General features: G+C 41.2%; 1 protein-coding gene across 5 annotated transcripts; it reads left to right on the top strand.

Moving 5' to 3' along the window:
- The first annotated feature begins 74,536 nt into the window (after positions 1 to 74,536).
- Positions 74,537 to 140,901, top strand: TRMT9B (tRNA methyltransferase 9B (putative)). 5 transcript variants are annotated; one of them, XM_027077288.2, is made up of 5 exons: positions 74,537 to 75,206; positions 115,167 to 115,335; positions 127,147 to 127,355; positions 133,152 to 133,325; positions 139,631 to 140,901. In XM_027077288.2, the coding sequence occupies exons 3-5, from the start codon at positions 127,202 to 127,204 to the stop codon at positions 140,659 to 140,661; spliced, it is 1,359 nt and encodes a 452-aa protein (XP_026933089.1). In that variant the 5' UTR covers positions 74,537 to 75,206; positions 115,167 to 115,335; positions 127,147 to 127,201; the 3' UTR covers positions 140,662 to 140,901. The 5 variants fall into 5 exon arrangements, with proteins under 5 accessions (XP_026933089.1, XP_026933090.1, XP_014938365.1 ...); XM_027077289.2 differs by having other exon boundaries at positions 115,167 to 115,366; positions 127,201 to 127,355; XM_015082879.3 differs by having other exon boundaries at positions 74,538 to 75,206; positions 115,167 to 115,366.
- Positions 140,902 to 144,179: the final 3,278 nt, after the last annotated feature.

Raw genomic sequence — 144,179 nt, 5'->3', positions numbered from 1 at the left:
CAGAAAATTTTCTTTCCTGATGAAGACAAGTGACTTGTGAGTAGTTTTTCCCTCGCCTTGTGGATATTGGGATATTGACCACGGAAGGACCTGGAGAAGGTTAGGAATATGAGGATGTGATAACGACAAACCTTATAAGGAGGTAGAGGACATGGTCCTTTACCACTAATTATAAATCCACCTGAAATTTGCTATCGATATGCTCTCAGGATTGTTAATATCTAAACATGTCTGAGGATACAAGAACCAACGCTTAAAATGGATGAAATCCAACCGAACTAATAATCTAATGAAAATGCTAGACAGAAAATGTTCTGTATTGAACTTTTTTCAGTGACCTGAATTCAATCAGACAAAATTCTCTTTGAGCATTATTCTATCAAAGCTTTGGCTTGAAAGACTTATCTTTTAATTTGAAGTTTGTACATCATTTTTATGATGGAACACAGTGTCCTCAGCTTCATTGTCATAGGCCTTGTAGGTACGACATTTTCAATACAAGTTAAAAAACATGATAAAAATTCATTTTGGAGGGAAATACTGGAAATAAAAACCACAGTAATTCAGATTAATGGGGAGCAGTCAACTGAATTAGCAAAACCAGAGATACCTTGTTTTAATTTTACCATAGTCAGTTACAGAAACTATTTAGAAATCATTATCCACCTTTACACCATTCCCATTCAGACAATTTTTTGTGCGCCTTTTTGCTTTGCAGACTTTCATTTCTTTACCATCAGCTTCATCAGAGCCCCCGTGACTAGAGTATAGCACTCCTTCTCCAAGATCTTAAGCCAGATGAGTTGACCATGCTTCATGAACCTCTGTGGTCTACATCCTAGCCTCTCAGCAGCTCTTGAATGTAAGGCTCGTGTGATTAAGATCAGGCTTGGGACTCCAGCTAGAGATCTGGAGACACCAGAAGCAAAGGAAGCTAGAGAAATGGGTGAACTTTTTCCAGAGAAAACATCAAAAGAAGAAAAGAATCTTTGGACATAAGCCTAGAAAATGTCAGAGTTTAAGGGGGAAAAATATAGGAGTCTGTCAGGGAGATTAAGAAAGAGTAGTCAGAAGGGTAGGAAAAAGTGAGGATCTCAGAAGTCAAGGTAAGAGGACACTTTTAAAAAAAAAATTAGAACGTAATGTGTATTTCTGCCCACATGGAGGTCACAGCGTTTCTGGATGAATGCATTGTGAAGAGCGGTTAACTTTTAAAGTTTTTATTTAGGATCCAGGAATATTGGTTGATGTTTGCAAGATATCTGAAGCTTATTTATTTCGGGATACAATCTATGTTATCCAGAATAAAAATAGCAATGGGAGTTCTCATATTTCTTCCAGGTATCTTCTTTGAAAAGATGTGAAGGCTTTCTCAGAAGTTTGGCGGCTTATTAGCCTCACAGTCAACAAAATAGTCTGCGCGTATTAATACACTTTTGTTTCCTTCCAGTACTTCGACAAAATCAGAAATAAGATATTCCCCCATAAAAGTGCTATCTACCACCTCTCATTCTGCCCATTAAGAACCACAGTCATGTATGTTGAGGGAGCTCAGCTGCCATGAATAGAATCCTGTTTGCATTCGCCAGGGTTCTAAAGTAAGCACAAAGGCAGTTATGTGGTCCTCCTACTGACAGGAGAAGGAAAACACCAATGAGTTTCTTCACCTTTCTCCCTGCCCCGCTTTCTGTTGGTAACTCCACAAATATTTATATATGTCCCTTGGTGACAATCACTGAGCTAGAAATTGGGCAACGTAAAAGGACAGCGTGAGACATGACTTTCAAAAAGCAGAGGCAGATGCATGGGGAACCTCTCCGTTTAATGAGGACCCCATATTTGCCGGGCACTTCGCCAAGCCCTTTACATACCACGGCACCAGGCCGATCCAGGATTTTGCAGGTCTAAAATATATAATGTGAAGGCCTTCTTTGACCAAAAGAACACAAATTCAGAAAAAGAAAATTAGATGCAAGTCCTTAAAGAGGCCTGAAGCAGATCATACCACTTTCTTACCTACAGACACATATAAAAAAAGTCCCTTTCATACTTGGAATAAAATCCAATATGTTTTTTTTTTTTTTTTACTTTAGCCTTGAAGGTTCTGTATCATTTGGCCCCTTGTAGAAGTCCCTTTTGAAACTCTACATTAAATAAAAATGTGTACTTCCCTCTTTGTTTTTTTTTTAAGGTTTACTTTATTTATTTAAAAAAGTTTTTTTTACATTTATTCATTTTTGATAGAGACAGAGCACAAGTGGGGGAGGGGCAGAGAGAGAGGGAGACACAGAATCCAAAGGAGGCTCCAGGCTCTGAGCTGTCAGCACAGAGCCCGATGCGGGGCTCGAACTCACCGTGAGATCATGACCTGAGCAGAAGTCAGACGCTTAATAGACTGAGCCACCCAGGCGCCCCTCCCTCTTTGAAGTGTCAACTGACATGTGACAACAGAGACAGGGAAGAAATCCCTAGATCCATAGTTTCCCAACTTCAATTTTCAAAAGACCGTTTGGAGTATTCTTCTGCCAAAGGAGATGTAACTAACCTGGGTGGCCTTTGGATGCTAGGTGTCCCAGATGACATACTAGATATTTCAAAAAGATATTGTAATAAATAGGCCTAACATAAAACAAGGGTCTTCAGTATTACCTTGAGCATCATACCGCAACATCCCATTTCCTTATACAAAATGGCAATTTGAACCAGCGATGGCATTTGTTTTATAGCTATTCTTCTAGGATTTTTTCATAATGAGGCTTGTAAATTTTTCCAAGAGAACGCATAGTGCGTTAGGCAGGGAAACTCCTTGCTAGAAAGAAATAGTGAAAGAGAGGTTGATAGTATTTTTGTTTAAAAGAGGAGTCCTGCTCTGTGCCATCAATTAGGTTTCATTCACTTATTCTCTCTTTGTCACATTCACTCAAACTCGTATCATCGAAGCCAGCTTCATCTGCAAGTGAAACATTTTCTTCTTATTGAGAATGACAAGTTCCACACACTGTGAGACAGACGTCAAACTGGTCATAAAGAACAATGGACCTACTGGAACACGTCCTGGCAAATCTTAAAAGCAGAGCGTGTGATGAATCCCTCATGGACAGGTCAGGACCAACAACCATTCACCCAGGGACAAGTCTTTTGCTTCCATGTGCTCCTACCCCCTTCACCTTAAAACAGATATAAATAAGGAAAAACAATGAAAAACCAGCTGACGTTTCTGAAAACTCAGTACCACGAAAGAACAGCACCACACCCAGAAGAGCTGACGACTGTGGAAACCAATCTGATAGAGGACACGGAACAATGGACCAACTCAAAGGCTGTCGAGAAAACGTTAACCACGAGGCAAAAACATCAGCTCTGGCAAAGTAAAAACTCAAATCAATGCAAAATATTTTCAAAAGAAGGGAACATTCTGAACTTTGAATTGAATAGATGGCTTTTGCCTTTACGTACGTACAGGTAAAGATGCCTTTCCTCGTGAGTTCTGTAATATCCTTAGAGACCTTGTGAACTAGAGCCAATGTCAGAGGTTGTATACCACAATGAGAATTAGGCCAGGTAAGGGTGGGGCTTACCTTTCTACTCACAGTGGGTACATGGATCTTGATTATAATTTTATGTTGATACATCAAGGTATCTTCTGGTAACAATAACAGTATTGGGATTTTAATTGGAGGTGCTTAAGAGATAAAGCCAAAAGCTGGGACAGTAAAAATAGAGTTGGTAAAGACACATTTGGACCAAGTAATTGTAACAAGGCTATAAAGCTTCCACATTAGTCTACATGCCTTCCCACAGGGAAGTGATCAGAGACCTTAAGTATCACTTTCTAATAGTGTACTACCCCAGATCTAGGCAATACTATACCTACTCAATGGGGAAAAGCCTATCATAACTGTCATTTTCTTGAAAATACCTCTTTTTCCCCTGTATTTGATCCCTGCATCTGTCAAGATAAGACACATACTTTCTCTTCCTCTTTCACTCCCTACCTCCTTTCTTTCCACTGACTGAGAGACTCAGACTTTAAAAAACCCTAAATTCATTCCCACTTAATAAAAATATCTTCCAAATTTAAACTACTGAGAAATCATCCTGAAGTAGGAAATGTGGCTGATACAATGTGAAAAAAAAAAAGCATAAACCTGTGGGAAAGAATTAAAAATAAAAATAACTTGGCAGGATTAATGAGTCTAGCACGTTTTGCTAGAAATAATAAAGAAAATTTGTTGTTGCTGGATGAATAATACAAAGTTTCTTCAGCTCAGATTTCTCTCTCCATATTTCTTCATTTTTCTTTTGTAAATAGACATAAATCAGTTATAAGAATCATTCTGTTGTGTATGTTAAAAATTAGTTGTGGGGCACCTGGGTGGCTCAGTTGGTTGAGCTTCTGACTTTGGCTCGGGTCATGATCTCGCAGTTTGTGAGTTCGAGTCCCGCGTTGGGCTCTGTGCTGACAGCTCAGAGCCTGGAGCCTGCTTCGGATTCTGTGTCTCCCTCTCTCTCTACCTCTCCCCCACTCATTCTCTGTCTCTGTGTCAAAAATACATAAACATTAAAAAAAAAAATTAACCTGGACTCCATTTGATGCCCATCCTAATTATTGAGCAAAAACTTCTGAGGATATCTGATTGTTCAAAAACGGCATTGGGGCACCCGGGTGGCTCAGTTGGTTAAGTGTCTGACTCGTGATTTTGGTTCAGGTCGTGATCTCACGATCGGTCTTGAGATGGAGCCCCACGTGGGGCTCTGTGCTGAGTGTGGGGCCTGCTTAGGATTCTCTCTCGGCCCTCCCCTGCTCCCTCACTCGCTCACTCACACACACACACACACACACACGCACACTCCTCTCTCTCTCCCTCTCTCTCTCTCCCTCTCTCTCTCTCTCTCTCAAAATAAAATAAACATTTTTTTTTAAATGGCATTATTAGGCTCCTTGCTATTTGGACTACAGGCTTGCTCCACAAAGAACAGAATGAGATGTACTCAAGAACATGAAGAAACAGTCAGCTCAGAATGAATGAATTACTACAAACCCAACCTCATTTAGGATTTCAAAGCTAACTGCAAAGATGTCATCTTTGCAAAGTTTGCAAACTGCAAAGTCATCAAAGATGACTGCATTCTCTGTATCTTTGCCACCCAAGTGCGGCTTCCAGAGCTTTCCTACAAATACAAGGTATCTCTCTGATCTGAAATCTTGCGAGCATCTATCCAGAGCTGTCTCTTAAGTACTTTGCTATCTGTATGTGGTCTGTTGACAATCAGTTCAGGAGCAGACAGGAATTCCATAGGACTGAGACCTAAGGAATCTTCCAGATATTGTCTTCCACCTCCACTGGATACATGGGTGACAAGATATCCACAAAAACATTTTTGGAAAACAGATCAACTATGAAGAATACCATTGGGAAAAAAATAGAGTAAGAGCAGACACGGAGGAGAAGAGAAAATCCTATTCCTCTTTCATGTTATTTTATGTCTTTATAAAGACTTCCTAGAGCCCTTCCCACCCCAGGTGGAACTGGTTGTCTTCATATGAGGCTCACCATACCCCCTTCTACCAAAGCCATGTGACCTTTTGTTGTATTCATTGGTCATGCATGAACAAAAATTTTCATAAATGAGGAATTAAAACTCAAATGAACAAAGAAAAAGAGGTATTCATTTTCAGTCTTAATATTCTTGCACAGAGGTCCCCCCCCCCAAAATAATCATGACAAATTGGAAAAAGATCAAACTCAAGAAAACAGAGTCTTAGTGCTATGAATTGTCTTAGTGTGGACATTGAGGGAAGACCTTTCTGCCAAATTTTAAAACAGTTTCAAATATTTGAGTGATGTGCTCTGACTTTAGTAAGGCATATAAACTTAGTATGTTTCTTTTTTTTTTTTTTAATTTCGAGTTGGAACATTGCTGGAGAGAGAAATTTGGGCATATTGCTTAATGAAGCCATGCTACTCCTCAAGACCCTGATGTTTATAAGCTTTTCACAGCCTTGAAAATTAGAAAATGTGTGTTTAATATGGCAAATGGTAATTGTGTTTTAATACATCTAATTATTTGAAATCTGTTTGTCTATGAAATTGTACGATAATATGACTCACTAAATATGAAAATACAACTATATTCCTTTGGTGAGAATAATGACTCTCCATGCAATTTATATTTTAAGAAATGAGTGTGTAATTAGCCATTGTAGATAAATCCGACAATAGTTCCACCATTATAAACCATCTGCTATGTTTGTGAACTGTCAACTTCTCCAAGTTTCAGAAGCCATAAATAGCTCTGTCATGTTCTTCCCTTGGGACGAGGATCTTCTGTGTGTGTGTGTGTGTGTGTGTGTGTGTGTGTGTGTGTGTGTGTGTTGAAGTGGTGATAAAAAGTAGGCCAATGGGAGAGACTGGTATTCCAAACTGGACATAGAGGGGAAGGAAGGACTGGGATTTTGCTGCAATGTTTTCAAGTGAATTGATTTTCTTATCTCACGCTCTTTTTCTCCTCCCCAAACTTCTTCATATTATTGAAACACAGTGAAGCAAAAGTATTTGTTTATGTAACTTATGTATTATATGTTATATTTATTTAAAATGTAATATTTCTTCCCAACATTCCCCAAAATTTCTCTAGTAACTGCTCCTCTAAAGTTAGGACTCCTTACCCGTGTTGGTATTTTCGTGTTGATTTGGGGGGCTCTATCTGTCTACAAGATGTTCTATAACAATGTCTTGAGTATGGCTCTCAATGTGGGAATCTATATTGGTATTCATGGAGGTTTGAGGATTCTCTGAGAAAGGTGAAACATTTTTTTTCCCCATTCATTATAATGTTTCCCTTGAGGAGGCAAATATTTCTTTAAAAGGACATGGAATGCACTAACCACAAAAGAGAAAATTGATCAGTCTGAAATTCATTAAAGTGAAGAACTTCTTTACAACAAAAACAAGACACCATTAAAGAGTGAAAAGGATGGGGCGCCTGGGTGGCTCAGTCGGTTAAGTGTCCGACTTCAGCTCAGGTCACGATCTCATGGTCCATGAGTTCGAGCCCCGCGTGGGGCTCTGTGCTGACAGCTCAGAGCCTGGAGCCTGCTTCGGATTCTGTGTCTCCCTCTCTCTCTCTCTGCTCCTCCCCCGTTCATGCTCTGTCTCTCTCTGTCTCAAAAATAAATAAACGTTAAAAGACATAAAAAAATAAAAATAAATAAAGAGTGAAAAGGCATGCTGAAGACCAGGAGAAGATATTCTCAACACGTTGATCTGTCAGAGGACCTATGTTTAGAATAGGGTTCCTACAGTTCGACAGGAGAAGGGTAATCCAACTTCAAAAAAAAAAAACCCAGCAAAGTATTGAAATAGACATTTCACAAAAGGATGTCCAAATGGCTAATAAGCGTATGAAAGGTTTTCAACATAATTAGTCATCAGAGAAATGAAAATTAAAAGCACAGTGAGATACATTGTGATGCACTCTCCAGAATGGCTAAAATTAAAAAGGCTGAGAATACCAAGTCTCTTATATTCTATTGCTCTGACTTTCAGTTGTCTGGCTTTGAAAATTAATTTAGTGGCATATACTAATGTTGAGCTAAAGCAGCCAGACCCAAAAGGGTGTGTTCTGGATGATTCCACTTAAATCAAACAGGCAAAACTAATCTACAGGGATAGAATCAGATCAGTGGTTACCTCTGCAGGGGTGGGTATTAATTAGGAGAAGAAATGAAGGTGTCTTCAAAGATTCTAGAAGTATTTTATACTTTAATTAGAATGGTAGTTACACAAACATATGCATATGTAAAAATTAATTAACCCACATACTTAAGATTTATGCAGGTATGTATAAACACAATAAAAATATCTTTTTTGGATGACAGAAAGTAGAATCCACCACATTTGAGAAACTGTGCTATAGCATATATACTATATTTATGCCCAAGAAAAACATTAATATTGAGGAGAAAATTATTTTTAAAAAGAACGAGAAATGTATGATGTTATATATTATCTTACAGAGAAAATGAGTTGGCATTATAAATATTCACTGTTAGAATATATATAACATATTTAAATAACATTCCCAATTCTCTTACAATTATGAAGGCAGTTCGTTTATTTGCATAACCTGACTTTCGCCAGAAGCTCGATTTCCATCCAAAATAAATCTGGATCTGTTCCCTGCATCATTTTCACTTCATTAATTAACATCTAATTTATAGGCATCTCAGCAGTTGAAGCATTTTTGCAAATAGGACAAACCAAAATAAGTACGGACGTTTTTAAACATCTTGGCAATAGAAATGGCCCTTTCCCATCCCTATTTCATAATCTCAAAATCCTTCCCCTGCGAAGTTTTCCTGACCTGCGTAATCACAAATAATCACCCCATTCTTCATGTTCCTGTAACAGTTTGTTCTAACCTCCATCATAGCACCTGTCTTTTTATAAATAATATTTGCTAAACTGAGTTCTTTGAGGACAGAGAACGAGCCTTATGCATCGTGCCTTGTACTCTCTGGGCATTCAATAAATGTCTGCTGAATGACTGAACGCATTAATAGACAATTCTCTCTAGAAATCCGGCTGAGAGTCTTGAGATGCATTTACCAACTTGGAAAATAAAGACTGAGAAACGCTGTCAGGGGTACCCAGAACTCCCCACTCTTGCTCGCACTGTTCTTTCAGCCTGGGATGCTCTTCCCCTGCACCTCCGCCCTCACCTCCACCCCGACTTCTCTTCGCTCCCCACAATTCAGCGCAGTTGACAGCCTTGGATTGGTCACCTCAGCCTGGGTCAGGTGTCACAGGTATGCGCCTCCACGAAAGCAGGTGTGGGTCTGTAAACCCAGCTTTGGGCAGACTGAAACGTTTTCTGTTTTATACATCTGTTTCCCCCACGTGCTCGGCCAGAATGCAAAACTGTGGCTGAGGGTCGAGCGCCAGCAAAAGTGCAAAAGAGATTCAGAGTAAAGGTACAATTGAGTAGTGATGCCGCTCCCTGGTGCCTGACTCATTGACGGCAAAGGGCATCTTAAGCAGCAGAGACGATGGTCCCCCTGGGGTAAGAAAGCCTGTGGGTTGGGGAGCTCAGAGCCCCGGGCTCAGTCTCTCCTCTCTCACGGGGGAAGAGCTATGCCAGCGCTCAATGGGCTGCCCTGTAGCAGACAAGACACACACGGCCACTGCCTCCTCCATCTGGGGGCTTTTGTGGGCACCCGAGGGTTGAGGCACTCAGGTCACACTGTCACCGGCCACTCACTTCCAGGGGGACAATTGCAGGCCCTGAGCTCCTTAGCTCGGGCTCATTTACACAAAGGGCTTCCCATCCACGCTCCCAGGAGGGAGGGGCATACTCTCCTTAACCTTGAACCTCTTCAGTTCTTTAATTTTTTTTAAGGCTATTTATTTTGAGAGAGAGACAGAGAGACAGAGAGAGAGAGAGAGAGAGACAGAGAGAGAGAGAGAGAGAGAGAGAGAGAGAGCGAGCGCATGCGCGCGGGTGTGAGTGGGGGAGGGGCAGAGAGCGAGGGAAAGAGAGAGAATCACAAGCAGGCTCTGCAACATCAGGGCAGAGCCTGAGGCCAGGCTCGATGTCTCGAATCCTCGTGACCTGAACTGAAATCCAGAGTCAGACACTTAACCTACTGGACCACTGAGCCACCCAGCACCACCCCCTTCAGTTCTTTAGTTTGAATGCAGCTTAGAAGACATTGTTATGATCACCCCTCGCTCCTGTCGCACTAGCACAGGGTGCAGGGCTCCGCGGGGGGCCGGCCAGCTCCACAAGTTGACCGCGACAGCACCCCGGCTGTAGCAGAGGTTCTCCTAAGCCTACTAGCTCGTCCCAGGTTACGGTGCCAGGGAACAGTTCTGCACTAGTCGCCTGCTACAAGTCTAGATGGGGTGCTAGTCCTCGGAGGGGAACAGCCACCACTGCTGCAACTCCTCGCCCAGGGGATGGGTAGAAAGGGACCCTTGGGGCTTCAGAGAGCGGCTGTGACAGCACAGCAGCTGGGATGGTGCTCAGGAAGGAGCTAGAGTCACTGTCACCGCGAGCACGTAAGTATAGGCCTCTCCCCCCAACCTGACAAACCGAATCAAGTTCTCCTGCACCGAAACCTTGTCCAAACTCCTCTGTATTTTGCTTCTGTTTGGTGCTGGCCACAAGGGGGCTTGGTTGTAGCAACAGGTCTCCTCCCCAAATGCCAGTAGCTCTGGGCTAAAGCAGGCTGGGCTAGCTGACCTTTACACCTTTCTTTTCATTCTTGCTAAAGTGCACATATTCTTGCCAACTCTACTGAGTGCAAATGAACTGCACCCAGGCAATAAAAGAGCTGGTCCCAGATCAAAGATGGGAAAGAATGGCAATTAGGATTTCAGTTGCTTTTACTTTTGTTTTCCTGCAAATAAGTAAGAGGCTGTGTAACAGAGAGAGGTATAGACAACGAGGTGAGTGGCCTCACCTCCCTACAGTCACATTCAATCTTCACAGAGGTTCCCCAATAGGAGTCTTGGGTGGGAAAAGGAAATCACCAGTCATGAGCTTGGCGGGAAGTTCATGAACTTTCCTTTTAAATAGTAGCCTGGAACTCCAGGCTTTACCTACTACAGATAAGGCAATTCTGTGTTCTGATCAATGGCCTACAGAAGGTTTGGCCCAGCACAGCATGCACATCCCTCTACCCTTTGAGCTTCTTGAAGGAAAGAGAGCCATGTCTTGTATCTCTGTATTTCCAGCATAATACCATAGCAAGCCCACAGGAGGGACCTGAAAATGTTCATCAAATAAGCTGACTCTTCTGCTTTGAGTTTCACACCCCAGAGCGTATAAATAGCTCCTAGAGGAGGTGAACAAAACCCCGAAAGGTTGGTCACCTGGTCTTGGGGGTTTCTCCTTTGCTCTAATGTCTCTAGTTCTCAATTATGTAGGAGTAGGAGTCTGAGCTTTCCCACAGCTCCAGCTGGCCTCAGAGACGTGAGGAAGGAGGTTTGTGTCCTGAGCTAGAGTTACTCCCAGGGCGTGACGAGCTTTGCAGCAGAGCGAAATGGCAGGGGAAGGATGAGGACGGAGAGACGTGGGGAAGGGAGCTGCAGAAACTCCATGTAGGTCACATGAAGGACTCAGTGACTACATCACCTGTCATCTTTCTCTTCTCATGAAGCCAAAGTACCCCAAGTCCTATACCCCACTGCTTGTCAAACATTCATCCAGAGTATTGGTGGGAGATGAAGTTTTCACAAATTTGCAGAAAAATAATAAAAATAAGCTTTTCCAAAAGCTAAATTTATTCCTTTTTAAGAGAATTACCTAGTCTAGGGATATATATTTCCTAGGTTTTTTTGAGTGGGAGGAGAATGGGAACTATTCCTTCTTTGATGTTATGATGACAGTGGGTATCATTTTAAAAAAATGTCTTCAGTTGGCAAAAGTTGGCAAGCTTATACCAATTTCCCAATTGTTTGTTCATCCATCTTAGTTATACTGGTCTGTGATATCTAAAAGTTTGGGAACCACTGATATGACCTTTCCTATAGATTTTATTTTTAACCTCTCACTTGAATTTGAAGACCTTCTATAAACTTTCTATATATGTTTCATCATTGGCTTCAACTGCAGAGCAGCATACAAAACTTGGGGTCTAGCAAGGGCTCCCGTCCATACTTCACCTCTTAGGCCCATACCTGTATATCCAGCTATCTTCTTAACACATTTATGGGCACTTCAATAGTAACATGTCCCAAACTGAACTCATGATCCCCAACACCCCAGGCCTTTTTCCCCTGGCCTCCATGTATCTATAATGATGGTGTTATCCATCTAGTTGCATAAGCCAAGGGAGACCTTGGAGTCTCCCTTATCCTGCACATCAAGTCCATTACCAAAATATATCTTGAATCTGATTTGTCCACTGAAGCCAGATAACCTTTTAAAATGTAAATCAGATCATGTCCCTTATCCTTACTCTTTAAATAAAGTATATAAATGATCTACTCTGAGTATCCATTTTTCTTCTCTGTAATAGTTCTCTAGAGAAACAGAATAGGAATATACATATACATATTATATATTATATATACATATACACATTATATATTATATAATTATATTATATACATTACATATAATATATATATTATATATATGCATATATTATATATTAATATATTCTGTTTCTCTAGAAAGAATATATATATATGTGTGTATGTATGTGTGTGTATATATATATATATATATATATATATATATAATATATATATAAAGGAGTTGGCTCATTATGGAAACTGGCAAGTCCAAAACTTTCAGCATAGAGGCTGAAGATCCAGGAAAGAGTCAATGTTACAGTCAATTCTGAAGGCCATCCACTGCAGAATTCCCTCTTACTCAAGTGAGATCAGTCTTTTTGTTCTATGCAAGCCTTAAACTGATTGAAGGAAAATCTACTTTACTCAAAGACTACCTATTTAAATGTTGGTCTCATTCCAAAACACTCTCAGAGAAACACCCAGAATGTTGGACCACATCTCTGGGTACCATGTCCTGGCTAGATTGACACATAAAGTTAACCATCTCACCCCATCCACCATGCTGTAGCCATGCTGACTTTCTTGCAGTTTCCTAAAAATAACACTGCCCTCAGATTCTTCGTAAATGCTATTTCTTCTACCTAAAATGTCTCCCTCTATTCTTCACCTGGTTAACACTTATTTATCTTTCATTCATCTGCTTATTCATTCCATTTATATGGCAAAGAGAAATCAGAAGACTCCACTTTGTATGCCCAACCTCACAGAAGAGATTACATCAGCAGTAATATGTAGGGGGAGAAAGCATCAACTAGGACACCTAAGACTTTATCCACGCCTGGGGAGACACTTATAAAGCCTGCCTTGCCTATTGTGCAAACCAAGGAAAATTGTCTTCTACATATCAAAAAAGGTCAAGAAATTCAGCTAGAAACAGTACAGGTGGGATCAGATTGTGTTGGAAGACTGGAGACAGCCTGAAACTCCCTTGTAGAGAAAAGCAACATGCCTAGGAATTAAATTGAGAGATCCTAGTAGAATCCGCTTATACTCTGTAACTCAGAGGGTGAGAATAAGAGGCAAGGGCATGCCTAGGGGGATGTTGGGAGATAAACTACTGGGAGGTACTCTTTGTTCTATGAGTCAATGCAATTGATCAGTGGGGCTGCCAGGTAAACAGTAGAGATGACCCAAACGCAGACTAAAACTGGCATGGAAGGGGCTCATAGACCAGCCAGGCAGAAAGGGAGGAACTACAGAAATCCAGGTAAGACTAACTTGAACTTAATATTGACATTAGCAGTCACATAAAATATATGTAAGAAATGGTACAGGATGTATGTTCACTGCTGAGATTGCTCACAGCACTTCCCACTATCTCTCTCCAAGATGGTGGATCTCCAAATTTGAAATGTCTGTTGTTAGCAAATCAAAATTTTTATTTGTCCTTTCAGCTAGACCAGGAGAATTGGAACAGATTGGAGAGATGGAAAATGATACATTAGATTCAAGGGATATAATGTATAGTAAATCCAAACAGATAACAGAAGGTCAGAGTAGAAACAATCATTAAAAGGAATAACTTTTGGGGCACCTGAGTGGCTCAGTTGGTTGAGTGTCTGACTTTGGCTCAGGTCATGATCTCATAGTTCTTGAAATCGAGCCCCACATCGGGCTTACTGCTGTCAGTGTGGAGCCTACTTTGGATCCTCTGTCTCCCTCTCTCTCTCTGCCCTTCCCCCGCTTGTGCTCTCTATCTCAAAAATAAACAAAACATTTTTAAAAAGGAATAATTTTCCTAAGCTAAAACAAACGAACAAAAAGCCTAAGTTAACATATTTAAAGGATACTAAATACTGATTACTGGGTCAAATTCATGAAGACAGGGCCACACCTACAAATGACATGGGAGTTTTAGGCTCTGGAATAAAATTTAAAGTACTACAAATGTCCAGGAAGAAAAAACAAGATAAGAAATAAAGTGAAAAGTCAGATTAGCCTCACACGTCTTCTGTACAGTATTAAATACAACAAAGCAATAGAGTTTTGAGGGGAAAACCGTAACCCAAAAATGATAAATCAACTTCATAAGGAAAGGCAATGTAAGACACAGAATCAGGACTAGGATAAGGCATATTTTGTATCCTGGGCACGTCACTCTTAATGGAATGCTCACTTTTAAGGGCCTGCAAGTGTAGCATCGGCATCCAAGAGGGAGCTCTCCTTAAATTTTGTGTCCTGGGTGCCTGGACACAAGAACATTTGCTGTCCACATGCATTTCTTAAAAAAAGTATTTAGAGATACACCTGAACAGACTGAGAGAAAAATCAGAAGAAAAAACTAAAGAATGGGGGAATTGTAGTACATATTCTGGCATTAAACATTGAAGCCAGTTAAACATGGAAGTTAGTCTAATGAGAATATGATAAACAGTTCTTATAAAAGACATGATGTTGAAAAGAAAATACAGGGAGGTTAATAGCTATCAACATCCCTTAAATTCCTTAATTAGATCTCTATTAAACAATCTAAAGATGAATAGTTGTGGTGAATACATTTTAAGGCAGACTAGCAATTTGGTGTCTCTATTGACCTAACCGTAGTCCTTAGATCATCTCTTCTATGTGATCCCTTTGCATGGAGGTGAAATATGTTGCTGAGAGTTGAAATAATAAATTCCTTGGTTTTTATCAACAGTTGAAGAGGCTGCCAGATGTAGAGCTCCCATCCTTTTGTTTCTATCATAATAAGTGAAGATAAACAATTCAATCTACTTCTGTTTTTGTCATTCTGCCCATCTCTGCCTTTTGAGTGTTTAATCCCTTTATATTTAATGTAATTAATGGTAAGGTAAGATTTACATCTGCATTTTGATAATTTTTTATGTATGTCTTAGGTCTTTCTGTTTCTCTATTCCTCCATAAATGCCTTTTGCAATAAATAGATATTTTCCAAGGTACCATTTTAATTCCTTTGTAATTTCTTTTACTATATTTTTATGTATTTTCTTAGTGGTTGGTCTGGAAATCACAATTAACATCATAGTTTATCACAGTCTAGTTTGGATTAGTGTCAACTTTCAATAGTATACAAAAACTTCATCCTTACATAGTTCCATTGCTTCTTCCTTTTGTGCTATTCTGGTAATACAAATTACATCGTTGTGTACTGTGTGCCCATCAACACGAATTTATAATTACTACTTTGTGCAGTTGAATTTTAAGTCAGATAGGAGAAAAGAAGGTTTTCAAACAAAAATATATACTGTTTTTATATTTACCTATTTAGTTAATTTTACTAATATCCTCTCTTTTTTTTTAATGTGGATTCAAGTTACTGTCAAGTGACCTTTAATTCTTGCCTAAAAGAATTATTTTAATATTTCTTGTAGGTATGTTTGTTAGCAACAATTTTCTCAGTTTTTGTTTATCTGGGAATGCCTTAATTTCTCCTTCGTTTCTGAAAAACTAGTTTTGCTGGATATAGAATATTTGGTTGACGGTATTTCCTTTTAGCACTTTAAATAGGTCATCACACTGCCTTCTGGCCTTCATGGTTTCTGATGAGAAATCAAAATTAATCTCATTAAGGATCACTTATCCATGATAGGTTACTTTTATTGTGCTGCTTTCAAGATTCTCTCTTTGTCTTTGCTGTTCAAGAGTTTGATTACGGTGTATTTTGGTGTGGATCGCTTTATCTTACATCTTAACACAGTTAAGTGGCTACACAATTGACAAATCTGCTTTAATCTTTGCTTCCCATTTGTGTGGAGCTTCACGGTCAGCCATAGGTGAGAGCTCAGGTCTTTCTTGAGCATGTGCACAGCCCTAAAACATGTACATGGCATTCTAAATTCCCAGGATTTGTTGAAGCTTTTCAAAGGCCCTCTGGACATCTCAGTCTCCAGCTTTTCCTTTTAAACTTTTTGGTTAGCCTGTTATTTGTCCCAACTATTATATACCATTTCAGGGAGCCATGAAGTTAAACAATCACCTCTGAGTGTTTTCAACAAAAACCCCTAGAAAAAAAGGCTTCCAGAGCTATGAGATAGATGAGTTCTGAGTCAGGTCAAATAAAAAAGCCTTATAAGTGGAGACTTCCAGGGCCAGATTGATCAAATAGTGGCAATTGTCTGGGAATGAGGCTTTGAGGCAAGCACAACCCTGTTCTTTCCTCTCTCATAACCACTAGATAGCTGGTTTTCATTGTGGTTGAAGACTGCTGGTTCTCAAGGCTGTTGCAAAGCTGAGAAAGAGGAGATGGAAATAGGGTATGTTGAGATGCTACAAAGCTCACTGTTTTTTTTTACCAAGATTCTGATATTTTTCTTGAATAAAAGTTACTCAGATTTCTGAAAGCTTTTGTCTAATTTCCAAAGTGTGAAAAAGTTGATTCTGACCACTGTTATCAGTTCTCTCACTGCTTTTATGGAGTAAAGGATTTTCAGATGTTCTTTCTTTGTCATTTTCACTGATATTACCCCATCCTTGGTTTTCACTTCTTCTATCTTTATAATTTTAAAATCAGATACTTAGTTCTTAGAAGAACACAACAGTAATGGCCACAAACCAGGAAAAAAATGGGACTTAAACTTTAAAAATCTTGATTTTTTTTTGTTTAAATTTTTTTTAATGTTTATTTTTGAGGGAGAGAGAGAGAGAGAGAGAGAGAGACAGTGTGTGAGGGGGGGAGGGGCAGAGAGAAAGGGAGACACAGAATGTGAAGCAGGCTGTGAGCTGTCAGCACAGAGCCCCATGCAGGGCTCACACTCACAGACTGCGAGATCATGACCTGAGCCAAAGTCAGGTGCTTAACTGACTAAGCCACCCAGGTGCCCTTAAAAATCTTGATTTTTGAGGGGTGTTTAGGTGGCTCAGTCAGTTAAGCATCCAACTCTTGCTTTTGGCTCAGGACATGATCTCATGGTTTGTGAGTTCAAGACCCACATCTGGTTCCATGCTGACAGCATGGAGCCTGCCTGGAATCCTCTTTCTCTCCCTCTCTCTTTGCCCCTCCCCTGGCTCACTCTCCATTTCTCTGTCTATTTCTGTCTGTCAAAAATAAATAAACCCCCCAAAATTTTTTTCAAACCTTAATTCTTGGTAAAATTGATAAGTGTATGTGCTCTTGGTGTAGAAGACCCCGCAGTGTGCAAGCAGAAAGGCAGAAAACACTTGTCTAAACTTCACTTCATTTCCTAGGTCAGGAGAGAGTCTGTGCTTCTCCCAAGGTCACATAGCAGGTTAGTGATGGTCAATGTCAGAAGCCGGGTCTCTGAGTCTCAGTCATACCTCTTTTTCAAACTCCACATCACATTTCAATTTACTATTTATGCAAGATAATTTAAAGTGGGATGAATGTCAGAAGAGATTGTAGATCCCCCTTTGCAAAAAATATTTGTTCTCCTGGGGCACCTGAGTGGCTCAGCCAGTTAAGCATCAGACTTCAGCTCAGGTCATGATCTCATGGTTCATGAGTTCGAGCCCCATGTTGGGCTCTGTGCTGATAGCTCAGAGCCTGGAACTTGCTTCAGATTCTGTGTCTCCTTCTCTCTTTCTGCCCCTCTCCCACTTGCTCTCTATCTCTCCCTCTCTCCAAAATAAATAAAAACATATAAAAAATATTTGCTTCCTTTAAATAATATACTTTCCAAAAGTCTTCAACTGACCCACTTGATATTCCCTACTCATTCAAATATTCTAAGGTTGGAATATGGTTTTGCTATGTTATAACACTTTTGGATTAGTAATGTAGTACCATCTACCCTTATTCCATTGAGCTGGATGAAAACTAATCCTGGTTTCTATTGGAAAACTATAAACAATGCCTATAATTGAGATATTGACGTTCTACCCTTCCCTATAAAAAAATACTTTTTGAAGTTTACAACTTAAAAATTTCTAGGACATTCCCAGGCAAAACATTTCAGAACATTTTCTTGCTGTTATGCAGAAGCCTGTTGCAAATAACTAACACAAAGAGGAGTAAGATATTTATGCACACTCTCATGACCAAGTCAACTGATATGATGATTAACTTAACTGCATCACATTAAACCAGCAGCAATTATTAAGCAACTAGTAGGGATTAGAAACTGTGGAGGAAAAGAAAGGAGAGGTGCAGAGGAAGAAAGAGAAATAAATGCAAATCCTGCCATTAGCTGGTTAGAGATCTTGGGAAAGTCCTTCGCTTCTTCATAATCTTCTGGTTTGATTTAAAACCCCAATCCCTACCCTAAACGATTAACAGGAACTGGCACACAAACTTGCTTTTTTATCTGAAATGATCATCAGAGAGACCCTGCAGATTCCCTGAGCTCAGAGAAGCCCCTCCTATCTGCAGAATGAATGAAGCCAGGCCTTACATGATGGCTGGCCCAGGACTTTGGCTCCTGAGCATCTGTAGCCCTCTGCGCCGCATCACAAAATCTTCTTTGAACAGTGAGTAAGCTAGGAAGTCAAAGGGGCTTAGGGAACAGCTCAGTTCGCAGGTGTGCATTAGGCTCTGGAAATAGAAGAAACAAGGAGGCTACCTGTTCCTGACCAATAGGCAAGAAAAAGTTGTTTTCTACCTTTCTTCCCTTCTAGCTAGCCTGACAGTGGGATCCCTCTGTGACCTGTGAGTCAGAGAATCAGGCTCATCATATCTGCTCTATAAAAAGTCTTTTGAATCTTGGGTATTTTAGTCATCCTTTTGGACATTTGAACATAAAATGCCTAAAGGGAACTAAACCCATGCGAATTCTAAATGCTAAGTGGATGTGCTTGATGTACAAAAAGAAGCATATTTCTGGGCTCTGGAATATAATGAGAAGTCCAACATCAAGGTGGACAATCAATGATTAAAGAAAGAGAAAAACTAAATGTGTAACTTTGATTAGCATCATTAGCAAACTTGCCCTAATCAAGGCAGCACTGATATTAGGCCACAAACAAAAATAGATAAATCACAGCCTGACACCAACCAACCAAACAACCAAACAAAAACACAAGAAAGGATCAAGACATACTTCTAATTGATTTTTTAGAGCTAATGCATGGCAGCTTACAAAAGGAAGCTATTTAAAAAATAAGATGTCCACCTATAGAAGCATATTTCTGATACTATGGTTAGGGATGTAATGGCTATAAATGCAACTAATTCTAGAGAAGGTAAAGTCAGGGTTGCTAAAGGCAAGTCAATAGACTTTTCTTACTCTCCTTAAAATTACTATCTGCAGCTTCTTAGTGTTGTGAATGCTGAGCTCTTGCTTCAGCTGATGATGTTCTGGACAGGCCTTATACCACTTGACATACAGATCTGATTCCTGTACAGTTCACTCACTTGTTCCTTACATTCAAGGAAGGTCCGCTATACAGGAGGCATGTGGGGACCAGAATCCAATGCCTGTATTCCGGATTTAGTTCTTCCACTGAATTGTGATTCTGAACTAGTTAACGTCACCTTTCTGAGCTCAAATTCTCTCATTTGTAATATGCTCTGTCAAATTACAGAATGATATCAGAGCATCGCTAAGTAACTTTTACACTCTAAAATTACATAATTCCATCTCAAATGGAGACAATGCCAAAATTCCCTATAATAAGTTAGACACTAGGGAGATTTCATTAATTCTCTCTGGCCACAAGGTAACTACTGTATACAGTTAGTTGTGCCCATGAGACTCTAATACCAATACTCAGTCAATGATACAAATTATTTTCAGATGCAGAAACACGACGTAATTAGGTACAAAAAGTGATAATAACAACCCTGGCTATAAAGCACGTGTTATCTTTCATTAACAACTAGAATACGGTTGTTGTGTAGGTAAAACCCAAACTCTCCCTTCTGTGTGTTTCTCCTTTATTCTCACTGCTACCTCACTTCTGACATCAAATGGGTTTCCGTTTCCCTCCACCAAAGACCATCGGCAAACTCTCGCTGAGTATTCTACAGCTTAATTCCAATTTGCCACTGTCTACCCGGAGATAGCTTCAGAGCCCACAGGTTGAGGGCTCTGGCCTGCAACACTGTCCCCACCCATTCAGACACCAATAGCAGGTTCAGGTGTCACCTGTGTTTCTGGCCACTAGGCTATAAATTATAAGTTCCCATGACACTCTCCTCGGGCTCAATGAATTTGCCACCATGAGTCACCAAACTCAGGACAATTATTTACTTGTCGTTTACCAGCTTCTTATAAAGGATAGGATAAGGAATACAGATAATCATCCAGATGGAAGAGATGTGTAGAGCAGATATGGGGTAAGTGGAGATTCCGTGCCCTCTCCAGGTGGACCACTCTCCCAGCACCCCATATGTTCACCACCCTGGCTGCTTTCCGAATGCCACACTGCAGGAGTTTTTATGAAGGGCTTCATGAGGTAGGTGTGATCCATCAATAGCTCCATTTCCAGCCCCTCTCCCCTTGCTGGAGATTTGGAGTGGGGCTGAAAATGTCAAGTTTCTAATCGCAGTTTGGTCTTTCTGGTGACCACCCCCCATTCCGAAGTCCACCAAGAGTCACATCATTAGAACAAAAGACATCGCCATTACCCAGGAAATTCCAAGGGATTTAGGAACTCGGTGTCAGGATCCAGCGTCAAAGACCAAATATTAGAACAAATGATGTTCTTGGTGCTCTTATCACTTAAGAAACTAGAAGGGTTTTAGGAGCTCTGTGCCAAGAACTGGGAGCATATATATGTTCTATTATCTCAGGGTAGCATGACAGAAATATCAGCAAGTTTGTCTCTAATGAAGAAATAATGGCCCACATGATAACTGTCAACTCATTCCAAATTAATTTTTCATGACCCCTCGGGTAATGATTAATTTAACCGCTCATGAAATGCACAATATTCTGCTCATTATAAAGTAAAAATCTATGAAGTTGATTTAAGATATTATAAAAATAAGCTAATTTCTGTGAGCTGCTTCCTCACTGATGAATATCAGTGTTCATCAATAGCCTGGGTATGAGAAATTACAGTATGCAAGTAATTCTCCTTTAGGTGAATCTCCTTTAGGTAATAACAAATGTTACTTTAATAAGTAATATAGTAAAGTGACATTTTGCCTTGCAGTAGCTAATTTCTTATTCAGAGAAATTTAGCAAAGCGCTGACAATACTCTAGCTAGGGATAATCCCTGGGGCAATCTGCCTATTGACAGGTTCGTGTTCCTTCCAGGAATGACAGGCACTTCAGCAAGTGGATGTCATTTCAGCCTCCAGATAGAAATCTCAACTTGTTTTGTTTTTTTAAAGGATGCTATCTGAGGTTTACACATCCTGGACATAAACTTCTTTATTTTCACATACATGATAAGGTGTGCTGGAGGGTTACACAGGGTACCACAGAATCCATTTGTGACTGTGACTTGTAACTCTTCTTGTCATTAATCTCATCCTTCCACTTATTTGTCTAGGAGCAAAGGACAAATCTATATCACTGGTGGTGGGCCCATGTTTATAATGAATAAGAAAAAATATTTATCTGATGCTTGTTTTATACCAGATATCTCCTAATTCCTTGCTAATTGAACTTTTGCTATCTGAATATTTTTTGTAGTGTCATGCAAAAAACGTCTACCAAATCGAAACAGAAATTCTGCTACAACAAATTCAAGGGTGCATGTAAGTGAAAACACTGAAATTATGTGCAAGATACATATATGCATGCACATGTACACATGCACGCACACACGTGTATCTGTTTGAATGTGTATACATACATCTGTGTCTTAGCTCTGTCTTCTGAGAAAGCCTGGAATGAATGATGCCACAGTTGGAAGAACTACATCTAGTGCTCAGATCAGTGGTTTTTCTTTTTTTTAATTTTTTTTAATGTTTATTTATTTTTTGAGAAAGAGAGAGACAGAGCATGAGCAGGGGAGGGGCAGAGAGAGAGGGAGACACAGAATCCGAAGCAGGTTCTAGGCTCTGGGCTGTCAGCACAGACCCTGATGTGGGGCTCAAACCCACAAACCACGAGAACATGACCTGAGCCGAAGTCAGATGCTTAACCAACTGAGCTACCCAGGCGCCCCAGATCAGTGGTTTCTTAAGACCACTGTCTTATCCTTCTTTCCTTAAATACCAGAGTAAGGTCCTAAAATTTATGATCCTCCCTGCTCTGCTCTGCAGAGGCTGATATATTAAAAGCTAGAGGCTAAAAAAATGCAACTAAGACACAGAGCTGGTAAATAACTGAGCTGAAATTTTAGAGAGGCTCTAACTCCAGCAGCCAGGCTCCTAACCACTAAGCCTTGATAACCTTTGACAAATGCAGTCTCTGTCTTGCTTCCAATCAGCATGGATGAGTTCATGTTGCTAAGGCTGTGTTTGCTATTCACTTCACAATCAGTGATTTCTCCTAATATCTGTGAACAGCCCCATCCTAACGCTCTAAAAGAATGGGAGGGAGCTGGTATAGCAAAAACGTATTTAGAAGTTGTTTTTGAGATCTGGCATTTTATTCAACTTCTGAGGCTTTGGGATAAAGTATGAATCACAAGAAAGAAATCATGCACTTTAGGTAAAAGTAGGCTCTTTTCAGAAATTCAACAAAGTAAGATTCAAAATCTCCCTCACCTCCTTTTGAAGGAAACCCTAATTCTCGCCTAAATCTGAACTGTAATTCCCCTCTTAAATCCCCACGTGGATTTCACGCGAGCAAGAAATAGGTTTCTCTTACGCGATCAAGTTTGGGGGGATTTACGTGTTGTAGTGATTATCCTTCCGTGGTTAATACAGAAAACGGTACGTTTAAGTGGAGCACCGCTTTAACCAAAACCTAAAGTCTGACTTAGCATTCAGTCAGCGGGAGGGGAAGACGCTGAGAACAGAGGCCGGCAACCTAAAGATCCAGGCAGAGCAGGGATGAAACATTTCACCTGCAAGGTAGTCTACTCGTTACCAACTGCAGCAAAGAGACTGGGAAACACTGTTCACAGCGAGTGTTGGCTGTTGACCGGCTGAGATCGCTTACTGTGGAAGAGAGGAGCCAAAGCACGATTGGCCACGTTGCAAGCAGAAAATGACAGGGGATCCTCTAGAAACTTAAGGCCTTGCAGGGTTAACAAAGCTGACTGCTTCTCAACCTCAAACGGTAAAACCTGAAACTGACAAAAGATGTCGAGTGACAAAGTCTGAGTAATGCCCAAGCCCAAACGGACTTTCTATTAGTAAAAATAAGTCTTCTGTTAGACTGCTGAGATTCACGGCTTTTTCTTCTTTTATATTTTTTTATTTAAAAAAATTTTTTTTAACATTTATTTATTTTTGAGACAGAGAGAGACAGAGCATGAACGGGGGGAGGGTCCAGAGAGAGAGGAAGACACAGAATCGGAAGCACGCTCCAGGCTCTGAGCTGTCAACACAGAGCCTGATGCGGGGCTGGAACTCCCGGCCCATGAGACCGTGACCTGAGCCGAAGTCGGACGCTCAACCGACTGAGCCACCCAGGCGCCCCCCTTTTTTTGGGGGGGGGTCTTCTTTTAGAATGTACCTTTACCTGTACGCATTCACCATCATATTTAATCATGGGAACACCCATTCTTCCCAACCAGGGGTTGTGTGTACACGTACACACACACACACACACACACACACACACACACACACACACACACTTAGTAAACAAGTTCTATAAGGACCCTATCTCAGCTGAATAAAATCATTTGAATTTTAATAGCATTATTGGTGCCATGAGCCTTTGTGTTAGGGACATTCAGTATTTAGTACTAAGATTGTTATGGTCCTTGATTTTAATATCCAGTGTCTTCTATTTTCTCTGTTGCTAAACCCACTTGCTTTCTCGACAATGAAGTTAAAACTTCCGCTGTTTGGCAATGTCATTATCGTCTGTTTTTTAGACAGAGAAGAGACATTTAGGTAAGAGAAAAAATAAAACCTACCTGTCGTTGTCTTTTTGATTAAGCCTTTTAAACCAGATCGGGTAGGCTAAAGGCAAATATTTACTATCAAAGGAATGGTAGAAAGTACAGAAATGGCACAATTTTAGTGATCTTCTGGCTCTGGCATTATTGGGGAGTTAGTATTTTAAGGTAAAATATTCCCATCACAGTCGCCTTGCTCTTTAAGTGAATAACAAAACTGGATTTTCCCCCTTGTAACTATTGTGGCTTCTAAATGGTATGAAACGCAGACACAACACATATCTACCGGAAACACACCTATACCACACACACACTCCACACATATACAACTCACATACCACCCACTCACAGCAAATAAACCATACACACATATACACCACAGACACAGCAATCATACCACACACACACCACACATTTAACACACGTATGCCACACAAACACACAACACACATATACCACACCCACTTATGGAAAACACACACACAACACATACACCACACCTACAACATACTTGTATCATGTAAAACACACACACACCACACATATTCCAGACCCACACATTACACATGATTACATCAGGCATATATTTCACACACACGTACACCACACGTAAAATACACACATACCACACATACCTCTCTCATATACCAACACAAATACAACACACATAGACCACAAACAAACCACATAAATACCATGCATGTACACTTAAAAAAAAAGTGTGAAATGAAGGAGTTTGGCAAAGAAATGATTAACGTGATCAATATAAACAGTCAAACTGACAAAAAATAAACTTTGAAGCCTAGATTGTCCCAAATAACTTCTTAGGTAAAGACCCCATCTTTACCCTACTAGCTACATAATAACTAGCTCAGGGGCATGAATACAAAAAGAAAAGAAAAACTTTTCTTTTGAAATGAAAAAAGATGTTTGGTTTATTTGGTGTGGACATATAATTTTATATTCAGAATAGGGTTAAATAAATAACTAGTGATAGAGGCAATGGAAGTTAATCTATCTGCGAAAAAAAAAAGTGGAAGAAATTGTGAATGTTGGTATCCATCGAAGCTCAAAAGCTGGTCTCTCCTCTCTGAACACCCTCTTCTGAGCTGATCCCATCCATTTGAAGACTTACAAACATAAATTTCAAAATCAGCCTCTGCTCTGGACCACTTTTCAGAGTCGCACATTTCACATATCCAGGTTGTAAATGTGTTATTTCTTCTCAAGAGATTGAATAGCAAGCACCTCAAACTTAACACTTTTTTTTAAAGAAAGGTGGGAACTTTAATATTTATTTTTGAGAGAGACAGAGCGTGAGCATGGTGGGGGTGTGCAGAGAGAGAGGGAGACACGGAATCCGAAGCAGGCTCCAGGCTCTTAGCTGTCAGCACAGAGCCTGATGTGGGGCTCGAACTCACAAACTGTGAGATCATGACCTGAGCCAAAGTTGGACGCTCAACCGACTGAGCCACCCAGGCGTCCCTCAGACTCAACACTTCTGAATCCAAACCTTTGATTTCATTTTACTCCCTGATCTTCAATTCAGTCAATGGCATCACAGACTCATGGACTCAACACGGAAATCAGGAAGTCCTTCTGGATTCCTCTCTCATGCTCCCTCTATTTATGCTATCAAGTATTTGGTTCTACCTATGTAACCCTTCTTGAATCTGTTCAAAGCAAAAAAAATATTTTTTTATACATTTTTCTTTTTAAGTAGGCTTCACGTGCAATGCAGAGCCCAACACAGGGCTTGAGCTCACAACCTGAGATCAAGACCTGAGCTGAGATTAAAGAGTCAGATGCTAAACCAACTGAGCCACCCAGGCGCCATGGAAAAAAAAATATTTTTAGTAGTTTCTGAAATGAAACTTCATTAGGAAAGCTACATTAACAGAAGAGTGTACATTTTGTAGAAATTACTTACAGAACAATTGTTTGCAGAAATGTAGAAAGTGTTTGTAGCAAACTTGTGAAATTGTTCCTGCCGTTCTGATATTTATTTTCTAAATAAATAACTGTTCGTGTGATATTGCAAAATGATGCTACAAATCAGGTTTTTGTGGTTGATGCTGTTGCTTTTGTTTTATTCCCCTTTACTTTGCTAGGTTTCCCTCTAGGAACTGGTTCTTAGGAGATTTGATTTTAGGCATAAAGGCCGTAAAACTATGTAATAATACACTAGCATTGGTTTCACGAGACGATTTACTACTTATTTGCATATATTCTCCAGAAGCCAGGTTTTATGTCACATTCATGCATACTTTCATGTAGCTAAGAAATCAAATTACTTAATTTCTTCTGTAAGACATTATTAGGAAATGCAAGGAAGTTGTGTTCGATATGGCATGATGACACGTTTAGCCTTTGAGGACGTCTTTGTGTGTTGCAATCTGTCATAAGAAAGGGCAGATTGGCTGTAGGGGTTTGCTTTTTATTTGAAGTGGTTTTTTTTCTTTTTTCTTTCTTTTTCTTTTCCTTTTTTCTTTTTTTGAGAGAGAGAAAGAGAGCGAGCGAGCGAGCATGCATGCGCACGGTGGGTGGGCAGGGGGCAAAGGGAGAATCTTAAGCAGGCTCCCCACTCAGATGCTGGGGCCCCATCCCAGGACCCTGGGATCATGACCTGAGTGGAAATCAAGAGTCGGTTGCTCAACCACGGAGCCACCCCAGGTACCACAGATTGGCTGTAGTTTTCTTTCTTTCTTTTTTTAAATATTTATTCTTGAGGGGGAGAGAGAGAGATGGGGTATAAGTAGGGAAGGGGCAGAGAGAGAGGGAGACACAGGAATCCAAAGCAGGCTCCAGGCTCTGAGCTGTCAGCACAGAGCCTGATTCAAGGTTTGAACTCAACAACTGCGAGATCATGACCTGAGCCCAAGTCAGATGCTTAACCAACTGAGCCACCCGGGCGCCCCTGTAGTTTTCTAATTACCTGTAAACATTCTTTAGTGCTGGTCACCCTGCAGATAATTAGAAAATATTTATCTTAGGTGTATTTTATCCAATACATTTCCCTTCCTGGTTGCAATTGGCACAGACTCTTTTCCCCCAAAATATACGCTTTTGTGGGAGTTGGGAATGGTTCCAGAACTAGAAAATTTCCATTCCCCTGGGCTCTGAATTTGGGGCGGTGGGTGGGTGTAAGGCGGGAGAGCTCTCCACCAGGGCTGAAAGAAGAAGGCTGTCATAAGGACTGAATGCTTGTGCAGCTTACCAATCAGGTTGCTGAATGCCTGCTGGAGACACCTCCTGCTGTCTTCTTTACTAATCTTTATGTTCTAGGTTTCATTGACCATAGGCTGTCTTTGAGGTTCATTTTAATCTGATATAACTACATAAAATGGCTACATTTTCTATTGTCTCTGAGCATAGAAATGTCCCGGGCGGGAAAAGAACTTTGGATTAACACCCGGATTCTGAGTATTAATAATGGGTTGCCTTGGTCAATACGACCCTTGATGATGAGTGTCTGAATCTTGTTTTAGATGATGTTTCCACTGAGCCACAAAATTTAACACTTATCAATGCTTTCTGTTCACCCTCCAGAACTGGACTAAGCTGGAGACGCTGATTTGGGGTGGACTGTCCCAGCGCTTTCTCCATTACCACCAGCGTCCAGCATCACATCTTTTGCTTACCGCCCAGAAGTCAGACTTAATAACGTCTAGACCCTATGGGAGGAAGCTTTACAAGGATTTCACAATGTGACTAAATGCTCCTCTACAGAATTCTAAATAGGGTATAATGCTGCAAGCTCATTTGAGTTATGATTCCCAGTTCCATTTAAAGTCATTAACTTATTGGCTCAGCATCAACCCAACATTTCGGCTTATCCAATGGTCACTTTAGTGACCAGTGATTAGGAGGATACTGCCTATTATGGACTGACTGTTTGTGCATTCATTTGTTGAAATTCATATGTTGAAATCATTACCCCCAATGTGATGGTTTTTGGAAGTGGAGACTTTGGGTTGTGATTAGGGTTAGACAGGCCCTCACAATGGGATTAATGCTCTTATAAAAAGAATGGGAGACATGAGATCTCTCTCTATGCTTTCTCCATGTAAAGATACAATGATAAGATGGCTGTTGGGATGTCCCACGTTTTTGCTTTGACTTCTGGCGTCCTGTCTTTTTCATGAACTAATTCTTCCTATTTTCTGCTAGTCCTCTCTGATACCAATTGTCCATCTTCTGGTACTTCTATGAGTTTCCTGCTTATCAGATATTGCCCAATCCCCTCACCCACCCTGAGGGTTTCCTTATCTTTGGGTCCCAGCCATAATTGATCTGATCTACATCACTATTAATTAGGTACCAGTTATATGAAATATCTGATAAGTTAAGCTATTGAAATATTTGGCTTTAACCATGCCAAATGGTTATTAGACACATGATCCTCACATTACCCAGAATTGAGATTTTTATCTAAAATACCTGCCTCCCGTAAGTCATGATATAAGATAAATACACTGTGCTTTGCATTTTTGTGTTTTAAGCATTTCATATATTATATGCCATTTTGAAGATTCAAATTTCCAAAGTTAGATGATTTATCATGATTGCTATCATATATCAGTAGACTTTTTTAATTAGATTAATATAATAGCCTTTTTAAGAGTGTAGTCTAGGGGCACCTGGGTGGCTCAGGTCATGATCTCGCTGATCCCAAGTTTGAGCCCCGCGTCGGCCTCTGTGCTGACAGCTCAGAGCCTGGAGCCTGCTTCAGATTCTGTGTCTCCCTCTCTCCTTCTCTCTCTCTCTACCCCTCCCCTGCTTGCACTCTGTCTCTCTCTCAGGAATAAATAAACATTAAAAAAAATAAGAGCGTAGTCTAAGGATGGTTGTTCTCAGTGAGCCATTATAGAAAGTTCTGTGTTATGATTTCTGAAAAAATTAAATTCTACTTCTATAAAACAGCTTTGAGTCAGTTTTTTATTACATTAGCTAAGATCAAGATGATTAGGTTTTTCACACCCACTTAAACTCGTACTCCCCAAATTGTTCAGATACTGGCACACATAGAAAATGATTAAATTACATGGCCTGGTGGAGAAAGTGGACGGGTCTGCTCCCGGCCTGAGATGAATGACCTCAAGGATTCTGGCCACCTAGGTCTCCCCCAGGCGAATGGGGTTGATACTTTTGCACATCGGTGACTGTGCTATGCCCTACCAGGTGAGAAACTCTGCCAGGTACCTAAGATGCAGGGTGAAATTAAAATATTAAGACTACGCAAATGCCCAGGAATAGATATACATAGTCATTAAGAAAATACAAATCAAAACCGCTATAAGGTACCACTTCGCACCCATTAAGATGGCTGGAATACTACAAAAAAAAATTTTTTTTTTAGAGGTAAATGCTGGCAAAGATGTGGAGAATCCGGAACTCTTGTACATGGCTGATGAAAGTGTAAAATGGTGCAGCCATCGTGGGTAACAGTTTGACGAGTCCTCAAAAAGTCAAACACAGAGTTGCCACACGACCCTGCAATTCCACTCCTAGGTTTATTCCCCCAAAGAGCTGAAAACAGGACCTCAAACAAAAACATGTGCTCATGTGTTCATCATAGCGTTATTTAGAACAACCAAAAGGCAGGAGAAACAACCCAAATGTCCATCAACAGATAGAGATAAACTGTGGTACCTACATTAAGTGGGATATTATTTGGCTACTAAGAAGAATGAAATACTGATATATGCTACAATGTGAATGAGCCTCCAAAATTATGTGATGGGAAAGAAGCCAGACACAAAATGTTACATATTGTTTGATTCCGTTTATGAGAAATAATAAATAAATCCATAATAAATAAATCCACAGCCAGAGAACACAGATGAGTGGTGCCAGAGGCTGGATGGAAACATGGCCTAATGGGTAAGGGTTTTACTTTGGGATGATGGCAATGTTTTGGAACTAGAAGGAAAATGGTGCTTGCCCAACACCGTGAATGTACTCAATGTCCATGCATTGTCCAGTTTAAAATGATTAATTTTATGTTATGTGAATTTTACCATGATAAGTTGTTTTTTTTTTAATGACACAAGGGAAGTAGGAGTGGCTGTTTTAAAATTCTCCAATGGGGGCGCCTGGGTGGCTCAGTCGGTTGAGTGTCCGACTTCAGCTCAGGTCACCATCTCACGGTCCGTGAGTTGGAGCCCCACGTCAGGCTCTGGGCTGATGGCTCAGAGCCTGGAGCCTGCTTCCGAAGTCTGTGTCTCCCTCTCTCTCTGCCCCTCCCCTGTTCATGCTCTCTCTCTGTCTCAAAAATAAATAAACTTAAAAAAATAAAATTCTCCAATGTATTTGATCAATATAGATGCCAAGGCCAACAACTTAGGTGTAAATTTTACTTAAAATTTATCCAGGGTTCCAGAATGTCTTCTCCCATTAACTGGCAAAATTGCGCCAAAGAAAAGGTTTATTCCATTTCATTTGAGCACTCTTAATACCAGATATTTTAAAAGGGAAAAGAGGTCAATTTATTGGGGTAAGTGGACAAAAGATGAAAAGAAAGGTTGGAGAGTAGGTAAATCATGCATTCTCTACTTATTTTCCTACCCTTTTCTTAAAGGAGGATATGCTCATGGTCTGCATTTGTTTTTGTTTGTTTTGCTTTTAAAATGTTTATGTATGTATTTTTTATTTGAGAAAGGGGGGGGTGGGTCAGAGAGAGGGAGAGAGAGAATCCCAAACAAGCTCCACGCTGTCAGCAGAGAGCCCAGTGGGACTCAGTCTCATAAACCATGAGATCATGACCTGAGCAGAAATCAAAAGTTGGGTGCTTAACCAAATAAGCCACCCAGGTACCCCTGCATTTGTTTTTTTCATGGAGCTAGATACTGCTGGAAATGAATGGGACATTAGAGATCTCTCTTGGACTATATATGGCTTGATATAGCTACACTCCACTTTCAACTGCTTGCTCCATAGAGAAACAAATAGTGGTTATATCACTTAAACTCATCTGAAGCAAATACAACATACACCACTGTGATGGTTAATTTTGTGTGTCAACTGGGCAAAATATGGTACCCAGCTGTTTGGTCAAGCACTAGTCCAGATGTTATTGTAATGGTATTTTTTTATTATTATTATTATTATTATTATTATTATTATTATTTTTAATGTTTATTTTTATTTTTGAGAGAGACAGAGACAGAATGCGAGTGGGTTAGGGGCAGAGAGAGGGGGAGACACAGAATCCAAAGCAGGCTCCAGGCTCCGAGCTGTCAGCACAGAGCCCAACGCAGGGCTCGAACTCACGAGCTGTGAGATCATGACCTGAGTCGAAGTTGGACACTCAACCGACTGAGCCACCCAGGCGCCCCTGTAATGGTATTTTTAGATATGATTAACATTTACAATCAATGGACTCTAAAAATTACCCTCTGTGATATGGGTGGGCCACATCTAAGCCATTGAAGGCCTTAAGAGCTAAGACTGATGTTTCCTGCAAAAGAAGGAATTCTGCCTCCAGAATGCAACATACAAATTTTGCCCGAGTTTCCAGCCTTCAGATGCAAGACTGAAATGTTATATAAGTTTCTAGCCTGCTGGTCTATTATACAGATGTGAGACTTGTCAGCTCCCCAGTCACAGGAGTTAATTCTGTAAGACTAATATGGGATAGATAGATGGTAGATAGATGGGTCAATTGATCTAATTCTGTGTCTCTGGAAAACTCTAATACAACCACTTCAGTGTCATCTCCTTACACTGATCTGAGGCTCTGCTCCTGGCTCTTAAGCAAAGCCTGTGCCCCCTCACCAATATCCCTCCCTCTGAGGCCATTCTATCAAAAGTAAGGGTTTAGCCCTCATAGGTTTATTTACCTTCGACTCAGAGAAACCAGGGCTTAATTATTATTGTTCTTTAATTCACGCCTTTGAGCAAGACAAGGTTTAACAACACCCAAACCACAGAAGAGTGGTGTCATCAGGTCCCAGTGACAGCATAAAATAACTGCAAACCAAAGGATATTCAATAGCTAAATATATTCAACATAATGTTAATTCCTTAGAGAAAATGAATCACAACATTCAGAAGGAAGTAGCTGACAGCTGTTTTCATTATCCTCCAAGATGAGATAATAACAAACAGAATTTTAACAATATCTTATACATAGCCTGAATCAAATGAATTTGGAAGTGGCTACAGTTCTATTTCATCATGTTCCAGGGAGACAGAAGATGTTTAATGCACAGATGTAAAAAAAGAGCAAGGATCTGCACTTAATGTGTGGTGTGCAAATTCAGCTTCCTCAGGGGGAACAAACCTTCCTAGGAGACCAAGAGAAAACTGTGGTTTTTAGTGTTCTTATATAATTCAACAACTCTTTTGTCTAAGATGCTTAGTGTTGTTGGTAGTCAAAAGAAATATAAACTAGAAAAATAATGAAACCTAAAACCATATGATAATTTCAATAGATGCAGATGAAGCACTTGACAAAGTACAATAGCTATTCATGATAAAAGCCCTCAACAAAGAAGGTTTAGAGGGGACATACCTCAACACAATAAAGGTCACATATGGAAAGACCCACAGTGAGCATCACACTCCTGGTGGGAAAACTGAGGGCTTTTCCCCTAAGACGAGGAACAAGGCAAGGATGTCCACTCTCACCCATTTTATTCAACACAGTACTAGATGCCCTAGCCACAGCAATCGGATAACAACAACAAAAATATAAAAAATAAAAGGCATCCAAATTGGTAAAGAAGAAGTAAAATTTTCACTGTTTGCAGATGACATGCTACTCTATATAGAAAACTCCAAAACCTCACACACACACACACACACAAACCCTACTAAAACTGATAAATGAATTCAGTAAAGCATAAAATACAAAATCAATGCGTAGAAATCTTGTTCATTTCTATACACTAATAATGAAGTAGCAGAAAAAGCAATTGTTAAGAAAATTGTTAAGAAAACAATCCCATTCACAACTGCACCAAAAGGAATAAGATACCTAGGAGCAAACCTAACCAAAGAGGTGAAGGACCTATACTCTGAAAACTATAAAACACTGATGAAAGAAATGAGAGATGACAGAAAGAAATGGAAAGATAGTCCATGCTTATCGATTGGAAGAATAAATATTGTTAAAATGTCTATACTAAGCAAAGCAATCTATAGATTTAATATAATCCCTATCAAAATACCAACAGCATTTTTCACAGAACTAGAAAATCCTAAAATTTATATGAAACCACAAAAGACCCTAAATAGCCAAAGCAATTAAAAACATTTTTTTAAATTTTTTAAAATGTTTTTATTTATTTTTGATACAGAGAAAGACAGAGCATGAGTGGGGGAGGGGCAGAGAGAGAGGGAGACACAGAATCCAAAGCAGGCTCCAGGCTCTGAGCTGTCAGCACAGAGTCTGACGTGGGGCTCGAACTCATGGACCATGAGATCATGATCTGAGCCTAAGTCAGAGGCTTAATTGACTGAGCCACACAGGCGCCCCTAAAATTTTTTTAATGTTTATTTTTCAGAGAGAGAGAGCACGAGCAAGGGAGGGAGAGCAGACACACACACAAACACACACACACACACACACACACACACACACACACACACACAGAATCTGAAACTGGCTCTAGGCTCTGCACTGTCAGCACAGAGCCCGATGTGGGGCTCAAACTCACAGACCATGAGATCATGACCCAAGCCAAAGTTGGACGCTTAAACGACTGAGCCACCCAGATGCCTCAACAATTTTTAAAAAGCAAAGCAAAGCTGGAGACCACAATTCCAGACTTCAAGTTCTATTACAAAGCTGTAGAGATCAAAACAGTATGCTACTGGCACAAAACTAGTCAAATAGATCAATAGAACAGAAATGAAAACCCAGAAATAAATCCACAGTTATATGGTCAATTAATTTTTGACAAATCAGGAAGGACATCCAATGGGAAAAAGATGGTCTCTTCAACAAACAGTGTTGAGAAAACTGATCAGCCTCTTGCAAAAGAGGCTTGGATCTTTTCTCACACCATACATAAAAGTAGACGTAAAATGGATTAAAGACCTAAATGTGAGACCTGAAACCATAAAACTGCACAGGCAGTAATGTCTCTGACATTGATCACAGCAACATTTTTCTAGATATGTCTTGGAGGCAATGGAAACAAAAGCAAAAATAAACTACTGGGACTATATCAAAATAAAAGGCTTCTGCATAGAGAAAGAAACAATTAAAAAAAACTAAAAGGCAATCTACGGATGGGAGAAAATATTTGCAAATGACATATCTGATAAAGAGTATCCAAAATATATAAAGAACTCTAGCTCAACACTAAAAAAACAAATAATCCAATTAAAAATGGGCTGAAGACGTGAACAGACATTTCTCCAAAGAATGGCCAACAGACACATGAAAAGATGCTCAACAGCACTCATCATCAGAGAAATGCAAATCAAAACTACCATGAGATATCACCTCACACCTATCAGAATGGCTAGAATCAAAAACACAAGAAATAAGCATTGGGGAAGATGTGGGGAAGAAGGAACCCTGATGTACTGCTCGTGGGAATGAAAATTGGTGCGTGTACTATGGAAAACAGTATGGAGTTTCCTCAAAAAGAAACAAAAAGAACTACCCTACAATCCAGCAATTGCACTACTGGGTATTTATTCAAAAAGTACAAAAACACTAATTCAAAGTTATACATGCACCCGTGTGTTTATAGCAGCATTATTTACAATAGCCACTTTCTGGAAGCAGCCCAAATGTCCATCGGATGAAGAATGGATAAAGAAGATGTGGTGTATATAAACAATGGAATATTATTGAGTCATAAAAAGAATGAAATCTTGCCATTTGCAATGACATGGATGGAGCTAGAGAGCATAATGTTAAGTGAAATGTCAGTCACAGAAAGACAAATACCATGTGATTTCATTCCTGTGTGGAATTTAAGAAACAAAACAAATGAGTAAAGAGAGACAAACCAAGAAACAGACTTCTAGAGAACAAACTGATGATTACCAGAGGGGAGGAGGGTGGGGGGATGGTTTAAATAGGTGATGGGGGGGGCACCTGGGTGGCTCAGTCGGTTGAGCATCTGACTTCAGCTCAGGTCATGATCTCACCATTCGTGAGTTCAAGCCATTTTTTTTATTAAAAAAATTTTTAAATGTTTATTTACATTTGAGAGAGACAGAGTGCAAGCGGAGGATGGTTAGAGACAGAAGGAGACAGAATCCAAAGTAGGTTCCAGGCTCTAAGCTGTCAGCACAGAGCCTAATGCAGGGCTCGAACTCATGAGCTGTGAGATCATGACCTGAGATTGGACGCTTAAATGACTGAGCCACCCAGGCACCCCTGTTTTTCCACGTTTTTGTGTGTCTTCTTCAATTTCTTTCACAAGCCTTCTATAATTTTCAGTGTATAGATTTTTCACCTCTTTTGTTAGGTTTATTCCAAGGTACTTTATGGTTTTGGGTGCAATTGTAAATGGGATCGATTCCTGCTTCGTTATCGGTGTATAGAAATGCAACCAATTTCTATACGTTGATTTTATAACCTGAAACTTGGCTGAACTCATGGATAAGTTTTAGCAGTTTTTTTGGTGGAGTCTTCTGGGTTTTCCACACAGAGTATCATGTCATCTGCAAAGAGTGAAAGTTTGACTTCCTCCTTACAGATTTGGTTGCTTTTCATTTCTTTGTGTTATCTGATTGCTGAGGTTAGGACTTCCAACACTATGTTGAATAACAGTGGTGAAGGTGGACATCCTTGTCGTGTTCCTGACCCTAGGGAAAAAGCTCTGTTTTTCCCCACTGAGGATGATTTTCACAGTGGGTCTTTTATATATGGCCTTTATGATCTTGAGGTATGATCCTTCTATCCCTACTTTCTTGAGGGTTTTTATCAAGATGCTGTATTTTGTCAAAAGCTTTTTCTGCATGTATTGAGAGGATCACGTGGTTCTTATCCTTTCTTTTACTAATATCATGTATCACGTTGACTTGTGAACCAGCCCTGCGTCCCAAGAATAAATCCCACTTGATCAAGGTAAATAATTATTTTAATGTATTGTTGGATCTGCTTTGCTAGTATCTTGTTGAGAATTTTTACATCCATGTTAATCAGGGAAACTGGTCTGTAGTTCTCCTTTTTAGTGGGGTCTTTGGTTTTGAAATCATGGTAATGCTGGCCTCGTAGAATGAGTTTGGAAGTTTTCCTTCCATTTCCATTTTTTTGGAACAGCTTCAAGAGAATAGGTGTTAACTCTTCTTTAAATGTTTGGTAGAGGGGTGCCTGGGTGGCTCAGTCAGTCAAGCGTCCAACTCTCAGTTTCAGCTCAGGTCATGATCTCATGGTTTTGTGAGTTTGAGCCCCGTGTCGGGCTCTGTACTGACAATGAGGAGCCTGCTTGGGATTCTTTCTCTCTTCCTTTCTCTCACCCCTCCCCCTCTCGCACTGTCTCCATCTCTCAAAATAAATATATAAGCTTAAAAAAATAAATACAAATAAATGTTTGGTAGAATTCCCCTTGAAAGCCATCTGACACTGGATTCTTGTTTGTTGGGAGATTTTTGATTACTGATTCAATTTCTTTACTGGTTATGGGTCTGTTCAAATTATCTGTTTATTCCTGTTTCAGCTTTGGTAGTTTATGTTTCTAGGAATTTGTCCATTTCTTCCAGATTGTGCAATTTGTGGGCATATAATTGCTCATAATATTCTCTGATTGATGTTTGTATTTCTTCAGTGTTGTTTGTGATCTATCTTCTTTCATTCATCATTTTATTTATTTGAGTCCTTTCCTTTTTCTTTTTTGATGACTCTGGCTAGGGGTTTGACAATTGTGTTAATTTTTTCAAAGAACCTGCTCCTGGTGTCATTGATCTGTTCTACTTTTGGGTTTTTTTGTTTTGTTTTGTTTTGTTTTGTTTTTCAGTAGCATTGATTTCTGCTCTAGTCTTTATTGTTTCACTTCTTCTGCTGGTTTTGGGTTTTATTTGCTGTTCTTTTTCTAGCTCTTTTAGGTGTAAAGTTAGGTTGTGTGTTTGAGACCTTTCTTCCTTCTTTAGGAAGGCCTGGATTGCCATATACTTTCCTCTTATGACTGCCTTTGCTGCATCCCAGAGGTTTGGGGCTGCTGTGTTTTCATTTTCATTGGCTCCCGTGTACTTTTTAATTTACTCTTTAATTTCTTGGTTAACCCATTCACTCTTTAGTAGGATGTTCTTTAATCTCCAAGCAGTCATGATCTTTCCAATTTTTTTCTTGTGGTTGATTTCGAGTTTCATAACGTTTTGGTCTGAAAATATGCACGGTATGATCTTGATCTTTTTGTACTTGTGTAGGGCTGATTTGTGACCCAGTATGTGATCTATTCTAGAGAATGTTCCATGTGCACTTGGGAAGAATGTGTATTCTGCCGCTTTAGGATGAAATGTTCTAAGTATATCTGTTAAGTCCATCTGGCCCAGTGTGTCATTCAAAGCCACTGTTTCTTTGCTGATTTTCTGCTTATGTGATCTGTCCATTGCTGTAAATGGTGTGTTGAAAGTCTCCTACTATTACGGATAGGTGGAAATGGCTTCACCCAGCTCCCTAGTCTCCGGCATAGGAACTTCGTGCTCTCACTGACCCTCGATTGAGCACCCTTCCTTTGTCTCAGGCCTCCACCCGCTCCCTGCCTCTACCCTGTCCATGTCCAAGCTGTTCAGATGGGGTTGTGTCTCAAAACCCCACACTTCAGAGAGCCCCACTGGTTGGACCCCCGACTCTCAGGGGGAGGGTCTCAAGGAACAACGGCCAGGCGCCGGCTTGCGCAAGAAAGCATTCGTGTGATCATGATTCAGAGATTATGGCAAATCACAACACACAGCCAGCACCAGGTTTCACCACACTCTGGCGTCTTTCACTCATACCAGCAAACATGGCTATTCTCCAGGGTCTGCTGGGAACTTTGCCTGCGGGGAGGCCTTATGGCCTCTACCAAATGCCTTCCAAGCAGGGGAACTGCTTCTCCCTCTGTGGCACGGGGACTCCTCAGACCCCGCTGCCTGTTCCTGGGGATTTGTCCTGCTTCCTCACCAGAGCACTGCCAGGCCCTGGGCTGATACTTCAAACTCTGTGCTCCACTGTTTAAAGAATCCTGGTGGTATTGAAACCTCTCCTTTCTCCTGTCTTCCCTTCAATGGTTTTGGGGAACAGGTTTCTTGTTCAGTCCTCTGCGAGGGTTTTCATTCTTTTATTCTCGCCAGCTACTTTCGGGGGAGTGCTTTTTTTGCACAATCCCGATACACTGCACTGTCCTCCTTTCTCTTTCTCTGTCCTCTCTCCCCCAAAAAACTCCCTACCCTCTGCAGCTTTTCTCTCTCCACACCAGGAAACTGTTTAATTCTGTGACTCATTCTTATACACTAACAATGAAGCAACAGAAAGACAAATAAAGAAACTGATCCCATTCACAATGGCACCAAGAAACATAAAATACCTAGGAATAAATCTAACCAAAGATGTAAAAGATCTGTATGCTGAAAACTATAGAAAACTTATGAAGGTAATTGAAGAAGATTTAAAGAAATGGAAAGACATTCCCTGCTCATGGATTGGAAGAATAAATATTGTCAAAATGTCAATACTACCCAAAGCTATCTACACATTCGATGCAATCCCAATCAAAATTGCACCAGCATTCTTCTCGAAACTAGAACAAGCAATCCTAAAATTCATATGGAACCACAAAAGGCCCCGAATAGCCAAAGTAATTTTGAAGAAGAAGACCAAAGCAGGAGGCATCACAATCCCAGACTTTAGCCTCTACTACAAAGCTGTCATCATCAAGACAGCATGGTATTGGCACAAAAACAGACACATAGACCAATGGAATAGAATAGAAACCCCAGAACTAGACCCACAAACGTATGGCCAACTCATCTTTGACAAAGCAGGAAAGAACATCCAATGGAAAAAAGACAGTCTCTTTAACCAATGGTGCTGGGAGAACTGGACAGCAACATGCAGAAGAATGAAACTAGACCATTTTCTTGTACCATTCACAAAATAAACTCAAAATGGATAAAGGACCTGAATGTGAGACAGGAAACCATCAAAACCTTAGAGGAGAAAGCAGGAAAAGACCTCTCTGACCTCAGCCGTAGCAATCTCTTACTCGACACATCCCCAAAGGCAAGGGAATTAAAAGCAAAAGTGAATTACTGGGACCTTATGAAGATAAAAAGCTTCTGCACAGCAAAGGAAACAACCAACAAAACTAAAAGGCAACCAACGGAATGGGAAAAGATATTTGCAAATGACATATCGGACAAAGGGCTAGTATCCAAAATCTATAAAGAGCTCACCAAACTCCACACCCGAAAAACAAAGAACCCAGTGAAGAAATGGGCAGAAAACATGAATAGACACTTCTCTAAAGAAGACATCCGGATGGCCAACAAGCACATGAAAAGATGTTCAACGTCGCTCCTTATCAGGGAAATACAAATCAAAACCACACTCAGATATCACCTCACGCCAGTCAGAGTGGCCAAAATGAACAAATCAGGAGACTATAGATGCTGGAGAGGATGTGGAGAAACGGGAACCCTCTTGCACTCTTGGTGGGAATGCAAATTGGTGCAGCTGCTCTGGAAAGCAGTGTGGAGGTTCCTCAGAAAATTAAAAATAGACCTACCCTATGACCCAGCAATAGCACTGCTAGGAATTTACCCAAGGGATACAGGAGTACTGATGCATAGGGGCACTTGTACCCCAATGTTTATAGCAGCACTCTCAACAATAGCCAAATTATGGAAAGAGCCTAAATGTCCATCAACTGATGAATGGATAAAGAAATTGTGGTTTATATACACAATGGAATACTACGCGGCAATGAGAAAAAAATGAAATACGGCCCTTTGTAGCAACGTGGATGGAACTGGAGAGTGTGATGCTAAGTGAAATAAGCCATACAGAGAAAGACAGATACCATATGGTTTCACTCTTATGTGGATCCTGAGAAACTTAACAGAAACCCATGGGGGAGGAGAAGGAAAAAAAAAAAAAAAGAGGTTAGAGTGGGAGAGAGCCAAAGCATAAGAGACTGTTAAAAACTGAGAACTGAGGGTTGATGGGGGGTGGGAGGGAGGGGAGGGTGGGTGATGGGTATTGAGGAGGGCACCTTTTGGGATGAGCACTGGGTGTTGTATGGAAACCAATTTGACAACAAATTTCATATATTAAAAAATAAAATAAAATAAAATAAAATAAAATAAAATAAAATTTCTTAGAAAAAAAAAAGAATTCTGTGACTCAAGTTATGCAGATTGTTGTGCTAATCTTCAGATCAATTTCCTAAGTGTTCAAAATGGTGTGGCGCTGATCTAGCTGCGTTTCAGGGAAGAGACAAGCTCAGGGTCTCCATGCTGCGCCGCCATCTTAATCCCTTCCCTGGACAAGGTTATTTATTAAAACATCTGTGCAGTTATTTTAGAAAAACAACTGAAAATTATCTATAGGCCAGAGGAAAAGAATAGATGAACAAGTTTGAATATCTATCCTATAAAATATTAGGCATCTATTAAAAGTAATGAGTTACATCTGCAAGTATTAATGTGGAATAGAGGGTTAAGTGAGAGCATAAGTGGCAGAGAGAAGTATAGGGTGTGAATCCACGTTTATTAAAAAAAATCCTACATTTGAGTCAACATGTTTGTTTGGATATGCTTGTATAGAGAAAATGTGAAAGGATACACACCCAAGTGCTAACTTTACTTCAGATAAGGTGGGAGCATATCAGGGGTTTGGGGTGGGGATGGGTGAGATTGTTAATGTTTCATTTTTATACTTCTGTATTGTTTGACTTTGTATTGTTTAGATTTTAAAATTTTCTGTGTCTTATGTTTTGATATGTCAAAAACCTTTCTGGTGGGGGAGAGATTGCCCCTCCCTGGGCTAGCCAGTCTCTGAGATAGTAAGAGCCTCAGCAGGAGGTGAGCCTTTGATGTGAAAACTAATCGACCCAGAGCCACACTTCCTGTATCTGGTCCAGGCCATCCAGGAGGCAATATTCCTTTGTCTTAATTACCTCAGGCCAGGCATCTAGGGAGCATCCCTACAGTATTAGAGCCCTCCAAAAGTATTCAAACGAACCAGTCCTAACTTGTTTCCCCTGCCCTGCCTTGCCTTTCCTGAGGAATGCCCAATATAGGCTTTGACTTTGGTTTTCCTTTTGTTCCTGCTTTCTGTCTCCTGCCTCCCAGGAGGCTTCCCCATGTGGCCCTGCTATAGGTGTTGTTCTTCTTCTTTCTAGGACCTGTGAGAATAATAAACTTTGTTTTTATTTGTTTTATCCTGTGGCCCCGCTTTCGACCACACCTGACCGATCATCACACACCAAAAAACACAGAACAGACCTGTCATACAACCATGTAAAATTTCGGTCATTGAAAAATATCCAATAATTAAATAAGATCTAAAGTACAACTCTAATAAATACGTTTCCTATACAAAGAAATAGGAAGGTGCGGATTCAGTTCGCCCCGAAGAATGAATGAATCTTAAAGTCCTGTGTTTTTATGACAAAGGACTAAACAATGGACACCACCAGAGGCCCGACGGGTTCTCATCTATCCATCTCCTCTCCATTCCAGAGATGGGCACAGAGCCATCCTGCTTGTTTCCTAGTCCCTCCCAAATCCCACTAATCTGTGTTCTGCTGGGGATGGTGAAAGCATCAGCTACGGATAACTCTGATGTCTCTAGCACAGTTCACCTCTCTGGGTCTCAATTCCCAACTAAAATGGCAGCTAGATGAGAAGACTTCCGTCTTGGTGCCCTCACTACCTAACTGCGGCCCTTCCATTGACTCCTTAATACAGGACTGTTTCAATAGAAGTATAGCTTCTGGTAGAGATATTTAATTTTAGCCTCTCATTCTTTACTTTCAGTATGATTCAGCCTATTTGTTTCGAGCTTTTTGGCTTCATTTTAGGAAGCAGATGTTTAACCTCCTGTTCCTTGAGCTAGTAATCTCTATAATTAAGAGTTCTGAAAGAATACTGGAAGGGGTACAACCCAGTTCTTGGATAAAATTATATCTGTGCGTGGGAACTGTATTTCCTTCCGATTCCTTTAATTATAATCTGTGCGTCTATAGCATTTGTGTTAACATTTAGATTTTCAACAACAAAGCTTCGCTTGAAAAAAATTCAGAGTTTCTTGAATGACTTCTTCCCAATTCATCTTTTATTTTTCAGTTACATATTTGCAGCCAGTGAATCTGTGTGGATTTTCAAGTTTTAAATGTTTAACAGACTCAGCTAGGTAACGCCTTGGCTGTGTCACGTGAACAATTAAACCCTGAAACTCTAGTGGCTTTAATGGCACTTTCACACAAAGTGAGGTAAATCAGTTGGCTGTCTTCCACTTGGGAATGGTGCCATCTGGTGTACGGGGTGTGCAGGGTCAACGTGGTAGACGAGGAACGCCATGAAAGGGGTCGGGTGGGATCTTTCATGGGCCAGGACGTCAAGTGATTTGCTTCACTTTGCTCCAGGTTCTAATTGGCAAACCCACATCCAACCCAACTGTAAGAGAAGCTGTGCACCTGTAGGAGATTGGTTAATCTAAAAGAAGAAGCAGTGGATGGAGGGCAAAGAGAGGAGGGACACTTGTGAAGCACCATCAGTTTCTACTTTAGTTAGAAGTGTTTAAAATAAGTCCACAAAGTAGAAAAACAGAGCTGGAAGAGGACAGTCTTAACAGTGTGCCTTTTTAGTTTGTTTGACATTGCTTTCACACTGTTTACTGGGGCATCTGGGTGGCACAGTCAGTTAAGCATCTGACTCTTGATCTCAGCTCAGGGCATGATCTTCTGGTGCCTGAGTCGGAGCCCCTCATCAGGCTCTGTGCTGCTGGTGCAGAAAAACTTAAAACAAAATTTAAAACAAACAAAAAAACCCCACTGTCTACTGGACTCCACTGAGGAGATGGGGGTACCGATTCTTAGAATATGTGAAACAATTGTAGTTGGTGGCTACGTGTGGAACAGGCAATGAGGACAGGTTCAGTTTAAAATGAAGTAAAAGTTGGGGCACCTGGGAGGCTCAGTCGGTTGAGGGTCTGACTCTTTGTCTCGGCTCAGGTCACGATCTCACAGTTTCGTTAAGTTCGAGGCCCAGGTCGGGCTCCGCGCTGATAGTGCGGACTGTGCTTGGGATGCTCTTTCTCTCTTTGCTCCTCCCCCACTTGCACTGTCTCTGACTTTTTTGGGATAAATAAACTTTTAAAAATAAATAAATAAAATGAATAAAAGTCACGAGTGGCCCCTGTAAAGAGTGAAACCAAAGGAAAAGAGGCAGCAGTGTTGGTGTATGAAAAAGAGAACACTATTCAAGTAGGAGAGATTTCTGGGAGGAACAAAAGTCGGTAGATTTTCAGTTTTAGAAAATTTGCTTCGCACATGGCCCCTCCCCTCATTTTTATGCTTTATGATTGCCTCAGTACTCCACCTGCCATTTCTCTACTTTCTCTGCTTCTCCTGACTGGTCACAATAAAAAAAATTAAAAAAAAAAATTGAAACTTTAATCCAAGGGGGAAAATGTAGAAGTTTTGAGACAGGCTAATGTTGCCCCAGTTTTTATAAAGAAAACAGTAATACAGCCAGAGAGCTCTGAAAATTAAGCCTGAGGTTCACTTCTGTCATAAAAGATCATGTGATGAATAAATCCCTTTCCTCACGTAGCTCACGATTCCATAGGAGGAGGCGAACAGTGATTATCACATAAAGTGACGTGGGACCTAAGGGCTCTATAAACAAAGTGTAATGAGAGTTTAAAGAGCATAGCAAGCATGTCTGTTTGTAGTACAGGGTCTCGTCACAGAAGAGATATCTGAATGTGTCTCAAAAAATGAGACACAGGCAAAGTCAAAGATGCCTGAACTAATATCACTTGGTCTACAAGAATGAGCCAAGTTGGATGGAGGAAAGTTACAGAGGACAATGTTGGAAATATAGGCTGGGATCACAGGGTGCCAGCTCCCCAAAGTCAAATGAGGATGTCTGAACATTATTAGGGCACCTGGGTAGCTCAGTCAGTTGAGCATCGAGCCCTTGATTTCTGCTCAGGTCATGATCCCAGGGTCGTGGGATCAAGCCCTGCATTGACTTCATATTCTCTCTCTTCCTTTCCCTCGGCCTCTCCCCCACTCATAAAAAAAAAAAAAAGATATTTGAACATTATCTGGTGAATGATAGCAAGCAATCACAGGCTGTAAAGTAAGGAAGTACAAAGATTATACAAGAAACTTCCCAAACTGGTGTTTGTAGAACAGTGTTCCTCGCCAATGTCTCTGGTTTAGGAAATATATCATAAGGCATTTCCTTCTTGGAGATTCACAAGAACTCCAATGAGTGTTATATACACTTGAGAATTCTTGAAATGAAGAAACTTGTTAACTTCGTTGGGTTCAGTATTTCCAAAATATAATTGAGTACGTACATTAGTTTTCTATTGTTGTGTAAAAATGACCACAAGCTCAGCAACTTAAAACAAAACCCATTTACTAGCTCACAGTTCTGCAGATCAGAAGTCTGATATGTAATGATTCCATTCTCTGCTCAGGTTATCACAGGGTTGAAACTGGGGTGTTGCCCAAGATAAATTCTCATCTGGAGACTCAGAGGTAGGGGCAAAATCCACCACCAAGCTCATTGTTGGAAGAATTCAGTTCTTTGCCCTTGAAAAACTGAGGTCTCCATTTCCTTGCTGGTTGTTGAGCGGGACTTGCTTGGAGCTCCTAGAGGTCCCTTTCAGGTCCATCCCACATGGTATTCCTTTCCCCCTCAGACAGTTCACAGAATGGATTCTTGCTTTCTTTTAGCCCAGCCAAAGCACATCTCTCTCTTCTCTTCTCTGACCATGGGTTCATGTGCTTAGGTCAGACCCACCAGGACAATTTGCCTATCTTAAAGTGGGACTTTGATTACATCTGCAAAATCTCTTCACAGCAGTGAGTAGATTGGTATTTGATCAATAACTAGGGGCCAGGAAACTTGAGGATCTGCTTTAGAGTTCTGCCTACTACAACAAGCAACTTTTTCATCAAAAATCTTTTAGGATACTGCAAATTAATGTTCCATGGCCACCGAGTTTGGTAAAAACTGAATTGGTGTTATTGAAAGAACACTCTAGAGATTGGAGACATGAGTGTGTAGAAAAAAACACACTAAACACCACAGGTGTGGACACATGGAAATAGGGTAAGAGGCTATTGTGGTTATCAAAACAAGATAAAACGAGCCTCTAAGCTAGAGATAAAATCAGTATAACTTGATGAACAAATAGGTGAAGTAGGAAATTGGAATCTTTCAGGTTTTCAGCCCCGAATATTAAGGTAAGTGTGCTTACCTCAAATATAGTAGAAGTTCAGAATAAAAAGTGGTTTTCAATATGTTGTTTGAGTTCTGTGGTATATATGGGAAGAAAAGGGTTGAAACTTTGCAGAGATGTAGGCGCTGATGATATCCATTAGGGAGTCATCACAATGGATGAGGGGTCCTAAATTGGGTGAATAGAAGGACCATGGGATAGGACTATGGATGGAACGAACAAACAAGTTAATTAAAGTACAAACAATGCCAAGTTAAACCCATAAAGTCATCTCCTTCTTAGGAGAACGCTATGGTTGAATTTATCTTAATACCAACAAAGTATGTTATAGAATATTCCGTGATATCTTTGCAGATAGATGAAAGTAACGTAAGGGCTCTAAGAGCTGCATGAATACCTGTACTCAAACAGTGATGATTCATGATTCATTGTCAAAAGGACAGTGAAAAAGAGCACTCATCTCAGAGTCAGGGAAGGATCTGGGCTCTTCCAGTAACAGTGAGCTCACATAATAGATTAAACACCAGTCACATACATACACACATACATCTTGAATACATGAAAAACAAATTGTATGTCCTTGAACCCACTTCTCAGGTCTCTGTTTCTCATTAATATGAATGTTGCATTAGGTATTCTGAAAAATCCTTTCATCTCCACAACTGTAAGGATTATAAACTACAGGGGATGAAGGGCCCTCTTGTAAAGCACCACGAAGTTCTTATCTTTGTTCTGCCCTGTTCCACATTTTTCTCTAAGATTTGTATAAGTTCATTTTTAGCAATTATTTCATTGAAACAAATCTGAGACACACACTAAGTAACAGATGGCAAAAATCAATATTAAATTGTTGGCAGGAATCTGGAAACAAAAACACAAATAATTAGCCAATACTCCGACTAAATAAAGATTGTTGTCGGAACCTAGAGTATACTTCTCAATAAATACGATTTCAAAGATTGTGATAGCCCAAAAGTCCTATTTGATCAGTTCCTGGGCCACGGGTTACCCCAGGTCATGTTCTATGGTGCTCCCGTGAGGCTCTGGGTGGGAACACTGCCTCCTGCTTCCCTGAAGGTCAGCCAGCTTCTCTTCCTGCCACCGCTTTCCACCCCATCGTTTCCACGCTCCAAAATCACTTACTCTCTCATTTCTTTACACGGACTGCCCCTCAAGTGAAAATTTTCTTCCAGTCCATCTCAACTAGATGCTCTTCTAAAATACTTTATTATTTTTAGAAGTCTTCAATGACCATTGTTGATATAATGGACCTACACCTTTCTGTTAGCAGTGGGTACTAAAGTTAACATGTAAGGTAACATACCCTGTAGTCAAAATTCCCCCTGAGAATTCTGTAGGAAGATACCACATTGAAGACCAGCCTATGGTTCTTAGGTAAGTCCTGCACAATGATTGCTCCCTCAATGGAACAGATTGTTGTTTCTTAAGTTAAGCATCAGACGAAGTGATTGGCTTACATTCAGCGGCCTTATTAAACCCAAAGACACCCACCCTAAATATTCAACCCACACGAGCACTTCCAGGGGTTCATTCTGGAGGCCATGTGGCTTTCAATTTCTAGCTTACTCTAATTTTTATGCAGATATTCATTGAGGAGAATGTAACTGAAATTATGTAAATCAATATCTATCTTCTATCCATCTCAAATTCACTCCTAATAGGGTTGTACTTTACCAGCAGGTTAGGGTAGGATGGCTGATGGAACAACCTGTCTTTCCACCTCTAAGACCCTAGAGATGCCATTAAGTGTGTATATGTGTGCATGTTTTGTTTTTTTTTTAACAAGTCCATTTGCTCTAAGTGAACAGAAATTTTGAAAAATCCCTAAAAAGAGATGGGATGTGTGAAAGATCACAGCGTGAAATATGGATAAGAGAGCACTGCAGAAGTTGGATTGAAATGCACCTTGAGGTGGTTGATGGGAGAGCTGGAGGTGGCCTTGGTGCAAATGTCAAGGTAATAGTTGGGGAACAGCAGGAAGAGCATCCAGGCTGGTCAGCCACTTCCTGTCTCCCACATGCACCAAGGAATGCACAGTATCATCTGTCCCCATGTCCAGAAGTCCTGCTACAGGCATTCGGAACCCTGCGATACACCCAACCCTCCCTGACAATCCTTGCAGACAGGCTATGAATTTTAAAAAATACAAAACTCACTAACTATGTAAAAAAAAACCACACACACACAATAATCCTCAAACATTTAGGGAAAATTTATATAATATATTCCAAACTGGAAACTCTTTGCCTCCAACTTTGACAAGTTTTAAAAATGGGTAATATCATACATGGCTGAGAATGAGAAGAAATAAATTCTCTCTTCTAGTATTTCTCGTAGTAACATTATTACAGACATTCTTGGGCCATTTAGCAGGGTTTAAAAAATGTTCAAAGACGAATATTCTTTCAACCCAGCAATTCCGCTCCTGGTACGTCTCAAAGAGAAATTCTCACACATGTGCGCAAAGAGAAAGCCTTACACCTGTGCATATAAAACAGTGTACGAGAAATCTCACTGCAGCATTATTTGTAATAGCCAAAAAAAAAAAAAAAAAAAAGGAAAGAAAAAAAAAAAACCTCTTAAATATCCGACAAGGCAGTAGTTAGATAAACGATGGTACTTTGTTAGTTTGTGTAATAGTTTGCTCAGGCTGTGTAAGTACATACCCCTGTGTGCTGCACGGCTTAAACAACAGACATTTTTCTCATAGTTCTGGAGGCAGGAAGTCCAAGATCAAGATGTCAGCTTGGGCAACTTCTCAAGCCTCTTTCCTTGGCCTGCAGATGGGTGTCTCCACCATGTGTCTCTCCCCTGTGTTCTTTTGCCTATAGGCACGCACACCCTAATGACCTCATTTTAATTCAGTTACCTCTTTAAAGGCCCTATCTCCAAATACAGTGATATTCTGAGGCCCCGGAGTTAAGGAATTCCAATTTGGGGGGAGTAGGGGAGAAACTTAAGCTCACAGCACTATTGAATGCTATACAACAGTTAAAAGGCAAAAGACGGGGGCGCCTGGGTGGCTCAGTCAGTTAAGCCTTGGCTCTTGGTTTTGGCTCAGGTCATGATCTCCCAGGTTCACGGGTTCAGGCCCCGCATCAGGCTCTGTGCTGGCAGTGTGGAGCTTGCTTGGGATTCTCTCTCTCTCCCTCTCTTTCTCTCTTCCTCTCCCCACATGTCCTCTCTCTGTCTCTCTCAAAATAAATAAATACACTTAAAAAAGAAAAGTAAAAGAATATGTGTACAGACATAGTTCTTTAAGATGTAAAAGTCAAGCTTCAAAGGCAGATTGATCCCATTTGCTTAAACAGCATCTGCTTATTGAGAGTATCAATTCCACCTCAGGAGCAGAAGCTGGCCTAGGAGAGATGATCGACTTTGTTTTATACGAATTATTTGAATTTTTATGAGGAGGATGCATTTTTGAATTATTTGCAAATCCCACTCTAAAAAAATCCCCAAACCAGGGGTGCCTGGGTGGCTCAGTTAAGCATTTGACTCTTGATTTTGGTTCAGGTCACGATCTCCTGGTTCGTGAGTTCGAGCCCCGCGTTGGGCTCTGTGCTGACGGTGCGAGCCTGCTTAAGATTCTCCCTCCCCTTCATTTCTCTCTCTCAAAAATAAACAAACATAAATAAATAAATAAAGTCCCAAACCAAACCAAGAGAAAACATTGCATTCTCACTGTAAAATTTAACTTGGAAGTGCAGTCAGGAAAGAAGAAATGTTTTCCCCTCTGCTTTCTCCAATGCGCAGCGTGGAGTAGACCCTCACACACGGCTCTCTACGCTTGCACAAACCGACGGGGCAGGTCACCACAGAATTTATTGCCCAAACTGGGACACTTTCGAACGTGGGAGGAGCACAAGTAATAATTACACTTGGAGAAAAGGCAGGCAAAGACCACTGAGAAAGAAGGTTGTCTGTGTATGTATAGGCCTTTTTTTCCCTGGGTAAATAAGATCATATTATCTACATCGTACTGGGACTATTTTTGTCATCAGCCCCACCGCGTGGAATAGTTCCTCATCAGAACAGACAGGTCTTCCTTACCTCACCCTTTCCAATGGCCACATACTATTTCATGGTGCATGTGTCCTGCAATTTATTCAAGCTATTATTCAGAAGCTTCTAAAATGGGAAGTTAGATCGCACCCCCCCACCCCCCCAACCCCCCACCTAGTCCCATTCCCCTGTGGTACCCACCTTTGCCAGCTTCTAATTGACAGTGTTTCTGGGGAGTTAACTTCATAATTTCACATAATTTCATAACTTACTGATTTGCTTCCTAGATGAACAATTTGATATCTCTATGAAAGATGAGAAATATAATGCATTTATCCGACCTGCCACAACCTCTCCCTGCCTCCAGTGCTCCAGTATATTGAGAAATTACAATGAGTAGAGTAAGTCTCACTGATGTGTGATGACTATAGACTCCCACATCTAGTTGCCTCCCTGTACAAAATGATTTCCAAGGGATAGAAATGAAAAAATATTTTAAAAAGTTGTGGACAGGAGGCCATCCAGTGGAGGGAGGCTCCCTTGCCTGAGGCTTTTCCACATTCTTCCCCTGAGGAATCTAGCCCCATCCCTCTCAAACTCACATCATCCGTTCTGTGATGTTCCTTCTTGCTTGGGTGGGCTGGTCATTTGTGTGGGAATTTTTCATGCATCGGCTGGGCCTCTCTTTACCAACGTATATCTGCCTATCCATTTACAAAGAGTATGGGAAAGGGAGGGAAAGTTTCCCCCAAACGTCCTCTGTGATCTCTGCAGTGGTTACTGTACCTGCATACCTGTAGGCAGTGGATCTACTCTCACTGAGTCTATTTCACCGAAGTCAAAGTCTGAAAGCACTAATGATATTTCAGACATGGGTCCCCCCCAGGACACAACTTCCCTATCAGAGAAGGAAGATGAGTCAGACCCCAGGCTTGTCACTGTAATTAGATTTAGAGATGAAGGATTGCATTAAAGGGATTACAAATCTTTTCAATTACCTTGATTTAATCTCTTCTATTAACTTAATAGAAATCTTGGGCAGAGGAATCAACCAGGACTATTATGTCATTTGCTAATGAAAAAAACTGCATCAAAATAATGAGAGATATGACCCAGCTGAATGTATACAGCTCCTGGCACAGCACAGTAATACAGTCTTATTTGTTCCTTTTTACAGATTTAGGAAGGAAGGAAGGAAGGAAGGAAGGAAGGAAGGAAGGAAGGAAGGAAGGAAGGAAGGAAGGGGAGAGGGAAGGAAGAAAGGAAGGAAGGAAGGAGGGAGGGAGGGAGGGAAGGAAGGAAGGAATAATCAATTAATCAATTCCCAAACCAAATCAAGACAAAATATTATATGCTCACTGTAAAATTTAACTTGGAAATATAGTCAGGAAAGAAGAATTTCTCCCCTCTTTTAAGACACTATGCTGAGGGAGGAAATCAAGAAAAAGAAAGAACTCAGATAAGAGGATTTCTTAGCCATCATAACTATTGATTGATGTAGCTAAAATTATGCCTCACGCAATCCAGCCCTTTAGTGAAAGTGGATTGCAGTGTAATGTCCTAGAAGTTTTATGTCCCTTGACTATCCCACGTGTGATTCTATGATCACACACAGATGCATCCTTGTGGGCCTGTCTATACATACAAAGTTTGGTTGATGGCCCAAGGGACACGTTGTCTGGACTACGAGTTTCCTTAGTAAGCAAATGCCAACAGATGATGTCCCTTGATGCAAAATCTGTGGACCCTGGATTCAAGGGAGGAATATGCTAAATTTGAAAAGGCGATGTTTAGGAACTGGGCTATGTAACCCTGCATGTAGGACCATATTTCAATTTATTAAGGCAGTCTCTGAGGATACTCTGTTTCCTGTGAGAAGACAGAAGATCTGGGGGGCGGGGGGTGGTGGTGGAAAGCATGGTTTGAGTATTCCTCCACAAACAGCCTCAGCTTGCTTCCTGAGATATTCAGACCTAAGTGCAAGAATCTTATTTCAAAACAACTTCCGTGGACTCCAAATTTTAAATCTCATAAGTATTTGATTTCTTCTTTATGCTTAAATATTTGCTAAGTTCTTTCTACCAGGTGTAAGGCACTATGCTGTGCATTCCAGAGGCTAGAAAAATGAAAAAAGCAGAGGCCTTCATCTCCAAAGGGAATGTGGGAGAAGAAGATCTGAAATTCAAGGAGGGTAATTTGGGGTCATTGAGGGCGGGCAGAGATATATGCAGCATGGCGGCCGAATACAACTGAGCAAGCCAGAAATTCCATATTGGCACCCTCATAGGTAGGTGCAGCGTGTAAATACTGTCTCAGCATCTCTCTGTTAATGGAGTATTTTCCCAGATCTGGGGGCTGAATACAAGCTTGAGTAGCAAGGTTAATTTAAAAATCCATTTCGGTGTCCGGGTTACATATACTGAGTCCTGCCAAGTACTGTCAATACCTTGAATCAATAGTTACCTCCCATCTCTGTTGGCAAGTAAGTGCTTAATATGTCATAAACAAATAGATGGCTGGTGAGGGCTTAAAAGAAGCATCTGACCCCTCCTGCTGAGTCCCTCCAACAAACTGTTTCTAAGTTCAAGGTCTTCACAGACAGATAAGATATATGCATTTAAATATGTCCTTGCTGGAAATCATCTGACAAAAGCATCTTCGTGAAATTCCTGGAACCAAAAGACGAATAGACTTAAATATTTTACTGCTGTCAGGTTGGAAGACTCTTGGAACATTGAATTTAAGCTAGAACATTAAGTTTAAGCTTTTCAATCTTTTAGCTACTGGGTAGGAACTGAGTGGTAAGGACAGTGAGATGGAAATGAAAATATACCTAAAGAGCCTTTCAGATCTGTACTTTGATCCGTCCCCACGTTCCCTGATGCTTGGCTCCCGAGGCAACCGGTGTAAGTAATCAGAACCCACTTGTGAGTCCTTATCAACCGTGTCAAGAGGGCAAAGGACACCAGGATGAGAAAGACTGCTTATTTGGGAGTGCTACCCAACTGTGAATTAGATATTTGCTAAGACTGTTCTTAAAACATTAAAAAAAGAAAACCATAAATCACAAAAACTGAGATCTGGCTGTAGGGAAGAGCGACAAGTGATTTTTACACTATACGTCAGGCACGAAGCTAGGTGCATGACATTTCCTACCTCATTTACACCTCCAAACACCCACAAAGGTAGATAGGCTTACTTATAGGATGCAAGCCAAATGCGTATGTCCTTTTAAACCCCTCAAGTGTTACTTAGCATAAATTCTGGTCACCTGAGAGTCCAATGTTGGCTCATCTTGTGAGGAGATGGAAATACTATAGTATAAAGTGAAAACGCTAGAACAAAAATGCTCCGCTTAAGAAAAACAGAGATGAGGCTCCTGGGTGGCTCAGTCAGTTAAGCATCTGCCTTTGGCTCAGGTAATGATCTCACGGTTTCTGAGTTCGAGTCCCGCAGTGAGGGAGCCCTGCTTCTCTCTCTCTCTGCCCCTTGCTCACTTGCACCCTCCTCTCTCAGAAACAAACAAACAAAGATGGAAAGGATAAGAAGAGTAGAGGAGAAGGAAAAGAAAAGGCTGCATGGGAGACCATCCAAGGAGGAAGGGGAGGAAACAGAGAGGCTGGCCACTGAGGAGAGATATCAGGATGGAAAGGAAATGTTTATAGGATTTTAAGATGGTAACTTACTTGCTAAATGACTGCATTGTAAATCATTTCCTCCATTTCTACACACTGCCCTTTAAAAAAAAACCTATTTTAATAAAATTGACACTGAATTTGCTTTGTGGACAAATGTTAAATCTTGCCTCAAAGAGGGCATGGAGTGGGAACAGAGGCTGCCAAGGCCAAGGGGTGGGGAGCAGCGACTTTGGAAATTCACAGAGCTGGGGCAATTGAGATTCCAAGAGTTTTAGTGACTTCTTCAAGATATCAGATGTAGGGTGTGGAGCCAGGATTTGATATCACATCTGTATGATCACAGAGTCCTTTTCTCTTTTGTCAATGCCAGTGGCTCACTAGTGGTCCCTGGGCCAGCCCCAGAAGCAGCAGCAGCCTCATGTGGGAACTTGCTAGAAACGCAAACTCTCAGGCCCCACCTCAGACTTATTGAATCACAACTCTGGGGGTGGGCCCCAGCAACCTGTATTTTAACAAGCTCCCCAAGTGATTCCGATTCGTGCCCGGGTTTGAGAACCACTGTTCTACAGTCAAGACTCTATCCTACACTGTCTTCCCCAGGGATTTGGGGACCATCAAGGTCGACCTCTTCATCCTACGAACAGAGAGCTGAGATTCAGAAAAGTGAATTGATTTGTCCAAGGTCAAATGGCTAGTTTAAAAATAACAGCTGAAACTAGGACTCAGATTTTTTTTTTTTTAGGTTTTAATCCAATGAACTTTCCACATTTTTGTCAAAGTCTCCAAAAAACTCAATATTGCCAAGTCCAACAGGAACTTCTCAGTTCCATCTAACCAGAACTCTCGGCAGTGTTTTAAGGAGTTGGTCAGTCCTCCCTTCTTTTTTTTTAAATTTTTTTTTCAACTTTTTATTTATTTATTTTTGGGACAGAGAGAGACAGAGCATGAACGGGGGAGGGGTAGAGAGAGAGGGAGACACAGAATCGGAAACAGGCTCCAGGCTCTGAGCCATCAGCCCAGAGCCCGATGCGGGGCTCGAACTCACGGACCGCGAGATCGTGACCTGGCTGAAGTCGGAGGCTTAACCGACTGCGCCACCCAGGCGCCCCAGTCCTCCCTTCTTGAATCAGCTTGATCTCTTGGCTTTGTTGATACACCGCACTCTCCTGGTTTCCCTCCGAAACCAGGAGCCAGACTGTTGCCGACGATGGTCAGGCATTGGTGCTGTTTAGGAGCTCACCCTGCATTCACAGCTGAGCCTTGGTTCTTCTCTCAAATGTGGACACTTTCACAGAACATCAACCTCATACAAGGCCACTTTGTGATCATTAGGCATAAAACAAACAAACAAACAAAAGCAAACAAAAAACCTCCACAAACAACAAACAAACAACTGCTTCCTGATGCTATCTTAACACAGTCCTACCTGTGAACACTGTCCAAACCTACAGAGTCACAAACATCCCTCTCTCCTGGCTAATTCAAGGGACCGCTGCTTTGGGATCAATTATAGCCTGACCCTGGCTCTAGTCTTCTCTTCTTCTCCATAGACTTGTTCAGAAATCCAATCATAGAATTGTTCTCCCTTCCTGACAGCATCTAGTCTAAACCAAAGAGCCCTGCATCGCTCCCCATAATCACCGGACACAAACCCAGATCTCACAACGGAGTCATTCTGACACTCTTAGACGTGTCAGACGTGTCACTCTGAGACGTCCGTGGTTCCCTAAAGGGTATGTTTCCCTTTGCCGCATCAAGTAACAAACTCGACTTTGCTCAGTTACAGGCGTGTTCCTGGAGAGCACGGACACTGCCTGCCTCACTGCTGTTCTGCTCTCTTTGTTGATCACCTTCCTCTTCCGACTGCCTAGAGCTCAGTTTTGCTGCACACTCCCCTCCCCTCTGCTTTTCTTCTCTTCTCTCCTCTCCACACTTCCTCTATAGGAATCCCATCCACAGTATTTGCATACTGATGACTCCCAAATTTATGTATTCCAGCTTCCCATAAACCTTGGTCTCTTGTGTTCACCTGTCTATACTATATATCCATGTGAATATCTAACAGGCATTTCACACTTGCCCAGAATTAACTCTAGATTTTTTTTCCCCTTCAAATCTGTCCCACCTCCAAGGTTTGCCCTCCTAGAAAATGGTACCACAGTTAATTCAGTTGCCCAGGTCCAGAAGCCTTGTAGTCACCCTTAACAATCCTCAATCTCTCTCACTGAGCATCCGATCCATCAAAATCCTGTGAGCTCCACTTGTAAGATACATTCTGAATTCAAACACCTCTCACCAGCCTCACTTACGACATCCCACCGTCATCTCGCTGGCAAGAACAAGTGGCCTCCTAATTCCCTTTCCAGGCTCTACCTTGGCTCCCTCTACTGGGGTGAGACCGGAATCTGGTTCGTGTAGCAGAAAAGAAACTTACTAGAAGCCACTTTAATGGCAGAATCAGTGGGAAGACCGAAGAAACAAATGCCAGTTTGAGCTCCCAATAAAAACTTTGGTGATCCACTGTAGAACCAGGCCACCAAGGGAGCCGCCGCCACTCCTCCAATCACTCAACAGGCAAGCACACGCATCCCAAACCATGCTGCTTTGCCACAAACAAAAAGCTGCCATGATCAGGAGAAGCCGCTCCTCCCGGCAATGATGCCTGCCAGCAGAAAATAGGAAAACCAAATGACTCAGGGCCTTTACCTGACGAAATCTCATGCAAATGCACCCGATCGGCAGAACGTCTATCACAGGGAATGTGGTTTTTAGCACTCTAGTCTCTGCAGGATGGGAGGGTGGGGTTCTCTAGAAGGAGGCTGGGATAGATATTGAGCACCAGATCCCAGGACCCATTACACTCCCCTACTGCACCACTCAAAAGCCAGAGTAATTTTGTTACACATAAACCTCACCTTGCCACTCCCCTGCTCAATACCCTCACAAATGGTTTGCCATCATGCTTGGATAGGATCCCAAGTCCTTATACGATTCGATCTGGCGGCAGACTCTCCCTCCAAGCTCTTCCTTGCTCTTTCTCCTGCAGCCACTCTGGCCTCACAGTTCCTCAAACACGCTAGAACATGCCTGCTTCTAGACCACCTGCTGTTCACCGTGCCCAGAGAATATCTCTTAGAGACTTCCCTTGCTTATTGCCCTACTTCACACGGATCTCTCGGCCAAAGGCCAAGGCAGCCTCCTCTGAGTACCCTGTTGAACAGCACCGCCCCTCGCCCTCCATCCACACGTCTCCCACCTCACCCTAGACCCTCTGTCACACCCCTGTTGTTTTCTATGTCTGCACTGTGCTTCAGTTTTTCTCCTAGCTCTTGTGCTATTTGGGATTATACTTATCTGTTTAAATCTGCCTCACTTCATTGAAATGTAAGCTTCACAGCTTTGTTTTGTTATCCTTGGGACCAAGAACAACAGTGCCTGGTACGTGGCGGGTGCTCAATATATATTTGTCAAATAAACTGATGGTTCAGTCCATCGAGATAATCCCCGAAACGTGAGCGCTAAGACATGTGGGTATCAGTAATGAAGTACATGCAGTTCAGATCTACAATTCCTTATCTTCGATTCTGAACCCCAAAATGCTCTATTAACTCAAAGATGGATTTTTAAAAAATAACTCGTCTACTTTGTTCATGGAGAACCATTTTTACCTGAAAGAACAAATTACGGAAAATTGTGGTTATTCAGACTTGGGTGTTTGGCAAGCACTTTCTTGGAAATGGAATGAAGATCTAATGCTCCAAACAAAATAACTGACAGTGTTTATTGCTCATGATAAAATTTAAGCTTTTACGTGAAAACTAGAATTTTGGAGAATGTGTATTCACTATAGTGACCTTGTCAGCTCTCCAATACTTGATGGCTTTTCTGATGAAATCAGTGGTGATATTAATGAATGGAATTTTAAGATTTTGCTTAATGGAATGTGTTAATATTTGGAAGGTCACCATAGCTCCATAATACTTGCCAAATGTCCAATACATCAAGTTGCAAAATGTATGGGTAAAAATGTACTAAAAGTCTAAGGCAGATGAATGGATTTTAATGAATTAGACTACAAAATTTTCATTGATAATGTTTCAGATTCCACATTTTCCCTAACCTCATAAAGCTGCTACATATCAAGTTGTAGTGTCGTATCAAAGGAAAAATATCCACACTTATCTGAAAATGTTATTCAACACTTTCCTTTCTCAACTACATATCCATGTAAGGCCAAGTGGTTTTTTCATATACTTCAATCAAAACAGCCTATCGCAACAGATTGGATGCAGAAGCAGATACAGGAATCCAACTCTCTTTTATTAAGCCAGGCAGTAAAGAGCTTTTCAGAAACATAACGTTACATTTTAAAAATGTAAAAGAATGCCACTCTTCTCACTGTTTTTTGTCTTGTTTTGTTTGTTTTGGAAAATACAGTTTTATTTTGTTTTTAAAAATTTTATGTAAGAGGACTTTTTTCACTCTTTTTTAGGCTGGGAATCTGTTGTTGTCTGCCTCAAGCTCCATTTTACTCGCCCAGCAGCACCAACTGGGGGGAGATTAGGCAGTGTGGTAGCACGCCTTCCTTTAGGCTAGTGAGAAAGCACAAGGTTTGCTTCCTGCATTATTTTTATATAATCACAAGTGGATTAAGGAGAATTTTAATTCCTTATTTCAACTGTCATTGCTCAAAACATATACTTATGCATTGTTACAAAAACAAAATTCAGCTGAGTAAATTTGGGGATGTAACTGGCTTTATTAAACAATTTATGAATCAGGCAGCATCCCATCTATCAAGCAGAGGGGAGCCCCCAGGAGTCGTATCAAAAAAATCTAGTTATTTTCACAATAAGCCTGTAATCTATGTTAAAACATAATGTGTCTTATGGTTATTTTTAATGAATTAATGAATATTTCTAATTTTTTTCATTTCTAACACAGTAAATATTGATAGACAAATCCCAGAGGAACAAAAACTCTCTGAAGTCCTTTAATTTTTTTTTTAATTTTTAATGTTTATTTTTGAGAGAGACAGAGACAGAATGTGAGTGGGTTGGGGCAGAGAGGGAGGCACAGAATCTGAAGCAGGCTCCAGGCTCTGAGCTGTCAGCACAGAGCCTGACGTGGGGTTCGAACTCACAAGCCGTGAGATCATGACCTGAGCCGAAGTCGGACGCTCAACCGACTGAGCCACCCTGGCGCCCCATGAAGTCCTTTAATTTTTAAGAGAATAAAAGGACCCCAGAGAACAAAAAGTTTGAAAACCACTGTTTTAAAGCATTTTATCAAGTTAATATATAAATTTAATGGCAATGAAATCACAACACTAATGATTTATTTTATGCAACTCAACCAGTTAATTTTGAAGTTCATTTGGAAAAGAAAAGGTGCATGCACAACCAAGAAACCTTTGAAAAGTATACCAATGAAAAGGGACACCCCAATTTTGTTAAAACCTAATATAACACTATAGCAATTTTAACTGTGTAGTTGGTACAGAGTAGAAAGACGAATGGAACAGAAAAGAAACCTGCAGAAATTGCCCCTATAAATGTAATCATGAAAACTCATTAAGACAGAGACATTTCAAACAAAAGGAGAAAAGTGTGTTCAAATGTCAGGACAGATTTGGGAGAAAAGCAGAAAGTTAGATCTCGCTTTGGTTAAGACTCTGAGTTCTGGGCAATCAAGTTTTCTCAAACTAGCTTACAATGAAAGGAATTTAAACAAGGAGGATGTGGAGTTCACAAAATGCTGCAGCGAATGAGTGAAGAAAAAGATCGCAGGCTGCATCTCCAGGAATGACTACCAAAACCACACCATGGAACTAAATAGCCAAGGAACTGACACATGAACTACAAGAGGAAGCTGCAAAACCAGAAAGTTGTACCATAGCTGTTGCTTCGGAACCACACCCCTTTGCCATCTCGCAAGCTGCCAAAACGGGCATCTGTCTGCCCGATTAGAGGCAGCCACCATAGCTGCTGATTCCAGAAGTCACTGCCTCTGCCATGATTCGAGCCTGCACAAGAACGCCCATGCACTTTTTTTCTCTCTCTCTAAACAACTCAGTTCAAATACAGTTGTAAGTGCCTCCTGTTGGTAGAACCAGACTCACATCCCCAAACCCCAGTTATATGGAAGGCTTGAAGGAGGGTGGGATGGTCATTCAGTGAGGCATTTCACTGTGTCGACCACGATCCTTATCTCACACCGTAACAGCAGCGACAACGGTAACTACAACAAAGGCATTGTAAGAAAACACAGGCAAGCATTTTTATAATCTTGGGAAGGAGAAAGATTTTATAAGCAAAATACAAATCCCAGAAGCTCAGAAGATGGACAGTTTTGACTACCTAAAACTGTAAAGCAGTTGTGTGACAAAAAATACACAAACAAGATTAAAAAGACTTGTAGCTGACTGGGGGAAAATATTTGCAACATTTAGAGCAAACAAAGGATTATCTAGAATGCATAAAAGTCTCTTGCGAATCAATAAGAAAAAAAAAATCCAAGTATGAAATCCGAGAATAGGCAACTCACAAAAGAACTATAGATGGCAAAAGTTGTTCAACCTTCTTACCAATTAGAGAAATGCGAAATAAAGGAACAAGGAGGTATTTTTTTTAATCTACAGAGTTGGCAGAAAAAATTACAAAGATTTTTTTGTTAAAATTGTTTTTAATGTTTATTTTATTTTTGAGAGAGAGAGAGAGACAGAGCACGAGCAGGGGAGGGGCAGAGAGAGAGAGAGAGAGAGAGAGAGGGAGACACAGAACCCGAAGCAGGCTCCAGGCTCCAAGCTGTCAGCACAGAGCTGGATGCGGGGCTCGAACTTGCAAACCGCGAGATCATGACCGGAGCCGAAGTCGGATGCTTAACCAACTGAGCCACCCAGGTGCCCCAACAAAGATTTTCAGTGTCCAGCATTGACAAGGGGGTACCGTCATACACTGTTGGGACAATAAATAGGTGGGATTTTTGTGGAAGGGCCCTGAAGAACATTCATCAAAATTGTAAATGTACTATAAATATCCTTTGATACAGATATTCCACTTCTCACATTTCACCCTGCAGGAAAACTCATACGTGTGCACAGATGGTCAAATGCAATGATTGCCATTATGACTGTGCATAATGATAAATTCAGAAGTCATGTAAATCTCTACCAACAGAGACGTGGTTAAATGAAATGTGGTAAATCTCACAGTGGATGTCACAGCAGCAGTTAAAAACAACAGGTGAAGCTATGCATATGGATTTCAAGGAGGTTTTAGGACACAGTGGGAGAACAAGTAAAGCAAGAGGCAGACTGATCCATCCAGTCGGACATTTAGGGAAGAGCTGCTCCCCATCCCACACACCACATCTGCATAGACGAATGCGTGTTGGTGATGGCACAGAAGCCTAGCGGGATGACCTACACTCTCGCCAAAGGTTACTTCTGGGAAGAAGAGTGTATACGCTGAGAAGGAGGCTGTGGCAAGGGCCTTTCTGTTCCTGTACTTATTATTTGAAGTTTTACCAAAACACACTTGGGTATTAGTTGTGCCATTATAATGTAAAAGCTCAGTTAGCTGCCCCTGTATAATATTTGGCAAGAAATACAGATTTCCACCTTACTTACTCATGAGATACCTATTTCTTGATTTCATAGTTGCAAAATGCTTTATATTTTCTTTTCTGTTTGTAGGAGTCATTCCTGAGCCTTTGGTAATGGAGTCAGCATCGCCTACTACCACCTTCCTAATTTCTCCCCAACAATTACATCTCCATTTTCCACCTCCATACGAGCATGAATCTGTGATCAATCATAGAAACCACACAGGAAAAGGAATATATGATAGAAGACTCTAAAGAAACCCTGTTTTTCCTGAAATCTTGCAGCAGTATTGATTTAGAGCAATTGAATCATTATGATCTCTTCTGTAAATGCATCAATCAGACAGAAGTAGCTTATGAGAAGTGAACTTCTTCCTGCTCAAAAGTGCTGTGAGTGTAGGGTAACCAAGACTCGTGGAAGACTTGAAATTGCAATTGGGGGAATCTGGGTCAAATGTAGTGATAAATTTCCCATCTGTGAAAGTTATTAAATATTTGAAGAACTATAAAACTCTGATGAACGCGTACTCTAAGAAAAAAAAAATGTACCTCTATCATTGTCAAGAGCACTTTAGCTATTCCACAAACTTTTTGAGTGCCTCCCATGTGCCAAGTTCTCTGTCTGTGACTGGGAAGTATAAAGATAAGTGAACCATGATCTACACACAAAGAATTTATCAAACCTGTGGGAGAAATGAAATGCACTCATCTGTCCGTCCATCCATCCATCCATCCATCCATCCATCCATCCATCCATCCATCCATTTGTTGACAAGAATTATTGGGTGATAATAAATGCCAACCATTGGACAAAGCACTGGGGATATAGTGGTGACCAACACTCAGCTAAGAACCTACAGTAAGGCAACGAAGCTGTGTGACAGTTTAGCAAGATTATTCTGCCTCTCATATGAAACAAAACTTCAAACAGGGGATATTGGTGCTGAGTCATATGTAGCATTTTAATAGGTAAAGATGTGGAAGGAGGGAACACCAGGTTGAAGAAAGAGTAGAAGCAAAGGGAAGAGAAATACATTAGTATATACTGGCGTAGTGCATAACAGAAACTCGGGACATGATAACACGATGGGATATTAGATGCTGTAACAAACAACCCCCAGATTTCAAGAGCTCACATCACAGTCCAGTTTAGTATTCACATGGAGATTCATGGACCTACGATTCTAGGAGTTGTTTTCCATATGAATTCTGCATGTGTGTGCACCTGTGAGAGAGGGAGAGAGAGAGAGAGAAAGAGAGAGAGATCATATCTAGAGGAGGACGTAGGGGGTAAGGACTAACACTAGAAAGGCATACATCACTTCTTTCCACATTCTTTTGGCCAGGATTAAGTCACACAGACATCGTCCCACTTAATAGAAAAGGAGGCTGGGCTCTGCAGTTTCCCCATGTGCCAAGGAGGTAAATGGACCTGTCCTGAACAGTTAGCATTATCTCTGCTAGACTCAAGATTATCTATAAAGGCTAATTCATATAAGGGGACTACTGTGTAGCATTTAAATATTTAGTATTTAAGAACCGATACACTGAACAGAATATAATCACGTGTATTGCAAATAAATGTTGAATATTTTGCAAGATAAAGTGTTAGATTCTGAAATGCAAGAAGTGATATAATTTACTGAAGAGGTTGACAACTCAGGCAGAGATCAGCACTTACATATAATAAGAAAAATAACACAGTGTAAGGAATGGTAAGTACCAAAAAACAGAGCAGCACTTTATGAACACTTTAGTTTATAATTCATGTAATATTACTATAAAAAAATTGTATTGTATTCTCTGGGTTTCCATATATAATTTAAGGTAGGCTTATAGTCTTCCCCAAACACAGAGACAAATGTATTGCCCTTTTAAAACTCAGAGCTTTGTGGGCCACCTGGATGACTCAGTGGGCTAAGCATCTGACTCTTTTGGCTCAGGTCATGATCCCAGGGTCATGAGTCGTGGGTTGGAGCCCTGCGTTGGGCTCCACACTCAGCTGGGAGCCTGCTAGGGATATTCGCGCACTCTCTCTCTCTCTCTCTCCCCCTTCTCCCTTCTCTCCCCTCTCCCCTTCTCTCTCTCTCTCTCTCTCTCTCTCTCTCTCTCTCTCTCTCTGTCACACACACACACACACACACACACACACACGCACGCACACACACACACAAACAAAAATAAAACTCAGAGCTTTGAAAAAGCAAATGGAAGATGTTGTCCAGAGAGTAATTATCTGTTCTCCGAGGGAAGATGCGGTTGATGCAGCTGTCACGGTGATTTATTCAGCAAGGCTTCTCTGAAGGATGTTATTTGATTGCTTGACAAGGTTTAAAAAAAGGTTTTGCCAATTTATTTGCATCATTTACATTTCTCACGTAGAGGTGGTGTATCGTAATCACTAAGAGTATTGGCGTTAGAGTTAGAACCAAATCGTTTCAAGGCACAGCCATATCGCTCATTGGCTTTGGGTGAGTCACTCAACCTCCCTTACCTCAGTTTCCTTATTTGTAAACAAACAAAAGAAGGACAGTATCAGTAAGTATAATAATGTTGCCCTGGGCTCTCCTGTGGATTACCTGTGTTAAGGCATCATCGTATTTTGTCTACCAGCTGGCTCATGATACATCTTTTAAAAAGGACCTATGATGATGATGCTAAAATCAGTGTTTCTGGAGATTACTTAACAGCATGGATATGTTGCACAAATATACAATATAAAGCAAAAATAGATATAATATCAACCTAATTTTGATTTTCAAAATATTGGACGGACAGGGACACACAGGAAGGAAATGCCCTAAAACGTTAACAATGATGTCTTTAATTGGTGCAGTTATGGATTTTGTTTTGTTTTTTCATGTAATTCTAAATTATCAGATATTTTTAGAATAAACATTTGTTTCCTTCACACACTCTCTATTGTCTCAAAAATCCCTTACAGTTTTTAAACTTTGTATGCACACATAATTGCTTTATTAACATGATGTGATTCTTTTATGTTATTTTCTCATAAAGACAAGAAGACCTCCCTAAGGAAACTCTTTGCTTTACTCTTGTGTTAGAATAATTGGCCAGCAACATTAAAAATTAATTCACTAAGAAGCAAATAATTTTGTCTTGTTTCGTTTGCTTTTAGATTTTGTTTTCCTCTCTTAGTAATAGCTCAATAGTAAAGAGCTAAAATATCATTTCAAATCCTTGTTGTTTCCCTTCTTTCTCTTACATGCATCGGGGTCCTGGATCAATACATGCTGGAAAAATTCCAAATAATTTTTTTCATGTTTATTTATGAGAGACAGAGAGCGCGCACACGAGGGAGAGGAGCAGAGAGAGAGGAGGACAGAGGATCCAAAGCCGGTTCTGTGCTGACAGCAGACAGCCCGATGCAGGGCTCAAACTCACAAACCATGAGATCATGACCTGGGCCGAAGTCAGGTGCTTACTCACCAACTGAGCCCCCCATGCGCCCCTAAATAATTCTAACATAAAATTTCACTAACAGTTGAACATGGCAATCAGAGATATAGAACTCTAGAACTCCAAGCTATTTCAGATTTTCTTCAAAGCTGGAGCTTTGATATACCAACGTTATACATATAATTTATGAATACAGGTATAAAATGAAATTTTGAAAAAAAAAGTGTATTTTTATTCCACATAAGATGGCTTTCTCTTTTGAATGAACATTTGTTTCTTCAGTCAATTGAACTCTTGTGTAAAGAAAATTCTCTTAACGTGTATTCAGTTTGGATACAGGAAATTGTGTTTGACATTCCTCTTACGTTGTTCTCTTCAGGCTATACTGATTTGATTTCTGATCAGATAAAACTGAGCTCATGAGGAAAGTCTACCTATATTACATTACATTTGTCTATGTGCGGCCAGAATAGTGCAGAAAAGCTTTTGCCCTGGGGATGAAAGAGCCACTGTCCAAAATGATGAATGAGTTTTCTCCTGCAATAATAGAAAATGCATGGGCAGAGGACTTTCACACCTGTCTGCCCCTTGGCAGTGACTTAACCTCTGGTCCACTTCACCTGCAATCTTCCCCTCAGAAAGGCATTTTCGCCTGGTTTCTGATTCTTGTTGGGTGATGGCAATTTATTTTCGCTTTTAGACAAAACAAAACAGAATGAAGCCCCCCCCCCCAACCCAAATATCCTTATTTGGCCTTTTGTGGTTGTTTTAATTGTTCAGTTGGATTTTTTTTTAATGCTTTTAATCACCTTCCTACTGATGATCTTTATTTGCTTATTTTATTTCCTTTCTTCTTTCATGTTAAGTGAGAAAAAGGAAGTACAAATTCCAGATCAGCGGTATGAGCAGTCTTCTGCTTAACCCAGAACGCAGTTTCCCCTGATGACTTGTACACAGGTGCCCCACCGTCTCTAAAGCATACTCCCGCTCTGGTCTCAGCCATGTTCCTAATAATGGGCTGAAACCAATCATTGCAAACCCCTTCCCATGTTATTTTATACCTTGGCTTGACTGCTGTTTCCACACATAACCAGGGTCTTTCCTGTAATAGAGAAGATGAAAGAGAAGGAAAGAGAAAGAAGATTCGCAAAGGCTGTGTTGTAAACACCAGCCTCACTCTTCGTCCGCACACCTGAACAGACTTCGTGTTCTGCCATGTCTCCACACCCTTTGTCAACAGCACATCAAAGAATCTCAGCTCTGGAAAGGACTCTAAGGTATCTTTGAAGCATGGCGTGTTATCTGATGTATGGATTCCCTCTTCAAACATCAGCCATAAGTGGGCTGGCCTCCTTGTCTGCCTGTCCAGTGACAAAGAATTGTACCTTTTGAAGGGTGCCTGCTTTCCGGCAGTTCAGACTTCAGAAATATCTTCCTCTTCTTGAGTCTAAATGTTCTCCCCTATGACTCACTTTGGCTGGCCCCAAGTTTGCCCTCTGGATCCTCTCAGAATACGTCTCTTTCCTCTTTCCTATCGCAAGTCCTTCCTAAATTCTTCACGTAAGTTAAATAGAAGCTATGACCAACTGTTATCTCCCCTTCCAGACCTCTGAAATCCAGCTTGGAAAATAGAAACCTCCTACTCAGCCTTCTCCTACCCAATCTCCTTCCCCATTTTTCCTAGGACTGACTTGATCATAAATGAATAAGATAAAGAAGACACCAAATCCCTTCTTAACTTAAAACTTTCTAGAAACAAACAAAAATGCTTTCTGTTTTAAGAACTGTGTGGGACCCTCAGGGATCTTACAACTGAACTCTCTCACTTTGCAGGTAAGTAATCTAAGACTTAGAGATCTTTATTCAGATCAGGGTCAAAGAACTCTGGTTTTCACTAGGATTGTGGTAGAGTAGTATTGTCTTGTTCTCAGAAGATAGTAATTGTACTTTGACAACTGCAAATGGTTTTCTAACAAAATTTTCTTATTGCATAGTTTTCAGAAACTATTTTACAGCAAGTTAACTTCTGGTGACATATATTCGTACCTAATCTTAAACACTTTTTTTTTTTTTTTTTTTTCAGAAGCTATACCCTCAGGGGCACCTGGGTGGCTCAGTCAGTTGAGCGTCTGACTCTTGGTTTTGGCTCAGGTCACGGTCTCACAGTTTATGGGTTCGAGCTCACATCAAGCTCCCTGCTGACAGTGTGGAGCCTGCTTGGGATTCTCTCTCTCCCCTTTTCTCCCTTTCCCTCTCCTGCTCACTCTCTCTCTCACAATAAATAAACTTAAAAACAAGTTGTACCCCTAAAAGTTCCAAAAATATCATCAAAGAAAAATAAAAATAACCGCATAAAAATTCACCTTTCCTTTTCCCCAGACTATTAAATCTCCAGGAACTGCACACACACACATGCACACACACAAGTGCACACATTTGCACATGTACACACAGATCTACTCCATTTTTCCCAGAACTGACTTTCATATAAACTCAAGATTACCGTTACCAATAGGTAGTTGCAATCAAAACACTTAGCCAGAGAGCTGACATTTCGTTTACCTCACAAACAGGATGGAACACGACAAGTAAGTTAGCTACAATACAATATGGGGCACATATGGCTGTGTCTGTGACGTAGCTGCGAATAGCTTGTTGGTAAGTGAACGCTGTGGTAATTGGGAAATCTATATTTAAAACAACTGGACTTTCTCTCACTACTGCCCTTGAGAATTTAAAATAATATTAAAGAAAAGGAACAGGACAGCTTTCCGCATGTCGATCCTGCTTCTCACACGCTTGATCGGTAATGGCAGGGATGCAGTGACAATAAAATCCATGGGGACTGCAAATAGGCTCCGTCGTGGCTGCAAATAGGAATATGTTTCGCCCCCAAACTACATACAATCCCTTGCTCTTCAAAAAATGTATAGGAGAGTGTAAAAATGAGAGTTTCACCACCCAGAGGAAACCACTATTAACATTTTGGCATTTTCCCCATACAAAGATGTAAATATAATATTTACAAAACAGTGACCAAAATGCCTTTCCACTTAACATTACGTTGAACTTCCAGGTGACAACATTGTCTTCAAAATCATAATTCCATATTTTCCCTGCATGATAGATATTCCTTTTTTTTTTTAACGTAGCACGTTCTTTGTTATTGGAATTTATTTTTTACAGTCTTTCTTTGTCTACCATGACTAATAAGTTCCTCTCTCCCATTCCCTGCCCACTCTAAGCCAAAAACAAACAACACATAGACGCACAAAAAATCATACCTGAGATTCTGTGTCTGAGAGTGCTTCTTGCAAAAGAATTATATAACAGCATGGTGGGGGTGGGGGGTGGGGAGAGAGGTGGGGGGGGATATACCAGGAGACATGTGTCACTCACTGTTCCAGCTAAAAGCTGACTCCAAAAATCACAAGATGACAAATGAAAGCTCAGGAAAGAGCAACAGGGCAGAAGTTAGGAGAAGCAGCACACAGAAGCAACACCCAAATTGCCCCAGAGGTGGAGAGGAAGCAGGAAAATGACACAAATGATAGTGGAGGATGACACTGTTGCCCCTTGGGGCAAAAGACACAGCGTTGCTTTCCATCTTCGGCAAACATTATGAACTGTAAGGAACAATGGGCTTTGTGCTGGTAAGCACAGCATATTACTAGTGAGAAGAAGAACAGCAAAGACTGTTCTTGATAACGCTCTTGCTAGAATAACAAGAATCTACACGTTGTTATGCAGGCAAGGAGAAGGTGCATCTGGAGCTAGATGACCCATGGATTTGTGGTTATGGAAGCGAAAGCAAACAGCTTAAGTGGCCGTGTGCTGAGATCAGCATCTGAGGACATACCTGCTGTGTATTTTATCCAATACTGTGCAATACAGAAAGCGTCACATACTCACACATCAGAAGTGGATGTATCCGTTCCTTCAACAAAAACTTATTAAACACCTCCACAGTCGTGACTCGGGGCCAGACTCTGAGGGCACAGGATGAATGCTACCCCTGTGTTCCCTTTAGGGAAAGGCGGGACGCGTGAGTTTTGATGACATTCTGTAATCTTCCTTCCAGATACACGTTTCAGTTGCGAACGACACATTTTATTTGTACTGTCTGTAATAATTCGATTAACGGCAGAGATCCCACTAGACCACAGGTTCTACAAGGAGAGCTGTTTCATTTTATCCGTTTTGCTCACCAGTGTTTTCCTAGCACACTATCTGGCACGTAATAACGGTTCGGTAAATACATGTTGAATAAAGAAATGAACGAATCGTTTTTGTAAAAGTTAGTGATATGTGTCTCAAATAGGATATAGAGAAAGAAAAATAGGATTTAGATTAAAAAAAAATTCTCAGGACAGAGAGATGAATTCCAGATAAAAGCTAAAAGGTTTGGGGAAAGAGATGGCCTTGGAAGTCAGGAGACCAGATTGAACAATTATTATAATCATCCAGGTGAGAAGTAATGGGACATAAACATGGAGGGTAGAAACAGTAGGCAGGGAGAGGAGTAGATAAGTAAAAGTATTACATAGATACAACGGGCAGCTGGTGGCCGCCGGAGGGATAAGAAGCAAATAGTTTAAGGATGTGCCCGGTGTGCTAGGGATTCATAGAAGAAAGCAGAGAGTAGCTGGGTTAGTTCAACAGGGCATCGGATCTCCGATTCAAATGTACCGAGGTCAGAGAGGGCAAGCAAAATGCTAGCAACGTGGATCCAGAATTTTAGGAGAGGACCAACTCAGAGACACAGATTTTTTTTTTATCCATCTATGCAGAAATTCTGCTTGCAGTTATAAAGTTGGATGAAGGTGTCCAGGGAAAGATTACGGAGAGAGAAAAGCAGAGAACCAAGGACAGGTGCTTGAGAAGCATTGCAATTGTTGGCAGGGCTATTTTTTCTGTAATTCAGGAAGACAGAAAGCCCATAAAACCCTACCAGATAAGAAACCATTGATTCCTTCATGCTGGGAAATTCAGTTTACCCCAAAGAGGCCTTGAAGGCTTCACAGGTCTGGAGAATGCCAGTTCCTTGGAAAAAGGCAGAGCAGTTCTAGCCTCTGTTAGCACCACGGCGGCTGGAGAAGGGTTTAGGACCTAGGTGGATGGCGTCCTGGACCCCAGCCCATGCACGCCCCAGATGCCAAAGACAGCTTTTGGTTAGTGCTTCTCTTCCTAGGATGTGCTGATTTATATTATCAACAGCCGTGAGCTCCTTGATCCCCAGGCCAGTCTGACGGGTTTATTATGGGGAAGGCTTTGAAACCAATGAGGTGACAAAGCTTGAGCCTTTCCTATCCCTGTTGTCAGACTATTTTAGCTCTGGTCTCCTACAGAGATCATTCTGGGAGCACCTATCAATTTCTTCCTATAATCTGTAGGTAACTTCACCTCAGTTTACCATTCCATTTGTTGAGAGGTCCGATTTTCTTATGCACCAAGATGTTGTCTTTCTAAACTAGTTAGGATCGCTCAAAAATACGGAATGACTTTGAAAGGAGGAGAAATGAAGGGAAAAACACAGCAATGTTGTTTTTTTTTTTTAAAGTCTGTCTCTATTGTGGTAATAACAAATAAGCACCCAAGTGGTTAAAGCCAGTACTGACCAGGGGCTTTTTATGTAGTAGACAGCCAAAGGTGATACGAATGAAATAGTTTTCTAAGTATCATACAGCACAATCCGAGGCTTATCGCAATACATGCAAATTAATTAATTCAAATGTATGCACTGAGCTCTAACTAAATGCTAAGAACTATGATAGGCAAGGAGGACAAACTGAATAAATGGTCACAAGCTCTAGGAAAACAGCTTCTATGAATTTCTACATAAGTGCCGTAACTTTAATTAGAGGCCTGGAATTTAGGGCTGTATAAGCTGGAGAAATCTCATGATTTTCCTTGAGCCCAGAAAGGTAGCTTGGGGCCAGGCCGTGAGGGGCACTCTGGCCCATTCTATGGGATGTGTGGTATTTAAAAAGCCAAGGAGAGCTGGTATTGTATCTCAAGCAGAAGGGATGTGAAATAATTTGGTTTTAGTAAATATTGATTTGTATTTTCCCCCATATTTCCACTAAATGAATGGTTAAAAATAACAACTGCTAAATTCTGGATATAATTTTCATGATGGTTCAGAGAAAAGAAATGCTATTTTTTGTGGGAAAAGATTCAGTTCACTAAAAAAATTTGCTGGTAAAAAACGTGATTTGATTTGTAGACAGTTGATTTCGGATAACATCTCTAAGAAGGAATCTTCTGATTGTATCAGGAGGAAAGGAGACACTAAAAAAACGGAGCCACGGACGGGATGGTTATGTCTCTGTTTCCTGCCATGGCGGTGTTACAGACCACCAGTATGCTGTGTTCATTCAGGTTATAAAGAAGAGAAGCCGGTTATCTACGTCGATAAGACTTATCACGAAGCTACATGACAAAGTAAGGAAGCCCAAGGTCCTGGAAGGTTAACAAGGAAACGCAGCTCCAGGTAGGATAGTAGGGTGAGTTCTCAGCCGTCAAGCCACCCATCACTCCTACATTGTGACTTGGCCATGTGTATGTGGCCCAGTTTAACTCGGTCTTTGCCTCTCTCGGGGCAGAGAGCAGACAGGTTAAGACACAGGCTCTAGAGCACTCGCCGCCTGGATTCGAATCCAAGCCTCGCCTTTAAGCCACTTAGGAAAGGATCTCATCAGGTCTCAGCCTCCGTACTGCATATCTCTATCTGGCAGCATGCTTCCAGCCACCGCCTTGTGGGCCACAGGACAAACCAGACAGCTCTGTTAGGTGGACACGAACCCTTTGTTGGGTGAGTCACGTGATGGCAAATATCGTACCTCTGTGTGAGGAACCACCGTCACTGCCTTTCTCTGAAGGCACAGAGCAGATACTCAGAGAAACGTGGCCTCCCATCTGCTCAAGAGGCACGTGCCAGACCCAGAGTTCATGAACTAAGGAACTGAGTTGACTAAGCAACATAACAATAACACAAAGTAACATAACGTGTTACACAATAATATATAATATAGACAATATTATATATAGTTATATATTAGTGTTACATTTTCAATATAACATTTTATATATTTACATGTATTATGTATAAGGTATTCACATATTTATTTTACATACAGTGTATATGATATACAAATATATATAATAATAAAGGAATTTAGTTAACTAAGCAATACAAAATGAAGTGTAAATTTAGAAAGAAACAAGAGAACACTTGTTACATGTTCCACAGTGATCTAACTTCTGTTGAGGCCATCACCAACACTTATTTCATAATTAACTGTAAGAGAAGACCCATTGTTTCTATATAGACTCTACTTTTTTTTTTAATTTTTTTAATGTTTATTTATTTTTGAGACAGAGAAGACAGAGCATGAATGGGGGAGGGGCAGAGAGAGAGGGGGACACAGAATCGGAAGCAGGCTCCAGGCTCTAAGCTGTCAGCCCAGAGTCCGACACAAGGCTCAAACTCACGGACCGCGAGATCGTGACCTGAGCTGAAGTCGGACACTTAACCGACTGAGCCACCCAGGCGCCCCTAGACTCTACTTTTTAATAAAACAGTTGTCAACAAGGGACACCTTCCAAGACTCCCAGTGGTTGCCTGAAACCGGGGACAGGACAGAACCCTAGGTATATTATGTTTTTTCTTATCACACATATCTCTGATAAAGTTCAATTTATAAGGTAGGCACAGTAAGAGGCTCACAACGATAACTAATAATAAAATGGAATTATTCCACAAATATACTGTAATAGTAGGTATGGGAAAGTGGTCTCTGTCTCTCTCAAGCTATTTTATTGTTCTGCATTCACCCTTCTTCTTATGAAGATATGAGATGATAAAATGCCCTGGAGAGGGGAGGAAGTGAGGTGAGTAACCGCAGTGTTGTGACGTAGCATTAGGTGACTGTTGACGACTAATGTTCTGATATATGAGAAGGAACGTCTGCTTCCAGACTGCAATTGACAGCCAGGTAACTGAGACCACAGAAAGTGAAAACGTGGGTAAAGTGGGACTACTGGAATCTTCTGTGTGGCATCACTGTCAGACTTGTATTATTTCTTTAAAACATTTTTTTTTAATACAGGGGGACTTGGGTGGCTTGGTCAGTTCAGCATCTGACTCTTGATTTTGGCTCAGGTCATGAGATAGAGCCCTGCATCAATCAGCGTGGAGCCTACTTAAGATTCTCTCGAAAGAAAGAAAGAAAGAAAGAAAGAAAGAAAGAAAGAAAGAAAAAGAAATTTTAATATCAAATTTCTATTTTAACCAGCCAAATTAAGAAATATCATAGGGGTGCCTGGGTGGCTTAGTCAGTTAAGCATCCAACTTTGGCTCAGGTCATGATCTCATGGTTTGTGAGCTCGAGTCCCGTGTCAGGCTCTGTGCTGACAACTCAGAGCCTGGAGCCTGCTTCAGATTCTGTCTGTCTCTCTCTCTCTCTTTCTCTCTGTCTCTGCCCCTCCCCCACTCATGCTGTCTCTCTCTCATAAATAAACTTAAAAAATTAAAATAAAAAGAAATATCATAGAATTGATTATGTCTACTTGAGAGCAAAGATTACTTACCTTTGTTCACGAATAATGTCAAACATCACAAGTAAGGAGATGATAATTCAATACCCTGCCTGCCATTCCCTTCCATGTACCGGCCCTGCATCAGCCATGTTTGACAGCCATATTTTATTTTATCTTTTTGCTGTGAGATGAAAGTGAAATTCTCAGGTACAAAAAGAACACAAATGCTATGTTTTAGCTTCAAGAGAAAGAGGGCTCTACTTGTCAAGTGTACAAATTTCCTCTACGGCACAATTTTCTTTCTATTCCCTTGGCCATTACCCAAATTCTGGTGGTGGCCATGGAAATGCCTGTTATGATGGCCTCAAGTAGAATAATCTCCTTATTTTTCTCCCTGCCGCCGAATGAGGAAATGGTAACTCAAGTCCACAGAACTCTAGGGATTCTGTAGATTTGCCTTAGCCAGTCTGCGAAATCCCAGAAAAATATAGGCAAACATTTTTACATTTGTTTTTTATATAGGAGCGTTCCAAAACTTCTCTCAGATTCTTAGATGAGCCTAATACCTACAAAATGTTAAGAACCTCTTCTCCTGCCATATCTCAGAAACACAGTAAACAGACTTTCTTACTTTCATCCCTTAGCCGATTCTCCATAGCAAAATCCTGCACCTGTCACCACCTCCAGGGCGCCTTCCCTGACCGCGTCACTTTTAACTGATTTCCCTCATGCTTTCCCGCAGAATTGGAAACAGGCCACTTTTGTATTTATCACATACTGTTGAGACCCCGTTCACTAGACAGGTATTTACTAGGTACCTGCTATGTTTAAGTCACTATACTCATTTAGGTGTGCCTTGTCCCCTAGTGCACCGCTAGAAGATGGCACGGGACATCACAGTGTCAAATATATGTATCTTGCACTCAAGGACGTATTGCGGTTGCATCTCCATGGAATAGAAATAAAAATCACCAGTGACACTTCAGTGGGCTGGGATCCAGCTCAAGAAAAACATGTGAAATCAGGCTCATGATTTTTCCCCCTTTTAAATGCGAAAGGGAAACTTCTACAGAAAAAGGAAACGTCGATTTGATTCTCCTGAGCATGGAAATACCCAAGTAAAGGTTCCTTCCCCTACCCCAATATAGTGCTGCACTGGCAAATTATTTCAGAATCACAAACTATGTATGCTGATCTCCACCCACCCTCTTAGTAGTACCTTAAATACACCAGTGTCTATGGGAGCCCTAGAGTAGCGCCCCCCCCACCCCGATAATTTTTTTTTTTTTTTGTAATGCACAGGCTTCTGACGACTAGTGAGTTGTTTACTAATAGGGGTTGAAGATTATCACACCAAGGACTTGGCAGAAAGTAGTTAAACCCTATTGTTACAGAAGCAAGAGGGTGTGCATGGGGCAGACGTGTCCAATTTTAGACACAAACTTGTAACCTAAATTCCATCCCTCCTTCTGATAGATGCTATTTTGATGGGGTTAGTTTTGCAAAACTCTTTGAACAGGTTAAGCATCCCATTTCAATGACAAGATCTGGAGACTAAGCATTGGCACCTCGGACTTCGGTTATCCCAGAAACCCAACAGGCACATCTCCGTTGAAGTAGGTGGTTGCAAAAATCAAAGGAGAAAAGACGCGCTAAAGCGTCACGTTGTTGTCACCCCCAGGTACCGCGTTGCTGTGCTCCGGGCCGGCCAGGTGTACTCCCCTTGGCGTCCTCTCCCACGTAGCACCGGCCACGCCGGGAAAGGCTGATGCGCAGAGCCTGGGAAGGAGGCAGGAAGGTCACCCCCATCCCCGGGCCGGGCGGGAGCGGCAGAGCCTCACTTCCCGGGAACGTTCGGGCGGGGCGTCCCCAGGGCACTGGGTTGGGAGGCGACACTCCCCCGGCTCCGCTCCGCCGCCCCTCCGAGGCCGTCAGTCCTCCGGGCCTGGAGGCGCCGCCGGAGCCCAAGCACCGCCTCCGGAGAGGTGAGGGCGGGTCGGGGAGGCGGGGACGGTGACGGGGGCGGGGAACTGCGCGCCCGGGGCCGCGGGCGGTCGCCCAGCTACTGTAGCGGAGCCCGCCCGAAGGCCCCCGAGCCCCGGGAACGGAGCTTCCCGCGCAGGGCGCGCGCGCGGAGGAGGGCGCGCGAAGCCTGGACCCGGGCGGCGGCGGGAGGAGCTCGCGGAGGGGGCCGGCCCCGAGCTCCGCCGCCGAGCCGCGGCCCGGGAGGCCGCGGGGCCCTCGCCGTAACTTCTCTTTGGAAGCCCCGGCAGGGCGGGCGCGCGCTCCCACTCGGGCACGCGCGTCCCGGAGCCCCCCTCCCCCCCGCGCGCGCTCCGTCTATTTTTCCCTACCGCTTTCGCTCTCACACTCTAAAATAGGTCAAGGGGTGGAAGTTACACCTGGTACGGCCCCCGGCTCTGATGCAAAAGCAGCTTTTTCTCCCCGGCTCCGGGAGAGCGTTGCAACTATTCGGTTCGGTAGAGTCTCCCGCCCCCCATACCGTGCAGAAAGCGCCGGCGACCGTGGCGCTGACAATGGTCGGCAGAGGGGAGCGGCGGCGAGCCTCTTTCCCACCCTAGTTCTGCCCGCCCTGCGCCCGCCCTCCCCCAGCACGCGGGGAGTCGGGGGCGCGACAGGTCGCTTCGCGCGCTCGGGTCCCCTGTGTCCGGGGTCTGACCACCTAGGTGAGTTCGTGCTCTCTTCCTCTGTCGTTCCGGGCGCCGAGAGTGACCTGTTTACCTTGAAAACTTAGACGTGATCAAAACAGGCGAGCCTCCCATGCGGCAGGGGATTGCGGGATGTGCTTCAGATGTTAACATCGGATAAGTCAGAACTCAGAGCTGCAGGGGACATGTTTAGTGTCTTAAAGGTGAAAATAGATTTCTGTTTTCACGGAGTACACGTGTATCTCTCCCTTTAGAAGCTACCACTTGGGAATTGATTTTTAACTAGCAGGAGACAGTGAGCTAATAACTTAAACCCAGAAAGTTGGTCAGAATATTTTTTAGGTGATGTGAAAGAACTTATGGACATAGTCAAAGCTGACAACAAAAAACACAGTTTAAGAAGGAATTTCAAAACGGGATGCTAGGATTTGTGTAATATTGCTCTAGGTGTATCTCGTGGTATTACCTGGGTTCTTTGTGGTAAATATCATAAGGATAGAAACGCTTTATGTAGAAAGAGGGTAAGGGTGTAAATATCTACGTGCAAAGCTTTATATCAGCTGGTATGCATGGATTTAAATGTACATTGAACGTTTCCTGTGGGCAGAGAGCTAGAAGATATCTATATCGTTTTGAGGTTAAGGTTATTAGCAATATTACAGGCAAATGATTGACATTTAACTCCTCCTTTCAGCTGTTGAATGTAATACTATTCGTGTGGCTCATTAACTATGGAATCCTTGGCGTTACTGTCTAATGAATGGTTAATTCCGTTTGAAGTTTAGATTGTGGATTTTTTTGTCCTTGATGCCTGACTGAACATGCAGTGTAAAGGACTCTCCAGTGTTGGTGAGGGATCTTGAGAGGACCTCAGAAGAGAGGGTTGTTTGCAGAGAATGAAAGCGACTCCCTGATGGCCACGGATTGCACATAACTTCTTTTAAAGGAGACCTTGACAAGTTGGAAAGTGTTTCCTCACTAATGCGACCACTCCAGAGACAATTGCTTTGTGAATGCATTTGGTCAGATTTGAAACTGGAGCTCCCTATAGGCCCTTCTTGTCATTCAAAAGAAAGCCTATTTCTAGAAAGGTTCAATTAATGTATGACGTTCTCTGGAAATTATTTGTCCGTGTGTGTGTGTGTGTGTGTGTGTGTGTGTGTGTTGCTGTAGCTAAATCACCAAGGCAGTCAAGGTTTTAACAAAAATTTTACTTACCAGCGGGATGTGAAACTGAAAATACTATGTCTGCATGGTTAATTCTGTTTTAAAATGGAGGGGCAGAGGTGCTTCCCAAATAAATCTTAAGTCTCTGTTTATGTGTATTTTCTAAAGCCAAATCTTGCTGGAGATTAAGAGGACTCTAAAGAAGGTATTTCTGGTGGGTAGATATGTGAATACTTATATGCATGTCACTATAAATAATTCATATGCACCTTTAGAAAACTAGTATCCAAAATTTGAAACACATGATGAAGGTTCTATCACTCTATCCTTTACAAAGGACCAGTCAAGCTTGGCGATATACAGGAGGAAAAAATGCAACTAAATCTTTCTTTACTGCATGGTGATGTTCTGATTTGTATTTTAAATAGGAATTGAGTCAAGCTCTCATTGTCATTTAGCCCTGGGTATAATGCATTGTTGGTATGAGGCTGTCAGCACTTGTCTGTGCAATCTTATGTTTCTACCTGTAGGGAAAGTGAGAAGGCGCTCTGAGAAGACGGGTATGGAAGTGTTAAGATGCCAGGGATTTATTTAAGACCACACCGAAGGAAATAAAAATGGAGCCTGATTGTGGTATAGCTTGGTCCGTGGAAGGTCTGCAAGTGTGGTGGTGCCCCATGGCCAATTGAGTGTCCTTCAGTTTTTGTGATTTTCTTCTCTTGATGTCGTAAGAGAGTACCTCGCGTAGAACCCCTAGCTAAGAGGTCTCCAAGAAGAGTCGACGGCTTTCTCTCTGGCTGCTCACTTCCCAATCAGGCAAACTTCCAACCACTCAAGAGAAGGAATTCAGAGCGTGCACTGGAATACCTGGAGTGAATCCCATCTCGGGGCCATTTCCTCACCTGTGAGATGGCGATAATGAGCCTTCCCGATGTGGTTGGGAGAAGCGCATGGAGTAATTTGTAATATCGAGCGGTTAGCACGCTGTGAGCAGTCGTATTAGGAGGAGAAATGTGTTGCCCTAAATGTCATCTCCGGGGGGCTGTGGAGGGGTTGCTGCATAACTGACAGGAGAATTGAACGTGCAGGCGAACGGGTCATTCTCCTGCCCTGGTGTATTCTATATGCTCTCACAGTATACACTATAGTATATGCTAGGCTCCTAGTAGTTAGTCTTTTGGGAGCTAGAGGCTCACCCTGTCAAGCCTGCATATCTTCTACCTTACGCAGGCCTTTGGCTTATCGAGGGTTAAAGACGTTACCTGCCGTGGTGTTTGGAAATGATGATGAGACAGTACGGGGAGGGAGAGATGACCAGTTGGAATTCTAAAATAGAATTTAAACATTAAATTGGCTAGTTTCTGTTAATGCCATTAGAAGTATGGCCCTCCTGGGGCGCCTGGGTGGCTCAGTCGGTTAAGCGGCCGACTTCGGCCCAGGTCATGACCTCGTGGTCCGTGAGTTCGAGCCCCGCGTCGGGCTCTGTGCTGACCGCTCAGAGCCTGGAGCCTGTTTCAGATTCTGTGTCTCCCTCTCTCTGACCCTCCCCCGTTCATGCTCTGTCTCTCTCTGTCTCAAAAATAAATAAACGTTAAAAAAAAAAAAAAGTATGGGCCTCGTAAAATGATAATAGTTTCTAGTTTTCCCATGGACAGTTACATAGTTTACAATGGAGCATTTCGACTTTGGGGGCAAAACAGCCATAGCATTCGTTTAGCTTTTCACTTGTTCAGCACTGTCTAGGCACCTAAGGCACTATGCCGAGCCTTCAGAATACCATAGCAAGAAAAACAGACCTAACTTTTCAGGGAACACTTGTCTGTTGGCATACATACGTAAACCTGTAATTACACCGGTGCTCGTGCTAGGCAGGAAAAATGTCAAGGGCAGAAACAGGGAATTTGACTTGTGAAGGGAGGGACGTCAGGAGTGCTTGCTTAAGGCGGTGGCGGTGGGGTTGTGAAGGACGGTCCTTGAGGAAGGAAGAGCATTTGATACGGAAGGAACAGCGCCTGCGAAGACTGAATGCACGTGTATACTGTAGGGGTGGGCCAAGGAGAGCCAGGTATCTATGAGGAAGGGACAATGTTGTGAATGAGGCTGGAACAGCAGGCCTGGGCCCTGACACACATTTTCTCGTCTTTTATACTGAGGATTATGGTCTCAGAACTCTTGTTTTGTGTAAGCAAGCATCTTAGGCTTTCAGACTACTCTAACGAATTATACAAAAGATATTTACAATCATTTTTTTGAAGCTGATCAGAGCCTAAGCCGATATGTACCATGATTGACTAGTTTGTCAGCTCTTTGCATTACTAATTGTCTGACTTGAAAACCACTGGGATTAATTTTCTCTTGAAAAATCTAACAGATTTTTGTTTAATATACACATTTTGTAGATTTCCAGCTATCCTACACACACATCTGTGTCCTATATACAAATTTATTTGTGTATTTCCATTTTGTGTATTTCCAGCTATTCTCTCTCTATATGCATATATACACAAAAATTTATGGGTTATACATATTTACCCAGTTTGAATTTATATGTCTATTCAATAACTATAGGGACAGAGTCACGTGTATTTCACCCAGGGAAAGGCCTCCTGAGTGTGTATGTGAGAAGCCTGAGCCCAGCTCTGAGAAGCTGTGAGCTAGGCCTGCAGAGCAGGGGCAGGAAGCAGCATGTATCCTTGGTGGACCGCTCTCCAGCACCATCCAGGCAAGGTCAGGGAACAATCTGGCACAGGCTTCTCTTCACCATATGCGTGCTTTTATTCACTGTTATTCCCTGTTCTCACTTCCCTTCTTTTTCCTTCCTCTTTCCCCTGTCATTTTTTTTTTCCTTAATGTTTTTTTCTTCTCTCTCCAGGGGTCCCCAGAATTATTTCTCAGCCCTCATAACTATGCTTTGGCTTTAACCTCAGGCCCTGCAGTGTTGGCCCTCACTTGGGTAGATCTGGATGGTATGGCCCTTGATCTACTCCCATTCTTAACGTATAACTGTATATGTCAGATGGGCACAAACTTTTTCCCTTTGGCAGTTCTTCCCAGGCATCAGAACTAATGTCTTGTGCACTGAATTCCCACATCTCTCCCTTCTTCCCTGTTGAGGGAGGCTGCAGATAATAGAAACTATCCTAGTTACTGTAAGCAAAACGGTTTTTGTACGGGAGTTAGGTGTTGACAAGGTTGGAAGAAGAGGTTGCAGCTGAAAGGGGAGAAGAGGATCCAGGCTGAGCTCTAAGGGTGACACCCAGACAGCACAGCGGAACTGCCCCCCCCCCCCCCCCCCCCAGGGCTGCTGCTGTCATTGCCAAGGGATGAAGGTTGGGAATCAGAGCCACCACTGGAGCTACTGACAGTCCAAGGCACAAGTGATCGGATTAGCTGCTTACAAAGTGCAATTCCACACAGGAAGCCAGTGACTGAACACAGCTACTAATGACAAAAACAAGCTAGCAAACATATTTTTTTTTTATATATACCCTCTCCCTCCCTTCTCATCCAGCTCATCCCATGGGCAGAACCTGATCTGTGCCCAGAACCCTAGCTGCAAGGAACTCTGGGAAATGTAGTTTACACCTTTCCAGCCTCCGCAATTGAGGAACACACACTTGAAGGAGACTGGAATGAAAGCTGAGTGACACCCCATCACGTCTTACATATCTAAAACATATTTCATCAGAGCCTGAGCTAGCATATTTCATTCAAAGCAGGTAGATGATATATTGTAAGAATCCAAAAAGGATCTGGTTGCTAACCAATTTCCATTTCAAACAGATGGATATGATAGTCATTATAGTTGAAATTGCTGGAAAAAGCATCAAGCAAATAAATAACTAAAAATTACCAAGTGCCTGCCTCTGCATGTGGTTCTATCTGAATACGAAATAATATTCCTTTGTTCTGGTTTAGCAATCAAAGTCAAATACCAGGAGAATTGATTTCTAAAAAAGTCCTCCCCACCAAAGTCCCAGATAGGCTATGTTTAATGCATAGCAATACAAAGGAAGAATTCAGGGCGTGATAACAGAAATTATAGCTCCTGGCAGGCTGGCTCTTTCATTAGATGAGTTATCTGTGTCTCTATGTTTCTACTAAATCTTTCTTTTCTCTATAATTTTAATGTGTTTTTTTTTTAAGGATCATAAAGATAGAAATGACCTGTTAATTGGAAATTAAATAAGAGTATTGACTGTAATAACGTATTTCATACCCTACTTGTCAGATTCTGTTTTTGCAAACCATTAAAGTAAATATGATGGACTCTCTACTATTACTAAGTCATAAATGATCATTTATCGGCAGTCAGAAATTCCATTGGCGTATCTAAGACTTAATCTTGATTACTGAATGCAGTCATTTTATATTTGCCTCTGATATTTGGAGTTAGAAAATGAAAGCAGAGTAGCAAAAACAAATAGGGTAACTTAGTGAATTTGTCAGTCTATCATATCTATTTTTAATTGATTTTTATGTCTCAACAGGCAACACTCCATTCAGATATCTGGTAGGTGGTGAAAGCATTTAAATGCAGAATTACAAATGCTGCCTGGGGTAAACCACACTATAATGTGAATATGTTCTTTCAAGTCCAGTGGTGACACCGAGTTTAGCCATCCCACCCAAGCCACCAAAACTAAACCTATGAAAATAAACACAGGGCTTTTGCTCTGTAAATGCAGCTTCAAGACAAATCCACTGTCCTCCCTCCTGAGCCCCCACCTAAGCCCCACACGCAGTGTGTTCTCAGGAGGGAAGTGTTTGTATCTAATATTACACTATTGCTTGATTATAAGGGAAAGTAAGTAGTATTTATCTATGTTAGAGTAACACATTATGATCTCCACTTCCCGCTTCCCACAGTTTTTCTCTTTCCTTCCCATTTGAGCAAACATTCAAGAGAAAATTCTGGATTTCCCTCCCCCTGGGTTATAAGGGGGATGAGTTCTTGTCTTTAGCTATATGGAGTGTAGTGGCAGGTTAAGTTGTAGGACACAACTCCTTTTATGGACTGAAAATCAGGGGCACCTGAGTAGCTCAGTTGGTTAAGCGTCTGACTTTGGCTCAGGTCATGATCTCATGGTTCCTGAGTTTGAGCCCCGCGTCGGGCTCTGTGCTGACAGCTCAGAGCCTGGAGCCTGCTTCCGATTCTGTGTCTCCCTCTGTCTACCCCTCTGCTGCTTGCACTCTGTCTCTCGCATTGTCTCAAAAATAAACAAACATTAAAAAAAATTTTTTTAAAAAGTCAAAATGATCTGGCCACCTGGGTGGCTCAGTTGGTTGAACCTCTGACTTCAGCTCAGGTCATGATCTCGCGGTTGTTGAGTTCGAACCCCGAATCAGGCTCTGTGCTGACAGCTCAGAGCCTGGAACCTGCTTCGGATTCTGTCTCCTCTCTGCCCCTCCCCCGCTTGCCCACGCGTGCTCACGCTCTCTCTCTCTCTCTCTCTCAAAAATAAATAAACAAAACAATCAAAATGATCTTTTGATTTTCTAAGTGTATTATAAAGTAGAACATCCAAACCTGAACTCACTCTCTGGTTGGATCATCAATGGGCCAAATTGAAGCAGGAAGTGGGTAGAGAAGGCATGGTTTTCTGGTGTATTTTTTAAAGCAGAATTTGAGGACAATCAAGCAAGATGAGTATTTGAACATCATTGAGTGATCTGTTTACTCACTGTCTCAAGATGTATCTATTAAGAACCTCCTTTGTACCATGATTGGTGCTGGGTGCTAAAGATACGCAACTCTTCCTTTGAGAGACTGACACTCACTCTGGGGGAGACCCTCAGAAAGGGTTTTGGCAGGTAAAATGGTGCTCTTATGGTGAGGATGGAGAACTGTGGCTTTCTCAAAGAAAAAGTGGGGTATTTTCTGATCGTAAGGTGAAAAGCAGAGTTAATTGAAACAGACATATCTCTGACTTCAAAGACTGTCTGCTGCTATCTTTAACAACAGCAAAACAACAAAACGGCAGCCAAAAGAGGCAAGTGTCTCGGACTGGGCCTTTTGTCTGCTCCCTTGAACCTGCAGAAATTGAAAGGAGCTTGTCAAAAGTTAGAGGGTTTTGGTTTAAAGAAATTATGAGTTTGTAAAGAAAGAGGACTGCTTTTGGTACTTTAGTCAGCGTTCAGAAAGTCATCTACATAGCGCCTGGGAGGCTCAGTCATAAGCATCTGACTTCCGCTCAGGTCATGATCTCACAGTTCCTGAGTTCGAGTTCCACATTGGGTGAGCTCAAGCCCTGCTTCTCGTGAGCCCTGCTTCTCTCTCTTTCTCTTTCCCTCTTTCTCTCCCTCTGCCCCTCCTGGGATGCTCTCTCTTTCTGCCCCTTGCTCACTTGTGCCCTCTCTCTCTCTCTCTCTCTCGCAAAAAAAAAGGGGGGGGGGCAAAATCTATTAGAAATAAAAATTAAAAATAAATAAAAAAGAAAGTAATATATAATCTTTAAAAAATGTTAAGGGTGGCAGCAAGGAAAGGGGGACCTCCGTCCTATCAGGGACTTCTGTCCTACGACCACAAGAATTTGAATTCAATTCCAAAAATGGGCTTGGAAGTAGATTTTCCCCCAGAACTTCTGGATGACAGCTCACCCTGGCCGATATCTTGATTTCTGCTTTGTCATATCCTGAGCAGAAAACTCAGGCCTGTTGTTCCAAACTTCTGATCTACAGAACTGTCAGCTAATAAATGGGTGTTGTTTTAAGTTAAAAAAAACAAAGATCAGAACCCCTAACATTCTGTAGGCCATTGAATTTATAGAGTAATTTGAGAAAATGCAGGTGCATTCTGAATGTTCAGACATTTGCAAATGAGAATGGCCATGCGATGATTTATGCGATTATGAAACAGATCTAGGGGGACTATATGACTTCTTGTTCAATCTGGGACACTGTTAAGGGTGAAAGGGGTACTATTAACGAGTGCCCTGGGCAAAGAAGCAGAAATGGGGACTTAGGCCAGCAAACCAGGATTCATGGTCACCCAAGATTAAGACGCTCGTTGTATAACATTATTGCATTAACTGCAATATTGGTTTCTTAGAGGTTGTGGTAAATATATACATAATACTTTCCATTTAAACCATTTTGAAATGTACAGTTCAGTGGCATTAAGTATATTCATATTGTTGTGCAAGTATCCTCATTCGTCTCTAGAATTTTTATCATGTGATCATTGTGCAGCGCTGAAACTGTACCTATTAAGCAGTAAGTGCCCGCTCACCTCTCCCCTTTGCTCCTGGCAACCACCATTCTACTTCCTGCCTGTGAATTTGGCTACTCCAGGGACCTGACATTAGTGGAGTAATAAACTACCTGTCCTCGTGTAGCAAGCTTATTTCACTTAGCGTAACGTCCTCAGGTCTTATCCGTGTTGTAGCATGTATGAGGGTTTCCTTTCTTTTTAATGAGGAATATTTTTCCAAGGGTACGTATTTCCACATTTTGTTGATCCATTCATTCGTAGGTGAACACTTGAGTTTGGCGATTGTGAATAATGCTCTCGTGAGCCTGTGCAAAGATCTCTGTGAGCCCTTGCTTTCCCTTCTTTTCCATTCACAGTATTGAGTTGTAAATGAGGAAATTAAAAATGGAGGGAAAAAGAGCATTCTTTTCCTTGACAGGCTCTTTCTGTTCATCCTTCTGTCAGACTGGAGTCCCGCTATGCCTCTATAGAACTCAGCAGAAAAATCAGCGGTTGCAGATAATCTAAAGAAACTGCCTGCTGGAAAAAAAAGCATGCACAGGCTCAAATTCCATCTCCACACAAGGAAGAAAGCTAGTTTTTCTGTCTTCACTACCATATGCATTGATCATGGATTTTGCAAGTGAAAAGGGCTGGCATCTAGAACATCAGAATCTGAGTCAAGTCAATGGCCTTCAGCAGCACAAAGAACCAGGAAATCAGCAGCAGGAGACTGAACAACAGAAGGCTCCATGTGACCAAGAACATCTTTGTAACACAGGGGAATGAACTTCCTGGAAACAGGCAACAGAACCAACCAACAGCCATCTGTTGATTTGGAAGCTGAGATGAAAGGAGACAGGCTACAGGACTGTGGGCCTTCCAGATACTGAGAAAAATGTTCTTTTGGCTGTAGAAGTAGATATCAGAAAGTCAATGTCAAGAACATTGGTACATCTGATCTCAGCTTAGATAATCCCTTTTTATAACTTTAAAAAAATTTGTTTAATGTTGGTTTATTTTTGAGAGAGACAGAGATGGTGTGTGAACAGAAGAGGGGCAGAGAGAGAGGGAGACACAGAATCTGAAACAGCCTCCAGGCTCTGAGCTGTCAGCACAGAGCCCAACGCAGGGCTCGAACCCACGAACCGTGAAATCATGACCTGAGCCGAAGTCAGACACTTAACTGACTGAGCCACCCAGGCGCCCCCAAAGTGTAACTTTTTACTTGAAAACTTAAGCACCTTTATTTCCACTAGGGATTTATAGTCCTGGAAAGTAATGTTGACATGTCTGGAACGAATAAGGGATTGCCACCTCTCCCTAAGTCTCTGTGGCAGATGTCAGCCCTCTCTGGAGTCAATAAAAAAACGAATTCATTTGTAACACCTTGAAGGAACTTGATAAACTTTTGGTCATTAGTAATAACCAAGCTTCAGAAAATACATCTGCAGAGGTTAATCTGCCAATCTCTCAGAAATGGTAGCTGAGAGCCCAATAGGTATTAAGGAGCTTTGAGAAAAATGGACCCAAAGTGAATATCTTACAGCTTTCCAGAATGAACAGTGCCCACAAGTCTGTTCTCACCAGACGGCAGCTGTATCAGTGGGGACTGAAATATTAACAGGCAAGTCCACACGAAAACTTGCACACGGACGTTTGTATTATAAACACTTTTAAACTGCAAATAACCAACACATCCTTCAGCAGATGAATAGATCAACAGTGGTATGTCCATATGATAGAATGATATCCAAAGATAAAAGTATCTTTTAAGCCATGGAAAGACATGGTGGAACATTAAATAAATATTGCTAAGTAAAAGAAATCAGTCTGGAAAGGCTAGATACGATATAATTCCAACTGTATGACATTCTGGAAAGAATAGTGTGTGATTCTGGACTGAGACAATGAAAAGGCCAGTGATTGCCAGGGATTTTTTGAGGGGGGAGAGGAGATCAATAATGGAGCACAGGGGATTTTTAGGGCAGTGAAACTATTCTGAGTGGTACTATAATTATGGACACGTGACATTTTGTATTCAGCAAAACCCACAGAACAGTACAATACAAAGAGTGAACCCTGATATAAACTATGGGCATTTGTTAATAATAATGTATCAATATTGGTTCCTGAGTTTTAACTGATGCTTCCCAGCAATGCAAGATGTTAAATTAGAAATTGCATAAACTACGTCTTAAAAAAGTAATGCACGCTTTGCCTGCTGCTAGAATAGAAGATGCTGAAACTGTTACCTTCAGGGGTCCAGGTGATGGCATGTCAAGTGTAGGGAACATAGCTCCAAGTCATTGAAATGAATAAATGAGAGTTCTGTCATTTGTTCCCAGCTGAAACAGCTAATCAGCTACACTGAACCTGAAGTGCAGGCTGTTCACCCAGGCTCTCAGCAGGTGAGGAGGATGCACGCAATGAGACTTCTGAACAAACTACTTCCTTTCCATAGTGGTTAAAGACTTGGGTCGGTGGAGGCGGGGTGGGGGGTGCGGCGCCTGGCTGGCTCAGCTGGTTGAGCATCCGACTCTTGATTTTGGCTCAAGTCATGATCTCACAGTTTGTGGTTTCAAGCCCTGCATTGGGCTCTGTGCTGACAGCATGGAGCCTGCTCGGGATTCTCTCCACCACCCCACCCCCACCCCCCACCCCTCCTCTGCTCTCTCTTTCTCTCTCAAAAATAAATAAATGTTAAAAAAATTTTTTTAATTTAAAAAAGACTTGGGTCTGCACTCACAGAATCCATCGATGGAACTGAAACCAGAGGAAATGCTGGTCCTGAAGCTGCACAGCCAATCACCTAGTCCCTCCAACTGTCTGCCATTAATTTTCCCCACTGCAGACATTGACTGGATTCTCCATGCTGGCTCTCTTCCACAGGAAGCTCTTAAGGCCTTGCATCAAGTTGGCAGAAATGCAGACGGAGCTCTTCTTGCTTTTGTAGTGAGGCATGCTATAGTTCCTACATAACTATGGCAAAGTGGGCTAGACCATACACCTTAAAAAAGCTATATAGATACCCACGCCCACCCAGATGTATGCAGCATATAGAAACCAGCGAGCAGAAGGTCGAGCTGGATATGTTTAAAGATATTTTTTTTAGCCAAAGTAATCTGTGACCTTTTGTCTGATAATTTGTTCTACTCATGCACATTTGGGCCTCTTGAAATGTACTGGCAGTGCGTGCATACGAAAGCTTTTTGTTCTTACAAAGATGATCTATCCTTGCGTAAAACTGATGGTTTTATGGGGCGCATATCACCTTACAGTGACAGTGGATCTTTGACAAGCAGAAGCCACTAGAAATCACACCACTGGTAGAGCTGAAGGCAGATCAACGTAATACTGGCTCTCTGTGCTGCAGGCAGGGTATGCCCTCTTGACTCAGCGGTGAGCTTGTAAACTTTCAAGCACACAGTTTGGTGTTTTGAATGATTCCCAGTGCTCTGTGTATTATGATTCATCCACTAAAACAGGACATCGAAGAATAAGTCAGTTAAGCGTCCTTAAAAAACTCACATAGGTTTGTTTTTTTTTTTTCCTTAAACAGTTGGGTCTCAAGTATTTATAAGTGACCCTAATGGCATTAGTTTTCACCTACGACGACATAGAGCCTAAACCTCTTTCCACACGCAGCCGACGTTTTCCTCGACCCCACCTCAGCACGATGCTATTCCCTGTTGGCCTTTATACCCTGCCCGCCCTCCTCCCAGGTCTTGCTCAGGATCGGGGCCCTTCACTGGGGCAGCACATTAGCTGTGCCAGGCTTCCTGCCTGCTGGATGACCAGCGGCTTCAGAAAGAGTACATTCTGGTCGGTGTGCTAACGGTCAGTCCCGGGGGTGCCAGCAGAATGATCATCCTGTGCAGTTCAACCACAGCTGTTCTGAGGCCTGTGATGCTGCTGTAAAACCTGGTGATGGAAGCCTGTGGCAGGAAAACCCGAGAGACTGTTGAGATGGAGTGGTGTTCCAGGGCAGGGAGGCCGCGGCGGGTTGACAGGCGAAGGAAGCCCAAGGAAGTAGGCAAGGCTCGCGGACCCCTCTTGGAAAGGAGGAGAAGGGGCGTCTAACGCGGGCGGGCGGATGCAGGGCTGGGCGTGGCTTGTCTTGGTGTGTGGTTTTCTGTTCCCGGTTCAGGAGAGGAGATGGTGGCTGTGTGGGCGAGGACAGGAGGCCACGGGGCGGGGGAGGGGGGCTGCAGAGAGACAGAGGGTTGGCTGACGGCCAGGAAAGAGGAGCTCAACAGAGAGATGCTGGCCTTTGAGAGGCAGCTGGTAATTCTGGGGGGCGCGGGATGGACAAGACTTGGGGTGGCAAGGAGGGAAACTGAAGAAATGTGCATTTTTTCAGCAAGGTAGGAGCGGAGTTAGCCTGATAAGGCGCTGTTTTGTCAATATCTCAGGTTTTTCCGGGGAAACTGAGTTAGGTTCCCAATGTAAACAATAAAACTTTAAGCTTTGGTTTTATATCTACTTGCCCATTTGGGGCCCTCACTTTTTTGTGCATGAGCTCTGCACCATCTCATTTTCTAACAATTTAGGAGGCCATAAAACAAAGATCAGGTGACTGAAGCAGACTATTGGCCTTTTTCTGAGGAAAAGCTACATTAAAAAACCCCAGTCGGGCATCTGAGTGGCTCAGTCGGTTAAGCGTCCGACTCCGGATTTCAGCTCAGGTCAGGATCCCCGGGTCTTGAGATCAAGCCCTGCATGGGGCTCTGCACGGAGCATGAGGCCTGCTTGGGATTCTCCCTCTCCCTCTGCCCCTCTCCCGCTCCTCGCTTGTGCGCAGCACACTCTCTAAAAACAAAAACAGAACCAAAAACCTCCGCTCATTACTGTCATCTTCACCGTTTGTGCTTTTTAAAAACTACCTTTGTAAAATATTGTTAATTCACCTTTTTTTAACCTTTCGTGTTTCAACATCATGGGAACTGGGGGTGCGTGTTACAGCTGATGGTGTATCATCAGCTTTCTTGGCAAAATAATTGTGCCTATGACTAAATAGAAGGTGTCTTAGTCAGGATGGGCTACCATAAGAGAACACCACAGACTGGGTGGCCTCAACAATAGATACCTATTTCTCACGGTTCTGGAGACTGGAAGTCCCAGATTGAGGTCCCAGCCAATCTGGTTTCTGGTAAGAGCCCTCTTCCTGGCTTGTAGATGGCCACCTTCTTGCTTGTCCTCACATGACCTTTCCTCTATGTGCACATCAAGGAAGAGTTCTTCAGTGTATTTTCTTGGATTTTTTTTTTTTTTTTAAGTAGGCTCCACACCCAACATAGGGCTTGAACTCTTGACCCCAAGATGAAGAGTCATATGCTCTACTGACTGAGCCAGCCAGGTACCCCTCTGCTCTGTTTTCTTATAAAGATATAAGGACATTAATCCTATTGGATTAGGGCCCCACCCTTATGACTTCATTTAATCTTAGTTACCTCCGTGTATATAAGCCCCTGCTTCAAACACAGCCACATTGGGACTTAGAGCTTTGACATACGAATTTTGGGAGAGACACAAACATTTAGGCCAAGAAGATGGCATCCCAGATTCCATTAGGTGCTATATAGCCAGCACTAAGATGGAGATAACTCCATCCGCCATAGGAGTTTCAGGTTAAATCTTTTGTTGTATTTATTTTTAATTTTTTAAAATTTAGAATCAGAACTCATATTGACTTTTTAAGGAGATTATGATAAAACCCTGTGAAGGTTAAAAAAATGGGATTTCTAATTCTAAATGAGAAATAATAGACTGTATCCTTATAGGCTTATCTCCGAAGAGACAAACATAGTTATAAAATGGGGGAGGAAACTGGAAAAAAAATGAAACTTTCCAGAACAGTCTGGTTTATTCTGGGCACAGACTTAATAACTCCTGCTGCTAGGAGAGGTACAATTTACTGCCACAGCAAAGCTTAAAATGTCAAACATATTCTTACAAAACACAATGCAAGCTGCCTGCAAATTAGACCATTCTTTCAGCTGGCATGTCTCCTATTTCTGTGCATCCTTCATAATTGCGGCACTTAGAACGGAGAGCCTCTGTGCGTGGTGTAAACATTCAAACCCTACCACCACATCACTTTTCATATGCATGAAGCAGGGGTGGGTCGCTGCCGACAATACAGGGAACTCCAGGATCAGACCTATTAGGAGCTCAGTGTCAAAGAAACAAAACTAGCGTTGAAGCAAAGGCACAGCAAGGAGAGTGTCAGGGAGCTCTGGTTACAAAGCAAAAGCCTGCCGATCAGAAGGCCAGGCTCAGAGGGCCAGGCCCCAGGGACTCAGCAGGAGGTCACCGGTGCTGCCAGCCTCTGCCAGCATCCAGGTCATGACTCAGAACCAAGAAGGCGGAAGAGCAGTCAGTACAGATGTCACCAAATTGGCTTATCCAGAAACGGTCAAGAAGTAGTCAAAACCTAATCCCATTTAATGTACATGCAGACACTCTCCTAAGCCCCAGAGAGCAAAGTTCTCATACTCAGCCCCTATGTGACCAATTAAAAAAATATGTTATTTATAGGATATTTAGAATGACAATAAAAATAGGTGGTACATGTTAGTAAGATTTACATAAAGGTGATTAAAATAAATAATATCTTTGTCAACCTCCGCTAGTTTTCATTTTTTTAAATTTTACAGGGAGAGAGGGGCAGAGGGAGAGAGAGAATCTTAAGCAGGTTCCAAGCTCAGCGATCCCGTGACCCTGGAATCATGACAGGAGCCGAAATCAAGAGTCGGATGTTCAACCGACTGAGCCACCCGGGCACCTGAACCTCAGCTATTTCTAATGCTACATTATGTGATACAGGTTTTTATTAAAATTGATCTACATTGGGGGTGCCTGGGTGGCTCAGTCGGTTAAGCCTCCGACTTCAGCTCAGGTCATGCATGATCTGTGAGTGACCTGTGAGCTCAGGTCATGATCTGTCAGCTCAGGTCATGGTCTGTGAGTTCGAGACCCGCGTCGGGCTCTGTGCTGACAACTCAGAGCCTGGAGCCTGCTTCGGATTCTGTGTCTCCCTCTCTCTCTCTGTCCCTCCCCACTCATACCTCTTTCTCTCTCTTTCTCTCAAAAATAAATAAACATTAAAAACAACCTTTTCTTTTAATTGATCTACATTGGAGTTCAGTCCGTATTTATTTAGCACAGGACTTCTCAGACTAACACAGGAGATGGATGGCGCATGCTAATCCCTTCCACCACTCTGGCTTCAGGGGGATGAATCATCTTCTCCGAGATGGGCTTAGCCTGTTTGTTCAGGAGTTGGGCACAGTGGGAAGGTGCCTGCTGGAGGACTCAAGGCCTCCTTTCTCCAGATCACAGGAGCGAGAAATTGAGTTCACAACATGTTCATTACCTTGTTTACCTTTTACAGTGTCTCTTTCGATTTTTGCATTATGCGAATATAATCCTCATACAACAAAACGCATTTTAGGATCACGTAGCATTCCTCATCAGTACAGACACCAGTGGTTAATGCTCCTGAGGTATGGGAGGTGTCCGTAATAAAATTCTAGATAGCATGAAAATAAACTTAAGGTACATGAAAAATTGGATCAAGAAGCAGGAATGTTCTATGGGTTTCATGTTAAAAAAAAAAAAAACTGCTTCACTCTAGGGTTCTGAGTAAATCATTTCCTGTATTTGTTTTCTCTCTGAAATGGTCATCTAAAGAGATATGTGTGGTGCCCGGAAATCTTTGGTGAGTTAAATTTAATACTGGTATGTTGGGCAAAAGCATATGTAAAAATCCACCCAAAGGCTCAGGAACAAATGGATTCCATAATGGGACCAGGCACTGTCACAGCTCCGTCTTCGCCTCAGGACCCTAAGGCATCAAAGTCTTGTGCTCAACTCTTGCTTTCCCCTACCATGTGCACACAGCCTGAAGCTCATCAGACCACAGTGAAGGTATAGGGACAAGGACAGTGACGATGTGCTCGCCCTAGAGGTTTTTCTTGTGATAGAACTGACATTAAAATGTTAACATTTGACCGATTTCGATTATATTGAACTTTTCTTCACTAATGCACTACACCTAAGTGTATTCCTTTCTACAGAAAGCTGCCCTTTACCGTTGGTAATTTCTGGGGAAGACAAGGCCTCCTGAGTTTTCCACTTTTCTTGTTAATTAAGTGGGAAGCTGTCACTCTCATAGTATTAGAATCACGAATCCACTCAGAATGCCAGAAGAGTATTAAATACATTTTCAGAACACTGTCTTAATTCCATAGAGTGATTGTCAATATGAGCGTAGTAACGGGGACTAAGCTGCTAACAAATTTTAAATTTGTTTTGAAGCACTGTTACAAGTCATTGTATAGGCTGAAGGACCTTGCGTATAATACAGCTTCTCAAGAAAGACAATGATAAAGATGAGTTTCTATTTTATTTTTTTTAAGTTTATTTATTTTGAGAGAAAGGGGGAGAGAGAGACAGTGAGGAGGGGAGGGGTGGAGAGAGAGAGAATCCCAAGCAGGCTCCCCACTGCCTGCTCAGAGCCTCACGCGGGGCTCGATGTAGGGTACGAACCCACAAACCGTGAGATCATGACCTGAGCCAAAACCAAGAGTCAGACGCTTAACCCACTGAGCCACTCGGGCACCCTTAATGAATTTCTATTTTAAATGAGATGTCACCCCAAACACAAAAGACATACACACTAAAAGACTATAAAGGCCTGCAGAAGATGAGGCTGGGAAGAGGAACAGAGTGGACAGACCTTCCTGATTGCAGTTCCTTTAATCTAGAAAGCCACTGGCTTGCTCTGTGGAATTTTCCTCTCACAGGCAAACATTAATCCTTTAGAAATTTCTGATTGATTTGTCCTAGAGAGCTACTCTAGCTCCTAGTTCACTACCCAAATCTCTACCTGTTCTCTACTCTGAGGTCTGGGGACATAAGGAGAAATTCAAGTCTGGCATAGAATGTCAGTGCTTGAAAGTTATGTTGCACTTTGGGGATGTTAAAGTACGTTTCTATATGGCAGTCAGTCTTAGACGAGGAAGGGCACTTTATACCTAAGACAAAGTAACACATTCCTGGAGAAGCTAAGCGACTTGCCCAAGGTTGCGCTGAAGTGACAGACCTGGGCCCTGGGTATTCTCGCAGTACAGTATTTTCCATCACACCAAAATGCCCTGAGTTCTACTTCTGAAGTTTTATTTGTGAGGTTTAATGTATTGATGTTCCAGTTTTTGAGCTGCATATTTTATTGACTGAATGAATGTAAAGGAAAAACACGCTCCTGGGAGTCTTCTCTACTCTGAGTACAATGACTTCACCGTTTCACTTCTGCTTGCCAGATGTGATTCTGTGACAGCAGCTGGGTGACCTACAATTTAACTCAGTTGCAAAAACATCTACCTGGAGATAGCCTCAGATCCCACACGTTAAGGGTTCAGTCCCACAAGATCCCCTGTCCCCCACGTCAGATGCCAATTACAAGTCCAGCTTGTCACCTGTGCTTCTGACAGGCTATACGTGAGGTGTTCCCACAACCCCTTCTTGGATTAGATTAATTTGCTGGAGTAGCTCATAGAACTCAGGAAGATACTTTATCTACTAGATTACTGGTTTATTTTAAAAGATATAACTCAGGAAGAGCCAGATAGAAGAGAGACTGAGGGCATGGCCCAGACCTCACTAAGGCGCCAAACTTCTGTCCCCTTGGAGATTGAGGTGCGTGCCCTCCTGACACATGCCCTCCTGAGACTTGTCTACCAACATGGAAGCTCTCTGAACTGTATCCTTCAGGTTTTTTTGAAGGCACGATTGATGAAATCATTGGCCATTGGTATTTTTTTTCTTTCTAAGGTTTTACTTAAATTCAAGTTAGTTAACCTATAGTGTAGTATTGGTTTCCAGAGTAGAATTTAGTGATTCATCACTTACATACAACACCCAGTACTCATCCCAACAAGTGCCCTCCTTAATGCCCATCATGCATCTAGCCCATCCCCCCCACCCAGTGCCCCTCCAGCAGCCCTCAGTTTATTCTCTATAGTTAAGAGTCTCACGGTTTGCCTCCCTCTTTGTTTTTATCTTATTTTTCTTTCCCTTCCCCTATGTTCATCGGTTTTGTTTCTTAAATTCCATATATGAGTGAAATCATTATGATATTTGTCTTTCTCTGGCTGACTTATGTCACTTAGCATAAATACACTCTAGACAGGAAACCAACAAAATCATAGAGAACACAGGCAGCAACCTCTTTGACCTCGGCCATAGCAACTTCTTTCCAGACACGTCTCTGGAAGCAAGGGAAACAAAAGCAAAAATGAACTATTGGGATTTCATCAGATGAAAAGCTTCTACACAGGAAAGAAAACAATCAACAAAACTAAAAGGCAACCTACAGAATGGGAGAAGATATTTGGAAATGACATATCGGATAAAGGGCTAGTATCCAAAATCTGTAAAGCACTTACCAAACACAACACCCAAAAATAAATAATCCAGTTAAGAAATGGGCAGAAGACGCCTGGGTGGCTCAGTCGGTTGAGCTTTCGACTTCAGCTCAGGTCAGGATCTCACGGTCCGTGAGTTTGAGCCCTGCATCGGGCTCTGGGCTGATGGCTCAGAGCCTGGAGCCTGCTTCCGATTCTGTGTCTCCCTCTCTCTGACCCTCCCCCATTCATGCTCTGTCTCTCTCTGTCCCAAAAATAAATAAACGTTAAAAAAAAAAATTAAAAAAAAAAAAAAAGAAATGGGTAGAAGACGGACATCTGGGTGGCTTAGTTAAGTGTCTGACTTCAGCTCAGGTCATGATCTCACAGTTTGTGGGTTCGAGCCCCACTTTGTGCTGACAGCTAGGAGCCTGGAGCCTGCTTTGGATTCTGTATCTCCCTCTCTGTCCTTCCCCTGATCTCTCTCTCTCTCTCTCTCTCTCTCTCTCTCTCTCTCTCGAAAATAAATACACATTAAATAAAATTATTGAAAAAAAAAGAAATGGACAGAAGACACAGACACTTCTCCAAAGAAGACGTACAAATGGCCAACAAACACATGAAAAGATACTCAACATCACTCATCAGGGAAATACAAATCAAAACAACAATGAGATACCACCTCACACCTGTCAGAATGGCTACAATTAACAAGTCAGGAAACAACAGATGGTGCCAAGGGTGCAAAGAAAGGGGAGCCCTCTTATGCTGCTGGTGGGAATGCAAACTGGTGCATCCACTCTGTAAAAGAATGTGAAGGTTCCTCGGAGAGTTAAAGATAGAACTACCCAATGGCCCAGGAATCACCCTGCTAGATATTTATCCAAAGGATACAAAAATACTGATTTGAAGGGGTACATGCACCCCAATGTTTACAGTAGCACTATCAACAATAACCCAAATTATGGAAAGAGCCCAAGTGTCCGGTGACTGATGAATGGATAAAGAAGATGTGGCGTAGGTACAATGCAAATTACTAAGCCGTCAAAAAGAATGCAGTCTTGCCCTTTGCAGTGACATGGATGGCCACTGATGTTTGAACTTAACCTCCGTTCCCTCTCTCTTCTCTGGAGGTCTGGGGGATGGGCCTGTAGTTCCAACCCTCTCCTCCCCTGGCAAGCAGCCCTTCCTTAGGGGCTTTCCAAAGGTTACCTCATTAACATAAACTCAGGTGTGGTTGAAGGGGTTTGGTATTTATTAATAACAAAAGATACCCATTTCACCTTTATGCTCTGGAGCCACTGCAGGAATATCTAGGGAAAAAAACTAAATATTACAACAAAAGATGTCCCCAGGGCTCTTATATAGGAAATTACAATGGTGTTAGGAGCTACGTGTCAGGAACAGTAGTCAAAGACCAAGTATATGTTTTTTTTTTTTAATTTTTTTAACATTTATTTCTGAGAGAGAGAGAGACAGAGCAGGAGCGGGGGAGGGGCAGAGCAAGAGAGGGACACAGAATCTGAGGCAGGCACTAGGCTCTGAGTTGTCAGCACAGAGCCTGATGGAAGCTTGAACTCAGGAGCCGTGAGATCATGACCTGAGCCGAAGTTGGACGCTTAACCGACTGAGCCACGTTTCTTATTATAAATCACAATATCACACCGAATGACTATCTCATGTATTATATGCCCTAACGTACAAGAAAAAAATTGGAGAAACCCCCACTTACAAAATTACTAAACAAAAAAATGGGGTGGGAAAGGAGGAGGAAATGGATATTGCGGAGAATTTTATAAAAGTCAACTCTTTATTTTCCCCTGAATCTATTGGCAGGTAGTTATAACATTTATATATTATAAGCCTATTTTCATGATCAGGTTTATTTTATGTCTTATGTTTAAATGAAATACTTCCTGTTCATTTATCCAACCAAGATGATTGGGCACCTGCCATATGCCTGGCCATGTGCAGAGTGCTGTGTGTATCCATCAGTGAACCAAAAACACCGGATTCCATGGTGTTTACAAACTAGTTGGGGGAGGCAGGCAAGCAACAACTCCAGCAGGGTGTGGAAATGGAATGTTCTTGTTTTCACTAGTGCGAGAATAGAGAAGTACTGGTGTCAGGTTGGAAAAATGGAGGCTGCACTACTTACGTGGACAGAGGGAATTTGATACAGGGAGCTGGTTAAATAGAGATTAGAGAGCTTTACATGCACAGTGGGGACAAATGAGGTAGGACAGCAAGAGCACCTGCAGTTGCCACCCAGTGTTGGGGGAACAAAGAGAAGGGAATGGGCTTTTCGGAACCCGGCAGCTCGGAGGAGGGCCCTGCACCTGGGGCCAGACCCTGGGTGGGAACTCAGAGGGGCCCGGAGTCAGGGCCAAGACTTCTGAGAAGGGGGCTCTGGCCAGCTAGTGCTGACACCTCAAGAGGTCCTACAAAGGCCCCTGAGCAGTCGGGACACAGATCTCTTGGCGAGGCCACGGTGTCTGGGGTCGATCATAAGCCTGAGCAATAGAAAGGTTGGTAGAAGCAGCCTGTGGCAGCAGACCAAGGGGGACTGTTTGGGAAGTACCAGCGCTCTCCCTGAGGGTGGATCACAAGTGTTTGCTTTGGGGGTGCCTCAGTGGCTCTCTCGCTAAAGGGTGGGACTTCGGCTCCGGCTCCGATCATTATCTCTTGGTTTGTGAGTTGGAGCCCGGCATCAGGCTCTGTGCTGACAGCTCAGAGCCTGGAGCCTGCTTCAGATTCTGTCTCCCTCTCTGTCTCTGCTCCTCCCCTGGTTGTGCGCTCTCTCTCTCTCTGTCTCTCTTTCTCTCTCTCTCAAAAATAAACATTAAAAATTTTAATTCAACAAACAGTTCAAAAATTTTTTTAAAGAGGTGTTTTCCTTGGACCAGATGTGGGCCACACAAGACAGATGGCATTGGGCCCACCGGCTGCACACGATCTCATCCAGAGGGGCGACAAGATGGCAGGTGAAAATGCAGGAGGCGCAGAGCAGGTGACCAGCTGCCGAGGGGCCCTCGTAAGCTGCCAGTGGGACGGTGCACTCGTGTCGGGAAACTGCAGGTCTGAGGTCTGCAGCAACGAGGGTCTGCAAAGAACCAAGGAAGTGTTCCATGGAGGCCATCAAATGCTCCAGGAAATAGAGAAGCAGCTGTTAGTTCCCACCATGCCAGGAGATCACAGACACCGGCTCACACCAGTCCCTGTCAGAAAGGGACTTTTCTGGCTCCCTGACATCTTCTTGCCAGGAGATGCCACCACAGCACTAAAGGTGTGAAGCCAGCTGGACCTGGGAGTAACAGAGGAGCTCCAAAGCAGAGGCCACCATGCTCCATCTTTCCTGCCACTGGCCTCATGACGACAGCAGGTCCGAGCCAGCCATGAGAAGCTTCAGATTGGAATGAAATGTGGACCGTGATCTTCTACTGGATGAGGAATCTTCGTTTCAGAAGTAAGGCTGTTTGAGAACAAAGAGGCTTGGAGAACGAGAGCAGCGGAAGTATGAGTGCCACAGAATGGGTCTCCAGGGACATCAAGTCACCTGCAAATCCCCCTTGTCCCACCCGACAGTTCTGCAAGTAAACGTTTCAGGTGGTGGCGAAGGCTGTGGCCGTAACAAAGCAGAGTGTTGCCGTCCGCAGTGCTGTCTGCTCTGTAGTCAAAGCAATGACTTGGGGTCAGTGGAAAGTGAATGGCACTTCGATGCCACTGCATTATTGGTAAAACAAAAGCATTTAACGTGTTTCTTGCATTAAAGGGAGACAACAGCAGTAAAGCTTTTTTTTTTTTCCCTGAAAGTAGCCCCCCTGACCACTCCACTTGCTGGTTCTAGTATTGTGGTCTAGGATTGACAGTTGTTTTATGATCAGCACGATGGCAGAAAATTGTGCAATAAGAGGGAAGCCAACAGACAGACACAGTGTTTTTGAAGAACTTTGCCATAAAAGGAAGCAGCGAAATTAGGGCTTAAACTGGGCAATGATCTGTGGTCATGCCTGGAAGGGTTTTTTTTTTAAGTTAAGAGATATTGAAGCATATTTTTATACCGATGGGAAAGATACAAGAGCAGAGGGAAAATTGATGGTTGGGAAGCGAGGGGAGAGACCTGCAGGAAGGAAGCGTTGAGCTGTCCGCATACAGCTGATGGGTTTGCTTTATAGGCAAGTATGGACAGCTCATCCCTTCCAGGATGACCTTCCAGGAAGAAGGAGTTTATTAGAACAAATGCAAGTAGGTTAGCAACTGTACTTCCGTGAGCCCATGGAAATCGGAATGTTACACATGCACACCCAAACAAGTTACTTCATATGGATAGCAAGTATTTTGTTGAACATATCACTGTCGAATATATGTATTCCCCAGTCTAAAATTTAGAACTCATTTGGGACTACATCAGATTTAAGACACAATCCTTTCTGCGTCCAAAGACACAATCAACAGAGTGACAAGGCAACCGGTAGGATGGGAGATATTATTGGAAAGCACATATCTAAGAGGTGTATAGCCAGAATATATAAAGAACTCCTACAACTCAACAAGGAAGAAAGAAAAAAAAAAAACTCAATTGCCTGACTTTGAAAATAGGCAAGAGATTTGAAGACATTTCTCCAGAGATGATATAAAAATGGTCAATGTGCATGTGAAAGATGGTCAACATCACGAATTAAGAGAGATGCAAATAAAAATGAGGTATCACTCCACACCAATTAGATACTATTTTTTTTAAAAAAAAAAAGAACAGAAAATAACTTGTTGGGAGGATGTAGAACCCATGCACACCATCAGTAGGAATGTAAAATGATGCAGACACAATGGAAAATAGTATGGAGGATCCTCAAAAAATAAAAAATAGAACTACCCTATGACCCAGCAACCCATTTCTGGGTATTTATCCAAAAAGATGGAAAGCAGAATCTTGAGGAGCTTTTTGTACACCCATGTTCTAGCAGAATTATTCACAATAGCCAAAAGGTGGAAGTCACTCAAATGTCCGTTAAGGGATGAGTGGATAAACACTGTGGCATGTACATGCAGTGAAATATTATTCAGCCTTAAAAAGGAAGGAAATCCATGGATGAACCTTGAGATCATCATGCCAAGTGAAACAAACCAGTTACCAGACAGGGGCGCCTGGGTGGCTCAGTTGGTTAAACGTCTGACTTCAGCCCAGGTCATGATCTCACAGCTCGTGAGTTTGAGCCCCGCATCGGGCTCTGTGCTGACAGCTCAGAGCCTGGAGCCTGCTTTGCATTCTGTGTCTCCCTCTCTCTTTGCCCCTCTCACACTCATGCTCTGTCTCTCTGTCTCCTTCAAAAATAAGTAAACATTAAAAAAAAAAAAGACAGATACTGTATGAGCCTACTTATATTAGATATCTAAAGTAGTCAAATTCTTAGAAGGAATGGTGGTTGCTAGGGATTGGGGGTAGGGGAAAAGGGTAGTTATTTAATGGGTAGAGACTTTCAGTTTTGTAGGATGAAATGTTTTGGAGATCTGTTGCAGAACAATGTGAATGTACTAACACTACTGAATTGTACACTTGTAAATGGTGAAGATGATAAATTTTACATGATTTCATCACAACTAAAAATAATAACAAGATTTTTTTTCAATTTATAACTTACTGTTTGCCTCTTTCTTTTTAAAAGTTGTGAATCAGGGGCTCCTGGGTGGCTCAGTTGGTTAAGTGTCCGATTTCGGCTCAGGTCATGATCTCACAGTTTGTGCGTTTGAGCCCCGTGTCGGGCTCTGTGCTGACAGCTCAGAGCCTGGAGCCTGTTTCAGATTCTGTGTCTCCCTCGCTCTCTGCCCCTCCCCTGCTCACGCTCTGTCTCTCTCTGTCTTTCAATAATAAATAAATGTTAAAAAAAAATTAGAAGAAAAAAGTTGTGAATCATTAAGGGGTTCTGTGTAGGGTAGGGAATATTCATGAGAACAGCATCCTGTTTCACTTGCCTTATTACAGAGAGAGGATAATACTCAAAGTGTCACTCCAAATCATGAAAACTAACACCGCTTGCTGTCTATATTTTTCTATCAGTAAAGCATGTGCCTGCCTCGTACTGTTATCATTTAGCTGTTCTGTGTTACTCTCGTGTTAGCCTATAGCTCCTTGAGAGGAGGGACCACCCATCTTCTGCTCTTCTCATAGCTACCAAAGCAACTGTTGCCTAGTTGGGGCTCAGTCAGTATTTCTTGAATTAAATTTAATTATGGTGGAGCTCTAACAGCAGCCCATGGCTAGCCTTTCCTCTAATACCAGCCTGTGTGGGGGTTAAATATTGGGGCTCCTTGGTGTTCTAACCCCATTCCATTTCTTAATTCTGCATAATCTCTTCTGATTTAATCCACTCCCCTGGTGCTAACTGCCAAGACCTAGGATAATGATTTTTAAATGATCTGTAGTCCAGCCTGTTTTGTCTGGAGCTTCGTATCCACCTTACTTTGTTGTCTTCCAAACACCACAGAAACAATATATCCAGGTCTGAATGCTCCCTCTGATTATTCCCTATGATGGTGGACCTTAGCACCGTCTAAAGGGCCATCTTTTTTATTCTTCTATTCCTTTTTACACATATTTATATAAGAGATATTTACTGAGCACTGTGTAAATTGCAATATCAGGCAAAGATTCAGCCATCATAAGCTCCACTGTCCCTACCTAGAAAATGCTGCAGTAAGAGAACATAAGGAATATGTACGAACAGCCCATGCCAGTATAAGAAATACAGCGTGTTACTGATCATGGCATTTCAAAGTCAGTTACCAATGTCTAGTCCTTCTTATCCTATTTCCTGCAGACAGGTAAATTTTTTAAGTTTATTTATTTTTGAGAGAGAGAGAGAGAGAGAGAGAGAGAGAGATGCAGAGAGAGAGGGAGAGAGAGAATCCCAAGCAGACTCTATACCATCGGTGCAGAGCCCAACACAGGGCTCGAACTCACAGAGCCACCATATCATGACCTGAGCTGAGACCAAGAGCCAGACGCACAACCAACTGAGCTCCTGCAGACACGTGAATCTTAAATAACCTTGATATATTCACATGTGTTCCAAAGGAACTGTTTATCAGTTTATATATGGTCATTACCAAAGTTTCAATTTGTTTGCCTTTCACTCTCTCTCCCACTTTGTTTTAGGATGGGGATGGTACATCTTCCTGTGTAAGCATTATTATTATTCCTGCTTCCTCTTCACCGTGCTCTTTGCCTTAACTCTTCATCAGTCCCCCAGTCCTATTAATTTGATCCCTCCTTCTTAATATCTCTTGAATTTGACCTTACATACATAATACTTCAAATAATTAACCAAATATTTAACTTTCTCTGTCTTCGTGGTGAACCTGGCCAGGCAACACGAGCCTACACTATTTCCGAAGGAGATTTTTAAAAATTTAATTCCAGTATAGTTAACATTCAATGTTATATTAGTTTCAGTTGTACAATATAGTGATTTAGGAATTTCATACATCACCTGGTGCTCATCACAAGGGCACTCCTTAATCCCCATCACTTATTTAACCCATCCCCTCCAGCCCACCTCCCCTCTGGCAAACTTTGTTCTTTATAGTCAAGAGTTGGTATCTCAGTTTGTCTCTTTTTTTCCTTTGTCTTTTGTTTTTTTCTTAAGTTCAACATATGAATGAATCATACAGTATCTTTCTCTGACTTACTTTGCTCTGGTTCCATCCATGTTGTTGCAAATGGCAAGATTTCATTCTTTTTATGGCTGAGTAATATTCCATTATGTGTATATTCTGCTTCTTTTTCCATTCATCAATCACTGGACACTGGCTGCTTTCATAGCTTAGCTATTGTAAATGATGCTGCTATAAACATCGGGGTGCATGTATCCCTTTGAATTAGTGTTTTTGTACATTTTGGGTAAATACCACTAATGTGATTACTAGATTGTAGGGTAGGTCTATTTTTAACTTTTAAAAAATGTTTATTTTGAGAGAGAGAGAGCATGCATGAGCTGGAAAGGGACAGAGAGAGAGGGAGAGAGCGAATCCCAAGTAGGCTCCCTGCTGTCCGTGCAGAGCCTGATACAGGGCTGATCCCACAAACCTTGAGATCATGTCCTGAGCCCAAATCAAGAGTCAGACGCTTACCCAACTGAGCCACCCAGGCACCCCTGTTTTCAACTTTTTGAGAAACCTCTGCACTGCTTTCCCCAGTGGTTGCACTGGTTTGCATTCCGACCAACAGTGCAAAGTAGTTCCTTTTTCTCCACATTTTCCTCAACACCTGTTGTTTCTTGTTTTGTCAATTTTAGCCATTCTGACAGGTATGAAGTGATAGCTCATTATAGTTTTGATTTGCATTTTCCTGATGATGAGTGGGTGTTCAGCATCTTTTCATGTGTCTGTTGGTGATGTGTATATCTTCTTTGGAGAAGTGTCCGTTCAGGTCTTCAGCCCATTTTTAAATTGGATTATTTGTTTTTGGAGGTGGGGTTAGGGTTAGAGTCAGCAGGGTTAGGGTGTGGGAATGCATAAGTCCTTTTTATATTTTGGATACTAACCCTTTATCCGATATGTCATTTGTAAATATCTTCTCCGATCAGTAGGTTGCCTTTTAGTTTTGCTGATCATTTCCTTTGCTGAGCAGAAGCTGTTTGATTTTGACGAAGTCCCAATAGTTTATTTTTACTTTTGTTTCCCTTGCCTCAGGGGATATATCTAGAAAAATCTTGCTATGGCTGATGTCAGAGAAATTACTGCCGGTGCTCTCTTCCCAGAGTTTTATGGTCTCAGGTCTCACATTTCAGTCCTTAATCATTTTAAGTTTAATTTTGTGTATGGTGTAAGAAAGTGCTCCAGTTATATTATTTTGCATGTAGCTGTCCAGTTTTCCCACCACCATTTGTTGAAGAGACTGTCTTTTTCCATTGGATGTTCTTTCCACCTTTGTTGAAGACTAATTGGCCATAGAATTGTGGGTTTATTTCTGGATATTCTCTTCACTATTTATTTTGTGCCAGTGCCATACAGTTTTGATTGCTACAGCTCTGTAATAGAGCTTGAAGTCTGGAGTTGTGATACCTCCAGCTGTGCTTTTCTTTTTCAAAATTACTTTGGCCGTTCAGGGTCTTTTGTGGTTCGACACAAATTTTAAGATTGTTTGTTTTAGCTCTGTGCAAAATGCTATTGGTATTTTGATAGAGAATGCATTAAATCTGTAGAAAGACATTTTAACAATATTTGTTCTTCCAATCCACGAGCATGGAATGTCTTTCCATCTCTTTGTGTCGTCTTCAATTTCTTTCATCAGTGTTTTATAGTTTTCAGAGTACAGGTCTTTCACCTGTTTGTTCCTAGGTATTTTATTGCTTTTGGTGCAATTGTAAGTGGGACTGTTTTCTTAATTTCTCTTTCTGCTGCTTCATTATTAATGTATAGAAATTTGACAGATTTCTGCACATAGATTTTGTATCGTGAGACTTTACTGAATTCACTTATCAACTTTGGTAGGTTTTTCGGTGTAGTCTTTAGGTTTTTCTATATAGAGTATCATGTCATCTGCAAATACTGGAGGTTTGACTTCTTTACCAATTTGGCTGCCTTTTATTTCTTTTTCTTGTCTGATTGCTGTGGCTAGGACTCTCTCCTGTACCATGTTGAATAACAGTGGTGAGAATGGACATCCTTGTCTTGTTCCTGACCTTAGGGGGAAAGTTATCAGTTTTTCCCCTTGAGGATGATGTTTGCTGTGGGTTTTTCATATGCGGCCTTTATTATGTCCTCTTACAGTTGTATTTTTGTGGTGTTGGTTGTTATTTCTCCTATTTCATTTGTAATTTTACTTCTTTGAATCTTTTCTCTGTTTTTTGATGAGTCTGGCTAGAGGTTTATGAATTTAGTTTATCTCTTCAACGAACCAGCTCCTGGTTTCATTTATCTCTTCTACTCTGTGTTTTTTTTTTTTGTTTTTATTTTCTATATTATTTATTTCTGCCCTAATCTTTATTATTTCCTTCCTTCTGCTGGTTTTGGGTTGTTTGTTGTTCTTTTCCCAGATGCTTTAAGTGTAAGGTTAGGTTGTTTATATTGAGATATGTTCCCTCTAAAACTACTTTGTTGAGCGCTTTTATCATGAATGGATGCTGTACTTTTTCAAATTTTTTTTTCTGCATCTATTGAAATGATCATATGGCTTTTTGTCTTTTCTCTTATTGATGTGATGTATCATGTTGATTGATTTGCAAATATTGAACCGCCCTTGCATACCAGGAATAAATCCCACTTGGTCGTGAATGCCTTTTTAAAATGTATTGTTGGATATGGTTTGCCAGTATTTTGCTGAGGACTTTTGTGTCTATGTTCTTCAAAGATATTGGCCTGTAAATCTCTTTTCCTAGTGTCTTTATCTGGCTTTGGTATTAGGGTAATGCTGGCCTCATAGAATGAATTTGGAAGTTTTCCTTTCTCTTCTCTTTTTGGAATAGTTTAAGAATAATAGGTATTAACTCTTCTTTAAATGTTTGGTAGAGTTGGCCTGTGAAACTGTTTGGTCCTGGACTTTTGTTCATTTGAAGTTTTTTGATTATTGATTCAATCTCCTTGTTGGTAATCAGTGTATTCAAATTCATTGTTTAGTAGCATATTATTTAGCCTCCATGTATTTGGGTACTTTCCAGACTTTCTCTTGTGGTTGATTTCTAGTTTCATAGTGTTGTGGCTGTAAAATATGCATGGTTTGACTTCAGTCTTCTTGGATTTGTGGAGACTGTTTTGTGGCTTGCCATGTAAACTATTCTGGAGAATGTTTCGTGTGCCCTTGAAATGAATGTGTATTCTGCTGTTTTAGAATGGAATGTTCTGAATATATCCATTATATTCATCTGGTCCAATGTATCATTCAAAGTCACTGTTTCTTTATTGATTTTCTGTTTTGATGATCCATTAATATAAATGGGGGTGTTAAAGTCCTCTACTATTATTGCATTACCATTGATTACTTCCTTGTGTGTTATTAGCTGCTTTATGTATCTGGATGGTCCCATGTTGGATGAATATTTACAATTGTTATATCTTCTTGCTGGATTGTCCCCTTTATTATTGTATAGTGTCCTTTGTCTCTTGTTTCAGTCTTTGTTTTAAAATCGATTTTGTCTGATATAGGTATTGCTACTCTGGTTTTCTTTGGACATCCATTTGTATGATAAATGTTTCTCCACCCCCTCACTTTCAATCTGCAGGTGTCTTTAGGTCTAAAATGAGTTGTCTGTAGGAGGCATAGAGATAGGTCTCATTTTTTATCCATTCTTTCACCCTGTGTCTTTGGATTGGAGCATTTAGTCCAATTCCATTCAAGGTTATTATTTTATTACTTGTTTTGTCGTTATTTCTGAAGTTTTTCTCTGATCCTTTCTTCCCCTTTTTTCATGGTTTGCTGGCTTTCTTTAGTGATAGATTTGTCTGTATTCTTTGCATAGCTGTTACTGGTTTTTGATTTGTGGTTACCATTAAATTTCTATATAACCTCTTCGGCATGTAGCAGTCTGTATCAAGTTGATGGTTGTTTAAGTTTGAATCCGTTCTTTACTCCTCTCCTCTCCAGGTTTTAGGTATATGGTTTCATATTTTACATCTTTTATTTTGCTGGTTCCTTGACTGATTTTTTACAGAAATACACATTTTCATTGCTTTTGCTTTTCCTCCTTTTATATGTCAGTTTTGGTCTTCCCTTTCCACTGAGAGTCCCCTTTAATATTTCTGATAAGGTTGCTTTAGTAGTCATGAACTCCTTTAGGTCTTGTTTGTCTGGGAAACTCTTTATCTCTCCTTCTATTCTGAGTGATAGCCTTTTTGGATAGATACTTGGCTGCAGGTTTTTACTATTCCGCACTTTGACTATATCATGCCACTTCCTTCTGGCCTGCCAGGTGTCTGCTGAAAAAACTGCTAGTTTGCCCTTGTAAATGTCTTCTTTTGTATTGTTGCTTTTATTTTTTTTTTCTTTATCACTACATTTTACCTTTTTAATTACAATGTGTCTTAGTGTGTATCTGCTTTTCTTGATTTTTTTTGGGGGGGGGTTCTCTGTGCCTTTGGATCTGGATGTCTGTTTCCTTCCCCAGATGAGGGAAGTTTTCACCTATGATGTTTTCAAATACATTGTCTCCCTCTTTCTCTTTTTCTTCTGGGATCCCTATAATAGGAATGTTATTACATTTGATGGAGTCACTGAATTCCCTAAGTCTATTCTCATTTTGCATAATTCTTTTTTCTCTCTTTTGTTCAGCTTGATTACTTTCCATTACCCTGTCTTCCAGATCATTAATTTGTTCCTCTTCTTCTTCCAGCCTGCCATTCATTCCATCAAGCCTGTTTCTTGTTTTGTTTATTGAACCCGTTCTCTGCTGTGTTATTCTTAATCTCTGTGTGAAGGGTCTCACCAATGTCTTCCACTCTTTTCTCAAGTCCACTGAGTACCTTTCTGATCATTACTTTAGATTTCAGAAGGAGACTTTCAAATTCCAATCAAATTTTGTCGTTTCTCTTGTTGAAATACTTAAATGGTTCCTCATTATGTTCAGGACAAAATCCAGACTCCCTAGAATGCTAAACTAAGACCTATGAGATCTGACTGCTACCTACTCTTCCAGCCCCTCCTGTCCTTTCTCCTTTCCCCAAGATGGAGAGTTAAGAGTGTGAACTCTGGAATCTAACTTTCTAGGCTGAGACCCTGACTCTGCCTCTTACTGGCACTGTAACTTTGGAAAGTCACTAATATTCTCTGTGCCTTGGTTTTCTTATTGTAAAATGGGGGACATACTAGTTCCTGTTTCATATAGTTATTGGGTAGATTCTTTTTTTTTTTTTTAACTGACTAAGGCACCCAGGTGCCCCTTTACAATTTTTTTTTAATTTTTTTTTCAATATATGAAATTTATTGTCAAATTGGTTTCCATACAACACCGAGTGATCATCCCAAAAGGTGCCCTCCTCAATACCCATCACCCACCCTGCCACCTCCCACCCCATCAACCCTCAGTTTGTTCTCAGTTTTTAAGAGTCTCTTATGCTTTGGCTCTCTCCCACTCTAACCTCTTTTTTTTTTTCCTTCCCCTCCCCCATGGGTTTCTGTTAAGTTTCTCAGGATCCACATAAGAGTGAAAACATATGGTATCTGTCTTTCTCTGTATGGCTTATTTCACTTAGCATCACACTCTACAGTTCCACCCACGTTGCTACAAAGGGCCGTATTTCATTCTTTCTCATTGCCACATAATACTCCATTGTGTATACAAACCACAATTTCCTTATCCATTCATCAGTTGACGGACATCTAGGCTTTTTCCATAATTTGGCTATTGTTGAGAGTGCTGCTATAAACATTGGGGTACAAGTGCCCCTATGCATCAGTACTCCTTTATCCCTTGGGTAAATTCCTAGCAGTGCTATTGCTGGGTCATAGGGTAGGTCTACTTTTCATTTTTTGAGGAACCTCCACACTGTTTTCCAGAGTGGCTGCACCAATTTGCATTCCCACCAACAGTGCAAGAGGGTTCCCATTTCTCCACATCCTCTCCAGCATCTATAGTCTCCTGATTTGTTCATTTTGGCCACTCTGACTGGCGTGAGGTGATATCTGAGTGTGGTTTTGATTTGTATTTCCCTGATAAGGAGCGACGTTGAGCATCTTTTCATGCGCCTATTGGCCATCCAGATGTCTTCCTTAGAGAAGTGACTATTCATGTTTTCTGCCCATTTCTTCACTGGATTATTTGTTTTTCGGGTGTGGAGTTTGGTGAGCTCTTTATAGATTTTGGATACTAGCCCTTTGTCCGATATGTCATTTGCAAATATCTTTTCCCATTCCGTTGGTTGCCTTTTAGTTTTGTTGGTTGTTTCCTTTGCTGTGCAGAAGCTTTTTATCTTCATAAGGTCCCAGTAGTTCATTTTTGCTTTTAATTCCCTTGCCTTTGGGGATGTGTCGAGTAAGAGATTGCTACGGCTGAGGTCAGAGTGGTCTTTTCCTGCTTTCTCCTCTATGGTTTTGATGGTTTCCTGTCTTACATTCAGGTCCTTTATCCATTTTGAGTTTGTTTTTGTGAATGGTGTGAGAAAGTGGTCTAGTTTCAACCTTCTACATGTTGCTGTCCAGTTCTCCCAGCACCATTTGTTAAAGAGACTGTCTTTTTTCCATTGGATGTTCTTTCCTGCTTTGTCAAAGATTAGTTGGCCATACATTTGTGGGTCTAGTTCTGGAGTTTCTATTCTATTCCCTCGGTCTATATGTCTGTTTTTGTACAAATACCATGCTGTCTTGATGATGACAGCTTTGTAGTAGAGGCTAAAGTCTGGGATTGTGATGCCTGCTGCTTTGGTCTTCTTCTTCAAAATTACTTTGGCCATTCGGGGCCTTTTGTGGTTCCATATGAATTTTAGGATTGCTTGTTCTAGTTTCGAGAAGAATGCTGGTGCAATTTTGATTGGGATTGCATCGAATGTGTAGATAGCTTTGGGTAGTATTGACATTTTGACAATATTCATTCTTCCAATCCATGAGAACGGAATGTTTTTCCATTTCTTTATATATCTTCTTCAATTTCCTTCATAAGCTTTCTATAGTTTTCAGCATACAGATCTGTTACATCTTTGGTTAGATTTATTCCTAGGTATTTTGTGCTTCTTGGTGCAATTGTGAATGGGATCAGTTCCTTTATTTGTCTTTCTGTTGCTTCATTATAGTGTATAAGAATGCAACTGATTTCTGTACATTGATTTTGTATCCTGCAACTTTGCTGAATTCATGTATCAGTTCTAGCAGACTTTTGGTGGAGTCTATCGGATTTTCCATGTATAATATAATGTCATCTGCAAAAAGTGAAAGCTTAACTTCATCTTTGCCAATTTTGATGTCTTTGATTTCCTTTTGTTGTCTGAGTGCTGATGCTAGCACTTCCAAAACTATGTTAAACAACAGCGGTGAGAGTGGACATCTCTGTCGTGTTCATGACCTCGGGGGGAAAGCTCTCAGTTTTTCCCCATTGAGGATGATGTTAGCTGTGGGCTTTTCATAAATGGCTTTTATGATGTTTAAGTATGTTCCTTCTATCCCGACTTTCTCAAGGGTTTTTATTAAGGGTGCTGAATTTTGTCAAATGGCTTTTCTGCATTGATTGACAGGATCATATGGTTCTTATCTTTTCTTTTATTAATGTGATGTATCACGTTGATTGATTTGCGAATGTTGAACCAGCCCTGCATCCCAGGAATGAATCCCACTTGATCATGGTGAATAATTCTTTTTATATGCTGTTGAATTTGATTTGCTAGTATCTTGTTGAGAATTTTTGCATCCATATTCATCAGGGATATTGGCCTGTAGTTCTTTTTTCACTGGGTCTCTGTCTGGTTTAGGAATCAAATACTGGCTTCATAGAATGAGTCTGGAAGTTTTCCTTCCCTTTCTATTTCTTGGAATAGCTTGAGAAGGATAGGTATTATCTCTGCTTTAAACGTCTGGTAGAACTCCCCTGGGAAGCCATCTGGTCCTGGACTCTTATTTGTTGGGAGATTTTTGATAACCGATTCAATTTCTTCGCTGGTTATGGGTCTGTTCAAACTTTCTATTTCCTCCTGATTGAGTTTTGGAAGTGTGTGTGTGTTTAGGAATTTGTCCATTTCTTCCAGGTTGTCCAATTTGTTGGCATATCATTTTTCATAGTATTCCCTGATATTGTTGGTATCTCTGAGGGATTGGTTGTAATAATTCCATTTTCATTCATGATTTTATTTGGGTCATCTCCCTTTTCTTTTTGAGAAGCCTGGCTAGAGGTTTATCAATTTTGTTTATTTTTTCAAAAAACCAACTCTTGATTTCGTTGATCTGCTCTACAGTTTTTTTAGATTCTATATTGTTTATTTCTGCTCTGATCTTTATTATTTCTCTTCTTCTGCTGGGTCTAGGCTGTCTTTGCTCTTCTGCTTCTATTTCCTTTAGGTGTGCTGTTAGATTTTGTATTTGGGATTTTTCTTGTTTCTTGAGATAGGCCTGGATTGCAATGTATTTTCCTCTCAGGACTGCCTTTGCTGCATCCCAAAGCATTTGGATTGTTGTATTTTCATTTTCGTTTGTTTCCATATATTTTTTAATTTCTTCTCTAATTGCCTGGTTGACCCACTCATTCTTTAGTAGGGTGTTCTTTAACCTCCATGCTTTTGGAGGTTTTCCAGACTTTTCCCTGTGGTTGATTTCAAGCTTCATAGCATTGTGGTCTGAAAGTATGCATGGTATGATTTCAATTCTTTTATACTTATGAAGGGCTGTTTTGTGACCCAGTATGTGATCTATCTTGGAGAATGTTCCATGTGCACTTGAGAAGAAAGTATATTTTGTTGCTTTGGGATGCAGAGTTCTAAATATATCTGTCAAGTCCATCTGATCCAATGTGTCATTCAGGGCCCTTGTTTCTTTATTGACCGTGTGTCTAGATGATCTATCCATTATTGTAAGTGGAGTGTTAAAGTCCCCTGCAATTCCCACATTCTTATCAATAAGGTTGCTTATGTTTATGAGTAATTGTTTTATATATTTGGGGGCTCCCATATTTGGTGCATAGACATTTATAATTGTTAGCTCTTCCTGATGGATAGACCTATAATTAGTATATAATGCCCTTCTTCATCTCTTGTTACAGCCTTTAATTTAAAGTCTAGTTTGTGTGATGTAAGTATGGCTACTCCAGCTTTCTTTTGACTTCCAGTAGCATGATAAATAGTTCTCCATCCCCTCACTCTCAACCTGAAGGTGTCCTCAGGTCTAAAATGAGTCTCTTGTAGACAGCAAATAGATGGGTCTTGTTTTCTTTTATCCATTCTGATACCCTATGTCTTTTGGTTGGCGCATTTAGTCCATTTACATTCAGTATTATTATTGAAAGATACAGGTTTAGAGTCATTGTGATGTCTGTAGGTTTTATGCTTGTAGCGATGTCTCTGGTACTTTGTCTCACGGGATCCCCCTTAGGATCTCTTGTAGGGCTGGTTTAGCGGTGACGAATTCCTTCAGTTTTTGTTTGTTTGGGAAGACCTTTCTCTCTCCTTCTATTCTAAATGACAGACTTGATGGATAAAGGATTCTCGGCTGCATATTTTTTCTGTTCATCACATGGAAGATCTCCTGCCATTCCTTTCTGGCCTGCCAAGTTTCAGTAGAGAGATCAGTCACAAGTCTTATAGGTCTCCCTTTATATGTTAGAGCACACTTATCTCTAGCTGCTTTCAGAATTTTCTCTTTATCCTTGTATTTTGCCAGTTTCACTATGATATGTCGTGCAGAAGATCGATTCAAGTTCCGTCTGAAGGGAGTTCTCTGTGCCTCTTGGATTTCAATGCCTTTTTCCTTCCCCAGATACGGGAAGTTCTCAGCTATGATTTTTTCAAGTACACCTTCAGCACCTTTCCCTCTCTCTTCCTCCTCTGGAATACCAATTATGTGTAGATTGTCTTTAGTGCATCTCTTAGTTCTGTAATTTTTCCCTCATACTCCTGGATTTTTTTCTCTTTTTCTCAGCTTCCTCTTTTTCTATAATTTTATGTTCTAGTTCACCTATTCTCTCCTCTGCCTCTTCAATCCGAGCTGTGGTCATTTCCATTTTATTTTGCAGCTCGTTTATAGCATTTTTTAGCTCCTCCTGACTATTCCTTAGTCCCTTGATCTCTGTAGCAATAGATTCGTGCTGTCCTCTATACTGTTTTCAAGCCCAGCGATTAATTTTATGACTATTATTCTAAATTCACTTTCTGTTATATTGTTTAAATCCTTTTTGATCAGTTCATTAGCTGTTGTTATTTTCTGGAGATTCTTTTGAGGTGAATTCTTCCGTTTGGTCATTTTGGACAGTCCCTGGAGTGGTGTGGGACTGCGGGGCACTTCCCCTGTGCTGTCTTGAATAACTTGCGTTGGTGGGCGGGGCCGCAGTCAGACCTGATGTCTGCCCCCTGCCCACCGCTGGGGCCACAGTCAGACTGGTTTGTACCTTCTCTTCTCCTCTCCTAGGGGCAGGATTCACTGTGGGGTGGCATGGCCCGTCTGGGCTACTTGCACCCTGCCAGGCTTGTGGTGCTGGGGATCTGGCGTATTAGCTGGGGTGGGTAGGCAAGGTGCACGGTGTGGGGGGGGGGGGCAGGCTTAGCTCGCTTCTCCTTAGGTGATCCACTTCAGGAGGGGCCCGGTGGTGGCGGGAAGGAGTCAGACCCGCCGCCGGAGGGGTGGCTCCACAGAAGCACAGCGTTGGGTGTTTGCACAGTGCGAGCAAGTTCCCTGGCAGGAACTGGTTCCCTTTGGGATTTGGGCTGGGGGATAGGTGAGGGAGATGGCGCTGGCGAGCGCCTTTGTTCCCTGCCAAGCCGAACTCTGTCGTCCGGGGCTCAACAACTCTCCCTCTCATCGTCTTCCAGCCTTCCCTCTCTCCAAGCAGAGCTGTTAACTTACAACCTTCCAGATGTTAAGTCCCGCTTACTGTCCAAACACACTCTGTCCGCCCCGCCGCTTTTGCCAGCCGGACTCGGGGGCTCTGCTTGGCTGGTGGGCCGCCCCTCCGCCCCGGCTCCCTCCCGCCAGTCCGTGGAGCACGCACCGCCTCTCCGCCCTTCCTAGTCTCTTCCGTGGGCCTCTCGTCTGCGCCTGGCTCCGGAGACTCCGTTCTGCTAGTCTTCTGGCGGTTTTCTGGGTTATTTAGGCAGGTGTAGGTGGAATCTAAGTGATCACCAGGACGTGGTGAGCCCAGCGTCCTCCTACGCCGCCATCTTCCTTATTGGGTAGATTCTAAAAGTTAACGTAGGTTAGATGCTTAAAACAGCCTGGATGATAGTAAATTATGAATGCGTGTGTGTGTGCGTGTCTTGCTATTATTAATTTACTTGAAGTTCATCAAAGAGAGTGTAATAGGTCTTGTTTCTTTTTTGCATATGCTGTTTTCTATGCCTAGAATCACCCACTCCCCCTTTATCTGACTTACCCTCTCTCTTCTGAACTCCTGCTCTGATGCCAGCCTTTCAAGGGAACCCTCACTGTCTGCCCCTGTTCCAGGCTGGACGAGTTACCTGTCCTATGTGCTCCTATAGTACCTGGATCATAATATCCATTACACCAGATATGGGACCAAGGCATTTGTGGTTTTGAAGAATTTTAAGTGACCTAAAGGGCTATGATGTTTAGTAATTTGTAGTGGGGTTAATTATATATATCATAAGACTATTAGGATTAAATAAGGTACAGCATACGTTTGGGGATTCAGAAGCTCTCAGGTTATATCCATTCCCAAAGTCAAGTTTCTACCATATTTTAGTTTTCTATTTCTTTGTATTGTTTCTCATATTAAATTTTGGGTTCCTGAATGGACAGATTGTTTTATCTCTATCCCTAGTGCCTCATATGTACAAGAAACTTAACTAATATTTGCTGAGTGAATGTGTAAAAGAATGAATTTTTATGTGTCTCAAAACTGACTTGGCCCTTAAGCCATAATTTTGAGGTGCTGAGCCATTTCCCCAGGGCAGAGCACACATGGCTAACTGCAAAACTTCAGAAGGTTTGAGTTACAAACCTTTGCGCTAGAAGATAGTTTCCTATTTATTCAGGAAAAAAGGAGAAGATAATACATTTTTTAATACTAACTACTCTAGAGATAGATGGCTAATATAGTTAAAGGACTCATCTGAATTCAACATTTTAAACAGAATATACTAACCTCTTTTGTCTTTGCCCAGCAACTTCTTGGAGAAGATAAAATGATTCACACATTTTCAACAGAAGCAGATTTGGATCATAATTTACTAAATGTGAGGAAAGTCAGTTATATGTATAGGTGTTGGAAGGATGATTTGGGCATAGAGAAATCTTCCCCACCCCTGCTCCCACCCAAGTAGTTAACAGATGCCTTCTGCACTGTCTACAATTCCTTTCGTTAGCTACTTTTACTGACCCATCTTCAGTGGTGTATCTGAGAGGGTTAATTCATTTAGGCACTAATGCCTGAAGGAAAGGCATAGCCAGCCAAGTTGGCTGATGACAATGGAGTCCTTAGGTCAGGACATGGAAGGGTGAATCCTAGCAGAGAGCATTTATTTTGGGGACTGGCATGAGGGCTCGGTAAACAAACGTCATCTCCTTTAGGATAAAGGTAGGCTTTAAAACCGCGTGAGGAAAGATGAGATCCTTTGATTAATAGCTCTTTCAAGACCCTTCTTAAATGTTCTTCCTAAAAGTCAGGCTTTGTGCTTCTCGGTGGCACAGAGCATATGCCTGATATGACTGAGAGATGACTGTGGCTTAAATGTATAGGCATATTCTGAAGACCCAGAAGATTTCCAGAGCACATCCCGATCAGTGATAATTAGATCCGGACCAAGATTGGGGTGGAGTGGAGAGCAGGGGGAGGTTGGGGGAAGCCACATGTATGCCCCACCCCCCACCATCCTGAGAATCACTGTATATAAGAGGTGCAGCGTGTGGTAGTGAGGTATTCACACAAAGAATACGAAGACTAGGGAAAATGGTGGAGAACTGTGAGCTACATTAAGGTCCATTTGCTTCATTTACAGATAAGGAATCCGGCCCGAGGTATTACAGAATTGGCTTTTCTGCCACACCAGGCATCTCTCCAGACCTTATTTTATACCCCAAGACTTATACATTGCAAAATGCTTTTTGGCATACAAGGTCCTTTTTTTTTTTTTTTTTTTAAGTAACTAAGTCTTCTGATGGGTCTCATGACAGACCCACTGTACTATGACTATGAAAAAAGAAAAATAAATGGGAACAACGAAGAATAGGAGTAATTCTTAAAGTGATGCGGAAGTAGCTGGTATTCTGAACAAATACTGAGCAAACAGTACTGGAATGATTTAATGCAGTTTAGTAATACTGTCTGAAATAGTATCCATTTCATTAAGCCATGGGATTCAGAGTTGACTCTCCAGGCTGGTAATTTTTCTAGGAACCAGATGAAATCATTCAATGTAATTTGGGGAGACAGTACTGTATATTTTATAGAGAGCTTAGGAATTAATTCAGAAACTGCTCTTACAGTTCTGGCGTACTCCATGTATGAACAGTTCTTTCTAATCCCATCTTCCCTGGGTAGTTTATGTGGAGGTCAAGAGGTCACCCTGGGCTGTAGCTGGTTCAATATTTTTGTTACGTAAAACGACATTCAGTGTTTGTGTTTTTCCTAATAGGGCTTGTGTTCACTTGAACGACTCATGCAGAATTGCTTCATCGCGTGAAGGACCTCGCTGTTTGATTTCCCTCCTACTACTTTTCCTTTACATCACACACCGAGAAAGTCATGAGCAAAAATCGTCACTCTCTGAGGGTAGAAACTATCATGATTCACAAAGACAAGAAGTAAGTTTCCTGTCATCACAAGATGACTCAGGTTAGTAGCTTTTGTTATTGCAATTCAAATAACATGAGGGTGTAGGGCACTATGCAAACCTAATTAGGCCCCGTGTCTCTACTTTTAAATTTATGATGATGTGATATAAAGGAAGGTGGAGTTTATTTTTGCACTAGGCAATAAAAACCAGTTTGAAAATAGTTGTACAGGGTAAGTTAAAATTGCAAGAATATATTTAGTATTTTTTTAGAGAGGAAAATGCTTTTCTCATAAAGAGCGTTATTAAATGATCATTTTTATCATAGAAAAGTTTGCAAGCTGTACTTGGAGGTAATATGTAGATGTTAAGTTTTAAGGATTGTGGATTAAAAGGTTAAAAAAAACAAACCACAAACACTCATGTATTTTTTTATAATCAAGTCTTTGAACTGTCCTGACCAACTTGTGTTGTTGTGTTAGAATTGCAGTTTGAGGGGCGCCTGGGTGGCTCAGTCGGTTAAACGGCCGACTTCGGCTCAGGTCATGATCTCGCGGTCCGTGAGTTCGAGCCCTGCATCGGGCTCTGTGCTGACAGCTCAGAGCCTGGAGCCTGTTTCAGATTCTGTGTCTCCCTCTCTCTGACCCTCCCACGTTCATGCTCTGTCTCTGTCTCAAAAATAAATAAATATTAAAAAAAAAAAAAGAGAGAATTGCAGTTTGAGTAGGTCTTTGAAATTTAAAGCAGCATTGTGTTCTCTTTTTTAATATTGTGTCTTCTGTGGGATTTAGAAATAGGAGAACAATTTAAATGCTTACGCTTGCTTTTAGTTACAAAAATGTGACTTCTGCATGCCTACGGTAGGTCTGTAAAACAAGGTTCTATCAGGATAGGAAATCCTGAAATACAAAACACAACTGGGAAAGCTCGGTCTTAGCCCTGTTTCCTCCCAGTGCCTGTTGCCCCCTGCAGGGCATTTATGATTTCTGATCAAAGACTCGAGCACCTGTTTGTCTGGAGTAAAGTATTGTTGTCTTGCAGAAGGAGCGAAGGAAAGAGCTTAATGATACATTGATTCTACGGTTAATATTGACTGTCTGCTCTGTGCTGAGCATTATCCCAAGCACTCTGTGATATACACAAGAGGTCATGTTCTAGTTCCTGCCCTCCAAGAGCTTCTAATCTAGTTGGGCACATATACAAAGCTGAGAGTTCAAGATGGTATCAGGAGAAATGTCCTAAGAGTGACAGAGATAATAAATATGCAGAACACAGAAAGAGTGGGGGAGCTGGTTTATACCTATGGCTCTCCATGAAGTCTTTATGGAGGCGGAAGAAGCTTGCTAGACATTGAAGGCCAGGTAAGATTTTGGAAGGGGAAGGTGATAGAGCATTTCAGATGACAGAGAACAGTCTGTTGGCTTTAGCAAAGACCTGAACGAGGAGCTCTTTTAAGACCCACTCAGGGAAGGGCGAGTAGAGGTCTTTGGGTAGAATCCGAGAATTTGAGATATGGTAGCACGAAGATATAAGATCTGGGAACACAGACTGGGACCTGGTCATGGAGGGCTTTGAATGCCAGACTAAGGAGTGCAAGATTTTTCCTACAGAGAGCAGAGGCCCTGAAAAGTTTTCAACAGGGAGGGGATATTATTAAATAGCCATTATTAGAAAATTATCCAGCATTGGCAGGAAACAGAGATTCTAAACTGCTTTTCTTGGGTTCATGGAGGGAAAACGACAAGCTGCAGCCATGAAGCCAGGAGTAACACATATGCTGGGTGGTCCCTGCAGCCACCTCTTACTACAAGAGCACAAAGTGTCGCCAGCAAGTTAATGAGGAGGAGGGGTGCAACTCCCAGTGTTATGGACACCTGAGATGAGGCGGGGGAAGGCAAGGGGGACAGAGAGACCGGAAGGTTGTAACAGCAACTCATATACTAGGTTGTGGCAGAACAAAACAGAAAGGCAGGAGACGGCAAAGATGGTCTTCTCTTAGGCTAGCATGGTTCCCACAGGACGCTGCCATCCCAGTGTCCCCAGTGCCCCAGGGCTCCGACAAGGGTCTCTGCATCTGTTTGGGGCAAGTCCTGTCGGAACACCGGTGACCACGGTGCATCTCCTCCACTGTGGCACCCCGAGGTGCATGTTGTGGTCGCAAAGACACATTCAAGTCCGTAACGAAGTCCGTTGGCAGCAAACGTCAAAACAAACTCTCCCTCAGGCACGAAGGACGGATTTGTTGGGAGTGTACTGAGTAGCTGATAGAAGAAAGAGCTGCAAACCAAACCTCAGGAAAGGCAGCCCTTGGAAGAAACCCCGAGGATCTTTCCTTTAGGCTTGTGCCCTAAGTGATTGGGCTCCGACTACCTCTTATCAGTTTCCCAGGGGAGAGAGAATGACTGTCCTAGATCACATCACATGTCCACCCCTGGTGTATGTGACCAGCGGACCCCAGCATCACTTGGAATCTGAGAGAGGGGCAGTTTCTCAAAGGAAGAAAGGATAAGCAGAAGTTTTTAAAAGTATTTAACCTCTAGGGGCGCCTGGGTACCTCAGTCAGTTGAGCATCTGACTTCGGCTCAGGTCACGATCTCGCGGTTCATGGGTTTGAGCCCTGTGTGGGGCTCTGTGCTGACAGCTCAGAGCCTGGAGCCTGCTTCAGATTCTGTGTCTCCCTCTCTCTCTGCCCCTCCCCTGCTACTACTCTGTCTCTCAAAAATAAATGAAACATTAAAAAAAAAGTATTTAACCTTCTAAAAGTTCTGGGATTTCAAATAATGGTCATAAGTTCATGGCTTCAGGCTTGGGGAGAAATCAGCTCTTTTGCAGAATCTCAGATTCCCAATATTATTTTTCCATAACTACCTTTGGCAGACCCTCAGCTCTTCCAAACTAAAGTTTTACTATTAAAAAACAGACAGACAAATAAACAAGTATTAACCAGAAAATTACCTCCAGCAATCCCTTCATGCTTTAGGGTCCACACATTAGTGTCCTTTCTCCCTCCCACTCTCCTTTTTTTTTCCTTTGGTAGCAGTCCATTCTTCAAACACATCAAGTGGCCTGAAGCGATTTGATTTTTATGCCCTACTGGTATTAGAAACAGGGCCTTAAGAAACATAGTGCCGTGCCAAGCTTTGGGTGATCTTTGAATTGATGCTTCTTGTAAGTGCACTTTAACTGAGTTCTAGGGTGGCGATCCCCACTTCCAGTGCACTCATTTGGGGAAGTGTTACTTTACATACAAGCAGGGCTCACGATTTCCTTTTTAACAATTTCCAGTTACACTGGAAATGAACATAATATATTAACCGCCAACGTAATACAATTCCAGACTTCTAGAGCAAGGGTTTTTAAGCTTCTTTGGCATTATTTTGAACGTTAATTTTTTAAAACAAGGGTCTAAACAAATCTCAGTAACAAGTTGCCAGAGTCTAACTTCTATGATTAATGGTAATACATTCTTATGAACAATAAATATTAGAATGTATTAACTTGGTTCTGAGCCCTAATTGAAATAGATATAAAATTAATAAAAACATAAAATTCCATATTCTATCTCTTCTTTCCTATTTTTGTTTTTAATTTCTTTTTAACATTTATTCATTTTCTGAGAGACAGAGCATGAGCAGGAAAGGGGCAGAGAGAAGGAGACACAGAATCTGAAGCAGGCTCCAGGCTCTGAGCTGTCAGCACAAAGCCCGACGCGGGGCTCGAACTCACCAACTGAGAGATCGTGACCTGAGCCAAAGTCAGACGCTTAACCGACTGAGCCACCCAGGCACCCCTCTTCTTTCTTATTTTTATCCCTATAAAATTGGAACTCTTAGATCTTTGTCTACTTTTCCTCCTTTCCATGTCTTGATTCTTTTGTATTAACCTATAGGAAGCACACGGTCATCATTTGATGTATATTTGTCTTCCTTTTTCTTCTCTTTTTCTCTTCCCCAGTGCCTTTCTCCTTTTCCTTGTCATTCCGTGTTTCTCCTTTAAAAAGAAAAACTGTATTGGCACATATTTCTGGCTCCTTTCTTTGTTTTGGGGGAGAACCCTGTTTCTTCTGTTACGTATGCGTTGTTCAGGAGATTAACTGTCCAAGTATCAGGCTCCAAATTGCTGTTTCCTTGGTTCCAAGGCTTATAAATATTGTGAAATCATTCAGAAAGATTTTATTCTCCAATAAGCTCAGCAGGTTTTTCCAATAAGTGTACTCACAGACAGCGACATAAACAACTGGCTAAACATTCCAGCTGATCGACATAGGAGTAATAAATCAGGGAATTTCAGTTTGTCCAAACGTTTCTAACAAAGTACTGAAGTAGCTGAGAAGTGTGCTAATGACTGACAGTCACAACAGAACGAGGTAATTAGAGAATGATGGTAAGTAAGAATAGGACCCACACACTGTTATAAGCTGAGGATAAGGCAGCATCCTTCCTGGATTCTTTACATAATTTCTGTTCCCATCCATTTATTGAGATCCCTAATCCTCATATATCAATTAGTTGTGACTTGGAGGCTGTAGCTAACATAATTCATCCTTAATTTCACATCGAATGTTTAGAGAAAGCTATTCAGTATCTAGTAAACACACGAATCTAATGTTGGTAAAATGAGTTTCTTTTCTTGAGTGGACCAATGGGGTCACTGACCTGCTGCCGTAATATCACATCTTTTCTAAGAGCAAATATACTTTTTTTTCACTGGTTACTGGATAATCTGACATCAGACATCATCTTAAATTATTAAGAAATCCTCAGTTAATTTCCCTATACCGTCTCCATAAGGGTTGCCAGCAAGGTGTTTGTGAATCAGAATTATTGTGTGGGTTGTTGAGGTCATAGTGCTTGGGTTCACATCGCAAGCACTGGGTTTATCTGTGTTTCTTTAGGTCTTTTTTATGTTCTTCAATAAAGTTTTATAATTTTATTCCAAGAAAAAAGAGAAAAGAAATCCTCAGTTAAATTTCTTCTGAGCTAAAAACGCGCTCCGCATTTTGTACATACTATTACATAATCTAATTTCATGGGGATACTGCCTTGAAATAAAATCCCCACTCATCTTTGAACCTAGTAATCTCCAGTTTCTAGGTGTCCCCAAGAAGGCACTGAGTGGCATTCATTCATCCTGGGAGTGGCAGGACACAGCTGAGAAAGAATACTCTGCTCAGCTTTGAGTTTTAAAATGCTTTAAAGTACATAGTAAGACAACTGTCTGAAAGTGAAAGGGTTTTCTTAATTGAAATATAGAGAAAAGTACATGTAAGTGTACACAAAATAAGCACACTTGTGTAACCAGAACCCAGATCAAGAAATAGAATATTATCCGCACCCCAGGACAGTTCTCCCATGCTCCTTTGCAATTACTACACCTCCTGGTAACCATTATCCCACTTCTCATGGCAAAGATTTGTTTTACCTGGTTTTGTACTTTCCATAAATGGAATCCTACACTTGATACTCCTTGTGTCTTTCTCTTTTACCATTACATTTATGAGATTGATCCATCTCATTGCATATAGTCACAGACTTTTCATTCTTGTTGCTCTACAATATTTCATTGCATGAATCCATTACAATTTATTTGATCATTCTACTGATATTAGGCATACAGATAGTTTCCATGTTTGCGCTCTTTTGAAGAGTGCTATGTGGAAATTCTGTCTCTTGGTGAACATGTGTGTGCATTTCTTTTGGATATGTATACACATACATAAAGAGTAGAATCTCTGAGCCACAGGATATGCATAGGTTTGGCTTTGGTTGTCACTTGCCAAGTAATCTTCCAAACAAGCTGACACGGTTTACATTTTTACTAGCAGCACATTCTAATTCTGGCAGCCCCATGTTCTCACCAACACTTCATATTCTCATTTTTCTTCATATTAGCCATTCTCTCATGTAAGTGTCACACTGTGGTTTTATTCGTTATGAATGAAGATGAGAACTTTTTCATGTGTTTCCTGCCCATCTCCTGCCCACTGTGAAGTTCTGGGTGGGGGGAGGGTTGCCCATGTTTATATTGATTTATCGGTCTCTTGATTAATGATGTGGAAGAATTCTTTGTATTCTGGATACAAGTCCTTCGTCAGATGTACGTACTGTGACTATCTTCTCACATCCTGTGGGTTGAATTTTCACTCTCCTACTAATGTCTTAGTTTTAATATAGTCTAACTTATTTATTTTCCCTTTTATGGTTAGTGCTTTCAAGGACCTGTTCAAGAAATCTTAACCTACCTCAAGATTCTATAGATGTTCTCTCTCTTCTTCTAAAAGCTATATTGTTTTACCTCATAGCAAGAGGCTTTAATTCAGAAATATACTCAGGTATTTTGAGATGGAATTAAATAAGAAAAAAAAACCAAGTGTTTTCCATTGAGCCAAAACATGGAACACTGACTGCAGAGAAAATAACGGTGCAGAAAGAAACTAAGGATAAAATGTAACAGAAGTTCCCATCACAAACAAAAGACAAATCCCTTCTGGTGATTGGGCCATGAGTTTAGAGGCTATTACCTCAGTCTCTGAGCTGACTTTCCAGGAATGGTTACTATAGACACTGTTCTGACGATACGCAGCTATAGTGACTCCTCCCTAGGGACAAGGAGCCACTCCTGGGGATAAAACAAGGTCTCTCAGCGTTCCCTGTGTTCTCTGTAGGTCAAGTGCAATGTCTCATCTCCTTGATGAGATGCTAGGAAAAGCTTTTCTCATGAAGCCTTTTCAACTCCTCTGAATATTTTTACTGTTTATACATTTGTGTGGTACGTGTATAGTTTGACAACAATCGCTAGAAGTATTTCATCTTTTGGTGCTCACATCAAATCTCAAGGTTGCGTTTAGAATTGTGGGTATTGGACATATGTCTCAGTGTGCACCCATACATCCCGGTTTCTTTACCCAGAAACATGGCATTAAGAAAAACGAAAAGGTGGGAGGGATGGCTTACAGATGGGCGAAAGGAAACTGTGTGGGTGATGGCTATGTTCATTATCATAATTGTCTCATGGTGCCCAAGGTATGTACACCTAAAACTTACCAAATTGCACACGTTAAATATGTGCAGTTAGTCATATGTCAGTTGTACCTAAGCTGTTAAAAATAAAATAAAAAAATAAAAATTATATATAGTTTATTTGGCTGGAGTTTCATTTTCCATTTACTCATTAAATGTGGTTAGACCTGTTATATTTAAATCTAGTGCTAAGCAAAGATGTATATTTAACGTTGTTTCTTTAGTAGTTCAGAATCTGGTAGAGTTACTTAAGTCATTATAATACTTGGTAGACTATGAAACACATCGATTTAGGGATGAAGGAAATTACATTTATTTGAGAAGTTTGGAGAAAACCACAGGCAAAAGTCACTTCTTGGCTCACAATATTAAATTAAGTTTTAAAAAGTGGGATATAGTACTATATCCTGTTTTCTCCCAATTTTGTTACATCTATAGTAAAGAGGAAAATGTTAACGTTTATGAAGAAAAAAGTAAGATAGACTCACATAGTCACAAGGTCCCTTTTAATAGCATAGGATTGATAGTCTTTGTTTTATCATTACCTATTCAGCATTTATGATGAGCTGTTTATTCCCCCCTTTTTTGGCTTAAAACACACATCCTGTCTGTCCATTAAGAGAAATCGCTCGGGGTGGGGGCGGGGGGCGGTGTCCTACATCGCTATTTCCATGATTTTGCAGAGACACGGAAAAGGGTACTGGAGCTATAGGCCAGCTCATAAAGCTTCTCCCCAGGTGTAATCCACATCTTTTCTGATATTTAATGGTCAAAACAAGGCACATGGCTTTGCCTGAATGAAGTTGAGTGGGGAAGTGCTATCCTGATCACATGCCCAGAACAGGACATCTAAACATGTGTGACTTCTTAATGATGACCCGGTGGCTAGAAGAATTGCTGATGTCCTTCTCTTTGTACCTCTCTCCATGGGAAATACATCAAGGCACTGACCTCTTTTGTTAGTTTCCTATCACTTTCTCTCCTCTCTTCCATTTTCTAAGGACTACAAACTAGAAGTAGAACAGAAAAAGAAAGCTCTTGGTAGGAGTAATGCTGAACTAGAGAGGACTCTTGTGCTGGCCAGGTCAGAAACCCAACAAGAGTAAGCACAAAGGGGAACAGACTGACCCTGAGTTGGGTAGGAGGAGTAGCCCCCAGGACTGCAGGAACCAAAGTTTCCGGGAGCAGAACCAGGATTTTATGCTTGCCATGATTCTTTTTCCCACCGCATTGGTCTCTCGTCTATTCACTTTGCCTCACTTCATTCTCTTCTACCTTAAGACAGATCTTTGCTATGTGGGGAAAGTTAGCCACTGGCAGCCCGACCTTCACATCTTTACAGCTCTGTGATGCCAGAGGTGGGGCCACTTGTTCTTTAGCTCCACACGGAGCTATCTCAAGGAAGGACTCTGATTGGCTCACCTTGCATCGCCTTGAACCAATGATTGTGTCCCGGGATAGAGATACCATGATTGGCCAGGCCTGGGTCCCCTGCTCATCCAGGGAGGACAAGATACAAATTATCAGAAGAAAAGGGGTTGTGACAAATAAAATAATAGCTACTCTAAAAGATATGCCTAGAGGGATCTTTTAAAATTATAAAACCAGGGGTGCCGGGGTGGCTCAGTTGGTTAAGCTTTGGACTTTTGATTTTGGCTAAGGTCATGATCTCACCGTCATTGGAGGACGCCCAGAGTCAGTCTCTGTACTGGGCATGGAGCCTGCTTAAGATTCTTTCTTTCTTTCTCTCCCTCCCTCCCTCCCTCTGCCCCTCCCTTACATGTGTGCACTCTCTAGAAAAAAAAAAATTAAAAATTAAAACAAATTTTAAAAATTGTAAATCCAATCATGTTACCTACCTCCCCCAACCCATCTACCAACTTAAAACTATTTTCTACTTTCTATTGCGCTTAAAATAAAATCCAAATTAGTGCTTTGAATTTTCAGTGTATTACTACATCTGACTTCCCCTTACCTTTCAAATTATTTTCCCTTCTCTCATGACTCACCAACAAGGCATCAGCTAGCTACAAGGGCCTAGAATTTGACAGCCCACAGGTTAAAAAGCCTGGCTAAACCTAACCCTATCTCCCTAGCTTCACCCTGAACCCCACTCGTATTTTATAGTACCAACCTCACTAGCTTAATCACATGATCTAATCCACAAGGAATTTGCTTATATGCATAAAATTCATATGGAAAATATTGCAGGAAATTTAAATCCAGTGTTAAAAATGTCACCTTGGATAGCCCCAGCTCCACAAATCAGTTTCACAGCTAATCATTCTGCAGTATATACTCTTAACTGTAAAATACAATAAAAACAAAGTGGACTTATATTGTTCACACACTTTAAAAGAGCTCCTTGTTTACGGTAGAGGCCAGGCAGTTTGGGAGAGGACTTAGTGAAAGGTCTCCAAGGGGTACTGTTCAGATACTACAAATTCTGATCTTGCAGGTAGAGCCAGATTGAAGATAATTGTGTTTATGTTGACTGCCAATTACTATGTGCAAGTAAAAGAAAGTACAATTTATTTGTTTTAGGGTTCCTCCAAATTGTATTGCCAGATGATTCCTTGAGGGAAAAAAAATTTAAGCAGACGTAAGTCTACTGAGATGTTGATTAAAAAGAAAAGCGCTCAGTGTTTGGGTTTTTCTGGTGTGTAGGCAGTTATAGCCGGCCATATGTTTACTTTGTAAATTCCAGTTGAGGGTGCAATATAAGCTGTTTCAGTTTGGGTGGAAGTTTTGTCAGACCTCACAAATGAGATTTGTACTCTGTTAGGAGTTTGCCAGATTTTCTGCAGGGGCTGTGGGCAGCCCGTAGTAATTAAGGATAGTCTACTGCTCATTTGTTTTCTTAAGAGTCAATCCTGAAAAGCTCTTCCTTGCCATAGAATGGATGATGGAATTGAAATAGCATCATTTGGTGATAATTATAGTAATAACTGTTTGGGGCAAGCATCACCAATGGATAGGATGCTACAACTGGTGGATGAGAGTATGAGAAACAGGATATTTATATTGTCTCAAAGTATCTCTCCACAAGATATTTCTTTCTTTCTTTTTTTAATGTTTATTTTGAGAAAGAGACAGAGACAAGTAGAGAGGGGCAGAGAGAGAATCCCAAGCAGTCTCTGCTATCTCGGTGCAGAGCCCTATGCGGGGCTCAAACTCACGAACTGTGAGATCAATGACCTTAGCTGAAATCAAGAGTCGGATGCTTAACCGACTGAGCCACCCAGGCACCCCTCTCCACAAGAGATTTCTTAAATGCAAAGGAGGGTAAGAAGGGAGGTACTTTGCAATAACTAATCAGATACCATCTTGCTCAAGCGCTTTCTACTTTCCAGGGTGGGACTGGTGAGGGGGACGGAGGGTGGGGAGCGGGACACACAGGCTGTCTGCTGTCTAGAGACTGTACCCCTCTCTTGTCACTCTTTCATCTTCAAGCTTGTGAGTGTATCTCTTCCCACACTCCCCAGGGTCACTCCCTTTTCTACCAAACCCAGTGCCACCCTCTGGACTCAGGATTAGTCAGTTCTGCTTGTGTTTGTTCGTTATTGAGTATCTGCCGTGTGCAAACTCTGGCAGATTCGGCATTAAATAAGGCGAGCCCTTGAACTCTAGCATCTTCCAGCCAGTGCTAGAGGCAAATATCCAATCAATGATTATAGCCCTTTGTGTTGGTGGCAGCGTGCACGGGATGCACGGGAGTAAAAGGGGCAGGAGCAAACTAGCTGATACGCACCAGTGGGGCCAAATGGGTTCTTAAATGATTGAAAATACTTTCATATTGATTGGTAAAAAGCTACAAGCTGAGCCCCTGGCCACTTCCCTGGGATACTCTTCACTCACATGCCACAAGAGAATAATTCAAAGATTAAACCTAACCCAGCAGGGGCCTCTAAGACTGCTCTTTCATTTTCTCACTCCTTTCTGATTTCCTGATCCTGCATGAGAGGTCAGAGAAGGCTTTCTGCAAGAGGTGATGCTCATGTCAAGAATGAACGGAAGTTAGCCAGGCAAAGCATAAGTAACCGTTCAGGCCCCTGGATGAGAGTGTGTTGCGTCTGAGAAACCATGGGGCACTGAGCAATACAGCGTCATCTGATGCTAGGGAAGGGCGGTGAGAAATAGCTTCAAGAGATAAGTTGAGGCCAGATCAGAAAGAGCCTTGTATGCCCTACTAAGATGCCTGAACTTGACTGGACAAGCTATAAAATGCCTTTGAAGAAATCTAAGATGGAAAACAACATTATTAGATTTCTGTTTTAGGAAAACAGTTGTGGATAGTTCCTTCCATAAGTGAAGGAAAGGGATTGAGGGGCAACCAAAATCTGTCCCCCCAAAATCTGTTTACGGCTATGAAAGTAATTCAGACAAGAGGCGAGCACCTTTTCTAAAGCTGGATCAGTAGGGAGATTGAGAAATGGTTAGCATCCAAAGACGTTAAAAAGGTCGAATCAATAGGGCTTTGTGATTGGATTGGAGTGATGAGCTACCTGTTATAAAATTTTAAAACTTCTGTAGCATTAAATAGAATGATTTTATCCAGGGTGAACCGTTTGGTGAACCTTTTGTATATGCTTCCAGAATTAAGAATTGATCTTGTACAGGAACTTACACTGACTGGCTCATTTCCAAACCATTATTTTCTGAAGATATGCAGGTAAAAACTATGCATTTGCTAGTCTTTGGACAATTATGGTGGGGTTACAGTACAGATTTTGTTATTTTCAGTTAAAAAAAAAAAGTATAAGGACAATATGACCTTGGCAGTTGTAGGTTCCTAATCTTAGAAAATCTGCATCCTCCTTCAGCTCCTTCTGCTGTGTACTCTGACTGGCATTTCTTGGGGGTGGCCCCATTCCCAGGATGGATCATGAAGCTGCCCAGCTGGAAAAGCAGCATGTACATGATGTGTATGAGGGCACCGCACCTTACTTCAATGACCTGCAGAGCAAAGCCTGGCCTCGCGTCCGTCAGTTCCTCCAGGAGCAGAAGCCGGGCAGCCTCATCGCTGACATAGGTAACCCCGGGGTTGTGCCACATAGTCTGAAATATATTCTATTGTGCCTTTCCTTTTCAGATTCATTTTACATTTTTGTTCTACCCAGAAGTCGAAAATTGTGTCCTTGGCCTGCCAGGACCTAGAGTATTCACTTTATAGCAGAAATTCATCAAGTCAGAAAGTTAGGAAACTTCCTGAAATCTACATTTATACAATGGTGACCTTTTCAAGAACCTCTGCATACATCCTCCCGCGAAATCGACCTGACATTGAATGAATAAATCATGACAAATGACTGCGGGTGAAACTGACCATTTGAAATGCAGAGCGACTCACATTTGTAAATAATGTTTTGGTGGCTCACCTTGAGCGGCTCTCATGCCTTCTACAGAAGAGCCAGAATTGTGGGATTACAAAAGAAGTCCTATAACCTCTTATTAATCTCATAGATCCTTTCCCTTAACTATTCTGTAGGTCTTTCATTATTGGAGCATATCTTTAATTAGGTCATACCTTCATAATCACTGATTTGCCTGGAAGACTTTGGCTCAGTGTCTTTCTGAATCAGTGGTAAACCACAACCCAGTAGATCCAAGACTAAGGTTTAAGACACGGTAGGGTTTCTATTTGAGGCATGTCCATCTAAAACTGTTTCCAGCAACTGCATGCAGACTGTGCCCAGAAGTCATAAATTTTTGTAGTTGTAAATTCCATCTGATTTGCCATTTACTGTAAATATTTATTCTAAATATTAGCAAGAGATATTAGTATTAGTCCCAGTGCCCAGGACTTTTAGCATGTTGAGGATGGTATGAGCAGTGTGGAATTTGGGGAAGGGGTGCATATCATGTAGAAATGGAGAGTCTCTGAAAAATCTAGCATGTCATTTTTTTTTTTTTTTGTAATTAAATGTGGTTTTAGAAGATACCTCGAGTTTGGAACTCTTACCAACCACAATGTTAGCAAAATGCCAGAATATTAAAATAGGAGAAAAGGAACCATTTAATAAGTGACTTTGGGATAACAGTATCATCACATGCTACATTCTCATATCTTACACCAAAAATTCCAAACGAAGATTTGGGTATAAGAAAATGAAATCATTAAAGGACTAGATGACTGACAATTAGATTTTTTTTTTAATATCCACCTAGGACAAAGGCCCCTCTGTAACACCAAGTCAGAAATCATAAAAGAAAATACAGTTGTTATTATTCACAGTCCCTATGTCAAGTTTATAAAATTGCCATGAACACTGAATTCGTGAATACTGAATTATGGTCCCTAAAAGAAATGTAGGTTTAGGGTTCCTGTGAGCCTCTGGTCACATTTTTGTCAACTGATCAATACCTAACCTTGTTTCATCTGTATGTCTATTTGAAGACACATTATTTACTATATAGTATAGATCCATTAACATTGAACTCAAGGCCAACACATTATAACTCAAGCCTGAACAAAGTTTATTTAACATGTATATCTTGTCCATAAGGCTCGTGATAGCCTTCTTGGGCTTAGGAACCCTACACACCACTTGAGCCGTATGCTCAGAGGCCATTTTAAACAATGAAATCATTGCGCAAAGCACAAAAATGCAAAAAAAAAAAAAAAGTGCCACTAAATAGACCACATAAAGGACCCTTGTTGGTAGGGTGAGAACCAAAATAAGACATGGGTAATGAGCCCCTTAGACAACTCAAATTTTTCCAAAATTTTTGCTGTTCTATACGCCGGCTTGTTGGTAACCACCGTGCAGGTGCTTGAGTATTGATTTGGGGGTAACAAATAAATTTTATCCAGCAGGTGAACATGCAAATACAGAACCTGTGAATAATGAAAATGGACTGCATCGATATCTTTGACCATATAAAAATTTAAAAGTTCTACAAGGCAAAAATCTAGACAAATATATAACTGAAGTTAAAAAAAAAACAGACAACTGAGTAAAAGTATCTGTAACTTATCTAATAAAAATACTGGATCATTTGCTTCACCTACAGAGCATTCTTCAAAGTCAGTACAAAAGAATATGGTGAACAATTCAAAAGAAATAGTGAGGAAATGATATGAACAAACGAAAAAAAGGAGGAATCCCAATTGCTGAAAATTTTTTTGATAGGTAACCCACTTACATGGCTCCGTAACAAAGGTACAAAGGGGCATACAGTGAAAAGAGCATCCCGTCCCAGTCCTGTGGCACCAAGTAACCCATGCCAGAAGCAGTTGGCTTCTTGTATAATCTCGAGAGAGTTCACTTAAGTATAAGCATATTTGTGCATACCGGTGTATATATGGGTGAGTTTCTTTCTTTGATTATGCAAATGGTGGTATGTTCTACAAACTGTTAGACACCTAACTTGCGTTTCCTTTAATAGCTGGTGGAGATCATTCCATGTTTGTGCTTACAGAGCTGCCCAGTATTAAAGCTGCATACCATTCTCTGATAATAGCACCGTACTGACAGATATATGGTGTTTGCCATATTTTGCTACTACAAATTATGGTACAAATAATATTCCTTGGATGCCCCTGTGCAAATTCATAATCATATCCAGTAAATATTTTTTTTACCCATTTGTATCTTTCAAATTTTGTGCTTTTACATTTTTACTATTCAATAAATGAATGGTACTGTTTTGATTACACAAGGGGATAGGTTTTAAAATAAGAGTGAAGTTAAGAAGTAAATGAAAAAGAAAGACAAAAGCCCAAGGAGAGTAGAAGAGAAGAAAGTAAGCTAACACGACTATCTCCAAAAGGACATTTTTTTTCTTTCCAGGTTTTCCACTTGGCTAAAATCAATGGTTTGTTATATTGGTCAACTTGACTGGTTACTAGATTAGCAATCCATAGTTAGTTACTAGTAAAACTTTGCATAAATAATCAACATCTGGCCATAATCAGGTTCCAGTTGCCTACAATTTTCTAGGCTGTTTTCACTATTTAAGTGGTGCAACTTTTAGTCGACTTAGATTTTATTCACCACATCACCCCATTCCCCATCATTCCATCACCGAGTTCCTGATGGAAACTAAGTCGTCTGGGCCAGTAACAGGAATCAAGTGAGCAGAAATTACAGCCTAAGTGAAAAGAACTTCGAAGATTCAAAGACAGCAGAAATCCAAAGTACTCTCAGGAAATACTATGATCTCTTCAATCATGACAATATGGCTACCTCAAATGGGCTAGTCGCTTAAGGACATTAGATGGTTCATGGAGGGTGTTCTGGGTTTGAGATCTTTGTTTAGATTAGTTTAGAAAACAGGAAGAAGACCAGAGCCAGATTCTTTTTGAGCAAGGTTACCTTTCTACCTGACATCAGAGACAACCGTCTGTCCTAATAGTATTAAAAATGGTATTTTTGTGTACATAACAAAAATTTCCTTTTCAATAATTAAGATTCCCTTTGCCTCTTAACTCTATGTGTTTATTCCCAATCTCTGCAGTAAGATTTAATTTACTAAGTCATTCCCTATTTACCATTCCTTCACGGAGTCAATAAAAATTTAGAACTCTTGCTCCGTGGCAAGCACCATGCCTACAGAATAAAACGTATCCCTTCATCTCTGCTTTCAAGAAATGTATATAAAATGGGAAATAAGTAGGCTTTACTCTTGTCTTTCCTACGGGAAAAGAGAATTCTGTTTCAGATAAAGGTCTTAGCAAAAACTCTTAATTTAAAAAATGTAGTTGTTCCTGCAAACTCGAGAGGAAACATTCAAATTAGTTATTTCTAGCAAACACTCGCCCACCATGCACCAAAACATTTCGTTGAATTGAGGCAATTATGTTTTCTTCTTTGAGTGTGGTACAGAATAGAAAATAGAGAGGAATGTAAGCACGCACTCTGTTAGCTCTCTTCAATACTGTGAAAGGTTATCATTTAATGAGATTTTGTAAAGCCGCATGACTTGTGTACTGGAGCTTGCTGCCATATCAGAAATGTTTGATACACTTCTTGCACATTTAAGATAATGGGGTCACTAGACTTGGCAGGAGTTCTGATTTCCTCATTAGGATAAAATCTTCCCCTCTCTATCGTCTCAGTGTATGCAGTTGGAAAATAAATAATTACATCATGTCTGCGAGATCCACCACTATGCTTCAAAATGAATGCCATCAGAAACGAAAATGGGATAAATCGAGGGTGCCATGGGCCCTAGACGGTGATGCTGAGATTTGACAAGGACTGGGTTGCCTCAGTATTGCCAGACGCCCTCTGAACACCTCCCTCTAGCTCTAATGGTCCATGAACCTGTTCTTTCTGTTTTTACTTTTTAATTCCTGAATTAATGTACAATGTTATATTAGTTTCATGTGTACAATGTCATGATTCAACAAATAAAAATAACCCCCAAGTAACCCCCAAAACAAAAACAACACAGCGATTCAACAGTTCTATACGTTACTCAGCGTTCGTGACGATAAGTGTTACTCTTAATCCCCTTCACCTGTTTCACCCATCCCATCTGATAACCACCAGTTTGTCATGAACCTGTTCTTATTAGTCGAAGGTAATTTTCTCTTTCATTTTTCTAAATGTATCCTCTGAGCCAATTAAAAATAAAAAAGCAAACACATTTGCCAGATTATTTTCCTTCAACCAGGACCATCATCTTTGAAATATTCAGGATTGCAATTTTAAAGTACTTTGTGAATCCTATTTTCCTCATAACTCCCCTCAAATATTGGTTACTTTTCCTCATAAGTATTCTTAGGAACAGTGGCTATGACATCTAAAATATTTCTAAGACCCCAATCACATTAAAATGACGACATTGGAAATCTTGTTTTTATTCACGTACTTGCCACTGTCTCAGATGGCATCATCGATGAACTTTATACTTTTGGTGTCTCATATAATTTTGAATGGCCTGCCATTTTGGAAGCAGCAAACTAATCATGCTTGAAGAGTGGTAGATATTTTTTCAGGGATATCAGCTCCCATGATATCTTTAAATATTTCTGAAAAAGGAATTCACAGCTATGTCCGTGTTACAATATAATACTAGGTATCAGACCCCAGAAGGTCTTGTTTCAAGATGGTTACTCACTCCTGTTACTTCCCTCTTCATCGTAGTATAGATCTGATTGATCTAGATCTTCGGGTTGTGTAAATATTGAATTACTTGGGTCTCTGCCAAATGAATGTCATAAGTGGTCTGTTTAAGAAGAAAAAAATAGCTCTAAAGCTTGTATGCTGAGTCAACAGAGATCATTTAAAACCAAGAACTGACAGTAGATTGGATAAAAATTTCTCGAAATTCCCTTTTCATTCAAATTCCAAATTTTTGAAAAACATGTGTTATGGTATAGATTGTTTTGTTTATATCCAATGAAAACGGTTGGCAGTAGTTTGTTTTATGGAGCCAGTAAGTGTTAAGAATGTCTGGAGAGAGAACATGAGAATAAATGCCATCACGTACGGACTTCTGCATAATGAAATATGTATGTGAAGGTAGTTTTGTAAAGGCCTGGGCACCATTCCTAGGGTACTAGGAAACTCAGCCACTGTCATGAGGCAGCTAACAGTTTTTGGTTGTGCTAGTGGGCCAATCCCTATGGACGTTACCTCATTAAATGTTCAATAAATGTTATTTCTTTTTCCCTATCCTTTTCCATCTTTTGTTATGGATGAACATATGTAAGTGCCCTCTGAAGATCTTTCTTTGGCTTTTGTGAATATCTTCAAACCACGTTGTAGTCTGTCTCGGTTAGTTAATACAAAGTTGTTTCTATTCCTTGTCGTAAGACAAACTGACCCTGTTTCACTTTCCGGGAGGACAGTATGTAACACAGGTTTTTCTCTTACAGGTTGTGGGACTGGAAAGTATCTTAAAGTGAACAGCCAGGTGTACACCCTGGGCTGTGACTACTGCGGGCCATTGGTAGAGATTGCCCGGAGTAGAGGATGTGAAGTCATGGTATGTGACAACCTTCATCTCCCCTTTAGGGATCAGGGCTTCGATGCCATCATCTCCATAGGAGGTAAGGCAGCCTGGTCACACGTTCCCTCTTCACCAGGACAATAACATTGCATGAATGGTGGAGGCCATTCTCACAACCCAACATTCATTCTTTGTAGAAACGTCAGTGTGATTCATTTCATCTCATTTTTAAAAATATTTCAACTGGATCATTTGACTAATCCCAAATGTACATAAGGTGCTACATAGGATTGTTTTCACTAAACCTTCAAACTGGTACTGTGTTCTGATGACTCATTCCAATTTCTTTTACTTAGAGAAAGTATTAGAGGAATTTTAGTCATTGAAATATTTCATACTCTGTTATACTGAAATGGAGCCAGGCTCTCCCAATGTGTAGAACTCCCAAAGTAGAACTTTAGAAGTCTTATTACCTACTTTAGGTCATGACTGTGTCCTTTATTAGCAGAACACTGTAAAACTCATGCACTGAATGTCACCCGGCAGGATGTGTCATCCAATCTACTACTCACTGGTGCATGAGGGCACCGGGGAAGATGGCCCCACCCGGTCCCGGACTACATTAGTTTCACATCACTCAGCTCTCTTACTGCTAGAGATTGTTTATACTCTAGGGAATATGTTCCTCATATTTTCCCAACAAGTGTGTCCCATAAAAACACAGTCCACAAATGAAAAGAAACAACAAAGACCTGTGCCTGAAATATACACAGATATGGCTCATTTTACTCAATACATGTAATCCTGAAACTTAGACTTTTAGTCCCATTGAAACGTGCTAGGGAACCTGCACCAAGTTCTTTTGCAAAGAGGAAAATCTTGTGCAAAGCAAAGGATTTGCTCCAATACACTTAAAATTAATCTATTTGACTACAGATTACACACAAAGCAAGGTGATCCTATATAAAACTGACTGACTATATAAAAACTGGGAGATAAAAATTCACGAGGAGACTGCTCTCTCCTGAAGGAAATGAGGACTTAATCTATTCAACAATAGATGGGGACTATATCTTTGCACAGTGAGGGGATGCAGGCCTGGAGGCCACAGCCTTGAAACTAGTCAGGACTGGCAGGACGTGGTTGCCGTGGAAACCTGCTGTAGGCCAGCCCTACTTAGTTGCAGATGAAACGGTCAAGTCCATTTTGGGCATAAACATTATGAGGAGGGAGTCTTGTTACACCAAGAAACTCATTAAAGTGTTTTGAATCTTTAGTGGAAAGAAAGCTTTTGGGTTGGATATTCTACCTAAAGAATGAGAAATCGGGGAGAGGTCAGAGAAGTGTGTTCTTTGTTCTTTGTGTTCCTTTACATTAGTTTCAGAGGCTAAATGTTCGTTTACATGAGTTTCAAGGCTGTGCCATGAGCCACTGTGGCGGGCACGGGGATAGCGCCCAGCTGTCCGACTTCTGGAAATGCTCCATGTGTACGTGGTTAGGTGCTTCTCTGCTTCCAGCTTAGGTCTCCTGCGTTGTCCGTGGAAGAAATGCAACATACCTGGTTGCCGTCTTCTGAAGAAAAATGCTTCCTTAGGTGGAAACACACCATGTATTTTTCGGAACTGTAACTGTATTAATGTGACGTGGTCATTTTCAGCGAGGTTTCACATTTAGAACTATATTATGAAAAATTTCGATAGTCTGTCTCTCTTATGTCCGTACATATTTACTTCCCTATTTAGAATTTTATGCTGGCACTTTTGCTAATCTTAGCATGAAGAAATATATATATAAAGAGACATGCTTTTTCCATGACTCCTAATAATAATTTGAGAGGTCAACACTGTATCTAATTATACATTCCACATGTTTTTCTGACAGCTTGGAGAAAGAAACACTCTTTCCACTTAGTTTGAGAACAGCTTGACAATTCTAACAAAATTTAGCAATATATTACAACAGTGCCAATCGACTACTTATTTTATGCCAGTCATTCTCGGCATGGGGTTATGGTGCCCCTTTCACCCTTGGGGGACACTTGTCAATGTCTGGAGACATTTTTCGCTGGCTCAACTGGATGTGTGTACAACCTCCTGTCATCTAGTGGCTGGCCCCCTGCAACAAAGAATTATCTAGCCCACAATGTCAGTAGTGTTGAGGTTGCAAAACTCTGCTTTACGCTTTCAGTTAAAGGAGACCTGCACATTGGAAAAGTCAAATGACAGCACATCATAAAATATCAAGAATTAACAAGACTTTAAAGATGATCTTCTGTAACTTCCCATCGAATTCTAGAATCCAGTACTTGAATTCAACCTACCTATTTTCTGGGGTCTCAGCAGGAACATGTGGCTATAGTATACATATATTGACCAGTATTTTTTTAAGTTTGTTTGTTTGTTTATTTATTTATTTTGAGAGAGAGAGAGAGAGAGAGAGAGAGAGGGAGAGAGAGAGCAAGCAGGGAAGGGGCACAGAGAGGGAGAGACAGAATCCTAAACAGTCTCTGTGCTGTCAGCACACAGCACAAAGCCTGAACTCACGAACTGTGAGATCATGACCTGAGCCGAGATCAAGAGTCAGATACTTAACCGACTGAGCCACCCAGGTGCCCCTATTGCATACTATTTTTGCCTTTAAGTTGTGATTATGCTTTTTAAACAAAAGGGGATTCTTTTTTTTAGCCTTTAAAAACTTAATATAGTCTCTGGGAATGCAAGCTGGTGCAGCCATTCTGGAAAACAGTAGGGAGGTTCCTCAAAAAACTAAAAATAGAACCGCCCTACCACCCAGTAATTGCACGACTAGGTATTTATCCAAGGGATACAGATATGCTGTTTCAAAGGGACAGATAGCAGCACTATCAACAATAACCAAAGTATGGAAAGAGCCCAAATGTCTGTTGATGGATGAATGGATAAAGAAGATGTGGTGTGTGTGTGTGTGTGTGTGTGTGTGTGTGTGTGTGTATACACACACACACACATACACACAATGGAGTATTACTCAGCAATCAAAAAGAATGAAATCTTGCCATTTGCAACTACATGGATGGAACTGGAGGGATTATGCTAAGTGAAATTTGTCAGAGAAAGACAAATGTCATATGACTTCACTCATATGAGGACTTTAAGAGACAAAACAGATGAACATAAGGGAAGGGAAGCAAAAATAGTATAAAAACAGGGAGGGGGACAAAACATAAGAGACTCTTAAATACAGAGAACTAACTGAGGGTTACTGGAGGGGTTGTGGGAGGGGGGATGGGCTAAATGGGTAAGGGGCACTAAGGAATCTGCTCCTGAAATCATTGTTGCACTATATGCTAACTAATTTGGATGTAAATTAAAAAAAAAAATTAAAAGAAAAAGAAAAAAAACTCAATATAGTTTCCTGACATTTATAATTCATAAAAATGCATCTTCACATCCCATTTCGGTTACATTTATAATGTTTTTACATAGAATATACAGATGCATATATAATACATTTTTATATAATGAAGAAATCTTCATTTGTAAGGTTTTTCAAAAAAAATTGGCCTAAAAGTTAGTTAGTATTACATGTTAAATACAAATATTAAACAATATAAAAGATTCAGGTATTTCCTGGGTGATATTATGCTATTAAAGTGAATCATCACATAACAGATGTTTAAGGAACTATTATGTATAAAGACTTTCTTCCTTTAAAAAAAGACTTCTTTTGAAGCCCGGAATTCTAAAATGTTGAAGACATAGGAATCTGCTAAAAAGAGATTACTATATTAAAGTGGTCCTATTTTAATGATTTTTTTTCCTTTTTTGGCCCCCAAAAGGAACGCAGTCAACTGTCATTATTCACAGTAATTATATTCTATGAAGTCTCCTCGAACACTTAATTAGCGAATACGGAGGCATTGCTCCCAGGGGAAATAAAGGACTAAGTTCCTGTGAGCCTCTCGTCGCTGCATTTTTTGTCAACTGATTTGTACACAACCTTATTTTACATGTATTTCTGTTTAAAGACAATTTATTCAATTTTGAACTCCTGGCAACAGCCCGAACGAAGCTCATCTAACAAGACGTACCCTAGCCTTCTCACACTCAGGAACCCCACACAGCATTTAAGCACTATGCTCAGGGATCATTTTAAACAGCAAAATCACCAACAAAAAGCACCAAATGCAAAGACCGTGGCACTAAACAGGCCATCAAAGGACACTTGTTGACAGGGAGAAAGCCAAAACAGGCAAGGAGAGGTCACCTTGCTCAACCTTAGATGGAAACACGCACATTGGGAGCTCTGTGCCACCACAAGCATGTCAAGAAATGACCAGGAAAACACTGAGAGTGCTGTTTTGGGGGCTACAAATACATTTTGTCAAGTAGCAAAATTTGCAAATATGAAATTTGCAGATAACAAGGGATGACCATATGTAGAAAATACACCCATAGACATTCTGGAGTGGATTAGATGCAAGTCATGGGAGATATTCACGGCCATGAATAGTCATAGATATGAACATTAGGATCATCCTACCTCTCTCCTGACCTCTGTGCCTCCTTTTAGCTCAGTGACCAAGACTCTGCCTCTAGAAATGTAAGCTTTCAAATTAACCATTGAAAAGGGCTCTCTGGTGGGGCATCTGGGTGGCTCAGTCAGACAGGCGTCCAACTTGGACTCAAGTCATGATTTCACAGTTCCTGAGTTCAAGCCCTGCGTTGGGCTCTGTGCTGACAACTCAGAACCTACAGCCTGCTTTGGATTCTGTGGCTCTCTCTCTGCACCTACCCTACTCGTGTTCTCTCTCTCTGTCAATAATAAACAAACAGTAAAAAAAGTGGGGCTCTTTGGGAATTGGAGTGAGGAACAGTCTGAGGCCTAACGAGGTCAAGTGATTGGTCAAAGATCACAAGGTGAGTTGCTGTCAGATCTAGGATAAAATACGCTGGCGTCCTGTTCGTCCAACCCATTTTCGCATCATCGCACGTCTGGCTTCTCACGCCTCTGCGTGGCAGGACAGCGGATGCCAGGGCATGTGTGCTGTGTGAGACTGTGGGGACGAAAACCTGATTGGTAACAAGACCGCGTGTGCCTGTTGACTGATCTTCCTTTGACAGCTTTCTCTATACAAGAATCTCATTTCAGATATTTACCATCTCTCTGTGGCAGGTAAACTAGAGATTTATTTGCCTAACACCACCACTAGCCGCTGGACTATGGTGAGGGTTTCAGGAACCCTCCTATCCTCTATCTCTCATCTTACTACTCATACCTGAGCGTAGTGTCCAGACTTCCCTTGGGACTAACTTCCTTCCTGAGACACGGGGTAGGCCTTACCCCTCCATGTGGAAAAACAATCTGATTTTTCCTCTTGACATAGTACTGGGATTGGACTCCTCTCAGAACTCAGACTGGCACTTTCCACACACTGATGAAAACATGCCTAATATTTTCATCATTAGATTGGATAAAGACAGTCTTACTTGAATTCCACTTTAACTTTGCAGGGATTGGAAGAAAAACAATGACCTCTATATGTTGATTTTTAAAAACACACCCACAGCCACTTTATATTAATATTTAAAAAAATAATAAGCAATCATTTGGACTTTTGCTAGGCTGGCTTATCTTTGCATTATCTAAGTAAGAAGACAATCTTTAACATTTTTCTCCACTTCTATTTGCTGTATTAATTTTATTAACATTGATTAGTGGTGTTAATCTTTTGGTGCATAAGAAGTACCAATCATTTGTTAAAGTAAAGAATTATCTCATAGTCTTCCACTGGGAACACTTACCTAACAGTGCTCCCATGAAAATTTCATTAATTCACATTGGTCATCCTTCTACTTAACAAATTCATAGGATTCAGGAACTGGAAGGATTTGGAACTTACAATTTATCTATGTATTTAGACAAATTTTTTAATGTTTATTTTTGAGAGAGAGAGAGAAAGAGCAGAGCACAAGCAGGGGAGGAGCAGAGAGAGAGGGAGACACAGAATCTGAAGTAGGCTCTGTCTGGGCTCTGAGCTGTCAGCACAGAGTCGGACGCCGGGCTTGAACCCACGAACCATGAGATCATGACCTGAGCTGAAGCTGGATGCTTAACCAACTGAGCCACAGAGGCGCCCCCACATTATTTAAGTGTATTATAGATGAACAAACTTGAAATCCATATACGTTACATAATTACCTAAGATTGTGTAGGAAGTATAGGAGCCAAAGATAAGAATTATATCTCCCCTTAAACAAGGCTTTGCTACACCCACCATGTGCCCTGCCCTGTAGGAAATAAAGAGGTTTTATTGTGTGTTGAAATTGCATTGTATGAAATTGCATTATATGTAAAATACTAGCGTATAAATTTGAGAGTTTATGTATGTGTATACACATTGAAGTCTCGTTTCTTCTTTTTCAGTCATCCATCATTTTTCTACAAAACAGAGAAGAATCAGAGCAATAAAAGAAATGGCCAGGATCTTAGTTCCTGGAGGCCAGCTGATGATTTATGTTTGGGCCATGGAACAAAAGAACCGGCACTTTGAGAAGCAAGATGTGCTTGTCCCGTGGAACAGGGCCTTATGCTCCCAGCTCTTCTCAGACTCCAGCCAGCCTGGGAGAAAACAGCAGTGTGGACATCCGGAAAGAAGCCATCCCTACCATCCTCCTTGTTCTGTCTGTAGCTGCTCTGTTTGTTTTAAAGAGCAAGGTCATTCCAAACGGTCCCACAGCATGGACTATGAACCAATGATGGCCAGAGCCTGTTGCACAAATATCTCTGAGGAAGGAGAGGAAGAAAATGGATTCTATAACACATTCGGAAAATCTTTTCGTTCCTGGTTTTTCTCTAGGTCTTTGGATGAATCAACTCTGAGGAACCAAGTTGAGAGAGTGAGGCCCCTGAAGACTACAGAGGCTTGGGCCAATAGCACCATATCGATCCAGCCTTCCAGACACTCCAGTGTAGACTTAGATCGCCAAGAGCCATTGTCAACAAGACAGCAAACTTCAGATGAAGATGTGTTTGTGGAGACTTCACAAAAACAGTTGGAGTGGCTGAGAGCACCAGCCACAAAGAAACATCTGCGTGGAGGCCAGCAAAGAGAAGTTAGGAGAAATGGAGATGGGAATTTTCTGGAAAGCACCAACACCAATGTGAATCGTGTGAATGCAGGTGATGTAGAAGAAGGCAACCCTTCTAGTAAAATACTGAGAAGGATTTCTGCAGTCGACTCCACAGATTCCAACCCAGATGCCACAATTTCTGTCGAAGAACAACAGCCCGACGTTTTGGATTCCAGAGCCTTGATGCGCTATTACCATGTGTTTCGAGAGGGCGAGCTCTACAGCCTGCTGAAGGAGAACGTGTCGGAGCTGCATGTTCTGAGCTCCGGAAACGATCATGGCAACTGGTGTATCATTGCCGAGAAAAAGGACAACTGCGATTGACCAGATCATGTTAGACAGTTCCTCCAAAAGATGGACCATGGTCTTTTCACAGGGTTTGGTATGGTTACCTGAATTTGCATCCAACTTTATTATTTTTAATGCATTTTTACTTTGCTTTGTAGAGACGATGACTTGATCATCTTTTAAATATTTGGATGAACACAGAGCCTGGCATGTAAAGCATTTGACAAAGGGTATTCATAAATTATTAATATAAAAGAAGCAGCAGTATAAAATGAACTTCAATATGGTGAGGATTTTCTTTTCCCTGAAAGGTGAAATTATGATAAAGATACATGTGTATCATTTTTCAGTATTACACGCAGATTCTAACAGATTCTGGTTGTTGTCTTTTTTTTTTTTTTAATTACTATTGAAGTAGAGTCAACTTACGACATATTAGTTTCAGGTGTACAACAGTGATTTGACAATTCTGTACAAGATTCTCTTTTTAAGTATACCTTTTTAGAACAGCATTTTTATAATGAAGGGGGGTAATTTCTGCTTCTCTGGTTATACTTTAGATTTGTCTGCAAGATAACAGGTAAACCTTTTCCGTGGCATGCATGTAAATTGAATGATGTGATAAATTATTTTGTTGCCAAGGCCTTCCTCATACTTCAGAAAAGCCAGAGACGGTAGAGAGAGACAAGTTGTTATGAGGACTTTTCTGAAAGGTAAGCAAACTTGCTTCCAAATATGTAAATGACAAGGCTTTCAGTGTTGCTCAGAAGGTTTTTAAAGGCACCGTCAGCAGGTAGGGAGTGCTATGTGTAGGTATCAGAAGTTGTTGCAAGTACCCCAGTGGTATCTTTCTGACCTTATTCGAAGCAGGAATGTCTACTTAGGATAAGACCAAGATTGACTAAGGAGTTTTCATCTAGAATGACGCTTTTCTTATGAACTGAAGGAATATTTAGGAAATGAGAATCTGGTTGAAGTGCTGTTTTATTTTGGCTCTCAATATAAATAGACGGTTCAGGGGCAAATTTTTGTCCTTGACAGAGGATCTGTTGTTGGATTTTTAAAAATATGGGCACTTATCTTACTGCAAGCCACATTTTATTAGCCATATTAGGGATTTAGGCAGAATTAAGTCCTACGAATGAAAGGCTGGGTTTCTGACACTCTGTAGACAAACAGATTAGATGTTGTATGGTCACTACGCCTGTTCAGATTTAACCTTGGGTCTGTTTAAGTCCATGGGGGATCAGGAGACAGATATAATCAGGAGTCGACATTTGACAGAAGCCTTTTTAATTTATGGGCCTCTGTAATCCTGGACAAAAATCCAATTCTTGTTTTGTATAACATTTCATCTGTCTTGGGTTCTTCTTCCTGCAGTGATTGTGCTCCATCTTGAAATAATGGTACCACTTTCAAAGAAGCGTAAGGGATTATTTTTAATGTTTATCTGAAAATGACTGATGTATAGAACTCTCTTTTGGCTCTAAAATAAGACCACATCATCACCTTTTGGGTTGGTGAGGTTGTCTGGTAGAAATGACACGTGGGATTTGTATTGTTCAGTGCATAGTCTGCATTGGAGGGACAATGAAAACAGACCTAGAAGTGGGATATAAATTAATTTAGTGTCTTCCATTAAATTAGGACATTAAACATGAGTATAAGCGGTTTTCTTGGTAGAAAGAAAATCTTCTCAGAGTTGGAGAAGTTCTTACAATGAAGGCTTGATGGCCTTTTTATTATGAGTGGATTTTTCCTCTCCCTGAAGCTTGTTGTCACATGCATCTTTAATCCCAGGCTTCTGCTAGAAATCTGCTTGAAGTCCTCTCTTTCTGGTGGTAGTGTGCCACTTATACAGAACTCAGTTTATCAGAGTGCACCAAAAAAGCTTTGCGCTAACCTGTGTGAGCAACCACCTATGCATACACCCTTCTTTATGTAAGAGGATTCTCTAGAATGGTTCTTGAGAAAGAGTTTCACATAATTTTGACAGGAATGTAAATAAGAAGCCACTTAATAATAGCAATCTTTCGTTCTTCATCTGCTGAGCACACGAATTCTATGTATCCAGACATTATTTTGTATGCAAATACTGAACTCTGTGGCTGATAACCTCTCTTTGGTATATTCATGTGAAAAGCACTCTTTAACTTCTGCCTTTGGAGATATATACATATATGTTGTTGAAGAGCCAAGCTAATGTAAATATCATAATCATTTAAAAATCTTGCTCTTCATTAAGGATTGTCCTCAAAAGGAAATACAAGTCATAAGCGAGTGTAAGCATACACAGTTTAGTTATGAGTGTTCAGTCTGCCTTAACTTGCTTAATTATAAATTTTGCTGCTCTATCTGAAGTAATATGAAAACTTGGATGCCATTATTAATACTGTATCAGTTTCTTTCCTGTTCACTGATGGCCCTACAGAGTCCCACTAGCTGAAGTAACCAGAAATGTCTGGGAGATTACTGGAAGGTTCTTCCTTAAACACCTATGCTGGCTCACTGATGCCTCGCTGACCTATTTAAGGATTACATGCAAACAGGCAAATGATTTGGGGTAAACTGCATTAACATGAGGGAAAGAATGCAATCAAAATATCATTATAGTGGGAATCATGCATGTGACCTATGTAAATTATTTTTCAAATTGTCACTAGAGTGTCATGTAACTACCAAACCATGCGACGACTATCTCAGATTATCTTATTGGTCTGGTCTTCCTTACCTATCACACTGTTCTGTGCAGGATGGTGTATGATTCTTATGTCCAGTTTTCCCTTCTGTTTCTTCCAAATTCTAGATGTCAGTCAAGAATTCCTCTGTATTTTAACTGACCATCAATTGAATGGGCAAAACTTGGAGGTAATCCAGAGAGAAAACAATTCACATGTAAATCATCCAGGAACATTAATGTCATTGCCTATTAATGGCCACACAAAAAAATAAACACTGATTTTTTTTTTTCAAAATAAAAATAAATGGGTTTGGAGGAGGACAGAGGGACTAATTGAGTTGTTGAACTTGGTCGGGAGCTGTGAGCACTTGGTTTGGAAGGGATGGAGGCATGGAGGTCTAACTACTGGCCAAGCGGACACATCCTAGGAAATACAAATCAGGGCAGGCCTGAGCTTTTCTCTGCTATCGTGTAGAAAATACGAAATGATAACTATAAGAGCAGCTAACTTTTCCTAAAATCTAACAATTATTTTATCTGTAATCCTCTGTAATCCTCCACAGCCCTCTGAGATAAATATACTTATGGTTTCCATCTTGCAGATAAGGAAAACTGAAGCATAAAGAAATTAATTGCCTAGTATCACATGCGTAGTTAGTATCATACATCTAGTAAGCGGCAGGGTTGAGATTCAAAAGCAGGTAGGCTGGCTCCCAGCCTGAGCTCGCAAGCACAACACCATATACGCCCAGTCATGGTCAACACAGATTATAAGAGCCTTTCAAGGTAAATGGGATTAACCTCTTTACAAATGAACTTCAGCAGAGTTAAGCAATGATTTCACAGTTACACAATAATTCGACAGCAATCCCTT

The sequence above is a fragment of the Acinonyx jubatus genome, chromosome B1 (assembly GCF_027475565.1).
Source record: "Acinonyx jubatus isolate Ajub_Pintada_27869175 chromosome B1, VMU_Ajub_asm_v1.0, whole genome shotgun sequence".
Lineage (NCBI taxonomy): Eukaryota > Metazoa > Chordata > Mammalia > Carnivora > Felidae > Acinonyx > Acinonyx jubatus.
This window is presented reverse-complemented; position numbering and strand designations above follow the sequence as displayed.

What these genes read in the sequence shown, in the direction of transcription:
- TRMT9B (XM_027077288.2), top strand. Translation starts at nt 127,202, where the DNA reads ATGGATCATGAAGCTGCCCAGCTGGAAAAGCAGCATGTACATGATGTG. An exon ending in CAGCCTCATCGCTGACATAG is followed by an intron (nt 127,356 to 133,151) that starts GTAACCCCGGGG and finishes TTTCTCTTACAG; the next exon opens with GTTGTGGGACTGGAAAGTAT. An exon ending in TGCCATCATCTCCATAGGAG is followed by an intron (nt 133,326 to 139,630) that starts GTAAGGCAGCCT and finishes CTTCTTTTTCAG; the next exon opens with TCATCCATCATTTTTCTACA.